General features: G+C 48.1%; 3 protein-coding genes across 3 annotated transcripts; 2 read left to right on the top strand and 1 right to left on the bottom strand.

Moving 5' to 3' along the window:
• Positions 1-3,670: 3,670 nt before the first annotated feature.
• On the bottom strand, positions 3,671-11,232 carry CLDN16 (claudin 16). Its single transcript, XM_066326453.1, has 5 exons — positions 11,116-11,232; positions 6,505-6,607; positions 6,099-6,263; positions 4,863-5,054; positions 3,671-4,572 (listed from the first exon to the last, which is right to left on the bottom strand). The coding sequence occupies exons 1-5, from the start codon at positions 11,227-11,229 to the stop codon at positions 4,433-4,435; spliced, it is 714 nt and encodes a 237-aa protein (XP_066182550.1). The 5' UTR covers positions 11,230-11,232; the 3' UTR covers positions 3,671-4,432.
• A 13,579-nt stretch (positions 11,233-24,811) lies between these two features.
• Positions 24,812-36,165, top strand: CLDN1 (claudin 1). The gene is made up of 4 exons (XM_066325969.1): positions 24,812-25,111; positions 33,054-33,218; positions 33,635-33,719; positions 34,198-36,165. Exons 1-4 carry the CDS (start codon positions 24,889-24,891, stop codon positions 34,358-34,360), a joined length of 636 nt encoding a protein of 211 aa, XP_066182066.1. The 5' UTR covers positions 24,812-24,888; the 3' UTR covers positions 34,361-36,165.
• A 39,433-nt stretch (positions 36,166-75,598) lies between these two features.
• On the top strand, positions 75,599-138,220 carry P3H2 (prolyl 3-hydroxylase 2). The gene is made up of 15 exons (XM_066325968.1): positions 75,599-76,116; positions 121,864-122,010; positions 122,961-123,150; positions 125,839-125,970; positions 127,067-127,209; positions 128,143-128,232; positions 128,719-128,759; positions 129,237-129,331; positions 132,027-132,154; positions 132,676-132,771; positions 132,861-133,011; positions 133,526-133,643; positions 133,804-133,879; positions 134,807-134,947; positions 136,017-138,220. Exons 1-15 carry the CDS (start codon positions 75,664-75,666, stop codon positions 136,107-136,109), a joined length of 2,094 nt encoding a protein of 697 aa, XP_066182065.1. The 5' UTR covers positions 75,599-75,663; the 3' UTR covers positions 136,110-138,220.
• Positions 138,221-141,246: the final 3,026 nt, after the last annotated feature.

Raw genomic sequence — 141,246 nt, 5'->3', positions numbered from 1 at the left:
AGTCCAGCCCCAGCTGAGAGATAAAAAGCTTGTATTCTTGGTGGAATTTTACTTTTCTCTCTTGGAAAGTTTATGAAATTACTCTAAGTAGGTGTGTCTAAGCTGGGATAAAGTTTTCAGCTGCTGAAGATACATTGCTGCGGGTGTACACTGGGCTCTGAGCTTTGTAGCTATCAGCAAAGGTGTAGAGAGCCTCCAGAATCACTCCCCCGTGACCAAGAGCTGGTCCTATTTATGCTGCTGCCTTTTGTGTGTCCTTGCAGGAGAGCAGTCCCCCCACACGAGTCAAAGCAGGTCACTCGGCAAAACAAAACCTGGATGCGGGTGGGAGAGATGAGACACTCAAAGGCAACTGTGTTTATTATATCCCACTGATGCTACAATGTAAGAGAAATGCAGTTCTGTGTTCCTGCTCCTGCCTACTGGAAATAATAATTGTTCAGATCTACTGAATTCTCACCAAAATCACGTGGCAATGTCTGTGAAAAGGCAGGAAATACATACCTTGGAAAACCTTAATGCAGCTGAAGCAGGAGGTAGCCTAGTTCACAAGGTCACAGTAAGGGTGAGCACTAATTACAGCTGGAGGTGTTAACAAGGCTGATCGAGGCTGATCGAGGCAAAAAAGGACAGCCATTGCTGATGTCATTTTATTATCCCCCTCACTTGCCTGTATCAAAATGGGAAATCAATAGCTATCTGTAAGGCATGGAATCAACTTAGCAAAGATCTTACCTAAACACTTTGCTGTTTTCCACAACCTGCAACCAAACAGATCCCTGGCAGAGAGCACGGAGCTCTCAGGGGAGAGGACAACGGGGAGTCCCAGTTCAAGGAAGCACCCTGGGGCAAGCACACAGGGAGAAAAGTGCTCTCATCTCTCAGCTAAATCCCTGACTCTCCCTATGCCCTGGGAAATGAAGACTGAGGTGCCCTGACATAGAAAAATACCCCTTGTATGCTAGTGAAAATATGGAGAAACCTAAAAAGCCATTGGAGCTGATGGATTAAATGTCGGGCCTCAGCTCAGCTGGAAATTGCAATTGAGCAAAAAGCCTTGGTAAGCCATCAATGGCCATCAGGAGGAGAAAATCAGTCTACTGTCATTTCTAGTGAGCTGGTGCTGAATGGAATGCAGGTAGGTATTAAGGAAATACCTTGATAACTGAGCTCACCTGATACATCTTTAGCCTTAGGACTGGTTGTGATTTTGAAATAAAAAATAAGTCCTGTTTATTTTCTGGGAGGCTTCTTGCTAATGAATATACAATTAAAGTAGAATAGATCTGCATTGTGACCTGATAATGAGCTAATGAGGAGTGAATCCTGCAGTCATGAAACCAGTGGCAGTATTAAATCAAACAGGGATTAACAATTAAATATTAACAGCTGATCAAAACATCAGATAGATGTCAGCAGAATTTGGATAATGAAGCAATGCAGTACTGGACAGGTTACAAAAATTAACCTAGCAAAACTAAGAGTTGCTGTGACCTTTTCCTGGTCCTCTTGTACAGGAGATAGATCCTCAAAATCTACCAAAGACTTTGGCTAGAACAGAAGTATGATAAACGAATTAACTCTTATTCTATACAGATACTGAAGAAGAGAGGCTCACAAGTGTTGAGGCAATATTCTTCTCCATATGCGAAGAACATTTGTACATAAATCCTTTGCATGTGAAGTCTATTTGAGGAGGATGAGTTAAGGTAGTATTTGGGGTATGTGTGTGCTCTATTTGTGTAACTCAAGGAGGAACACAGGGCTGGAGGGACTAAAGAAACTAATCCTAATAGTCGCCCCTGATCAGGGCATAGACATTCAGTGCCCACTGAGCCACTGCTTGGTGTGACCCACGTGTTGCAAGTCACAAAACAGCTCCCACCACCTTAAAACAAGCTGAAGGCCATGAGGACAATGGTACAGAATTTTCCTCAAGTGCTGAACAAGAGAAATCAGTGGTCTGAGATTTGTAATTACACCTGCATTTCTTCTGTGCTAAACAGAAAATAAATCTTCAAGGCAAGAAATAAACTTTGTGCTCAGAAAAAGCTGTAGAAAACAGCAGCAAGAGGCTGGCAGGCATCCCTGAGTGTTTGTGGGGAGAGATAATGTGCTGGCTGCATAGGCTGGGGAGTTTTATTTGGAGTTGATGATGTCTTTGCTGGGTACCTCCTCCCCAGGAGCATCTCTGAGCTGGGTGAGCCGGGCTGAGGCTGCCTGCAGCGTCTCTCCTCCCTCGGGGAGGCTGAGGGAGCATTTGCCTCCCTGGGCAGGAGCAGGGATGTGGGCAGTGGAGCAGTCACTGAACACAGCTCTGCCTCTGGGGCGTATTCACCCTCCATCTCCTTCCCAGTGTGTCTCTGAATGAGCAGGGGAGCAGGGACACAGCCCAGGAAGCAGACCCAAAAGTGTTCCAAGAGTTACCCTGGCAGAGAGTATCAGCAGTGTCAGCTCTCCTGCCCCAAAGACCCACAGAAAACACATTTATGATGTGGCTGTTAAAAAGTTCAAAAAGAAAAAAAAGCAACCGCCAAGCTCCACATGCAGTTTCCTGCAACAACAGACAAAAATTCCTGTCACCTCCAGATCTCTTTGTGCTTTCTTGGTATAATCTGTGAATTCATCACATCGCTCATAACTCTTGCACTCGTTGTCTCTCAGGACCTTGTAAAAAAGCCTCCATCACCTCTCCTACTGTGTTTACATCTGTTTGGTATAGCTCATCTGTTGGCAGTAAGCTTCTCTCAGTTTGGCTGACATAAACGTCTGCCAGCCCAAGCAGCACGAACTCTGCAGGCACAAACTCTGCAGCACGAGCCTCCCTTGCCCGGGCAGCAGAGCTGCCACAGGGCTCTTGCTGAGATGGTTGAGCCCTGTGGAGGTGCCTGGGCCTCCAGCAGAGCCATGCAGACCGGCTGTTGTCTTGTCTGTTCCAGCTCTGGGTGCTTCTCCACTTACAGCCGTGTCAGGGCTGGGTTTTGTTTTGGCCTTGTTGGTCAGTCCTGTGCTGCAGCACAAGGTGCTGCTTCCAGAATAATCCATCAGAGGATTCAGCCCTTCATTTTCCATCATAGGAGCTATCAGAAGTGCTGCTTGGGATACAGCTCACTCTATCCTCAGCTGGCCCATCTGCCTCTGGCCCACATAACATAAGGTTTCACTTCATCCTGTCTAGGAGAAGGAAACCCAACCTCCCCATCCAGCAGTCCATGGAGGAAGCCTGCCTCTGGTAGTGCTTCAGCACCCACAGCTGTGCACACCCAGCTGAGACTCCACCTTTGTTCTTCCACTGCCCCATAGCAGATAACTCTCTGTGCTGGAAGACTTTTCTCAGCCCTCAGTGCCCATGATACGGTGTGGTGGGGTGTCATGGTCAGAAAGGACTGCATTTGGACAGTTCCTACCAACCCTAAGAAAACTCTGTCTCAGCTTCTCTCTCTCTTAAAGGCATGAAAAAATGTTCACATCCATTCTTAGGAAACATGTTAAGCCATACAGGGTTTTTCTTTCCCCACCTTAGTGAAGACCTGGGTGATGTTCCAGCCTCATGCAGCCTATGGCAGCCTGGATTGCAGCAGGGGACAACCGTCCCGAACTAGGTTTAAATACCTTTTGATGGAAAGAGACAATAGATTTTACTATCATTTATCCTAGTTTATAGCTAATGTAGATGTATTGTAATGCACAAGTTATTTGGGATCTTCACTCACTTTGTCCAAGAAATGTTTTTATTAAGCAGAATGAACCTGGCAATTTCCAGATTTCAGTGAGTTTAGAGCATCTGTAGTGTACCTTTTAATGCTGACTGAGAAAGACTGTATTTTTCAGGGAAGATTGCACCTGCATTTACAATCTTTTCTCAGTGCAGAGGTTCATGGACCAAAGAGAGGGTCAGACATTTAACACAGCTCTTATCTCCTGGAAAGCTCCCCAGCTGCCTGTAAGAGGGGCAGACACCCATGCTGAGTGCAGCAGGTCCAGATGTTGGTCAGACAGTCAGTCCCTTCCTTTGCCAGGATTATCTCCTTTGTACACTCTGTTGACACATTGCCAGACATGGAACAGATCCATCTTGCAGTTTGAGGATCTTCATGCAGAACACTGCTGTCTGATTCAGGAATGGCTGATTTCTCTCACTTCTACAAATAATCTTGAGACAAATGCTGGAAAGATTATGTGTTGGTTATTTCAGTCTGTGCTCACACGAGTGGCCTCAGCATCCAAGACAAGAGGATTCCAGAAAGCAAGATCTTCTCAGAATTTACTTTCTTAGAGGAAAGGCATTTTGAAGCTGTCATAATGCAAACACTGAAGCATACAGTAGATCCTTGAAATTCAACTGCATCTGTATCACAACCAAAGAGCTTGAGTCTCTGTGCAATCCCCTACAAACAAAAGCAGAGCTCTTTCTGGAGCACTTACCTCCTCCTCACACCCTTGTGTCCACTGCATACATTTTGGAGGTGGCTGTTTGCGAGGACGGGAAATGCGCGTTTGTTACGACAGTCGTAGCTGAGGAATAGCCTTTCCTCAAGGGGTAGGCAGAATGGAGTCTTCCAGAACTGCTCTCTGTGAGGCACAGGAAGAGAAATAGGAACTGCTTGGTGACTCTTGGGCTGCAAAGGGAAAGCAGCACTCCGAGGTGTGACATAATAACATCACAATTTTTGTCATCCTTACACCTCAGCTCCCACATGAAGACCTTGATGTGCTTTCTAGAGCTGCCTAAGACTATTCCCATTTTACAGCTGAAAATGTCACCACTGGAGATGAGCAGCCATGGCAAAGGACTTTCCCCACCCTGTGCTCTTGTAGCACACCCTGAGCAATGGCTCTATCCCTGAGCTGTGGTTCCTCACCTCTGAAGAGATACATGCAGCAGGTGAGCAGGGACCCAGACAAGAAGCAGCCAAATGAGCCTGCCATGCCGAGCCAGCAGGACCAACCAAACTTGTACTGGATGCCCAGGAACACGTTGTGGAAGAGCAGAGAGGAGCGCTCCACGTAGACATCCACGGCGTACCACACGGAGCCCGTGATGCCAGGGAGACCTGCAGGGGACACAGGGGCCACACACACAGCCACCAGGGATCAAATCTACAGCTACAGCTGCTGTCTGCTGGGTCAGACCTCAGGGTGGGAAGACCTTCCTGGGATAGCAGGTTTTGGGCCCTGTCCACGCTCAGCCTTTAGCAGATTCACCCTGGCTCCTGTTGATACCCTGTGCTGCCAGGCAGAGGCTGCACCTCATGGCTTGGCATTCACACACACCTCCAGCACACTGGCAGCACTCAGGTTTCTGCAGCAAAAGGCAGAAAGCTCCTCCCCTTTCAGCTGCTTGTAAAGTTGTCCCCAGAATTTAATTTTCTGATGTGTTTTGATTTTTAAAACTTTGATAATGCTTTTCAGACAAGCTGAGAAATGAATGGAAGATGCTTTAAAAGAGCCTCTTGCCATGTTTTACATGTGCTCCCAGTGGCTGGGATGAGTTATTAAATCTGCTTAGACTGAAGAAGAGGTAGCTGCTTGATATTGGCATAAAGTCAAATGATATTATTTGGTATGTAGTTGGCTATTTATTTTTGTATTTAAAATTCTCCCACTGGCTGTAACAACCAAGCACCTCAGCTAGTTGGGTATTTATCACCTAGAAGGGACAGACATGTTATTATCCTTTTATTAGAGATCAGCTGCAGAGATTTTTTTGTTAAGTGACTTGCCCAAGGTCACACAATTTGTGGCAGAGCCAGAAACCAAACCAGGATGCCAAGACTTTCTAGTCCTTCAGCAACTGGTCTGGAGACCTGCAGCAAGGTCTCTTTGCCATATCAGCAACCTCGACTGCTCCACAGTGAAACAGCAGAAAATGGAAGTCAGTCAACTCAAAGCCAATACTCCTGGTCAGAAACATGAACTGAAAGCAGGTCAACTACGTGCTGTTTGAGGCAGGTGGTGAACAGAAGAAGCTGCATTATACAAATAAATAAAGATCCTTCGTCCTACAGAAAATCACCAACCAAAATAAAAGAAGGCTTTTCATGCTTCCCACTTTGCTAGAGGGTGTGCTACAGAACAGGGACACAGTGGGGAAATACCTGCAAGGAGCAGCATCACCCCAGATGCCAGGCAGATGCGCAGCTTGATGTGAGGCTCATCGGGAAGGAATTTCACACAGTCCAGGCCCAGGACCAGGAAGAGAAATCCAAGTCCTGACAGGATGTCTGCTGTTATCATCATGGCTCGGGTCAGCACCAGCTTCACTGCAGGACAAAAGCAGATCGTTCTAGTGCACAAGGAATGGAAATGTGGGCAGGTAATGAGGTCAGATCTCATAGGAACATTTTTTTCTGGTGGTTCAGCATCTTTCACCTTCCCCTGGAAGTAATGCCTGACTGAGAAAAGAAACATGCTTCTAATTATCTGTCGCTGGGTAGAACAGATACTCGTAGTCTACACTCAAGGTTCCCACCACTTGTAGAAACATCTCTAACTCTTACATACCAGAATGCTCAGCGTAGATGGAGTCATACTCATCACAAGTTTGGATGCCATCAAAAACGTTTGTGACACATTCCCACCACAGGCCACGACATTTTATACTCACCTGTGGATTGAGAAGACAAAAAAGACCATAGGTTAAAATATCCACCAATACAGCAGTTGGGCATCTGAGCCCTTCAACAGAAATCCTGGTCCAGTTACAATGATGGTAAACCAGAGGATTTAGCTTGAAGAGAAAAAGCAGGAGGATGAAGGACAATGTTTTCTGTGTCTCTACTAATGTTTTTATATTAGAGCAAAAAAATTCAAAGTAGACATCAGGAAAAAACCAAAACCTTGCCTACTGGTAAGGATAAAAATTCTGAAGGAAATTTCTGGGAGGAGCTGGGGGGTGGCTGACCAAAAAGATCTAAGCATAGGTTTGCTCACTCATTGCCAAACACTTGTCTGGGCTGAGTTGGGCAGGGCCATGGACCAGACAACCTGAGACTTTGCTGCCTGTGCTCCCCTTCCTTGCACCATCCTCCTGACAGAGGAGGAGCAGCTCAGAGAGTGGGAGAGGAGTGCAGAGGAGTCTGGATGTGAGCCCCTCTGCAGACACCTGGGGAGGGCTGCCCCAGATGACTCAGCTGTAAACACTGGCTGGAAAATGAGAGGCAGCCGGTGCTGGTCCTGGCCCTGGGGCTCCCAGTGCGCTGCCAGCCGTGGGACCACGCGTGCCCAAGCCACAGTCATCCCTGAGACATCCAGACTGGGGCAGACAATGCAGCAGCATCATGGTTAATCGTCTCCGCTGTCCTCCAGCTGTGGATACCATTCCCAGCCCAGCCTTCCATAAATCACTTTAATACGGGAGGCGTTTTCATTACCAATGCAAATACGGCAACAAGCACCTCTAAAATATTCCTGGAATTGCTCATACGAGGAGCAGAGTTAATGTTGGTGCAGCTTTGGACTCCAGCCCGCCCACTGCTGCCAGCGACACCCGCTGCAGTTAATGGAAAGAGAAACTCTTCCAGCAAATGAGTTTCACACAGGGGAAGGGGACCTGGCTTGCTTGGATGATGCAATAAATTCATTTTTCTTGCACTGTGTAAATCACAAAGCAGATAATAACACATCCCAGACACGTAATAAAGTCTTACACAGGATGTATTGAAGCCAACTGCAATATTTTCTCCACAATACAATGCCTGAGCCAAACTGTGCACCTCCTCTGTGATACTGCTCTCTGGATCTAAGGTGAGGAAAAATGACTCGCTACTTCAGACTGGCAGAAGAGATACTATTTATATTTGAACTAAAATAATCTACATGTTTTGTTTCATGAAGATGAAAAGTGCTTAACATTTCTGAGAATTTCAGGGCATATTTAATGATGAAAAATGAGAAGCACTGAGGGCAAAAACTAATTTCATTTATTCTGTGTTTTTCATGAGAACAGAGTCTTTAAAACAATTTGCCATGTTTACATTCCATGTATTTTTACCATGGCCCTCTTAATGCAGTTGCAGGTCCTCTTCTGTCATAACTCGCCACTGTTCAAGCTGTGCTTGAAATTAGCATATTTGTATTAAATTACATTTTGTTCCACTTGTATTTATATAATTTCTCTTTCCTGCCAAACCACCATAGGCTTATTTATACTACTCTGCATTCAGCTAATAATGTTACTTACTTCCTCACTTGCTGATATTATTGTGTTTTAAATCTTACAAGCAGCATCTACATCTAAATTATTTACAGAGAGACTAACAGGATTCCAGGCTTTGTCACCCTCCAAGCAAAACAGAGGACTTAAACACAACAGTTATGGTCTAGCTTGTGAAATAACCCCCTTCCCAGACTAACAAAAACTTGATTCATGTTTTTAGTTTTTTGGGATGTTTCAGTTGTCAGAAACCAGCCCATCTCCACACAGCCTGTGTGCAGCCAGGGACAAATGTCCTATTGCCTGGTGCAGGAGGGGCAGGACCAAGTGTCACTGTGGGGACCTGTGGGCACTGAGCCACTGCTGAGCTATTCTGATTTCTGCTGCCAAGGGCCAACACTTGCTCCCCTCTGCTTTGTGCCCTGTTGATCCTTCTGGTTGTTAACCTGCTCCCAAGCCACCCCTGGGCATCTTCCCTTGTGCTGACAACCCAGACCTTCAGGCACACAGGAACTCGCTGCTGTAGAGGGGACAGGGGTCAGGAATGGGGCATCATGTGGGAACACGGATCTCCCCACCCCATGGCTGGACCTCTGCACTATGTTGGCAGCACCAATTCCCCATCAGCTCTCTCCCCCTATAGCAGATCTCCTCCAGCTTTCCTGGGCCCAACAGAGGATTCCCTGAGCAGCCAAACATCACAGCCAGGCTCCTCATCCCCCACTCCGATTACGAAACACGTTGCCACGACCTGCTTTCCCTAACACAAGTATGCATGTAAAACATGAACTGCATAATGACTGTAATACACATAATTATATCCTATTCATAATGTATAATTAATATTAAAATCATTCTCATACAGAAAAAGAAGGAGATTACAGAACAAGCACACACTTCTCCTTGTGGGGAAAGCGGAGAAGACAAACACGTAAGCGATGTTAGTCAGTGTTTTACCGCACTCTGAGAAGGTGCCAGCAGACAATGATTACAAGCCCAGCTTGAGAGTAAAACAGGCAGCGTTTAACAGTAGTGGTGGTATTTATAATCCACCTGCGACAGGGAGCGCCTGTCTACACAATACAGCGCTTGTTGAGAAGCAGATTATGGGCTTTTTCCACTTCAAACTACGGCAAAATTTGACCCAGCCCTGTCTTGATGCTTCACAGGGAGTCACCAACTTAAACAACTTTCTGTATGGCTGTAACCTGTTTTTTCTGAAGTGAGGTGAGGGGCTGTGAAAGCTGAGTCTGGGATCCTGCAGCCTCTCTGGAGGTGGCTGCTCCTGGCACTCCCTGGCCTCTTCTTCCTGGGATGCTTCTCTCCAGTGGGACCACAGTGAGGGCTTCATCCTCCCTCTGGAGGCCAGGGTCAAAGCCAAGCAACCAGCCCAGACTCAGCAGCTGCTGAAGGATGGAGCTACCTTCTCCTGGAGTCAAAGTTGCCTAACTTACCCTTTTTCCAGCTGAAAACAGGAGTCATTGCGGTCTCTACGCCTTTCTGGCTGTGGACATTCCCCTGTTTAGAGAGGCAGTGAGTCATTAGGGTCATTAAGGAGATCAGGTATTAAGGCTGGGGGCGTTTTTCTCCTTTGTTTAGTATTCACACTCAGAGCCGGAATGTGAGAATAGTGGTTGCTAATAACCAAACTGGGTGTTAATGGAGCACTTCGGACAGCCCATCGCAGGTGCCTTTGCGCCCGGAAGACAAGGTTACACTGCCTCAGGGTAACGGACCAGTTCTTTACTGGATTCACTTTGCTCAGGAGCTGGGCTTCTCCCATCCGGTTTTCCCCACAAGTGGATTCTCTTGGCTCTCCTGAGTGTACTGATACCTTCATCTGAGTACTTCCTGAAAGGAATCTGGAATATCTCCCAAATGAAGAGTCGTATCCCATCCAGCATCACTGGGTGCGCTCTATTTGCCCTGTAAAGAGGCTCACTGAGTAGACACGCTGCCCAGCAGGAACTGCACTGCATCGGATCATCACCTCAGCACTTACATCCGCCTTTCAGGGTTTCTGAGAGTCAGATGGTTAGGATTTCTTGCGGCACAGAGGAAAAAAATAAGTTTTTCTTGTAATTAATTTTCTTTGTAATTATCCTTCTTTCCTTGGATAATTCACCACCTCATGTGCTGTAGCTAAAGGCTGCATTGCAATCACCGAGTGCAGAGGAGCTTGTGGTTTCACATGCTGGATAGCAGATAGAAAGTTTCCTCCTGATACATTCAGCCAAACTTTCTGTCTTGGAAGGTGTTTCACCTTCACTGCCTAAACAATCCAATTTGCCAAAGAGCAATTCCTATACTGTGGACCTGCAGCTTAAGTGTACAGAAATGAATGGCTGTGCTGGGAAGAAAATTAGAAATTTGCAGTATTCAATGCAGGAGAAACAGGGATGATTTGGGGCCTAGAGTCTTTGGGGCACACCTTGCCTGTAAGCAGCAGTCTGGTCCCTTGTTTGCAATTAACTTTTGCCAATACATTTCTCTAATATGAGAGCATTGCTGTGCACATGAGGTCCAGGAGATATTGAGCCCCCGTGCCCCCCTTAAATTTCCAGTAGCCCTGTAGCTCAATGGCTGTTCAGAAAAAGACTTGAAGAGCACAGTTGTACATGCTGGATGTCTCCACCAAGAAGTCTGAACTACAGAACTAGAAATGTCTCCAAAATTTCCATGCAGGCTAGAGGTACAGAATAACTCCTCTTGAGTTCATGTACATTCAAAACTAGAGCCTGTGGATCTTTCCTGAACTTATCAAGTAAGAGCACAATATGGATAAAAAAAGTCTGCCAAAGAGAATTACACAAAATACCACTTTTCTCCTGCTCATCCACTTTCATCCAGCACAACAGGGAAAAAGAACATGAGCGTGGAGTGGAGCAATGGTACCAGGCGCAAACTCTCTCTAGGACACATTGGGTTTGGTGATCAGGCTCTCCTCACCCCAGTCTTACCTCCAGGGAGTCATCAGCATTCACCATCCAGCAATCTGTCCAGGTAGATATTATCAAAAACCCAGCAGAGAAAAAAGCAAAAATGCAGCCCACATATTGGAGGAAAAACTTCATGTCAGCAGGTGCTCAGCACATCCAGGGCAGTGCGAACAGGAGCTCCCAGCCTTGTTCCTAAAGCCGGGGTAGAGAAAAGCCTCAGTGTCGCAGATAACCAGCCAGCCCCCTCTCACAGTGACCATGAAGGACAGGACCTCCTCACTTGTGCAGGTGCCATCTGGTAGTGATGGCTGCAGGAGCAGAGCTCACCTGCCGAGGTCAGGAGGAGGGTGAGAGTGCCCACGGGAGCTGCTGCAGCCAATCCGCCCTGCACCACTACAGCTCCTGTCATGCCTGACTGAAGAGAAATGGGGCTGTGCAGAAGAGACATGCAGGAGACTGGAGCCCTGCACTGGCAGAGGCAGGTATCATGGCAGGTTTTGTCAAAATAGGGATTAGAACAAAGACTCAAAACTTGTTCTCCAGGGCAGAAGTTTTCAGCATCGCTGAGGGACAAAGAGAGGAGCTCTCATGTGCACACACAGATTTATTCCTGTTCAGTGGTTTATGCCTTAACAGGGAGCTGTTATAAAGTGTCTTGATGTAAAAACCCAGGCCCCTTGGTTGTTACCCTGTTGGTCTCTGGTGCAATGATGATCTAGTTCAGTGCAGAAATGTCTTCAGGGAGGAAAAGGAAAAGGTAGCAGTCATGGGCCTTCAGAGCCAACATCCACCCCCATCCCAGATACAGAACTCTACATTCTGAATTTAAGTCAAACCTCTCATGCCCTGGGCCTCAATTTGTTCATGGTATGAATACAACTCCCATGTGGAAATCTTGAAGTTTTCAGACTGGTGCCAGTCTGGAGGATTTCAGTTGGTGGGAATTTCCCTGCTTGCTCACTCTGACTGCAAACTTCGGCTTTCCTGCAGGACTCTCCAGGTGAGCAGGGGTCACATAGGCTGCCAGGGGCAGAAGGCTGGAGCCTCTGTAAGAGGCTTCTCAATGTCTTCTCTTGTGCAGCGCTGAGAAAGCTATCAGGGCTCCAGGGCACCTTTTAGGAAAACCAAAGGGGAGTGGGACTAGAAATTCCTCCTACTCCAAAGGTACAAAAGCAACAGAAACCATATCACCCTCAATGACCCTTATTTTTGAATATAAAGAGAAGCAGTAACAGGCTGAAGACCTGCCTTGAATGGACAAATATTCGACACAGGGCAGAGGAGCAGACTTGCTCTGCGTTCAGCTTTGCTTCCAGCCCTGGCCGTGTCTGTCATCTCAGCTGTCACCTCCAGATGGAGCCAAGCGGCGCCTTTACAGAGCTGCGCAAAGCTTCCGCTCCTCCGGGATTCCTCTTCAAATACCACAGCAGAGAGAAGTTTGTTCTTACAATACACGACCCAGCCATAACCTCATGATACGGTTTTGCTGGCAGGGATCACAGCTTTTACCTTCGATGTCAGGCTCACTCCATTCCTCAGAGGTGAGTGTGGAATAGATCCTCAGCACATCCTTTGGGAGGATTAAGTGGAGAACAGAAAATCCAGGTCATAAAGCCAGGGTATGCAGGAGGCTCTGCTGCTTCAGCTTTCTGCTTTCTCTTTCCTAATTCCATTTGTAGAAGCTGAAAAGTGAGGAACTTTTCTTTCATCTTTCCCAGATGCAGGTCTTTGATGTAGTTATGTGGGTATGATACTTTCTGCTGAGTTTTCTGGTATCCAAATATCTGGATAAGTCAAAGAAACCTTCATGATTTTCACTTCATGGGTTTCTGTGACATGGGTAGCTTTGTGTTTTCAACAGTTCTGACCCACGGGGACATGGCAGTGGCCACTCAGGTCCCATAAAGGACAATGACTTTCATTAGCATATATATGCATATAGATTGCATTTGTGTGAGGCAGGTACTGAAAACACATATCATCTTCTTATATTTGTCTTGTACCCTGTTCATTAACCTTTGTCTGCACCCATTTTTAAAAAGCATCATGGTCAGTTGTTACTAGTGGCAACTCAGAAAAAGTGATGGTGAACTAGAAAAGGCCTGAAAAATCTGAGACAGCCTTCCCACAATCAGCATTAAATCCTCAGCGGTGTCAAGAGCAGAATTTAACAGGAACAGAGCTTGGATTAACCAGGAAATGTATTTTAGCCACATGAATGTTCTTGCCTTCTCCTTCTGTCCTGTACCCAAATGCAAGCTGCTTTCACAGAGGATAAACACAGTGGAAATAAAGTTTTTCTCTTAGTTGGTACATGGTGAAAGTGTCTCAATACAAGTATGACAGAGATGGAAAGTGAAAATCTCCCATGGTAATAGCCAGAGAGGTGTTTCTAAGCTTTTGTGATGGGCACGTCATACTCTGTTCTTCCAGCTCACCCCATCAAATGTCCATGGATGTCAGACCAAGAGGCAGACTCCACTAAGGGGTGGAGGCAGCATGTGAGGCACCAGTGCTGTCTGTGCTTCACTCCACCTCTCCACAGTTGTTATTGTAGTCCTGGAGATGTCTTGTTTGTTTTCCACATGCCCAGCAATGTGCTGCTGTCCCAGCTCCTTCCACCTCCCTGTGCTCCCCTTCCCTGCAGGGCATGGCAGGTGAGTGACCCTTCCTAGAGCAGGATGCCAGTGCTTCCCTGGCCATGAGTCACTGGGGACAGGAAGTGGCTCCCTGGACATTTGCATCTAGCTTGGGGCTCTGGAGCATCCTGGCCAGGACAGCAGAGCACGTCAGGATCCTACAGGTTTTCCTGGTGTAAGGCTGTTCCAAAGTGTGCAACACAATGAAGATGGTTTGTGACTTTTCACCTGTTGGAGAGACCAATCCAGTGTCTGGTCCTTCTTTAGGTCCACATCTCCAAACAGTCCCACAGAATCTGCTGTAGTTACTAGAAAGAATACAAAATTCTTTATTTAGTAGAAAATGGCAATGCACATGTTTAATACTCTTTATTTAAAACAAGTCAGCATCTTATTGAAGCAAAGTCTGTAGCAGTTTTTCATCATGGTCTTTTTCCCTAACTTGCATGACAGATGTCCCCTCATCTTCAGAAAACAGCTCTCCCAAAATAACCTCCCAAGATATCTCTGTATAGCCCCAAACCCGGCTGACATGACTCAGAGTAGCTTTCCAGTGAATTTGTAGGCTGTACTACATATGCTAACTGTGCTTTGACACTAACAAAAGCATTAGGGTGTCCTAATATTTGATTGTCAGAGCTTGGCCTTGTCGGGCTCTTACTCTGTGTGATATTGATGCAGCAAAACTTTGCTAATGCAGGAGTTTTATCACCTTGACTACACTCAGCCCCAGCTCAGGGACAAACACACCATGGGTCGATTGCTTTTATTACTCATTAACACAAGGTGGTCTGTGCTCTCCGTGAAAGCCAAGCTATTTATGTTAGAGAGAGACAAACTACTGCCAGTCATGGGAGGTGGTTGTCACCAGTCTACTGACATTTTTGCAGCAACACCCCACTGAGGTTGCAGTCCCATGAGCAGAGAAGGGTGGTGTTCTGCCTTTACTTCCTCAGTCTAATATATGGTGTAGCAGAGGGCCTGGAGCAAGAAGGAAGTGGTGATGCTGTGCATTCATGCATGAAACACAGACCTCCCTGCAAACAGGCGAGCAGCCCGTGAGGTGACTCGTGTTCAGAGCCAGGGGCTTGTCCAGCAGGAAGGGCTCAGGAGTCAGAGGTGATGGAAAGCTTTGGAGCTTTTTTTCCCTAAGAGCTCTTCTGCTCCATGGACGTGTCTGCCCAACCATTCCCACTCCTCCATCCTGGTTGTACCCTCTCCATTTTCCTCCTTCACACACCACCATCCACAGCCTCTAAGCGTGTTCACCTCCAGAGCAGTGCTCATATCCTTGCATAAGAGATGTGTACACAAATAAATTACAGAGCAGTGTGTAATGTACCCCTTCAGCCATGCTCATATGGTCACAAAACCTTGGGATTTAGCTTGGCTTTAGCTCAGTAACCCCAAGGAAAATAGTAAGACTTCTGAGCAGCCTATGATTTCTCAAGCAGGCAATACATAAGATTAAAGGAAAAAAGGAAGGCAAAGGCATGTTCTGGTAGATGAGAGCTTAAAGGATTGGTAAGTAAAAACTGTGTTTGTACGTGTATGTCTATGGATATTATACCAGAATTATGATGCTTGCACACACTCCTTTAAAACAGCTTTTTCAGTCACTCCAGAGCAATAAATGCTAAAACAAGTATTTCATTACAGTCTTTTCAGGTTCTCAAAGCCCCACGTTCTCCTCAGTACAATAAATTTAGTTTTATGGCTGCCTATGAAATCCCAGACCTGAGAAACACATAATCTCAGTGATGTATTACTAACCCCATTTCAGAGCTGGGGAAAACGAGGCCCTGACTAAGTGCCTTTAGATCGAGAGCGAGGAGTCACCGTCCCCTCCTCTTTAGCACCGGGGCAGGACTCTCTGCCTGGGCGTGGTGAGATCCGTATCAGTGAAAACGCGTGTGACCACTCGGCTGTCCTGAAAGCCGCCGGAGAGTGCCCGTCACTGCATTCCAGCCCCCCGCAGGTGTGTGCTGGCAGAGGAGCTGGGCAGTGCATCAGACACACCTTTTCTCGGCATCTCACAAGTTCCACTCCACAGCCCTCGTCCCCAGGCAGCCCGGGGGCGGTTGATGCCCTGCCACGTCCCTGCAGCGTCATCCTCATCCAAGCGTGCCTTTCCCAGCATGAGCCGCAACTTTCCTGTGCGCCCATTGATACCGGGGGATTAAACGCGAGTGAAGCACAAGCGCTGTGTCACTGCTGGCAGGAAGGGAAGGGAGAGCAGCGGGGACATTTAGTACTCTCCGGAGTCTCGGAGAAAAGCACAGGGGAAAGGTGTCGCGGTGGGAAAGGGTTCGTGCCCGTGTTCGGGCGGCTGCTCCTCAGGGACACCTCAGCGGCCCAAGGAGCTCTCTGCCCTGAGGGGCTCTCCCGGCTGGAATCCAGCCCCCCTGTGACTCACTGCGCAGGAAACACCCGCTTCAGACCGCTCTGCCTCTCGCTGATACTCACCAACCTGCTGATCAGAGTGACGAAAGACCCTCTCCGACACTCACCGAGAAAGGGATGAAAGTAACTACGGGGTTAGAAATGCACAGTTTGGGAAAAGGATGTTTGATGTTTGGCCTGCTGTAAAAAGGCCAGGAGGACGAGAGCTGAGGCTCAGAGACAGCAGTTGGTGCTGTGATTCGCAGACCATGAACACAGGAGGGTTTTGAGATCTGGTTAGATGAGTGCGGGCCAGGTTTGAGTACAGGATTTTCAACGAGTTTCCCTGCCGAGCTCTGGGGCTGTGACTCTCTTAAAATGAGTGTCTGCCCACCTTGCCTGCCATCTGTCCCTACCGCAAACACTCGCTGTCCTGTCCTCTCCTCCACATCGGAGTCCCTCTGTGCGCTAAGAAAGCACAGCATGTCCTTTCCCTCTTTCTTTTACCCTACCCCTATTCTGCCCTGGTGGTCCTGGTTCATGCAGCGCCCAGTTTCTGTTCTTTACGAAAATGTGTTGTTCCTCACCCACGCTCTCCCAGAGGAGGTCATCCCTCCCCTTTTTCAGGCTTAGAGCCTCATTTGCACCTTCTTTGTCAACAGCGCGGGGCGTGGGCTCACGGAGCGCTCCCGAAACACCCGTCGGCAAAGCCTCTGTGTACATCGGGCTTAAGGGAGGGTTTCGCCAGCAGGGACACAGCTGTGAGAGAGAAACACCCCCAGCCTCTGACCTCCAGCCAGATAACTGGGGTTTTAAACTCCCTCCAGGCATTGAAATGTGACCTTGGGTTTCCAATGTGCTCTCGCAGTCCCAGCGATAAAGGGTGTGTTGGAAAGTCCAGGGAAGAAACTCCTTCCCTCCTCCTCTGCCAACACACAGCTCTGCTTTCAGCGCAGATGGGTCTTGTGTTTAGCCAAGGCTTTTCAAGAGTTTCTTTTCCTTACAGGCATTAGAATAACTGGCCACACTGAAATACCCTTTTAAGTGTTTAACCCTGCTCCTCACCGAAAAATCCAGCCACGTGTGGCAGGGGCTACTGACTGCTTCAGAAATAGCTGGCTCTGATGTGGGCGTCTGAAAGAGGACTGAGCACACAATGTCAATACTTACACATCCCATCCTCCTGCTTCTCTCAGTTTCCAGAGACAACTACTTGTTGGAAGATGGTTGTACAGGCCACTGTACCTCTGAGGAAGCTGAGCAGTTGTTAACTATTTCTGGCATGTCATGAGATTTCCTACAGCACAGTAATCTGAGTATCTTGAATTTTTTCCAATGTCCAAAGACAGCACAAACAGGTTGGGTCTTACTGATTCCCAGAGGAATCCCCAGCAACATGTGAAAGGGACTAAGTTCAGCAACCGGAAAAAGTTGTGAGATTTCATCTCCTAATCTTTGCATTGCCCCTAACAGTTTGATCTAGAAATCTGGCAAGAATTTATGGCAGAGCCTTTCTAGGAAGGACACTGGATCACTTAATCTTCCCAGCATCTGACATGTCATAATGGCTTAGGAAAAGGGCAGAGGTTGTGGTCCAGGCACAAAAAGGTGAGACATAGCCATACTCTGAGATGAGAATCTCTGAGTAATTTCTAAAGTGCTGAGTACAGCCTGGGCTTTTCCTTGGTGTGAAGGTTGCCCCCAAAACCAGATTCACAGGTACTTGATCTTGATGGCTCACTTGGTCAGTGGTTGGGCAATGTAAATGGTGGTAACTCTGACTTCACAGGGGTAACTCTGTCTTCAAGGCTGTCTGAACAGCAGCTTCTGCAGAGGACCTCAGAGGTAGTCATTAGGCATCTTCTCTCCTCCCTATCTCTTTGTAATATCATTCCAATGCCCCCTTCCTCCCTTCATCTGATTTCAGCAATAGCAACCTGAGGTTATTCCAAAGAGGAAAATTTTTCAGTGGTTATTCTGAAGGTGATCAGATTCTTGCCAGTCTCAGAAGTTTATTTCATAACTAGGGCATTAAGTTCATAAATGAGCATGGGCACCATCCATCATTGAGTTCCTGGTGGACACTTCATGAGATTTGGGTAGAAAAGTGGTTCTTGCTATAACTGGCCTTGGAGGATCATGACCAAGACCTTGGAAGCATCAGGAACATGATGAGGAAATAGGATGGGTACATGGCAAGGACTGGGTCTTCACAGAGCCCATCTCCTGGAAATGCACTTAGAAAACTCTTCTTATGGATGGTACCAGGAATGATTTTCATCTTGTCAGGACCTTAGTGCACATCTCTCATGGCTCATGACACTCACACACACATGGATCTGACTCCCTCTCAGTCCAGCCTGGGTGTCACTTAATCTCACTTCTTCCCCTTTCCTGCCCTGGGACTGTGACACCAGGAACTGCTGTGCTCCACCTGTTCCTAGTGGCACATGGTGGGGAAAGTGGCCACGCTTCATGGTTGACCCTTCTGACAGGGGACACTTTCCATCTGCCACATCACTGCTGAACCTCTTCCCCAGATGCCTCACCACACCTGTGCCATGATGACACCACGATTAGTTTCATACATTTTGAAAATGACATTTGTTGTTGATATGATGTAAAGCCACCCTCTATCTACAACACTGAACTCCCTGCTTTTCCCACCATTACCTCTTTAGTACCATGAAACTCATTGTTTCCAGGAATTTGATTGTGTCTGACTCTTGTTTTCTATCTGGCCTCTGGTACAGAATGTCCAGTGAAAGAACAATACTAAAATAGAAAAATGGAAAACAAAATAAATCCTACCATAGGGTCAAATCTCTTGGCCTCCAAGGGTTGGGTTTTGTGCTTTGGAATCTCTATCAGGGCTTCCAGTGCTGCTTTGGGAAACAACACATAAGCAGCCAAGTGCAGGACCACCTTTACTCCTCAGCAGCTCTCTGCCTTGCTCGGGCAAGCCCTGAGCTCTGAGAGCTGTGGGTAATGACACACAAAGTACAGCTTTACACATGCCAAAAACACTTACTTACGGATGAGAAAGATTCCAGTGTTTTTGGGGCATTCTGAGGCACAGTCTCGAGCCCTGTAGTCATTTGTTGCTTGCTGATTTAGAAGAGAAGAAAAAACAAAGGTAACAGGTGAAAACTGAGAGGCCGGGGAGGAGACACGATTCCTTTCAGAGCCCTCACTAGCGAGAGGTTTAGAGGAGAAGTCAGGAGTTCAGCCAGCCTCACCCAGCTTCAGTGTGTTACATATAAACACATTTTAGCTACAGCCAGATGAAATCCATCATCTGAAGAGTGGAATTAAACTACTCCCAAAACTGCAACCTTATTACAACCGGTGGGAAAATATGAAAGTTTGAATGACTGCAAGAAGAGGGTTGATTATTAGCTTGGCTTATCTCCAGCTGATTAGGAATTCCAGGTCATGTCTGCTGACCAAACATAGCTAGGTTTATGCTGTTTCTGTCCTCAATATTTGAGAATGAGTAATTACTACAGCCTATTTTAAATCGTATTTTCAGAATATATTCCCTGTGTGTAACCAATATCAAATAAGTCCTGTCAGCCCCTCCAATGGATGCTGCCTCCATCAGCCACAAATTTCAATATCAAAAAGGAAATCTGAGCTTTGCTCCTGGAAATGATGGTTTCAGTTCTTTTGTGTAGGTAAAAGCTCTGGGTTTGGTGCTGTTCACTGCCCTGTGGTTTATGGGCAATGGGAGTAATTTGAGGGAAGTCTTCTCCAACAACGTTTCTGTAAAACTTTGCACTGAATGGCAACCCTACAGGAGTGATTCCTGCAGATTAAGGGTTAAGCTTTCCTTGTGCTGCTGCCCTCTCCAGCCCTGCAAGCTGTGATCTTTGGCTGCTTCAGCTGCTACCATGGTCAAACGCAGTCTGCCCCTCACTGCAGACCGGGCTGGACACAATCCTGACTAATCCCGGGGAAGATCTGCAGAGGTCTTAGATCCTCCTGACATCTGGGCAAAGGCATCTGGGTGCTGCCTGCAAAACAGAGCTTGGAGCTAAGGGTCAGCAGGGGTGTTTCTCCTGAATGGATGGAGAACTGAGAGAGAGAGAGGAAAAGACAGCCTGCAGATAAACAACAACATCTTTTTAATGTTTTTTCTAGACAATGTAAATCTGAACTAAACACATGTGGTTCTGCTGTTATGCCCTTTTCCTCCAGAACCTTGGGGTCTTCAAATGAAACAGCGAGTCACAGGGTTCAAAAGAAACAAGGTGCTGCACGTTCCTGTGAAGCACTGAGTAAATCTGCAAAACTCCTTCCTGCAGAATGCTGCAAGTGCCAGGAGTTTAAAAAAACAAACAGCTGAATTCATGGAGGGAAAATCGAGTGAACAAAATTAAAGTTAAAAGTACTGGCACTAGCTCAAGATATACTCAGACATGGATAAAGGCAGGCTGTGACATGTTTTGGGGAAGGGTCACTGTTCTTGAATTATTTCCTGGCTCTTCAACCAGCTGCCACCAGAAACATGAGCTGGAGTGCTGTTGTCTGGCCATTCCCATTTTCTGGTCCAGTTGTGAAGCTTGTGCCTTCACTCTGAAACCAGAATAATGCAGCTGTGCCCACTCTGCACACCTGCTGCTCTGTGCACCTGCCCATACCTGTAATAATTCATAACCAGATGTTTACCCTTATACATGAGTTTTAGCTCAAGGATGAATTCAGGGAGTCTGTGGGCAAGCTTTAGTGTACACAAGGATAGAGAACCCCATGTGAGCCTGTGCTTCCCAAACACAGACACACACAGTGAGACCTTCCCCAAGAAACGTCTGAGAGGAAACCAGGCTGCTCACCTGCAAGTCCTGGCAAGTGTTAAAGCTTGTTTTTGCCAGAAAAGGAAACAGGTATCGTTTACTACCCACAGAGCTGAGACCTCTGCTGAGTACAGCGCTGAGGCTGCTCTGTGACTCACAGCCCCCGGGGGAGTGACATGAGCAAGGTGTTGAGCACTTGGCTGGTGCAGCCGGGGCTGTGGCACACGGGGCAGTCTCTCTGAACAATTAGAGGAGTCTCTCTACCTGCAGACAGAAACATCCCAGTTTGATTTCAGGGATTGTCTGTACACACACCTCTTCTCACTCGGTCATGCTATTGTACAGGGCAAAAAATTCAACTCGCATGTTTACTTAAGGGCAGGCCAATCACTAGGGACTGTCACTAGGGGAGTACCTTTAGCCTAAAGAGTACAGAGGAGATTGCAACATCTTGGATAAACCCAGGGCTTTCAGCTGAGATTAATGATCTGAAAGAATGGTATTTCCCAAAACCAGGTATAAAAACTAGGTGAAAATAGAGTGAAAACTCTTCGGGACTTCCAATTAAAAAAAAAAAAAAAAAAAAAAAAAAAAAAAAAAAAAAAAACTAACAATAAAATAACCTCAGACAGAGGAGGAAAGATAGTGATTATGGAGTAAAAAGAGGGTTTATTTTTCCCATTGAAGATGAGCAGAAAATCATCCAAGAAAAGAAATCAGGTATCTCTCATGTCTCAACAACAACAAAAAAAGGAAGTTCAGAAGAGGAGACAAGGTGCTCTTAGGGATACTGTAAAATCCACTGCAAATTCCAGAGTACTGAGAACATTGATGAGTGATGAAGGGGAAAAGTGGAGTTTCAGTGTTTATCTTGCTATGTAAATTCCTTCTGATGATTCCACAGAAATAGTTTCTGGGTTTTGAAATCTTTAATGAAACATGAATAAAAAGTATCAACTTCAAATTGTCCCTAGAAAGCAAAATACAAGTTGGGTGTTCATGAGGCTGGCACTGTGCATGAGAGGACTGTGTAAACTCTGTGTTCAGATTGTCAGGGATATTCACTGGTCAAAGAGACACTGGCAACTTGTGCTGCAGCCTGTGAAGACTGCAGGAGGTCTGAGAGCACATGGATGTGTGTCCTTATTGCCTTTCATTGGCTGTGTGACCCAAGGCCACTCTGTCACCCAGTAGCACTGCCCAGCACAGCACCATCAGGGACAGGGGAGCAATGGGATGGCTGCACAGTCCCTCAGGAGCACAGCATCCATCTCCAGGCACGTGTAGGCTGCAACCCCACAGTAAGCCTCACAGAATATTGCTGCCTCCAGTCTGTGTCCTCCTGGAAGGGGAAGAAACTGAGCACAAATGCTGTCTTACCGTATGAGCAAGCAGTCAGCCTCACACTACAGACAGTTTTGGCACCAACTGTCCCTAAAGTGCCACCATGATAAATTCTAAGACAAATTCTAAGCCAAATTTTCCCAAGGACAGAGAGGCCATGAATTTCAGCCCATCCAAGAGCTAGCAGCATGGTCAGGGTGCTACAACATGCATTTCATGCTAGTGCATGCATTTCCCCAAGATCACTCTTGATGTCCCTCCCAGCACCAGTGCAATTGGATCATTGGTACCCAAGACTCCTCCCCGTACTTTCCTAAAAGGTTCAGTGTAAAGTCCAAGAACTTCCCATACAGAATGGTTCTCTTCCCCGTCCTGGCTGCTCAGAGCCCGTAGACAAAGGATCTAAACCTGCTAAAAGTCTCTTGGTAACTTTTAACCCTGCCCAGAGCTGACCTTGCACTGCAGGAGTCAGTGAGGAGCTGCCCAGCCTGTCGGGGTGGGGGCTGGCAGAGGGGTCAGGAAAGGGGTGAGTCAAGTCAGTGCTCTGAAGCACCAGGAACACTGAACCTGCCTTTGCAGATGGACACTGTTGGACTGAAAGGACTACACAGATGTCAGTGGTCAAATCCCAACACTCCTAACTCTGCTCACCTCAGGTTCACATGAGTTTCTGCCCTGCCTCTTTACTAGGCAAGGAATTGTTCCTCACAGGAACCAGCTCCAACAGCCAGCACCATGCTGGTTTCCCCGCTCCCTGTATCAGAGCCCTCCATGAATACACAGATAAATGCATCTACTTGTTATTTCTGCATTGCCAAAGGAAACTATGCTGCTTTCTTCTTCTTCACTGCCAGAAGTATAAAACTGTGTTCCACAGAGACAGAGGAAAACACCATTTCTTCACATGCAGAATTACATCTCTCTAATCCTTCAAAAGTGAAAAAAGACATAACTGGAAAAGTTTGCTACTAGGCAACTGCGGTGGATTTCATCACATCAGCACTGCTGCCTGGACACTGGAGACCTGCAGCCACAAGTGTTTTCAGAGCAAACCAGCCTTGCTTTGTCTCTGGCTGGTGGAGCAAGATTGCAGTGGCTTTTCTCCCCTTTGACCCCCCCTGCATTGCACAGGACAGGTCAGGTAATCACGAGTCTGTTTGTTTGTCTGTTTGCAAATCTCAGGAAGCAGCTCCAGCAAAATCTCCTAAGTCATCAGAATGCAGCAAAACACGGTGTCAAAACAATGCAACCCCATCCCTACCTCCAGCAGAACCTTTATCAGGAATTATCACCTGCTTATCTCAAAGTCTGGGATTACAGCAGGTCCAGGCTGAAGGACCCCTCTATCCAGCCCGTGGTGAGGGCAGGCAGCACCACCCAGCCCATGCCGTGCCCTCTGAAGGAGACAGCGTTTCCTCACTCTGCCTGTTCTGAGTCCGGATGTGTCAATATTCAAATATTCGGGCAAGAGAAAGGGAAACTACAGTAACTGGACAAACACACACCCGAGAGAAAGGACACTCCTTCCTGGTCTGTAATCCCCTGGTTCAATAAACCTTAGCAAATCACTGAAGTGAAATTTCTCCCAGTAATGCAGAGGTGTACAGAACACTGTCCCTATTAAAACAATTGGTTCAAAAGTTTGGGTTTGTACGTGGACGATGAGTGTTTGCACAGCTGCCTCTCTGAAAGCCCTTCAAAATCAGACTACTCATAATTCCCATGACTGCTCTACTGCCTCCTCTGTAGCTGGTTATCCCGCGTGTGCTGCACGCCCAGGAGCCCGGCAGCAAATCCGCCAGGGGAAAATGCCCCGCTGCTCCGGCTGGCGGCACTGAGGTGTGCTGGGGAAGGTGGTCACACACACAGCAGCGGGACAGGCGGAACTGGCACAGCTCCATCCCCACTGCCCTGCGCTCTGCGCTGGCTCCGGGAGGGAAGGAGGGTCGGAGAGCCGAGTTTACAGCCCCAGCAGGTGAAGGAGCAGCAGCGGGCTGCCAGTCCCGGGGAAGGCGAGTGCGGGTTCACGCTCCAGCACCCCCAGCTCGAGGAGGGACAGACCCACGAGCACAACCAGGGCACCTTTTCGAGGTGCCAAAACATCCAGGGGGGTGCCAGCGCTGCCTCCCCATCCCATGCGGGACAGAAGGGATCATTCCACCAGGGCTTTGTCCAAGGACCGTGCGGGAGTCACCAGGACAAAACCCAGAGGGAGGGGTCACTGTGAACAAACCCCGAAGTGGGGGTCAACCGTGAACAAACCCCGAGGGAGGATCACCAGGGCCAAACCCCGACGGAGGGGTCACTATGAACAAACCGCGAGGGGGGGGTCTCTATGACCAAACCCTGAGAGGGGGTCACCATGAACAAACCCCAAGGGAGGAAGGGGGTCACTGTGAACAAACCCCGAGGGGGGGGTCACCATGACCAAACCCCGAGGGGGGGTCACCCCCGGGTGTCGGCGGGGGCCCCGCGGGGGGCGGGGCGGGGGCCGGCCGGCAGGGGGCGCGCTCGGCGCGGCTTTAAGAGGCGCGCGGGGCGGCGCGCGGGCGGCAGAGCGGCGCGCGGGCCAGTGCGGAGCGCGCGCTCTCGGTCCCCTCGCTGCCACCGTCCCCCCACCCCGGCCCGCAGACATGGCCAGCGGAGGGCTGCAGCTCCTGGGCTTCGTCATGGCCTTCCTCGGCTGGATCGGCATCATCATCAGCACCGCCATGCCCCAGTGGAAGATGGCATCCTACGCGGGGGACAACATCGTCACGGCCCAGGCGCTCTACGAGGGGCTGTGGATGTCGTGCGCCATGCAGAGCACGGGGCAGATCCAGTGCAAGGTGTACGACTCGCTGCTCAAGCTGGAGAGTAAGTTCGGGCTGGGAGGTGGGCAGGGTGTTGGGGTGTCCGTCCCGTCGGGGCCGTCCCCTCCGCCCCAGCGCCTCTTGTTTCGCTCGGAGCGGAGGGTACCAGCGCCGTGGTCTTTACCCGCGTCGGTGCCGGTCGAAGCTCAGGCTGAAATATTTGGTCTGCATTTGCCAGGTCTATTGCACGTCCAATGTCGTGTCCGTCGTCGTCCCCTCGCCCTCCCCCGAGTGCCTGGCGCATTGGGGTCTCATGGTCTCTGTCCCGTTGGATTTACTCAGCCTGTCCCTTCAGGGTCCCCCATTTCTTTCATGACTCCTCATCGTGTCAGGGGTTGGATGCATGTCCTTTGGGGTTCCTCGCTGGCTCTCCCCGCCGGAGCTGAGGGTCCCCGGTGACTCCTTTGGGCCACTCTCGGCAGTGCCGCCTCCCCGGGAGGGCAGCGGGGGCGCTCCAGGGGCAGTGCCCGGGCAGGGGCCGGAGCTGCCCCGCATCCCCCTGCCCGTCCGTGCCCGCCCTCCCAAAATGTCCCGTGGAGAGGAAGGATCCGAGTCTCTACGTGTGTTCCGGAAAGCGCCGTGTTTGCGAACAAGAGCTTTGGGCTGTGGAGGTCCAGCCGGGGACTGGGCTGCCCTCGCTGGGCACGGCTGAGCGGGAGCAGAGCTCAATAGCGTGGGCGGGGTGGACTTTTGGAGCACGGATCCTCTTTGCCTTTGAATGTTTTGGTCATTTTGTGCTCTGGGAAAGTTGCTGCTGTTCCCGTAGAGCTTTTAAGAAGAGGGCTGGCAGGTGAGCTGGCCTTCTGCCCAGGTAGCGCTGCCTGGAGTTTTAAGGCAGGCCACGATAATCTTTGAGTTGCTTATCTTGTCCTGGGACGAAGCATCTCATGCAGGCAGGAGCTGCAGCCTGGGGTGTCACTGGGCTATCAGCCTGGCTGGAGCCTCAGAGAGGGCTGTTTCTCGAGCGCTGGGGCAGGTAACTTATGCTGGCACCCAAAGGGGTTAAAAAAAATGTACGACTTTCTCAATACTCCTCGTCTCATCTCGAATCCTGGAACACCCTCATCCCTCCCTAATTAATAAAATAATAATTGCCGCCTTGGTCACCTTCTCTTTCCCAAAGGAAAGAGCAGGCAGTTTCACGTAAACCGAGGTCCGCGGGGAGTGTCCCCGAGTGCGATTGCCACCAGCCCATCCTGTGTGTCACGCGGTGAAGCCGGACCCACCTTGGCGGCCAGCCCACAAGTGTCCCTCCTGTTCCCCTGCCCCAAACCCCGGTGGCCCTGCAGCTGGGGAAGGGGCGGATCGCGCCCATCGGGGGTGCCGCGCACCCACTCGGCGCTCGCAGGGTGCGGGGCAGGGCTCAGCGCACAATCCCGAGTGCTTGGAGTGGTAATTATGTGTCAGCTCAGCTTCAAGCCTCTTATCTCTCTGGGGGTGAGGGGCGAAGATGCCAGCAGTAGCTGAGGAATCTCCGTCCACCCCCCGGACGGCTTGCGAAAGGTAACCTTGCCTGGGGGCTGTGCGCAGCCCATTGTGCTGTAAATGAGACCCGCCTGCGGAGCCCGCCTTGAACAGGCTCCCCTAAACCTGCCCCAGGCCCTCCAGAGCTGGCCCATTCATGGCTGAGCGCCGAAACCTGCTCCCCTCACCTTTGTCCAGCGAACAATACGGGCTCTTCTCCTCCAGGGCTACAGGGGACGGAGGTGACAGGGACCGAGACTGAGCTTGTGGTGATCTCGCCGAGCTCTGCAGGACGTTGTACCTGGGAATTCTCAAATAACAGGGAGATCACAGGCTATGTTATCCTCACGGGGAAAATCAGCGAGGGCTCCTCGTTCTTGTGGTCCCTCGGCTTGCTTAGGCTGTACCTTTCCCTGGTTTTAAGCAGATCATGCCTGGGGATGTACACTTTATCTCCCTTTTCCCTCCTGGTGTCTCTTTAAAGTCTTGCAGGGACCAGCAGTGCTGGTTTGGGTTGAGGTGCAAAAAACAAACTAAACAAAACCCCCGAACGGTTTATACCCAATTCAAGAGCCATACCTTGGGACAGGTGCAGTGTCCCAAGGAGAGCTCCCTTACTGCGTTTATCTGTGTCCTGGTGAAGGTGGCTCAGCTGTGTGGGCAGAACTTGTGCCTGGCCACACTTTCCTGCCAGGGTTCCACATGCCCCAGGTGCTCTGAGCCACATGTCAGAGCCTCATGCCCTGATGGGAGAGGCTCAGATCTGTAATTACTTTGTCCCCGTAGAAAGGACTGAACCTTCTTGCACCTGCAGTAACTCGTGTCTGTGGGAACGCTGGAAGGCTTTGCCAGCAAGTTTTGGAATATCTGGTAGCTGTTGCCATTCCTCTGGATGTGTCAGTGTTTGGCCGCAAGGCAGAGATGGGGTTGGCACAAGCTGATGAGCACCATTAGCCAACCGAGGGGCCTCCAGCTTCCCGTGTGGGCACACTGCTGGAGTGCACCCGTGCTGGCACTTGTCCCACAGCTGTGTTCAGCTGAGGGCTTATGTCACTGCTCCTATTCAGGCAACAGAAAGGCTGCGTTTTGCTGGCTTACGTGAAAAGCGGTGCGTGGCCACACGCAGACACAGAGGCAACAAATGCCACCCCTGCAACAAGGCTTTGTTGCACAGCCTCAGCATTGTTCTTGTGGCCCTCCAGCATGGTCCATGGAGCTTAGCTAGCTTTGTGCTCCTCGGGGTCTCAGGGGGATGGTCTTAGACAGGAAGGGAGTAGGGCTCCTGGTACCTGTCTCTCAGAGTTTCCAGCCCCACCTAACCACATTCTCCTGTTCAGAGCAGATGTTGTTCTGGATCCTGTCTAGGCTGTTTTAGCTGAAGATACTCATCGACCTGTTTGGTTTTTCTGGGAGAGGTTCTGCGTTTGAGACAAGCCGAGACTCATCTATCACTTCATCACCAAACCTAGTACATCCACAATGAGCTTTTGTGCCCTAGCCCAGAAAATAAACAAGGTTTTGAATGCCTTCTGGGTCAAGCAACATGGCTGAAATGTGAAATCTTCCCTCCTACACCTTTTCCACCCTGGCTGAGCCTGTTCCAAGAACTGGAGAAGAGAATGGGTGGGGAGAAGGAACAGTTCATGCTCAGGTTACTGCTGCTCAGTTCTGGTGGTAGGGGAGTTGGGACGGTGGCCCAGGGAGGGACAAAGTATGAGGGACATGTGTCCAATTCTCCATCTTTAGATCTTGATTAAGCAGGTAGAACCTGCTGGTGGTATCTGTGCTTTCATGTGGGTGAAGGGTTAATTTGCTACCATGTTTCTCAATCTCTGTTCCTTCCTGATGAAAAATCATGATTGAGTGATAAAACAGTCTCACTTGTGCTGGCTTTGAGAAGGTAGAGGGTTACTTGGAATGCCACCGAGGCTGTTCCTGCGCAGTGCCCTGGAGTGTCTGCAAGAGGGGATGGATGGGAGTCTGTTGCAATACACTGGCTTTATTGCTCTGCAAGCAGCTTCTAAGAAGCTTTTAGTAGCTGGTGTTACTATGTTACTAAATCTCTTGGTAAGGGAGTTTCCAGGCTCTGTGGGAAAACAGTCTGCCCAGGCTTCCTCTGACCAAGAATCTGGAAATGGTGGTATCATGTTTGTCTCACTACCGATCTTTATTTGTCATTGAGGGTAGGAGGGCATTAAACCTTACTTGCTTTCAGATATGCAGAGTACAAGGCCACTGTTACCTCCCGAACCTGCCTCTTGAACTGGACATGCAGTATGGAGTTTTCAACCTTCCCATTTTGTAAAAAAACAGGACCCAAACTCCCTGTCCTGCTTTGATACCTCACTACAGACTTTTAGGCTTGTAGGGAGGTGCTTTGAAACTGTCCAGACTGGAATCTGATGCTGATGGGTATGCAGGGTGAGCCTGTGAACGGTCTGGGAAGGGGGTTGAAAGCCCCCAAGCCATTAGCAGTTTTGGGTGCAGTGAGAACTGCCAAGTGTGAGAGATGTTGGCTGGCCACCTCTGAAGCTGTTACTGCTTGTTCAGATCTTCAGTCCCCTGTCTACTGCACAAAAGTAACTTTCACATGCTGGCAGGGCAGGGCAGCAGGATCTCAGCTCTTGCTCCTTCCAGGGAATCCAGCTTTCATGAAACCCCGGTGGGAAGACTTTGAAGGCTGCTGACTTCTCTCGGAGGTGGACAGTGAAACATGCTTCCTGTACTGCCGGGGTGCTTGTAACTTCCCTCCTAAGGATTAGAGGGAACTGCACAGCATCTGTTTCACCTGTGTTCTGTCATCAGTTAGTTGGATGAAGGCCCATGGGAAGGGAAGGAAAAGTCCTTATTTTAAATTAAGGCAGCTGATGAGCATCCTTATCAGAGAATAATCTGCACACTGAGCTGTTACAGCAATTTTGCCTTACAAACAGGCATTACAAAAATCCCATGGCACTTTCCCAACAGCTTTTCTGTAATATAAATGACGTAAACAGATTGAATAAGGAAATGGGATGACAGAGAAAACCCTCAAACATCTGCAGGTGAAGTACTGAAATATTTTTTCTATAACAAAGCAGCTACCAGCAATTCCTTCTGTTTCAGTTAATGATAGTTGTGTGAAGGAGAACTTATTATTTAGGCTTCAGATAAACTGAATAAGGTTGTTCATGTCCAAAACTACTAACAATAACTGAATGTTTGTTAGTATTTTTTAAAAACGTGTGGTTTATTATGTTGAACAGGTGCGAGCTGCAGCTGCATGTTTGTGGGCTTGGGTGGTATTTTCTGCCTTGCAGAATGCATATTTGTTATTAATTGTCATCGGGAGCTTCAAGCCCCTGTTCTTGATTCTTGCTGCTTTGTTGCTGTAGAGTTTTCAGGCCGTGTCTCTCATTGCTAACCAGCAATGAAAAGGCTTGGCTTCAGAGTCAATACTGGTTTGTATTGACAAAATACTGTTGCCATCTGACAGCTGTTTGGTGCCAGACCAGTTTGTCTCACCTCCTGTTGGACTGTTTTTTCCCCAAGGGCTCCCAAGACTGTCTGGGCTTTCCTGTTCCTGTTGGTGAGGCAGTTGGAGCAGCAAGGAGTGTGGGGGAAATCCTGTTTTCTCTCTAATATGGTAGAAATTGTAAAGTTAAATTGCTGTGGATTACTTCTACTCATTGTCGGCAGCCTGTCCCGTTGAGCAGGTTGAGGCAATATTGTACTTGTATAATTTTGGATTTTTAAAGCATCTGGAAAGGCCCGTGTGAACAACAGAACTATTATTAAAGTAGCTTTCCCAGCCTCTGGATGTGCAGCTTCCATTGACAGCGTGTCTGTTAATGTGTAGTTAATAACTGGTAGCTTGTATGATGATTAACTGTGGCCAGTGCAGTGCACACATTGCAGAAGTGGTCGGAGGACAAAAGCACTGCCTCCCAGGCTGTGCTGGGAGCACAGGGCGGGTGGAGGATGGCTGCCTGACACAGTCATGTCACATTACAGCTTCTTGGGACAAAGGAACAGAATGTTCTGCAAAGCCTCCAACCTGTTCTGCTGTCCCACTGCAAGTTTCCTGCATGTTTCTGTCCCCTTATGCCGTGGAGCCATGCATGGGGAGGGGGTGAGGGAGTTGTCCCACCACTGTCTGCTGAGAGTGGGCAGCCCTGGGGAATGCTCACAATGCTGTATTTTGTTCAGCTGCTTCTGCAAAACTGTCATGGCATGCATCCAGTTAATACTTACACATCTTGAGATTTTTGTGTGTTTCGTAGTTGGGTTTTTAGAGGTCACAGAAGCATTTTCCTGTGTTTGTCCCCTGGCACTCTGTGTGAAGGTGAAATGGTTCTTCCCACCCTTATAACTGTTTTTGTAGTTTTCAGAGATAGCACTGCCTATTTTGAGCTTCATGAAAGAACTCTTTCAAAGCCCACTCCTATAAAGTAATTTCTTCTGTAGCAAGACTGAGCCAAACTTACTATAGTCTTGATAAAACAGATTTGGTATCTCTGCAGAAAAGATGGTTTCCCATACCTAGTACAGCCATGGGTCTCTCCAGAGCTGCTGTAGGGCACAGTTTAGCCTTAAATGTGTGGCAGCTGGATTGGTTGCCTGGGTGGCAACCTGTCAGCTGAAGTCTTTCTGAACACTGGCATGGCTTTTGTAAGGTAGAAATTACTTTAGGAGTGTAATCTCTGACACTGGAGATAAATCAATTGAAAACAAGTTTGGATACCACAGTAGTGATTTATGCTTAAGTGACAAATGGCTTTGTTAATGGGTTTCTGTACATCTGTGCAGCCAGATGGGTTTTGATTAACACATGGGTGGTGCAGTGGTGTGTCACCTTCCCCTTTGAAGGAAGTGAGAGAAATTAGCCCAGCTGATGGAGAAATTTTTCCCAAGAAAGCCAACACTCATCTTATAAAAGTGTGTTCCTTCCTGTTGGTCTGATTATTGTTTTCTTACTGTGTTGTTTCTAACTGGTTTCATAATCTATTTACAGAACAATAAGGTTGTGTGTGAAGGGGCAGATCGAGATATGTTTTAGAGCAGAATTATTGCCTGGTGTGGGTCACAGGAGCTGGCCTGTACGAGCAGTTCTGTGGGACAAAGTGTGGTAACGAAGCTGCAGAGGATGTCTGTGTGGCTTTGCTCCCCTCGTGGCCAGTGCCAGTCTGAGCTGTGGGTTTCAGATCGGGCCACAGAGCCCATTGCTGTGGCAGGGGCTCACATGGGTTCACCATGCCCGCCCTGAGTGAGTGTGCAGGTGCTCTGTGCAAGGCTTCAGTCTTGCAGTTCCAGCCTGAAATGTTTTGCGGAGATCTACCAGGATGCAGTCAGGGGTGAACTCCAGACCTGAGATTCAGTGTCGGGGGGAACATTTGTGCCTTGGTTACAGCATCCATCTTGCTTGAAGCTTATTCATTTTATTAACAGCCCTGTTTGTTCTCAGGGTTTTTACAGGGCTATCTATGAAAATTCATTCTGTTCAAACAAACCTGATTTGCCAGACAATAAAGCTCAGGCTCTTATTTCACTGCTAGTCAGATGTTTTGTCACCTGAGGGTTTTTTTAGTAATGACTTAAATTACATTACTACTTTTTTTTTTTTTTTTTTTTTTTTTTTTTTTTTTTTTTTTTTTTGCAATTTCAGTAGCTCACATTCATAGGGGTAGTGTGTCTTCATGCCTTCACACGAGTCCATATAAAAAACCAAATCCCAAGGTACATCAAGTCTGTCTGCTGAGAACTCAGCCAAAGTCAATGCTTGCCTATGGGAGGCATCACCCACTGCTCCAATTCTTCAAAAGCACAAGAGACTCTTAAAACATTTGAGTATCTTTGAGTCAATTAAGCTAAATATTTTAAGTAGAAAAAAAGACAAGGTATTTTTCAATTGGCTAAGAAAGTCCTGTTTCTTTTGCAGTTATATTTTTTTGTACTCTATGGGACTCAAACTGAGAATTTAGCACCAAAAAAAAATCTAAATCAGCACTGAGGTATTTGTATAAAGGACAGGTTTTGGAAGTGTTGAGCAGTAAATGGGCCTTGCTGTCTGCTGTGGCACTATTCATATGTATGTCACTATTCATATTAAAACATGTGCTTAAGTACTTTGTCAAGGTAGAGCCTAAATCTGAATACTTCTTTTGATAAACAGATATGTCCTTCCAATTGGGATTCAAATCATCAAAGAACAAAAGAAGTCTGAGGGCAATTCCCAGGTCATTTCCTTCAAAAAGCCCGTTGCATGCCCTTGTTTGCCATGCATTTTATAAGAGGCTGAGAGTCCTCTGATGCATGGCAGTCTTGAGACTAAAGATTGAGACTAAAGACATTCCTACTGAGAAGGAATGTATCCTTGCTTGGATGTATCCTGCGTAACAGGGAGCAGGAATATTTAGATACGAGATTGCTGAGCCCAGTCATTTGAATTTCGAGTTGTGTCTTGAGTTTGCTTTGTGGGTGACTCAAATCCTATTGTCTTCCAGGCAGTCTGCAGGCCACAAGGGCTTTGATGGTGGCTTCAATACTCCTGGGGCTCGTTGGAATTTTCGTTGCTGTGACAGGCATGAAATGCATGAAGTGCATGGAAGATGACCAGGTGAAGAAGATGAGGATGGCTGTCTTCGGTGGGGTGATCTTCATCATTTCAGGTTGGTCACGTGCAGATGTGTTGAGTGTTAAATGTGCTGTTTCCTAGGTGGCATATACCCTGTGCAGGACGTGGGAGAGCTGCTCCAAGTGCATTTTGGTCTGGGAACTCCTTAGAGGACTTTGGTTCAGGCTACCCGAGGCACCTTGGCACTGGCATTACAATCTCCATGTCTGTTGGCAGAGCTGAGTTTGACCCTGCTTCAGTGGAGAAAAGGCTGTTAGCAGAGCAGTCCTGCCTTTGCTGCAGTGTAACTGGGAAGTCTCAAATCTGTCCCTCCCAGTCAGCACTAAGTAGAGCAGCTTAGAACTTTTCAGGGTAGCAGCTCAGCTTTACTCCGGATGCTGATTCTGCTGCATCCTTATTTTGCTGATTGTTTTTCCTTAAGCCATGACATTATGTTCTGTTTGTGTGCAGGTCTGGCAGCGCTGGTAGCCACGTCGTGGTATGGCAACAGAGTGGCTCGGGCCTTTTATGACCCTTTCACCCCTGTCAACACCAGGTACTGACCCATTTGGTATCACACACTATAGCTGAGCATGACAAATACTCCCAGGGCTTAGTTTTGAGTAGCAGTCACTCAAAACAAAGGAGTTTTCTGAACTAGCTGGGTTGGCTTCAGGCTGCGCAGAAAGAGCTTGAGACCAGACCTCATTATCCATGTGGCTCTTAGGTCTTGGCTTTTCAGGTAACGTCACTGCCACAGACCTCACTGGTGGGACTTCTCTGAGTTTGACCCCACTACATGCTCTTGGTTTACACAGAGCTTTGCTTGCAGCTGTTGGGGGTGACCCAAAATACTGGAGAAACCCAGCTCTGAGCTTTGGGGGTCAAAAAAGCCTGACTGCTCCAAGCTGCTGCCTTGTAGGAAGCCACACCCATCCCAGTTTCTCCTTCCTTCTGCTTTGTGTGAATGTATTACTAGAAGTAATACTTCTGGATTACAGTGATTCTCACTTTCTCCCTTCCTTCTTCTCCAGATTTGAGTTTGGTTCAGCTCTTTTCATTGGCTGGGCAGCTTCATCTCTGGCCATACTGGGGGGATCCTTTCTCTGCTGCTCCTGTCCACGGAGAGAAACTTCATATCCACCCACCCGAGGCTACCCAAAAAATGCCTCCTCCACAGGGAAGGATTATGTATAATGCAACAAAGAAGAGGAGCCACCAGCACTGGTAGTGCATTTTGGAGAGGACACTACAATGCCACTGTCCTGAGCAGAGTCCAAGCTCTAGGTTCTGCCTTCCTCTTTTCCTGAAAATGTGTATATTTTTGTAATCCTCTTGGCTACTGGACGTAACTTCTCCTTTCTCTCCCAGCCCATGGAGGAAGGCTAGCCTAGACTCATAGGTATTGCCACTGGAAAAATGAGACCTCCAAGCTTGGGTTAATTTTAGTATTTGGGAGCAAAAGGGAAAATGATACTGTTTTTATAGACGGATGTTGGTGCTTTTTTTTAGCTGTTTTTTTTGTTGTTGGTTTTTTTGTTTTTTTTTTTTTTTTTTTTGTAATAGATTGTAACAATTCAGTCCCATATCCCATTAAGTTAGAGCCCAGTGTGGTGTGTGTAGAAATTAAAGGAACATATATTATATACAAAATGATGAAACCAATAGCTTAAGGGAAAACATAATTTTGAAAAAAAGACTTTACCTGTAGGAATGTTTGAAGAGATGTAAAATGCTCTTGTACTGTTTTATTGGCATCATCTTTAATACCCTCCTTTCCATGCAAAGGGTCAGAAACAAATTGCTGTGACTTAAGTGGAAATCCGCTGTCTGTGCACATGCTGTTGGCTAATGGAAGATGCAGTGTAAGGTAGAGACCACAGAAGTTACCAGACTCCCAAAGCATCTGCAGGTTTCCCTGGTGTCAGGGAAGAGCTCAGAGAAAAGGATTGCCTTCTGTTTTCACTGTGTGTCTCTGATGAGGCTGTGGCTGTTCCTTAGAGTGCTGCCAGTGATTGTTTCTCTGTGCTCCCACCCTGGCAGCTGAGCTTGAAGCTTTATCCCCCTGTGTGTGTTACAGGTCACCTTTTAACACTCTTTTTTCCTCGAGGTTTTCTCATTTGGGCTTAGTTTCCCAATCTCTGTTTGCCCGATGCAGCTAGCTGTGTTAAACCAAACTGAATGCACTGCCACTCCCTGATGTTTCCCCAAAGATACCTCACACGCTGCCATTCCATCCTGTCTATTTCTTGTAAACACTTTCAGTGATGATATGAAGGCAAATTCCAAGAAAACGGACCCAAAGGTTATGGCATTTGCTTGTAATTCAAGCTCACCAAAGAGGAAGAAACAACCATTTTAAAGATGTAGTCATCCTTGCATATTGAGTCATATCTAAAAATATAATAATGCTGTTCATCAAAGGTTCCCCCTTCTCCTGAAACACCCAGTCAGTCACTTGGCGTGGGCTGACACCGGGTGTTAATTCCTGTGATCCCTAGAGGGATGGTGCCACTTCTCCAAAGCTCAGCCTTTTTGCATAGAAGGAAACTGATGCTTCTGACCAGGCTTTATAATTGTGTGTATGTTCAGAGGCATCAGATCTCTTGATTTCCTTCTGTAGACAGGGAGAGCCTCTGGCTGAGCTGTGTGCCACGTTGGTGGTCTGTACAAGCCTTGTACCTCTGTTTTACCTGACTCCTACAGCATAAAGTTACTAAAAGAAACCAACCAGAGCATTTGCTTCAGGCTCTAGTTGATGTTGGCCTGTACTTGGAGCTGGGCCATGTGGCTTCCCCTTCTCCATGGGGAATTGCCTGTGCACAGCAGCTGCCTCAGGAGACCTCTTGTCTCGGGAGGTGGCAGCTCAGGTCACATTGAAGAGCTGCTGAAGTCTCTGCTTTTGTTTTTGCATTAACCCTGAGCCAGGGAGCAGATGCTTGTATCGGGAACTTGTACAAAGTGTTTAAACAATTTCAATAAATGAACTTTTTTAAGGAAAATCAGACTATTACTTCATTTCTTGTTTTTGAGCAGAACTTGGAACGGTGCACATAGAAGTGAAGAGTGGGACTTGGGCTTTTGGGAGCCTGCCTGCCAGGATGGAGGTTGTTTGGCTGTGTGTATCTACAGCAGACATAGGTGGGGACAGATCTTTTGCAGTGAGTCAGGCAGTTGTGGCCTCTGGCAGAAACTCACCCAGTAATCTGCTCCGATTGCAGCCCAGGAACCAGAAGGTCTGCTCTGCTCCTCGGCAGGGCAGGCTGCACCCTGGGTGGAGCAGGAAGGGGCAGGGGGAAGGCAGATGGCTCCCTTGCAGGGGAGTGGGAGCTGCAGGAATGGGGAGGGGATGGGGCACAGAGCCAAGGTGTTCCCAGGAGAGGTGCTCTGCCTTCAGAGCAGCGAGAGTGCTGCTGTTCCATATGGGACTCCTTCCATCTCACCCTAAACCCCTTTAGGAGGGAGTGTACTGTGCTTCTATTGTGACAGCAAGACCATTTTTGCAGGCCAGATAGAGAATGGTTCCTGTTGGGCATGGGAGTCTTCTAACCTACCATGATACCTCCCCAGGATAACAAGGCTCTATCCCCCTGCTTCTACTTGCCCTGGAAACCTTTTTCTGTTCATCCCTTTCATATTTTAAGTACTTGTGATGAGAAACAAACTGTATTTAAAATATTTTCTTAAGCTCAGTCAAGGAGCTGCCTCCTCTAGTCCTTCACTCTCCATGGGCTGTTTGCTTTTGTAATTACAAACAATAGGAACAAAGCTAATTAGGCCATGTAAAGCTGGCAGAGCAAAACAGGCAGGCATGTGGCTGGCTGAGTGAGCTTGCAGTGCCTGGAGCAGGCTGGTTGCCTGGCATAGTTTGGGGTCTACGGTCATTCTTATTCCAACCTGTCAATTAGTCAAGGATTTCCATTGAGATTAATTTTTTCCCATGTTTTCATGCTCACTCCTTCTCCAAGAACTTTTGCAGCCTCCACTCCAAGGTTTCCTGGGCAGAAGAAAAGAGGAAAGCAATCCCACCTATAAAATAGTCAGCAAGACTTCTCAGCAGCTGGCAAAAGCAGACCACAGCAGGTGATGCAGATCTGTGTGGGAGACTGACACGGAGGCAGAGGCTACCTTGTTTGTTTGTTTGCTACGCTTTTAACTGGACAAAATTCAAAGCCAAAACTTTCATTTCCTGTCCCTTTCTGCCATGATCATGCAATTATACTTGGCCACATTTTCTTCAACCCTTTGGCCAGCTCTGCTGTAGGTTGCATAGAAACAAGTTGCCTGGGTTGAAAGTTGGGGGAGTTTCTGACTGGATTTCAGTCTTTGCACGTGACTGACATTCCTGCTGCTAAAGCCATCTTGCAATGAAATGATGGCATTTGTCTCTGCAGACAATGGGAACTTTGACTGCTTCTTGGCATCTTCTTCCATATGTTATTTATTATTCACCCGAGCTCTGTATACTACATAGGGAATTTCACTGTCAGTGGGAATTACTTGCTCATTTATATTGCTTAGATATTTTGAAGGAGTAAGAGACCTCAAGATGTTTTGGGAATAGCATCAGCCTGTTGGATTTCTTGGCTTCTCCAACTCTTTAATTTAAGAAATTGTCCATGCCCAAAGCCTTTTTCAGATTCAGCTTCTGATTTGCACATGAGCTTCTTGTAATAAATTTGGCTTTGTTTTCTGTATTGTTCTGAACACATAGCTAAAGAGTATTAAAACATTGAAAACTGACAATTAGGATCACAAAACCAGCCAAGAGACCTAGTGACAGCTGTTTGTGAAACACAAGCTCAGAATCTTTTTAATATAAGGCAGAAGCAGAAATAATGGCATTACTGAGGGAAAGAAGTTAATGAAGGACTTCTTAAGAGGAAACCCCTGAAATGTCAGTAACCTCATGTTGCTCAAAAGCAGCAGATTTACAAATCTAGATGAGTAAGCAGACTGAAAGAACTCAAGCCTTTGTCCTGAGCATGGAGAAATTGGGAGTAACTTTCGGGCAGCCAGTGAAGTGACAGTGATGTAAATTTTTGCCTTGTTTTCACAAAGAACAGCTAAAAGCTGCCAGTGGTACCAGCATCTTCCAGGGTCTTACAGGTAAGTCTACCTGAAAAGTTTTTTTGTGGCCAGCTTTTGCAGAGTGTCAGTGCTTCAGTCAGATCTGGGTTGGAAGGGACCTTTAAATGTCCCTGCAATGGGTGGGGGACATTTATCTTCAGTAAATCTTGCGATGTCAGAGCTCATAAGTGGCCAAAGCCCTGGCAGCCAGTGCGTATCCCATCAGGATTACTCACCCACAGTGCTGTTTGCCCACCACCTTAGCAGCTGGCAGAGGAGGTGGCTGGTGTCACAGGGAGCAGAGCAGCCACAGGCTCACAACAACCACGTGTTTAACCTGGGCTTTGCATCCAGCTGATCTGAGCTTTCCAAACTGGCCTTTGGGTTGCAACACCAACAGTATTGCAAGGGTGTCCTCCCTGTCCCCCTTCATTAGACTCCTCATTCCTCCACTCCCACTGGTTCTTCAATTTGCCTTGTTGCTGTTTCCCTGCTTCTGGAAGTCCAGCCTGCGACAAGGAGCTTGTTCTTCTATAGCATATTACTTTTGACCCTTTCTGCAGCTCCTGAAGTCCTTTGCTCAGGCATCTGCATCACTGAGCAGAAAGGGAAAAACCCTCCTTTGTTGAGCCTCATATGCTTGATTGGAAAACATCCCAACTCCTACAGCTTTTCCAGAAAAGCCCTGCCTGGATTCCTAGCATTCTGTGTCAGGGACTTGGTGTTCCTGGGGTCTACATTTCCTACAGGGACCTGCTGTGGACACCAGGAGCCCCTGGAGCTATGGAGGCTGTGGGTGCTCCTGCTTTGCTGCCACAGGGGTCACAAGGAGCCTTCAGCTGGCGGGTCCTACCTGGGCTGGGGACCAAGTCCTGGGCAACCCACCTGGATAACATCTGGGTTTGCCTTGAGGCACAGAAGCCACCCTGCACTTCTATCTGGTTCATCAGCCAGGCCCAGAAGCAGGTTTCGTGTCAGAAACATGAATTTTGATGTTAAGTTTCCCATATTTTTGTCTTGTTCTAGAATGGCTCTGCTTCAGTTGTGTCCTGATTCACTCCTCCTGCTAGAAGGACTGATTGGAAAAGTGTTTTCATCTCCAGGCAGGTCCATCTGACCATCCCAGACTGCTGCTGGCTGGTACAGCCAGCCTGGGTGGCACATTCTGGGACATTGCACAAGCCTGCATTCTTACCATGGTGTTTTTGTACTTCACCTACCACATCAGAAAATTCCATACCTGCAAAACTACATCACTGCCTCTTGTCCAGGAAGGTGAAGGAGGTGACTGACACAAAACCCTGCATTTTTAAATCAGGGTAGAGGATCCCCAAGACTGATGGGTACAAAGACAGCCTTTGCCAATGTCCTACAGCTGGCAGGTGGGTTTTAATGGAAAGGAAAAAAACAAACAAACAAACAAAAAAAAACCAGAAAAAAAAAGAGAAAGTGAGAGAACAACAACATGAACTAGTTAGTGCCAAGCTTTCTTACTTCCCAAGCTCCTAGAAAATTCCCAGCTATGTGAAAGCTGCTCAGTGCTAGTATCAGTGCTCTCCCCTGCCACGGATTCACCTCCCAATTGCAGCCAAGGGCTTTGACTTTTAGTTCGGGAACCACACAGCAAGGTTCAGCAGGTGGGAGGCGTGGGATGCTGCTGTTCCCAGCCCAGCACTCCCTGGCTGCCCTCGGAGCCAGCCGCCCCAGCAGGACAGCAGCCGGGGAGACTGGAAACAAGCTCAGCCAAGGGAAAAAAAGGCAAGAAATAGCATTCTTATTACAAGGTAAACAGAATTAACTCCGTCTTGGGGGAGTAGAAACCTCACGGCGGTGATCGGCTTTTCTGCCCACAAGCCATGGGAGGGCGGGGGAACGCGCTCCACCCTCCGCTTGTGCAACCCTCCCCACGCAGAGCTGTAAATAATCATTTACCTGGGTCCTCTTTCGCTGCTTTTTTTGTAAAATGCAGCTCCCGGAGGGGTGGCTGCCCTGAGGTGTGCCTGGCAGAGATTTGTCCCACTGTGTCCCCCGGGTTCCTCCTGCCAGCAAGGCCGTGCCGGCTGTGCTAAGGGGGATGGGACGGTGTGGGCTGCATTTGTTGTTTTTCCAGGGAAAAGAGCTCAACGGTTCCTTTTAGTTATTGTTTTCCCAGACCCGCAATTACATTTCTCCACACCGCGTTCTCTAGAAAAGGTCTGGTTAAAACACATTGGCCAAAATACCTCTGTCAGAGAGACAGGTCTGCTTGTTTGCCTCACTCCAGGATTTCAACACAGGTGGTCTGAGGTCTTCTCTGAACCTTTCCTGACTTCAGGTCTTCAGAAACTGGGGACAGAAAAGGGAAACCAGTCCCTTCCTGTGTGGTTTTTTTCCCCCCAATGAGTAAAAATGGCTCAGAATTGACCCAGACCTACAGGCAGTCACTTTTGTTGAGATTTACTGGCCACTGTCATCTTGTACCATGACAAAAGCATCCTTTGGGAAGTATGTGTGGACTGGATGCTCTGGCAGCATGAGCAGAAATGTGACCGCCACCAGGCAGCCCTGTGCACAGAGCAGGGGAGATGAGGAGCAATGAAATCCCCAGCCACTACTTCCTCCAGGGAGGGATGTGGCCCTGGCCCAGCACGCAGAGTCTGCAAAGAGGGAGTCTAATTTACAGTGCCCTGTAATTTGCTGATGCTGTAATATGTTTAGCTTGGGGAGAAGGCTGTGTTGATGTTAACGTGTTCACTCGCATTGGAGCTGTGGTGTGTTCCATCCACATGGAAAACAACACACAGGGCTGGGCCCTCCTGGTGAAAATAACGGGCAGGAGCTCAGCTGGGGCTGAGCTCTTGGGGCTTTCGTGGGTGGGAGCAGCTCCCTGAACCCTCCAGGCCCAGGTAGGATGTGACAGCCCAGCACCTGCTACAGTGACACTCACTTTTCGTTAAGAATTACTGCCAAGGTTAATTAGACTTCACATGTCAGCACAGGACCAAGCAGGATTTCCCTAATGTTTTTGAACTGGCCCCAAATCACTGATTGCAGTGTCAGAAAACATAGCTCCATCCTCCCATCTATGACTTTTCCTCTAGCTGGTGCTATTTTGAGTCCAGGCAATGAAGGTGAGAACATTGTTGTCAGTACCAACAGTGATAGCAGAAATACCAGAAATGATCTCAAGACACGGACTGGGGTACCAGGGTGATACTAGACAGACAGACAGCAACCAATTACTGCTCTTGTGATCAGGTCCTGCTTTGATACAACACTGTCCTGGCTCAAACACGCCTCTCTGCTTGCCTGGTAGATTTGTTAGCAGTAATTGCTTACACCTCTGCAGCACTTGAGCTCAAGGGACTGCTCCAGGCTGTCTGCTGCATCTTTCAGGGTAAGACTGCAGGACTAAGCCCTGCAGACACAGAAGATAACCTGTTTGAAATTCAAGCTAACTCCAGAGCAAGCATTTCTCTCCACAAGGCTTACATGGCTCTTTACACCTAAATTCTTCGTCATCCTCGGAGCAGCCAAGTGAGTCAGGACAGTGTGTTCACTCTGCTTACAAATGGGCAGCAGGCGAACTATAGCCCTGAAGCTTTAATGCCTGAAACCAAGTGAAGTGCCTACAGATCCAGGAGGCTTTGGACTTGGGTCTTCTGTCATCTGTGCTGGTGCTTCTCCTCCACAAATGCCCAGGGAGCTCTGTGTGTGTTGGTGGGGGGCTACCCACACGTGTGGCGTTATTAACTCTGTCTGCAGACACAGGATACAGGTGGACCACTTAGCCCTCAAGCTGCCCTTGAAAGAGAGAAGTCTCCCTTGTTCCATCCTTGCCAGCCCTTCTTTTTGCCTTCTCTGAACACACTGGGCTGAGTGAGGAGTTCTCTGCTGGGTTTGCCAGTGGGTGGTCAGGCCAACAGAAGGCAGGGAGCTGGGTTGAGACCCTGCAGCTCAGAGGCAAGGGAGAAAAGCAGAGTGGTGGGGTAGGACCACACTTCTGGCACCAGTGACTCCATGGGCAAGGCAGGTCAGCAAAGCTCCCAGGCTTCCCACAGAATTCCTCAGAAACTGGAACATTTAGTAAGAGTCTGCCTGGAGTTGTATGTTTCAGAGGAATGATGAAATTTTCCTTGCACACACCTAATTCTACTGAAGGCAAGAGTTAGTCCTGATGCAGAGCAGATCTTATCACCGCAAGACAATGTTTTAATAAGAATTTCCTTATAATTTATTCCCAGAGCCACAGTCAGGCCAGCTTTAAAAGACGATGACATCAAGACCAAAGGAGCAGATGAAAATTGCTCTTATAGAATTGCACTTGGCATGAACCCTTTTCCAAAGAGGACAAATCAGGTGTTTTGAAATAAATTAAAAACACTAATTACAGCCGTTGCAGTAGTTCAAAATGTGACAGGCCTTTTAGAATTTGTTGCCATAGATCACAATGTCAATATTGCAAAAGAGTAGTTTGTTTCCATCATAATCTAGTTGTCTAGCACTGAATAATGGTCTACTGGAGACTGCCCCTTTATCTTGGTATACACAGAGCTCAGCTGTGTGTGTCAACACCAAGAACTCCCAAAGGATTGCATTGCTTTGTCTGCTTGGACCAAAAAATACAAGGGCTTTGGAGGGGATTCAACAGTTTTGTAAAGTACCTACTCTAAGCCAGCTTACCCCCTTCTAATATGGGCAAACTTGCTTATCTGTGTCCTGGTGTTCAGAACTTAGCCCTCCCTTTCCTCCTATTATTCACCTGGATAATGAAATCTGTGCTGTGCAAAGGGGGCAGTGACAGACACACAGTGCACACGAACCTGCCGAGGTTTCCATTGGTGCACTTCTACCCAAATTATTTCAGTGTTATATAAATGCTGTCGGCCCTCTGAGCAGTGGCTGCAGCCAAGCTGTGCCAGGTGCCTTACAAACAGCTCAGAGCTTGGAAAAATACATAATATATTAAGGGTGGGACAGAACCAAATACATACACTTAAATCAACTTGTTCATGCATGACCGGAGTGCAGTAACAGCCCCAGTGAAACAGTCAGTATTCAGCTCAGTGTCCCTGAGCCTGCAGCACCTGAACACCCTTTTGGGGCATAACTTGGCTGTTCCTACTAATTTTAAAGAAGGCATATCAATGGAAATGATTGGGCAAAGACAGCACAGAGGGTGCCAGAACTGACCGTAGTCTGTCCCTGTTCAGTTCATTTAAGTTTAAGCATTTCTTAGAGCTGCAGAGAGCACATTAAGTGCAGGGCAAGCTCTGCTCCTTTCCTGCTAGAGCAGAGATGTGCAAGTAAAGTAGTGGATCAGCTAATCTCTTCCATGATGAGATTTAGATAAAGTTTTGTTTGAGACTCCCCTGTGACACGGGTAATTTTGATTCACATCTCTTGGACAAATGGAATTTAAAAGCAGTGATTACAACAGCCACAACTTCCCACAGGAGACTCAGAAATATGAGTTTTTACCTTTCTGCAGAACTAAAAGAAGTTCAGGGAAAAAAAATGCTGATAAAACCTAAACACACACTCTTCCTTCTTTCACTGGAATTCAACTGCAAAACAACTTACAATGCAGCTAATAAAAAATGGAAAGTTTCCTCTCAGAGTCATAGCTTTTCCTCTCAAGAGCAATTAAGGCAATTTCCTATGAAAGCCTGTTTCTGCCCAGTGCCAGAAGCAGTGTTTTTCTTCTCAGGAGAGGTGGCTGCACATATTTGCGGAGAACACCAGTGCACTTGCTGCTGGATGTGCCATGGTACTCAGCCTGGATGGCAGAAGCTGTCCCTCCCCACAGGCATGGGTCTGCTCCTAACACCAGCAACTCTTCATCCTCATGATCCTTGGGGCTCCTGTTGGCAGTGAAATATCTTCCATGTCAGAGATTTATTTTTTCCTGCTGGATGTTTCTCATGTGGCTTTAATTCTGTTTGTGGAGGCAGCTGCATGCACAGATCAGAGGAACAGGCTGGGCGCAGAGTCAGCTTCCCACAACTTATCTCTGGTTGACTAGGGCAGGTGGGGAAGGGAGGATGTGGGCTCCATCCGTCCCAAAACCTGTGGGATGGCTCAGGATTGATACTGTAGTGATGATATCTTCTTGCAGAGAAGACCAGAAGAATGTGGTGGGTGCAACCTGGGACACATTCCCACACCCGCCTCGGTATATTTACACTCATTCAGCTCCAGCATGCCATTAAGCTTGATGGAAGCAATTAAAAAAGGCAGCAGTGGCTGTTCTTGCTCATTTGTGAAAACCAGCTAGTGAGATTCTGTTACAGATGAGCAGCCAAATTTTAAGCTGACTGGTGAAGTTAGGCTCTCAGGGTAATTCTGTCTTTTGGAAACGTTGTGTGTGTGTGTGTCAGTGTAACATAACCCAGCCCAGCACAGGGAGCCTTCCAGCAGGGCAAAGTTTAACTGCTCAGTAGAGTGGAGAATGGGGATCTGTTCTGACTGGGACCAACAGGAGAAAAAGTTTTTATTCAAGCATGTACATCTGTAGGTGGCATACACACACACTGGACTGTTTGCAAAGGCCAATGCCAGAACATTAGAGGTGATTCCAGCATCTGCTTGAAAAAGACTTCCAGTAGTATCATAAGAGTAAGGAAAGCTTGGAACTGCTGCCATTTGTGGGGTGATTTCTGTTATTTTTGCGTAGGGATCCCACCGGGAAAAAGGTTAAGTTCATTTGTTTGTTGTAACAACACAGGAAGGGAAGAGGTTTTCCTTTTATCCTGCTAGAACCTTTGGCATCATATCCCTTTTCTCATCTGGTTGAGATCCCTTTCAAACCAACAGGGCTTGTCCATAGCTACTATTCAGTAAACAGTAACAAGCTACAGCCAGCTTTTATCTAGATTGAATTAAGCAGGCAGCAGATCGAGGATGTAACATGTTCACCTTTCCTTTTGCTAGAGCAGGAAGGAATGGATTTGACCCCACTAGGAAAGGGCCTCCTTTGGTTCTGATCACAGAAGCTTGTGACTGCAGCTGATGGTATAGGAAGCCTTTGAGTTACAATAAAATGTCCTAAATGTGGTTAACAAGCTTCTGACAAAACCAGTGGTGAACCCTTGCTTCAATTGGGTGCTCACATCAGTTCTAATCCAGAAATGATCACAATCTCTGCAGACTGGTACTGTTTGAAAATGAATCAGATTTTCCGACCTGGAAGTGCCCTGAGGCAATCCCTGGCTATTGACTCTGGAGTTCCAGCAGCCACTGAAACTTAAACTAAGTCCTTTCTCCTTTTGGATAAACAAACCACTCTTTGCCTCCTTGTTTCCCATCCAACAGAACACTCACTCTTGTAAATGAAAGCAAGCTAATTTACTGATCTCAACATGGTGTTCAATGCTGTGAGTCACCAAAAGAGGTTCTCCCCTTTTCCATTAAGGTCAGCAGCACCTTTAGGAGGGAGCAGGTGCCTGGTCATAGCTCCAGGCTGGGCTGGCAGCACCAGCAGCAGAGTCCAGGTGAAGGAAGATTTTCTGCATCTGCCTCTGCCACATATACAACACCTTGGGTAATGTCAGAGGAGATCAGGTAAGCAAGATAAGTCGAATTGCCTGAACCTTCTTTTTTAACAACTCTTTTCGCATGCAAATAATTCAGTTTAATACAGGTAGGTGCTGCCCCAGGTCTAAACATAATTTGGGTGACAAATGAGGAATGGCTCAGGGGCAGGGAGCAGTCACCTAACTTTAGAAACAGTTTAATCTCTCTCTTAGAGCTCCAACAATGAGGACTTTTCTTTGTGTTTCTGTCCCCAAACAAACTTCCTTTGTTCTGGTGCAGTTTCTCCTCCCCTGGAATTTGCTGTCCCAACTGCCTCACTCGAGTCGTGTTCAGGCTTGCTCCAATACCAGTAGTGTCTCAGAAGTCTGATGAAACCTGAATGATCCCTTCTCCCCCTCTATGCCTGTGTCCAGCCACCCAAACAGAAGCCAGGAACCATTTCCTGCAATATTGCTGGTCCAACAGCAGCCCATGAGGAGCAGGAATGGAGGGATGGCACCTGCTGGAGCCCAGCCTTTGGGTACAGGGTCTGAGTCACTCAGATGTCCAGAGTGGTGGTTGACTCACTAGGACCATGTGAGGCCTGTCCTGGGTCCCTGACGAGTGTTTTCACACCAAGACATGCCTCAGCAGGAGTGGAGGACAGGAACCACCCAGACAGAGAAGGCCCCAGCTCAAGGTTAGGGCACTGCCTTGGGAGAACATCTGCAGCCTCCAAACTGACCAGAGCAGGAACATGAATTAAATCTTCCCTCTTTCACATGGATGTCCTAAAGGCCAGCACCAGCACATGTTATTACAAGATAACTCTGTTTTTGAGCGTGTCTAGGGAGGGGGAAATGCACGTCAGCTCTTCAGGGAGCCCAGCCCGAGCTGCTCCATTTAAGGAACTCAGCTCTTGGAGACCTTGGCACAGCTTGGTGAAAGCTTGGCATCCTGATGGGTACAAGGACACTCTTGAGTGAGGAACCATAGGCTAGGAGCCTGTCCCTTTCCCACCAGCCAAGACCAGTGGATCAGCAGTCTTGGTGGCTGACTCAGCCCAGCTCTCCCATTCGACCTTACTGAGGAGCAGCTTCTAAATCATGGTGTGACTTCAGAGTCAGGTGAATCAGACACTTGATCAAGTCACTCTAGGATTTATGGATTTGAGTGCAAGCTTCACCGTGGCCATAGGCCGAGGTCATTGTGTAAAGGGCAACATTGAAATGCAAAGTCAGTGAGATGCCTGCTGCAAGAACCCCTCATAGAGCTGTGCAGCCATTTCTTCATGCAGGATCAGAGCAGTCTGAAATCTCTTGTGTCATCCTTAACCCTTACCAGGTTCCTCTACACATAATTGCAACTGGTAGGATCAAGCCTAGAGTGAAAAATGAGCCCTGTATTCAGTGAGAGATTCTCACTGGTAATGTCCAAGACCTGTTGCTCAAAGGGCCAGTGTGAAGCTGGGAGCTGCAATCATTGCAGAGAGCAAAGTTTCACCTGGAGAGGCTGTTTCAATCAGCACTGCCTGCATCTGCGGGTGTGATCCCCACTCTGAAGTTGTAAGTGGGGGAGCAGGAAGGAGCACACTCTGTCTCTAATTGAGTCTGTATCTACACCCTCACCTGAGCTTCTTGCTGTATCCTGGTTTGCATTTTCTCCTGTGCCTTGTGGGAGCCAAACTCAGGTTTCAGGAAGCATCTCAGTAAGTTTTCCGTATTTTGAAATTGAGTCACTCACCAAATCAGCTGCTCTTTTGTCCTTGTTCTGTGCACTGAGACAAGCACAGGACTCACCCCTGCCCCACGACTGGCCCCAGAATTCTGAGGAACTGAGAGTCCAGGCAGCAGCAAATACTCATCAACTTCCCCCTCAAAAAATGTCCCTCTGTGGCTTTTAGACACAAACATGAATGTACATGAAAGGGCAGTGGGTGGGGGCTTGTGCTGAATAATAAGCAGCAGCCAAACAAGCCCAGCAGGTCTGTGGAAGCAATTCAGGCAAGCCAAAAAGATCGGTAAGGTGAGATGTAATTATAATCCCTCTGAGCTGGGACACTAGGAGGAGCCGAAGGGCCCACGACACAAACATCAGCCGTGCAGCCCTGCAACACCAGGGGGAAATAGGCCTGAGTAACAACTTGTTTACAACTTCACATTCATCCTGGCTGAGCCAGCCCCACAATGATGTAACTCTGAGCACCTTACACCTTGCCCAGGCCAAAATTTTTTGGGGTGTAAGAGGAGATAGGGAAGAGGCACACAGGTACATAGGTCAAATTTTCTTTTTTCCTTTCCTGTGTCCTATCCTAGAAATATTTAATTGAAGAACAATTCATTCAGGATTTTTCCCATTTTATATTGTGTGTCATGTGCTTTGCTGGTGTGTTGATGATGGAGGAACTTCAGAGTAATAGCTCACATCCAACAATAGTAAATGAAAGTTCAGAGCCCAAGAAAATGGTCTCCAAACCTCTACTACCCTGTTAGATAATAGAGAAGCCAAAAGGTACCTTGGTTATCACCAGAAAATTACCTATGGGAACATCCTGCTCATTCAGCTATCCCTAACTCGTTTTCTTTCTCCAGCTCTATGAGGTTTCCACTCCCAGTTGTCCAGTGGCACAACATGAAAGGATAAAGGGTGGCCCTTGGGAGCCAAGTGCCCAACCAGAAGCTAAAAGAAACCAGTTATAGGCAAAGACAAAGCTTAACCTAATGAGCATCATCAACAGAGAAAAATATGAAAGCAGGAGAGTTTCAGATTGTCCTGTCGCTTCAGATAAGATCTGACTTTCTACACGTAAAATTGAAGTAAAAGTAATGGGAGAGGGGGATAAGAAAGAAGCTGGGGAACTGTTGAAAGCTTTCAGGCTTTGTTCTTTCATCACAAAAAAAGAAAAAAGAAAAGAGGGGCATGTTTTCCCCTTTTAAAGTTGTATTTAAGAGCTAGACCCTTCTTCATTTCGAGCCAAGGGAATTTTTGCTTTTGAGTTTGAAAAAAGCAGAATCAGGGTCATGATTTTTAAAAAGCTTAAATCCCAGGCGTGTTTTAGAAACAGATTCAAAAGCACATGCTCACTGCAATTATCTACGCCCGCAGTGTTTTCAGACATGTGGACTTCAGGAAAACAATAGCCAGCCCTGTTATCAGCACAAAGGAGGATCAGTTTGGAATTATCGTACCTGTAACGTAGGCAGCCCTCAGCTCTGAGGGCTTCCATTCCCACTGTTGTTCAGCTATGAATTTACTTACAACATTCCTGAAATAGGGAAAAAAAAAAAAAAAAAAAAAAAAAAGGACAGAAAGAAAGAAGGGCATTCCTGACTGAGGTGAGGAGCAACTGAGAGCTGGCACCCTCTAAGCAATAACCCTCAGCACAGATCTTGACTAAAATCAGGGGGATATTCTGCCCCTGGAAATTGATGGTTTTGAAGCAGGAAAAAAGAAAATCAGAGAGAGAGGATGTCTGAACACAGGGATGCTCCAGTTGCAATGCAGGCACTGCACAAGGGTAAAGAGGTGAAGGATGTGCCCCTTTCCCTGTACAGCAGCCATGACTCTTTCCACCCCTTTAAAACAAAGGACCATGATGAACCATTGCAGCTCCAGAAAATGGTTTAATAGAAAGGTTTGGTGCTGATAGCAAATATCTAGATAGTACCCGGTGTGATCACTCAGAGGCACACACACCTTGGGTAGCTGGGCTTGGCTGGTGAAAGACTGTCTCTTGGAAACCCTAAGCCTGGTATTTAGGTTAACTGCTTGTGACTCTTTTATGTATTTGAGTTTAAAACTCCCAGGGATAACATTGTTGAATCTCAGAAAGCTTGGGAAAGGGTGGGAATCAGAAAGTCATGGGAGGTCAAGCCTTAAGAATTTGATCTGGGGGAAAAAAAAAAAAAAAGTGATGGTGAGTTTTAGCAGGTGCTGGCTCCCCTGAGCAGCTTCAGAGGAAGTGGTCCCTCTGTGGTGTTTGCATTGCAAACTATGCTGAGCTGGTAGTGACAGTTTCCTCACCAAAGTACCAGAAACATCCTTAAAACATCTTAGAAATCCTGGGTCTCTGTTCCAGGGGCTACAATCCTCAGTGGCCAGGGTCTCTGTGCAGACGAGGGACAGGGGGACAGCACACACACGCCTCCGCTATCTGCAGCAGCCATCTCGGCTCCTTCCATAATCGATGGGGACAAACTGGGAGGAAAGCGTGATTCAGCCCACCTGCCCCTCGCTCCGCCCGGCTGGCAGCCCTCCTGTCCTGGGAGCGCTGTGCCAGCCTGTGCCCGCACTGCCCTGCCTCTGCCTGCGCCCGTCACCCGCACCCCGCACCGCCTCGGGTCCCTGCTGGTGGCCCCCGACCCCGGGCAGGACACTGCCATCTCTGCTGGTATCCCTGCTGCCATCTCTGCTGACACCTCTGCTGCCATCTCTGTTGGTATCCCTGCTGCCATCTCTGCTGGTATCCCTGCTGCCATCTCTGCCGGTACCCCTGCTGCCATCTCTGCTGATACCCCTGCTGCCATCTCTGCCGCCATCTCTGCTGGCACCTCTGCTGCCAGCTCAGCTGTGAGTGAGCGCGGGGAGCGGGCACAAGCCGGGATGCCCCCAGACCAGCACCCCGCCTCCTGCACGGGTCATCCCTTGTTGGCACTTGGGAACAGGAACGCGTTTGTGTCACCCTTATCTGCTGTGCATTTAATTTCTCTTCGTGCCAGAGGAGGAGCTGAAACCTGCCCCGGCTGTGATTTATGTGCCATTGCCGTGGGTAAGCCCCGTGGTGGCGATTATCAATCACTTATATAAACCGGGTTTCCAGAGCACTAAGCACCTGTGAGCTATGTCAAATCGTAGGCAGAGTGCTCGGGAAGCTTCTGGACCTTTCTGGTCTTTGGCAGGGGCACCCATGGGCTCCCCCCTGCCCCAGGCTAGCCAAAATTGTGATGCTGCGTGGCAGGGAGCCAAGGCAACAGCCCTGCCAGAGGGCTTTCCCCCGCCTGGGAGCAGATACCCAAACCTCCCTGGCTTAAATGGAGGGAGAAAAAGCCAAGCAAGAAAGAGGCTGGGGTGGGGAGAAGGTAGAGCGGGGTGATCCTGGAAGTGAGGGCTGGTTTGGAGAGGGGGAAGTGCTTGGAGGCTTGGCTGGGGAGGATAGGCTGGTGGAGGTGTGGGGTGAGAAGGTGACAGTGGAATGTGGGGACTCTGAGAGCAGAGTGCTGGAGTGGTGGGATGGAGCTGGGCGTAAACCAGTGGAGGAAGGGCAATGAGGCAGATCGTTTTGCAGCTTTCTCTTGCAAATGAACAGAGGTGGGAGAGGCTCTGAGGGTAGATAGGGAGATTCAGCTAATCTCTGTCAAATTAACCATTCTTTAAAGACTTGCTGAGCAGGCAGTCCACCCATGGGGGATACCGGTGCCGTCCTGATCCTTATCCTCCTGTGCCCAAAGAAATGCGCTGCTCGCCGCTAACGCAGCACGGGCAGAGCCCGAGTGAGTCCCGGTTGATGGCTGGGGGCTGAGAGTGCCCCATGCCACCCTCCCACACCCGGGTCTCCGGCAGGGTCCACACTGAGCCTTTGATGCAGCTGGATAAAGGGATCTGGGGGAACTGGTCCCGCAGGTAGCCGGGCAAAGCCCACCTGACAGCTTGTGCCCAGCTCTGCTATGCACTGGTTAAAGTCAGCTGCATTCTCAGCCAGAAAAACCCTCTGATAAGTAGAAAGTCAGCCAGCTGCATATTTACCTTCCAAGGCTGGCCAGCACTGACGTGCTTTGCGGAGCCAGGCCCAGCTCCAGTGAGAGGGGGAGTGCCCGGGAATGCTGCGGCGGGGAAGTGGGAGGATTTATAGCTATTTGCCATGGGGGTCGGGTGGGTCACCTGAGCCGAGGGGGCCTCCCAGGTCCTTCTCCCTTGCCAAGAAAGACTTTCCTTGTTTGGCCTTCCAGACAGTTGGATCGAGGAGCCCCTTTCCAGGGTCACTTCAGAGCAGCTGAGCCTGGGAAATGAACCCACGGGTAGGGCTCCCATGTCGCCGAGAGCAGCATCCTGCTGCTGGGACGAGGAGGTGGGCTCGGAGGACTGTGGGGAGCTTGGCAGAGAAATGAACCGGGCTGCAGACATTGTTCTGTATTGCTGTGCGTTTCTATTTTGCCAGCTGACCATCTCTTTGTACATCCCCACACTTCCGGATAGCCCTCACTCCAAATAACACCAAAAAATAGATATTTCCCGGGTAAAATGGGGTCAATGCTTGACCCAGGAGGGGTGCATAGGGATGGACTTTGTTTTCAAAGTGCAATGGCTTAGAGAGACTGCTTTGCCAGCCAGCAGAGTGCTCTGCAGGGGCTGTAGCACCCCAAGGCTACCCCTGCCCCATGGACTGACACAAACATAGCTAGAGCTGAACTCCCCCAGCTCTGCTCACTTGCTGCTTTGTTGGTTTGGTGGGGTTTTTTTCGCCTTTTACGAAGAATGCAGGAACCTGCTGCTCCTGGATGGCTCCGAGATGAGTCTCCGCTTCCAGCGCTGCCGCTCCCAAAGCGGAGCTGAATGCAGCCCTCCGGAGAACCGCCCGGCGCCGGGGATGCGCCCGGAGGGCTGAGCACCGTGCGGGGCCCGCAGCAGCTGCCCTTGCACAGGGAAGGGGCGTGGGGCACGAAAGGGAGACGTGCAGGGAACCCCCTGCCCCTCCCGGCAAGACACAGCTGTGGGGACCCGGGGGACATTGTTCTGGCCGCTGCTCCGGGGGAGACTGTGTGCGAGGAGGGCTCATAAGGAAGAGTTTTCCACGAAACTGGATGAGGTCATGGAGTGTTTTGAGTGACAACAGGTGACACGTAGGATTTTCCTCTCAGAGGAGTTCTTGCAGGAAAAGACAGAAATCTGAGGTCTAGCAGGATTTCCTACAGCCAGGCCCTGGGGACAGGGTCAGCCTTTCTGGGTCAGTGAATATTGAATATTTATGCTAATTGAAAAGCCTGGCAAGGTGAAGGCTGCCTCAACAGGTTCATGGTATGGTAGCCCCACTCCCTGTCTTAAACTGTGCTGAGCACCATTTTCAGCTTATTTTCCCAGCAAATGCCCTGACAAGGTTCGGGTGCTTCTACTGTTGGCAAGGCACTTTTGTCCAATCTCCATCTCTGAGATTTCTTCAGGGAAATAGTTAGGAAATCCATTCTCTAGTTAGGAAATCCATTGCAGAGCACCACAGACTCCTCTAAACAGGACTATTTCCCAGCCTTGTGAGCCTCCAGCTTCCTGAAACAAAGTCTGTGACCCGGAACAGTCTCTGTGTCCCTCTCCAGCCCTACCTGGCTGCCTGCCTCACCCCCCACGCACCGGGCTTTGTGCAGGCACGGGCTGCTGCTGCTGCTCCTCAGGACCTGCTCCTGCAGCTCCATCTGCAGGTGCTCACCGAGGCTGTGCCTGCACTGAGCCGCTCCCTGGAGTGTGGATTTCCAACCAGACTACATTGCTCATGCTGGGCTTGCACAGTCTGTTGCTGTCTGTCCCTTCTCACCGGGTTCCTGCCCTTGGTTGTGACACTGGGGTGCCACTCCTCCCGGCTGCCCCACTGTCTGTTTCTCCACGTGGTGTGTTCTCATGCTTTGCCTCCAAACTCTTTGAACCAGTCTGGGAGATCCTTCTTATCCTCCAGATCTTCCTCTGAGAGTATTTCCCTAGGACAATGATGAGAAATTCATTGTCTAGCTATGAGGAGAGGAAGGGTGTGGGGTGGACTCTTTATCTCCCATCTCTGCTGGGACATTCTTGCTGCTCCTGATGTGATGTGACCCATTTGCTGACAACCACATTTTCAAGCTGTCCAGCAGTTGTTCTGCCCACTGCTGGGTGAGAACAGCCTCTGAAGAACAGGATCACAAAGCCATGGGCAGCAAGTCCTGGGAAGATGCTCCAAGCAGTGTGCAAGGCTCCTGTACCCATCTGCCCACGTTACCGTGTCACAGGCAACTGTCCCTGGACAAGGCAGGAAGGTGTGTTTGGCCTCAGCACAAAGTCCAGCAGCAGTTAAAGCAGAGCCTGTAACAACATTTCATCATCTCAGTGTCCCTCTTCACCCAGTGCTCCTCAGGGCACACAGGGGACTGCAGCAGCCTGTCCCAGCTTTGCGCAGGACTGTGCCCAGTAGCTCTTGCTGCTCCTTTGGTCACTGCAGCAGTTGTGAGAGAGGCTCTTGCACATCTTTGAAACTGCAGTCTCAGGGCTCCTGCATCAATCCAGGTGTTGGACAGCCAGATTAACATCTACAAAGAGAGGGTGTGAGGGCTGAGAAGGCCTTAAAAACAAAAACCACCTCCAGATCAAACTGATACCTCAGGGGCAGTCATGACTGAGGAGGGGCCTTCTGGTCTTTCTTAACTAGTAATGGTAATTCATAATTAGTAATTACTAATTACTAACATAAACCCTACAAAACCTAGTGTGGGGTTTACACAGGCAATTTGTGTCCTCTTGGCTGTGCTTTGTGAAAGACCTGCCCTGAGATGTCTGTGGGCAGAGCTTGGCAAAATCTACACAAGTGGGAATGTTGTGATATTGGAGCAGACTCTGGGTTTACTTTCCAGGAAGAAAAAGGATCCTCTGCCCAGGGCTGACTCACTGTCAAGCAGGATTTCAGGAGGCTGTTGTACAAGATTATAAAATAAACAGGAACGCTGGCCTACAAGGCTTTTAACTTGACAATTTTCCTTGATACATGAAAACAAAATGAGCTGGAGGTGGTCAGTCCATCAGGTTTCCAGCTCTATTTGAGGGAAAGTGTTCAGCCTGGGCTGTTCATGGGATGTGTGTCGTTCCTTTAACATGCATACAATCGCTCCTGTCAGCCAGGAGAGTGCTTTGCATCCTGTCTCTTGTGCCTACATGCATGAGCCTTGCTCATCCATCTATCTGGAGAAGATGGCAGCAAGGGCAGTTAGTCTGACCACTGGCCTAGAGTCTGGCAACTGCTGGCTCTGAATTTTAGGCTTGGAGAAATTCTTCTACTTGTGATATATAAAATGGGGGTAATGATGCCCCAGCAAAAGTAGCTTAGAGTGGTTATGGGGGTTAACTAGTTAATCCCTTCAAAATGCTGTAGGTATCCGAAGTGTGATGGTTATATTACTGCCTTTCACACAGGCAAACAGTGTTCACCTCATTTGAGAACTTAAAGCAGACTGCTCTCATTAATACTCCCAGAAGAGTTTTTGCAACCTCTTGTGTATGTGACCTTGTCAGGACTGACATGACCAGTCTGTGTGAAATAAGATGTTGTGATCCCATTCATTTTTCAAGCAGGCAAGCACGGTTCTTTCATCAGCCCATTTGTCTGATGCAGAGACCAAAACCTGGGATTTCAGCTCCCTGGGCCAAGCCCGGTGTGTGGCTGGCTTCACCTGCAGGTTTGCAAGCTCTCCATCCTGGGTAAACTGGCAAGAAGCGCATAAATGGCATCAATCCACTTAATGCATTCCCGTATGGTAAATCTGTCTGGACCAGAGCGTGTCTCGAGCGTTTCTCAGCCAGGAGGGGACAACGAGGCAGGAGCGTGCGGCGGGACACTGCTGCAGAGAGCTGGGAAAGGTGGCACAGCGAGGAGCACCGCTGCTTATGGGCCACTGCAAGGACGCGGAGCTGCTCGTCCCCCCGGGTTCAGCCCCGCTCCCGAGGCTCCGGATCATCCCCGCGGGCCCGGCCCCGCTCCCGAGGCTCCATCCCGAGGCTCCGGCCCCGCTCCCGAGGCTCAATCCCGAGGGCCCGGCCCCGCTCCCGAGGCTCAATCCCGAGGGCCCGGCCCCGCTCCCGAGGCTCAATCCCGAGGGCCCGGCCCCGTTCCCGAGGCTCAATCCCGAGGGCCCGGCCCCGTTCCCGAGGCTCAATCCCGAGGCTCCGGCCCCGCTCCCGAGGCTCAATCCCGAGGCTCCGGCCCCGCTCCCGAGGCTCCATCCCGAGGCTCCGGCCCCGCTCCCGAGGCTCCATCCCGAGGCTCCGGCCCCGCTCCCGAGGCTCAATCCCGAGGCTCCGGCCCCGTTCCCGAGGCTCCATCCCGAGGCTCCGGCCCCGCTCCCGAGGCTCCATCCCGAGGCTCCGGCCCATCCCGCGGGGATCCCGGGAGGACAGCGGCCGGCAGGGGGCGCTGCGGCCCCGGCCTGGCTGCGGGCACAGGGAGCGGAGCCGATCCCGGGATCCCGGGATTCCGCCCCAAATCATTCCCCACAGGGCACCTACAATGAGCCCAGCGCCCCGAAACTGCACTGTCACCCGCAGCCCCGGGTGTGCTGCTCCTCTGTGCGGCTGGATGCCGGTGTGTGTTACCCGCCGAGGCACGGCGCGGAGGATGGAGGAAGGAGCTCGCCCAGGATGGAGGCCGGAATTGGCCCCGGAGCCGCCCGGTTCTGACCTTCCTACCATTGCTCCTTTCTCCCCCGCTTGAAAGCAGGGTGGCTGCTCGCCCGCCAAGCAGGGAATGAAGCGCCGAGGGTGGATCAGAAGCAAGGCGCTGTGCCCTGCTAATCCCCTCGAGCCCACACTTGTCACTAAAACTTGTGACTTTGTTCCCGAAGCATGTTTTCTACCTTCCCAGTACAGCCAGGTGACTTTGTCCCTGAAATGCTGAGTGTCCCTTTCAAAAGGCTGCCAGCTGTAAGTTCAAGCATCAAAACGGCATGGCAGAGCCACTGTGTTCCTCACCTGTGCTATCGCTTCTCTATTCCTTAAACATCTTAACCCTCCGAGCAAGAACTATGTGAACTTAATCCTTATACTTCTGCCCAATTTAATTTCCTTTTTATCTTTCCCGATTAAAGGGAGATGCTCTTCAGGTGGCAAGGACTCACCTCACTCCTCCAAGAGGGAATAAATTGAGAGCTGAGGCTGTGCTGTGTGTAGGTGGGAGTGGATGTGACACCAGAGAGCAGGGGGATGTGAGGGTAACATGCCACCTGGACAGATTATCAGCCTTCTGGGGGGACAGGGCAGTGCATGGAAGGGAAACAGAGGGACTTTCCACCATGGGTTGATATTTTCCAATCTTGTATTTTAGAGCATAAACTCTCCCAGGATGAGAGCCTGGACAAGAATCCCCATGCCTAGGAGCAGGGAGGAATTCCCTCGTGGTCATCTCCTGCCAGTTTTCTGTCTCCTTGGGCTTGCCTGCATCCAGCATGACCCTCAGACCTTCCTCTTGGCCATCTTTGTCCCTCCTCTGCTCTTGCTTCAGTGTTCAGCTACCCTCCTGCATTCCAGCCCCAAAGAAAGAGCTGTGGGAGAGCAGCAGAATGAGACAGGGAGCTGGGGTAGGAGTTAGAGAAAGACCAGGGTGACCTGGTTCTTTCCAGTGGTCCATTTTCCTCACATGCCCCCCACAATCTCACTGCATCCCAAATTTCTTCTGCAATACAGACTCCTTGCTTGCTACCCTCCAACTCCCAAAATACAGCCTATACAGTCCTGTACTTTCTCTCTAACCCTCTTATTCTCTCCTTATTGCCCTGCCTCCCAGTCCAAGGAGAGAAGGGACACTCTCACTGTTCCAATTTACAGGGCACTGTATCCTGTATCTCCCCTCCCACCCCACATCCATCCTAGCCAAGCAGATGAAGCCAAGGGGCTCTGGACAAACATCCAGACTCCTGGGGCAGCCATGGAAATGATAACATTGAATTATACCCTCCCATGAAGCCCAGGCCAAGGACTGCTCCTTGCACATGCAGCAAGCTGAAGCTGGCCTTGATTTTCAGCACATTCATGAGGCCAAATCTTGATTTATTTATGGCAGTTTTCCAATCAACTGGAGTAGACCAGGGCTTAGACTGAGACACACATCCTCACTTATGTTTCATGTAGCTGTACTTTATCTTCCAACACGATGGTCTTGTTAGTAGCTGCAAGGCTTCAGAAATGTGCAGAACAGATGTAGGTAATTCGGGATTTCCAGTCTTGGGAAGATTTTGTGCCCACTGAAGTCAGTGGGAAAGCTACCACCACTTCCAGTGGGTGCTGGAATGAATGCCTCTGAGCTATTTGGCAGAATAAATTTGATTGCCTTAATGAGTAAAGAGGGCTTAGGTTTTCCACGGGATAAAACAATCAGCAGCAGTGAGCTCTGGAAATGGCTGTGTTGTCACTTTAGGCCTCTCATAAAAACAGACCAAACCCAACAACAGCAACAAAGTCCTGAACGAGGGAAAAAAGAAACATTTTTTCCTTAAAAGCCCTGGGCATTGGAGCACTGGGAATAATCTTAGTAGTGTGATCAGTTTGAAAATGAGGGTGTTTCTTAACTCCAGCTCGTTGTGGGAATATGCAGCCTGGCATTTCTGTTCTGAGCAAAGATCTTATCTGGAAAATGAGCCAAATTACCCAAAAGGCCTGTTTGTCTCATTTTTATGACACAACAAGGTCCAAGTCCCACTCCACAGGCTCACACAGCTCTGTGTGCAGCAGAGCTCATTTCGGGAGGACCTTTGAGATGTAGGTTTCCAGGAGTTCCACACTGTCCATGGGCTGCCTTTTTCCCCCATCATGGATGTTCCAAGCACTCAGCTCACTAAGGCTGTGTCTCCTCTGTCTCAACTACCCAGGGAAGGCTGCAAGGTCGGAGTCAAAGGCTGAGATTCAAAACCTTTGCTGCACTTCTTCTGTTCTATTACTCCATGTTTTCCCTTCCTCCAGTAAGGAGGTCACTTTTTTCTCTCTGATAAGGGGCTCAGCAGAGGCGAAAAGAGCCCTCCATGCAAGAGCCAAATCTCTTGCAGGGTGTAATGACAATTCACAGCCTCCTGTTACACCGATAGCTAACAAGTGTCACTCCTGTAGTGGGGAGGATATTCCCGGGAGAGCTGAGGAATCTTGGACTAGATGCAAAAGTATCTCACTATGGAAATTTTAAATCATGAGGCATCAGAGGCTGTTTAAAGAAATCATGAAAGCCACAACCCTCTGAGGTTGTTGCTCAGGGAACTGCACGTTTTCCTAATGTGGGAACAGGTGATGGAAAAGCCCCTTTCCATTATCAAATGCTCAAAACTGACTACCAGCCAGAAGAGTGTTTTCCCTGTAGTGTATTTTCCCTTCACATTGTGCAATTTCACCAGTTTAATATCCCCTGCTTGTATTTCCTCAGCTGACAGCTACAGAACGTAGCTTCAGCTGTAGCTGTCCTGCAGCCAAACTGATGTGCTGCACGTAGGAGGCAGGTGACCCTGAGGTGACCCTGCAATGACTTCACTCGGTGCCTCACAGTAACCTATAGATACTGGTGCTGTAAAAATGGTTTTGTGAGAGGTATAAATACAAACACTGTGAGATCACATATTCCGGGCCGTAACTGAATGCAGACTCTTGGAAGAAAAACAACTCAAAGCCCTCCTGGAAAAAGCTGTCGAGTACAAGCACACTTCATAAATTTTTCCACAACCCCAAATGTACCATGCAACAAACAGGCTTCTTTTAGAAAGTGGGGCCGTGATCCCCACAATGGCTGGGCATTACTTGTATTATTTGTAATCTGCCCAGGATGGGGAGGAGGAAGGGTTATCTCAAGCTCTTGTTATGTCGATGTTCTTAAGATCTCCATGGGAACCAGGACCATCAGGAAAGAATGATGCTTGCTCTGCAAAGTGAGCATGATGCCTTTGGTCTGATGTCACACAGGAGCTCCCCTTGCCCAGGAAATGCCCAGCGTGGCTGTTCCAGGCAGTCCCAGCAGTAAAACCAACTCAGGACATCAGGAGATCAGCCCACCCAGCCCAGCACCGACACTGGGCAAGGAGGACACAGACTGTGCAGGAAACTGCTGAACCTCTTGTCTTGCTGGACTCAAGTGCCACCAAAGGACCTGAGAGTCAAACACGTACCTGCCCACTACTTGGATTTTTACTGTCTTTTCTCTCTTCTTCTAGGCAAGCCAGAGCAAGGACAGCCCCAGCAGGATTCCTAAGAGCTTGCTCTGGAGCCATCATCCTTCACATTTCATTGGGGAAGGTCAGCCATCCTAGGAGATGCACCTGCTTGCAGTCAGAACGGTGCACATCTGCTGTGAAGTGATTTAGTGACAGTTTACTTGGCTGTGAAAGGAGCCATAACAATGACAATTACAGTATGGCCATAGGGAGCTCAGAGCTCCCTACATTCCATCTCACACTTGTCTATTAGTGTCTGGTGATCTTGCACAAATGCCTAGAGCAGGCAATCAGAAAGAATTATGAGCTTAATTAAAACCCACCATGACCATTTAACTAGGCATAATGAAGCTGTCCAACCTGGAATTTGCCCAGCACTCAAACACTTGCTATTTCAAATGAGCGAGAGTGGCCAGAAGTGGTTTTACAGTTCAGGGGAAAATGGCATGGCCAGCCCTGCAGTCCCTCCACATCCATGCCAAGGCCTCGGTGCAGCACAGTTGTTTGTGCATCTCCTGTCGAGCACTATCTGGGCACAGGGCCACCCTCACACATCCCTGCCAGGAGCTTGGCCCCACTCAGTGGGCTGCACACCACCTTCTGCTACTCTGCATGCTTTGCTCCCTCTTTCCAGCAGTTACTCTTTAATTATTCACTGGGGCAGGGACTGGATGCTGTGACAACAAAGCTCTTGCCACAAACCTGCAGAGACCCTCCAAGACCAGTAAATAATTGTTGATATTGAAAATAATCCATCTGGGCTTCTGTTCAGCCTCAGAGGAGGAGAATGCAGAGGCTGCACACGGCCTCCACTGCCATCTCCTACTCATGCTGCTTTTAATGAGGCTTAGCCATGCTCCTCAAGGCTCTGTCCCAGCAGGGCCAGCAGCACAGGGACATCTGGCTTGGGAGAGATGCCAGAGCTTGGCCGTGATGCAGGACCCTCTCTGTCAGCAGGGTCAGCCCTGGTGGCTGCTGCAGAGTTGTCCCTGTAGGCACCAAGCATGGGCTGGGGGCCCACCTGCACCTCTGGGCAGCACCTCCCAGACCTTCTTCTGTGCCTCTGTTAAGCTCTCTGAGCTAAAGGTTTCCATGTGGTCTGTCCACCTCAGGCATTTCCGTGGTTTTGGAATGTCTCAGCTGTAATTGTCCTATTCTCTGTGGGCAAGAATCAGGACAGATATGTACTTCTGTGCATTCTTGCCTCTGGTTTGTTGTGAAAACAAAGTGCTGCCCAAGCCTGGAGGTTTGGCAGGGAGTGCCCACTTTGAGTGGGAGGTTTTCTGTTTTGCCCAAACTGGAAATGTTACAGGTGTCTGAAAATTATTTTTGTAGCACTTGCTCAGTGTGATGGGGTTTGTAGATGCTCGATGATATGGCTGATGTTAATATTACATTTTGTTCTAGATGGAACAAATATGCCATACTCTGAAAAATCAGCACACTGATGCCCCAATAGGCACTCCAAAATTTGTTGCTATATTTCTTTTTTCATTTTGTGTGAGTTAATTTTATACAGTTAACATGGAGCTAATAGTATTTTTTTCTTGCACAAAGAAATTAATGAATGTCAGAGCAGCATTTGGAGACAGCATAAAACAGTCAGAGAAAAGCTGAAAGGGAAGTTGTGTCCTCAGAGCAGCATTTAAACACTGAAGCTACAAGATGAAGAGGAGAAAACAAAGGATGAAATTGTTTCATATGACATGAACATCTCTTCTGTGGTGTGAATAAACCACAATGCTGAGGGTGTAGGAGGAAGGAAGAGTAAGTAATGGACAATATGCCCTGGAGATCTCCTAAAGCACTCAGCTCAGAGGAAGAGCAGGAAGCAAAAAAAAGCACCCTCAGCTCTGATACTCTCTGATTTCAGAGGATTTCACATTATCCTTCATTTCCTTAGCCAGTTCAGGAAAAGAGAACTTCCTTGACCTGATAAAGCCATTTATTTGTGGTTTGCCTTCAGTGTCCCTCGCTCTTCATCTTTGCCTGGGCTTGCATCAGTCCTGTGGATGTCTGGGGTGCTGTGCCTCTTTAAGAAACCTGGCCAGGCTCAACATTGATGTCTTTTCATCTTCCTGGATTACTGGATGAATGTCAAACCCACCTAATCCTGTAACTCCCCACAGGGGTTCAATTCTTCTCCCATCTGCAAGGTGCCAGGTTGGGGCTGAGGGCAGGGGAGGCAGAAGGAGCTGGAACCCTTCTCCATAACTGGGGACTGGATGGGATGAGGGAAGGAGGAGCTTCCCTAGGTTGGTGTTTGTGGTTTTGGTTTGCTTTTAATTTTTTGTTTTGTTTGTTTGTTTGCTTGCTTGCTTTTGTTGAGTTTTTTGGTCATGAACTTAGGCATCATGAGTTTCTATTTTATTCATTTTTCTCTGTGTCTACCTGCTTTCTGCTTTTATATTGTGAGATCCTGAGAGATGGGGACTGAGGTTTTTTTATTCTGGATTTTTACAGCACTTTGCACCAACCCTGAGTGCTGTCATAACAGATAAATATTGTAAAAATTCCTATGTATATAATAGGTTATGTTGTTTCCTGGTCTCATGATGAGGTGCCTAATTAACCTTGCATTTAATTCTTGGACCAGATCCATAACTGGTGTAAACTCACAGAGTTGCCTGTTTCTTGCCCTCTAGTAGCAGAGTTTAACCTGACAGCCACTGAAATTTTCCATGTGTGGAGAGACTTCTGTCTGATTTTCCCATGTGCACTTGTCACTGTGAGGGATCATTTTGGTGCAGGGCAGTGTTAGTTATCTCAGCCCTACAGAGGGAAGTAATTGCCCCAGGGGGCTGATCTTGGCTCTGTGTTTTGCTGACCTTACAGTCTGTGCTGGGAATCAGCAGAACCTTTTTGAAATAAATGGGTAGCACTGATACATGACAAAAACACAGCTCAAAACACGTTTAAGGGAGGGATAACTTGGTCTTTTCTCTCCTAGCTGTTTGGATAAGGAAGAGAAAATATAGCTAAGACAAAAAGAAGACAACCAGGATGGTTGGAGGCCTGGATGGGGAAAAAGAGGTTGGGCTGTGTTCATCAGTGTCTGCCTGGCACTTTCTCTCTGACATCCTGAGAGGCAGTTCACAAATGCAAGAATTTGTTGTCTGGGTGTCACATTGCTGAATGTCCCTGAAATGTCTCAGACTTCAGGTTTTCTGTGCTAGGTGCAGAAGAAATCTCCATTGACAACCCACTGCAGAGATGAAGTGCTCCTGGCATCAGCTGGCAGCTGGTTCCTCTTGTATTTGGGGCTAACTCTGGCCACTTCTGTGTTGACCCTGCTCATTGCTCAGGGCAGAAGAAATCCAGCCTTTACATAGCGTTTGGGCTGGACACACGAAAACCTCAAGTATTGCTTTTTTGAGCACAGAAGCTCATTCTATTCACACAGGAATGTTTGTGTGCTGGGGGTGCAGCATGGGAAAGAATGAGTTCCTGTGATGTTTTGTGACGAAAATGTGGACACAGAGTTAAAGAAAAAAGGTCCCATTTTATCCCAGCCAAGCCTCATTGGGGAAGCTCCAACAAAATCAGTGATGTTTGGCCCAGAGAGTGAGCATGTTGGCATAAGCATAAAATGAAGCATCCAAATGGTCACAGATGATTAATGAGAATTCCTCATGCCTTTACTGTCATTTCCTCCAGCTGTCCGAACTCCTTCCACACTATCCTCTCATTGGAGAGCAGGAATTAGCCTCCTTTTTCCTAAGTGCTGCATTTGGGGAAGACATCTGACTGAGCAGCCCCTCTCTGCAGATGGGAATGGCTTCAGATGTTGAAGGGTTTCTCTTAACATAAACATGCCAGCTCCAGCTCCCCTGGAAAACCAAACACCTCCCCTGGGCTCCTTTAGCAGGCACTGTTTCCCCTCGTGGAAAGTCTGTGTGGAATGGATACAGCACCAGTTAGGGAAAATCTAGCACCAGCTGATGGGAAGTTGGGTACCTCCCCAGTGTAAAAAGGACACAGTTGTTTTACTTTAGGATCTCTACTTGCTTGTTATTTCTTTCTGTTGAGTTTCTCCCAGAGCTGAAGAATGCTTTTAATGTGTCCTTCTCCAGGGCAAGGCCCTCTGGGATCTCTGCAGAGCCACGTTTAATGTCCTGCAGAGACCTGCCATGACTGCTAAGGGAGGAGGAAGGTCACAGCCTTTTGGTGCTCTTGTCAACCTGACCATCATGAGCTTGAAAAACCCCTGCAGCCTCTCACTTCCACTGGAGCACAGTGCTCCTTATAGGTCTTGCTGATCACTCATGTCCACGGAGCAATGCTCAAAGCTGCCTTCTTTGCTCCCAGGTGACCTCTGGCTGGAGATGTGCCATGCTGAGGATAGGAGCCAAAAGGAATGACAGTTTTAAAGCAGCTGGGAGTTGAGGGTGGGTCACCAAAACCACAGCCCTGGGAGGTGCCTTTGGTTGCTGCTACCTGGTACTGACCCTGATGTCATATTAACCCTCAGCACTGTCATCACAGCTGGATTTTGCTGTATTCTCTCCTCAGGTTCTGTCTCTGGCTGCTGTGTTGTCCGTGAGCCATCCCCCTGGCCTAAGGACTGTCCCTGCATCTCCACCAGGATGCTCCTCTTTGGGGAGGGAGGAGTTGAAGAAAAAAGCTGTGGGCACAGCCACTCCAGGTGCCACTGATATGGAGGATCCTGATTGCAAGGTGCTTTAATGAAGTTGAGGAAGATCTCCTGAAGCCCTACCAGGTGGGGAAGCTCTGGCCAGTGCAGTGTGAGCTATTCTGCTCAGATGTTAGTGCAGAGGGAGAAAAGTTTCCCAGGGATGACTCACAAATTCCTGAATATGCTGAATGTGCTGAGGTTTTTCTGAGATGAGATCAGCTCTCACAGAAGCAGGACTGCTGCAGAAGGGGCTGAGCTGATGGCTTGGTCTCCATCCTGTGTGTGTTCAGAGACACCACAACAGCTCTGGTGCAGAGTCCAGTATTGGTACACATCCCTCTCCAAAGGCAGAGCAAATACAAGGGTCTCTGCCAGCCTCTCCTTTGCCACCTCTCCCTACTGGATCAGTATCTGCAAACTGATCTGGAAGCAGCATATCAGCAGCTCCTTGGGATGTGGTCAGTGCTTATAACCAACAGTGCAGCGGGCTTAGAGCGAGACACAGAAGCAGAAAGAAACACAAGGAAACACTGCAAGAAGGGCTAACATCAGACATGCTTTTATTTCAGCTTTCAAGGTGCTTTTCCACATCTAATTGTGTTCAGTAGTTAAAAAGCGCATTCATTTCTTCGTTACCCGCAGCATATTGGATGTCCCTGTTCTTATGTTGTTTTGATTTCTAGGCATTTGAGGGTTTAATAAGGTTTTGTGTTTGTTTAAGGAATTATTGCCCACCCAATTGAAAGATAATGGGATGTTGTAGCCTTGCCAAGTGTTTTTATGCTTCAATAAAACAACAAGCAATTTACACAAGGCAATAAAACGGTGCCCTGCCTCCTCAATGAAGAAACACAAAGCCATGTTTGAAACCATGTCTAGCTCAGAAAATAAATACGCCCTTACTAAATGCACTCCATAAACTTAACTGGGTACAAAATCCCCCATGCACTCTCCTTTTCCCAGAAGTTTGGAAAATTAGCATAAGATGTGTTTGAAAATCCTATAACATATTGGTGTAATTTGTCCCAAGACATGCTGCTGTCCATGAAACAACAGATTGACTACTCATTAATACTTCCAAAGGGGCGTAGGTTTGATTACATATCCCATCAACCCCTTATTTCTTTTCTCTTTGGGCTCTGTCTCCCTTTGAGCCCTGTCTGGTTGCGTGGAACACAGAAAAAAAGCCCTCTGAGGTAAGGAATTGCCTCTTAACCCGCTCTGCTGCAGAGCTCAGGCATTTGAGGGCATTTTCCACACGGGCATTCAGAAAATTTTGAAGGCTATGCTGACCTTTTGCCCTCTGAACAGCTCTGTCATCTCTATTCAAGGGCTGAGAACATCCTCAAGCCCTCAGGGTGGGCTCTTGTTGCCTTGCCTGCTTATTCTGTAGTGGCAAAGGAGAATTTTGGAGTTCCATGTAGACAAATCATAGCAGGAAAGTAAGAGCCCTGTTCCCACAGGAAGTGTCTTGTCATGTGTCTTACCTCAGTTTGAGTCTTGAGCTTCAAAAGCCTGCCTGGAGCTCCACCTGAAAGACCTCCTGGCCACAGGGATGCTCTGCCTGCCCCTTTAGGAACTGCCATAGAGGAGAGATTTCAAGCTCTGTCGTGACTAAAGTGGCAAGAAGTCTGAGCCCAGAGTGGAGTAAAACACCCTTCCTGTTCTCACACATCACTTTACTCCACAGCAGAAAAGGATTTCTGTTCCTGTGGAAATGCCCCAACAAAACTGAGCTTTGCCTTTTTCTCTTTGCAGCAATTTGTACTGTAAGTGTTGCTGTTGGTAGTGCAGCAGGATCAATTTTGGCTTTGCAGATGCCAACCAAACTGAGGCCCTGAAGCACAGGGTGGCAAAAAGGATGGTGGGGACTCACAGTAATACTGCCCTAAACTCCAGCTGGGAGCCAGCAAGGAACACACTCCCCACATTCCCAAGTGAAGCCCCCCTCAAAACCCATCCAGCCCAGCACATCCAAGCTTGTGCTGGTTAAAAGCTTGGAGTCATTCACAACAGCATTATCCCTACTGGCACGAGGCACCCCCAGAGCAGCGTCCAGCTGTGGCCAGGGACCTTCTGAGATGCTTTTTGGGCCTGCATCTCCACCCAACCGGCTGCTAATCCTCTGGAAGTGCTCTGGTGACCTTTGCTTTGGGGCACTCACCAGCCTCTTCAGCAGCTGCTGCTCTCAGTGACCTTCCTGCCTTACAACAATGGAGGATGGTTAAAGAAATAAATACACAATCTGGCCCATTGCAAAGCCAGGTTTACAGCAATCTTTCCTGACAAAAAAAGAGGTCAGAAACTCCTGAAATGGAAGCACACTGTGGTACTAAGATTAAAGCTTTCACATATCTCTTTTGCCATTAAAACCCCACTTTTCATGAAACTTTTCTCCTTCCAGAAAGGATCGAGCTCATCTGAGCCATCAGCTTGTCAAAGTATGACAGATTACCACAGCAAAATGTTGCTGAAGCTTTTAGCTATCCACCTCTGGATATATACTTCAAAAACCACCCTTGACCTGGCACACAGAGCAAATTTCACTCCTAGTCCTGAAGGCTTGGCCAGGGGATGCTTGTGAGACCAGATCACTGCTCTCCGCAGAAATGAGAGGGGTCAAAGAAGTAACCACAGTCTAATTTATAACAGCTGAGACCTGCGAAGTAAGGAGCTGATACAAAAGCAGCACTGTCTGTGCCTTACTTATTTTCCACTAAAAGCTGAAACAGAAACCAGAAAATTATGGAAACTGAGTCCTTGCTACTGTGTTTAGACATCATCTCCTCTTGGCTACCCTCCAGAATCTTTTTTTGGACAAGTCCCAGAGGTAATGCAATGTAGGAGAGAGGGAGCAAATGCACACTAGGGTCTATTTTTAGGGATTACAGTGAGGCTGGAATCTATTCCCTCCCCCTAGTCCATCCTCAGCAAAAAAAAAAAAAAAAGCCCCAGAGAAACTGCTGAAGCTGTACTGGACAGGCTGTACCAGTTACATCCTCTCTGCTGGGGTGCTCATCTTCCATGCCTGAGCCAACAACAGGGGACACCAATGAGAGTCAGGAGAGCTGGCTCCTGTGGCCTAGGTGGTTTCAGGCTGCTTCCTTCCCTGCCTGGGTGCACAGCATGTGGTGTGCTGGGAATCTGCTCCCTCCACAGCCTTCTCCTGCTCCCTTCAGAGATACAGCCACTAATCAGAGGAACATCAGTTTTCACAGAGTGCTACACCACAGGGAACACGGAGGCCATTTCTTATTCTTCTATTCTGCAGTCTCTATAATTGTAGGGAACACTTCAGTGAGACACGGTATTTGCTCCTCTCCACTTCATTATCACCATCTGGATTTGCTGCTCTTGCCATATGTCCCACAGATGATGTTACAGTCACCCTCTGTCTCCACTCCTGGCTGGTGTGGAGTTGTTTGCCCCAGAGCTTGGCACCCCTTAGGAGGAGAGGAGAGGAGAGGGTGGCACAGGGGAGCTTGAGGCAGATACTCATCTCACAGTGTCAAACTGGAGTCACTCCTTATCCTCACACCACTGCTCCACCACAGCCCATGGTTCCCACATCCAGTCTCTGTAATTTACACCACTGTGAAACCAGAGTAAGATTGCTGCTGCAGGGGAGTTTGTCCAGCTTTACTTCAGCTTTAAGGATGCCTAAATATTATCCATGGGAGAAGAGTAGGAAAGAGAGGGAATGAGGGAAAATGTCATTACTTGGATTGGCAGAATCTTTCCAAATTGAATGTTTTCTATTTGCCTGCAGTAGTTCAACAAATAATGACATTAATCTACTCCTCCCAAGTCTCCTTCCTCCATTCACCCCTTCCAGCTCTTTCTCCAGAAGGAATGGCCCCACAGAGTATCTGTGCAGCATCCAGCTCTCCCCAGTTATTGACACAGGTACAAGGGATGGGATGAGAGGAGGAATGATGATGCAATCTCCTGCACACCTTAGCTGGCCACAGAACCTCAGTTGCCTTATTCCTTTCAGCTGGACTGAGTGTTAGGAGGCTTCTCATGGACTGGGGGGGGCAGGAGGTGCCCCTGCTGCTGTGTGTCCTCAAGCAGGTGCCAAGCATGGCACTGCAGGTGTTATGGACCCAGCACCAGGGGAATCTGGGCATGGCCCATGGCAGGCTCCCAGCACAACTCTGAAATCTTTGTGTGTTCTCTCATTTGCCCCAGGACCACACAGCTGGCTCCAGAACTCTGACTCCAGCATTATATTTGTAAAGAGTGACCAGGATGCCCCAGAGGACTCTGTATTACACAAAATGTTAAGAATTCCAGTTCTGCTTCCTTTCCCAGGAGTAATTTCCCTTAAGACAGGATTTTGCTGAGATGTCCTGGGTTGGTTATTCCCTTCCCACATCTGGGTGGGAAGCAGTGTGCCAGCAATCTGTCTGCCTAGCAGCTGTAGTGAAGTGAGTTTTATGTGTATAGCATTAGCAGAACGTTTTAGGATTCTCTAGGATGAAAACTATGGCCATATAAACCTAACACCTTGCAGTAAAAACGATTCAGCCAAATGTGCTCTGGAGTGTAGTCTTAATCACCTCTGGGCCTCTCTCTCTGCATGCAGTGTGTCTGTGATCTGCCCCACCAGCACTTCACCCTCATGAAGGTTTGTGACTTTTAACCATGGTCTTGAAGGTGATCAAAGCTATCCAAATTTATACTCAAGTGCATGTAATATCTTCTGCTTTTCCCCTGTGCTGCAGCTGATGGAGCTGTAGATTTTATTTGCACCTCCTGGGCAGCTCAGTCAGAACTGCATTAATGTACAGGAAAGACGGACTGTGAAAGGGGACCCACAGGGAACCCAGTGCTTGTGAAAGAAGTCAGCTTAATGTCTTTCATAGTCTCTCAGCCCCCCACTTTTTCACTGAATCATAAAATTAAAACTGGGAAAGGCTGACAACACAGGAGTCCTCTCTACACCCCTGCCATGGCACTGTTGATGAGAGCCTCTGGGATTTGCTGTGGTCCTGGTGGGGGATGGCACCAGTGGTGGATGGACCACAGTTATCACTGCTGGTGCTTAACCAGGGAGCTTCTCTCTGCTGAGTGTGTCCTACCATTGCCAGATCGTTTTTTCATTTCCTCAGCAGACTTTTCCTCTTGAGCTTCCACTGCTGCTCTCTTCAGCCCTCTGATTTCACAGGCAGGATGTTGGGTTTCCCACTGCAACAACTCCCCATTCTGTCCTCTTGGGTTGCCCTCCTTGTGGGCCTCTTCCCCCTGCCTGACATTTCCTTCTTTCTTCAATAAGTTGGGGTCTGGCTCATGCAGAGAGCTCTGTGGGGAAGATAAATATTTATTTTTGGAGTCACAGTCTCTCACTGCTGGGCAATGCAGGGAGAAAGGTCTGTGGATAAAACCTTGCTGTTTGCAAATTATATTTTGGATGGGATGCAGCATCTACCTGAGCTGGCTCAGCTGCCCCAGGGCTTATGCATGATCTTATTTTAGAATATTTTCTGAGTCCTGAATGATATTTTGAAACCAGACAAGAGCTGATAAGAGGAATGACAAAAAGAAAAAAGAAAAGCATCAAGGTGCTCAGATTATGAGTTAATGCATACAAAAAACAAGCATGAGGTCATACAGAGGAAATGTAAGGTCACATTGGATTTAGGGGTAGTTATATTGATTTTAATGAGGGTTTATTTAAAATTTCCACTAAATGACAGAGACTGCTTCAGATAGCTTTTGAGAGGCTCCTGAATATTTTCCTGTTGTCCCACTTCAATGCTGACATCTCACTTTCACAAACTCTGATTCTTCCATGTCTCTCAACAGCAGCTCAGTCCTCACACTTTTGGCACGAACAGCCCCACTGCAGGCAGCAGAGCTGCCAGCACAAGGAAACCTGGGAATCAAATCCACCAGATGTTTACCCCAAAGGTTTCCATGGGCAGGATTTCCATGGGAAGCTCTTCCCTGGAGAGGTGGTGAGTCTGCAAACATCCACACCAGCTGCGTGGGGAGCCTGGGCCACCCCATCTGCACACACACATCTCCATCAACCTCATTTTGGGCAGAAGAGGAGGTTTGCTCTGTGTGGCCTCTCTCTGCCATCCCATCCTTCTTCTCCCTTCACACACCACCATCGAGGGCTGCAGTTCATCAGACAGAAGTGTCACCTGTGGCTCTGCCCCTTCCACATGAATTCTGTGTCCCTCAAACCCTACTCAAACCCATCCATGGCTGCCTGTGAGCTCCCCGGGCTCAGCCAGGCTCTGGCTGTGCGAGCACACGCTCTACACTTGACCCATCATTTTGGCAATGTCACCGACTTCAGTCCCATTACAGCAGTCATGAATTGGACCCTGTTCACGCTCCCAAACTGCCGCAGCTCACAGCTAAAGTTCAGACAGTTACACAATGAAACCATTCACACGTCTCATTAACTCCGGACTATGCGTTGAAAATAACTGTGTCATATGAGTCTCCGATTAAATTTTCCCAGTTTATATCATTTATAGGCACCTTCCTGTTTGTAACAGCAACTCTGGTTATGTAAAACTTCTTGTCTGTCAGTGTAGGAAAAGTGCTATGTAGAGCACAATATAATAATTCTTGAGTGTTATTAATTGTTGTCATCCCAAATATAGGCCATGGAAGTATTTTAAATCCAAGTTCAAATGTGACAGGCATGGAGCCAACTTCTTCAAGACACCAGTGTGCCTTTGGTTTTGTGTTTTAGACTTCTTGAACTTTATTTTTATTGTTTTTTAATTTATAACAGCAATCAAGTCCATGTTTCCAAGTAAGCAAAGTGTGAAGGCACTTGGAATTCAATAAGGTTTATACTGTTGTCTATGCATGGGAAGACACAAGGATCTTCTGTTTATGTGATTTATAGGATTGTATTTCTCTGCCAAGTGCCAACAGCAAACCTTATGTTGTATTTGTCTGTTCTCTCATATTAAGGTTTTCATAACAGAAGAAGCACAGAGGTTTCTGTGTATCACAAAGCACTTGCAAACTAAAGCACACATGTCCAAAGCTCCAATAGGCACAATGGAGGGATGGTTGCAGAGATGGCTTTGGGGAGTTAGTTTGTGCTGCAGTAGAGAAGCAATGGCAAATTCTAAAACACAAAACGCTGTCCAAAACAGGCAGAGGTACAGTAAGTCCCATGTAATGAAGCAGAAAGACAGGACAGACAAGGACAAAGAGAAGGCTGGTATTAATAATGGTATGCAGCAGAGAAAGAACTGGACATGCCTGTGCCAAGGCAACTTTGCTGGATGCTGCAGAGGAGGGTATGAGATGACCTTGACAGTCTGTGTGAGGATACAAGAGCAGGTCACACACTTAAAACAAGGCTGTAAGCAAAGCTTTGCTGGCAATCATTTGGTGCTTCTGCAGAGGTTATGTCAAGAGGAAGTCATTAAGAAAAACGTGGCTGTCATCAGCAAGATATGAGATGGACATGTGTTGGAGAAATGTCAGGATAGAGGACTGCTAGGACAGAGGACATTGCAGGCTCTTGAGATAGTTTATGGAATAACAACAGCTGGCGTTTGATCACAGGTCAGATGTCTGGGAGAAAGTGATAGCTGCTCCCAGGTCCTGAGCCAACAGAAATATTGCTATAAGGAAGTAGAAGTTCAAATGCTTATGAAGAAAAATTAAAGACTTGCTCACCTGTTCCAATCTCAAGTTGTCAGTGACCCATGCAGAGCAATGTGTAGAGACAGGCCAAATGTCCAGTGGGACAGCTGTGGGGAAGCAGATTTCTAAGTCACCAGCAAAGAAACAACAGGTAAAACCTGGGGCAAATGCAGTGGCATCCCCAGCAGGCACCTTGTGTTCTCTCCATCCATATTCTACACTGTTGCAATGTGCTACATCTTGCTGTACCAAGATTAATAATTTACAGAGAAAATTCCTCCTTAGTGAGTCATCCTTTCACTCTGCCCAAACCTAGACTACTTTTATACAACTCTGATGATGGATTTTTCCTAAAAGGAGAATCTCAAAATATGGTGCAGGATTAATATTGAAACACACCTCTTTATTTGGTATTAATTTCCTGACATTTACTGACATTCATAACCACTGTCACACCTTCTTGAATAAAAATGTGTTGGGTAGACGGAGGCATTCTATGGAATTCAGGTACAGATTCAGGTCTAAATCATGAAGTATTTATCTAACAGATGTGATATATTCAATTAACTTGCACTTTTGTACATGAGGCAAAACCCAAAGCCCTTTAATTTAATAAGGGTATGTTGTATTTTCCATCTGATTCAAAGCTCTCTCTCTCACTAAAGTACATGGCTGAAGAGGTCACCTGTGTTTGATTTGGAATTATAAAGTTTGTCCATGATTTAATATGAAAGCAAGTCTACAAATGAAACAGAGAGGGCTTGAAACCTAGGTCTGCTTGTGAAGTGCACTTTGGAAAGCCATTTTGAAAGGCATTTTAAATTTTGCTCTTATCTTGTTGCCAAATCATCAGTGGTTTGACTCACATATCAGGGTTTTCAAGAAAAAAACCTTCAGATGAACCTGTTTATGTAGGAAAAGGTTTTTCAAAACAACTGCACAGGGGCCAGGATCAACATCAGAACATAGGCTGAGTTGTTGCTTGTTTAGAATTATTCCTTTCATATAAGGCATGAGGGATATCTCAGGCATCTTGGGGCCTGATTCAGAGTTGTAGCATCCTAAACCAGTGATTTCTGTGCTGGGTGAAACCCTCTATTTATATAAGCAAAGCTTCCAAACCCAGTTCCTTTCCAGCTCTCTGGAGGCAAGCCCACCTTGTCTATGATGCTGAGGCTGTAGCAGCAGCACTGCTGGACATTATGGTCCAGATATTCTGCAAGAACAAGAATCACAATACAGGAACCAGCAAACTTTCCATCTGGTTGCTGCTCTGGCACTGAGCAGGCTCATAAAACTAAAGCTGGTTGTTCAAGCAACTGCACCAGAGAGATACACTGGATTAAGAGCCTTGTATGTGCTTGAGGAGCTCTTTGGTGCAATTAGCTACCAACAGACCATCAAGATGAGGGAAAGCCAAATGTTCATGAACAAAGAAAATTCAGAGGCAGAGAGACTGCAAAGTTGGTTGGTGGCAGTCTGGTCCAAAAGTGAGTGGGTGCCTACAGAGAAAACCCTGCAAGAATGGCACCAGAACAGGGCTGCAGGGTGTCAGAACAAAGAACTTTTTCTTCACTGTTTTAAAAAGGACATTTAATTAAAAAAAAAAATTAAAAAATATGGACCAGAACATGAAGCTATGTGAAATAAACATTTTGTTTGACTTCCTCCTCTCTCCAGTCACTCGTGTACTTTCTGCATTCCTTCCTACACAGGGCCTCAGCTACCACTACAAGTGCAGAGATGTTGCTGACTTGGAAGCAATGTGGAATTAGGTACAGCACCTCTGCAAACAGATCATCTGAGATGCATTGTTCAGAAAATGCACCCAGGGAGCTGAGCATTTTATCCCTGTGATTTGGGGCAGGGCTCTCCTCAGCTCTAAGTCCTGCAATCACCAGTGGCACCTCTGGGACCCTTGAGAAGGTTTAAGTAGACCTCTCATAGTGTTGCCTCTGCTCCAAGAGGAGTGCTGATAAACTTTTCTTTGCAAAAGGCTTTATCTGGACTCGAGACCTTTGTTTTGCACAGGCAAATGGTTACAGCAGTACCCTTCCCACTGCAGACACCCCTTCAGGGTGTTGGGTTCTCCTGTTGTGAATACCCTCCCCAGCATGCCAGCCTGCAAGGCAAAGGGGTGGAGATACACCCAAACCTTTAAAACATTTTGTGCCAATTTGCAAGAAAGCAACAAGGACAATTGTTATGAAATCTTTGCCAGATGGGAAAGATCTTCACCAAGAACTCTAGTAATCTCTAGTCATGTGGAAAAAAACTTCCTTTATGTGAAGGAAACCTCCTTTATGTTTTAAACTGACTCCATAATCTGTTTACTTGCCCAATGAGAGACTGTGGAGCCGTGTTTCTGATCCTGGACACAGCAGTATAAACAAGGCATGATTTGATCAAAGTCACTGGATCAGCAGAGGGGGATGCACAGCATGACCACAAGGAACATCTGGCTTGATGCAGTAAAAAAATCTGAAAAAAGTGGATTTCAAGCATCTCTCATTTCCAGCTGTTTTAGTCTATGAGAAGATGGGCAATATCTGTAGAGATATTCCTGAAATGTCTGAAAGAAATAAGGGCACAATGCCTTGTGAGAGACCCTACTGAGAACAGTGCTGTATGCACAGACTTTGGAGCAGCATAACCCAGGACAACTTACAGTAAAGCAAATTCCATGGTTTGGGCACTCTCCTTCACTCAGGAACAGATGATTTCAGCCAAATTAACTGTGTTAATATGAAAAACTTCTTGGTGACAGGTGTTCAACACTGAGATTATTTAAAATGCCAACTAAGATATTTTTTTTTCATGTGTCACCAGTCTGCACTGCCAAGTATCTCGTCACAAGAAAGCATTAAAATTCAGGAAAAAAAAAAAAAAAAAAGTAACATTTTTGGCAGGGCAGGGCACTGCAACATTGGAAGAGAGAAATCTTGGAGGAATGGAGACAAACACACAGCTGGGAGCTGAAAAAGCTTCGCCAGCCACTCACTGTGCCCATCCCACATTATTTATTTTGCGGAATTCCCGAAGGCTGGAGGGTGCCGGGGTAAGAAAGGCGAAGGGGGTGGAGAACCCAGCGAAAAACGCCTCCAAGCAGCAGCCTCGCAGGGAGACAAACCCAAGCATCCTTTGAATAAAGCCGCCAGCGCGGGATGCGGGGCGGCGGGAGGAGGTGCGAGACGGGGTACGGAGAAGCGATAGGAAAGGCTGCTGCCGCTGCTGCCACTGACATCACCGCGGGACGATTTACATTTCCCGACGTCACTCACGAGCCGGGGATGCTCCGAGCAGCGCCGGCCGCTGTCGCGCCCCCTCCGCGCCCCCGGCGGGATTGGGGCCGGGCCGGGCCGGGGCGGGCGGGGCGGCGGCGCGGGGCCCTTTAAGAGGTGCCGGCGGCGCGGGAGGCGGCACAGGCCGGCCGTGCGTGGAGCCTCGGCCCCGCCGCCACCGCAGCCGAACCCTGGGAGCCCGCGGCGCCCCGGCCCGCCGCACCGAGCCCCGCTGCCGGAGCCCCGCGTCCCATTATACCGAAATCCCCGGAGCTCGCCGGGCGGACTGCGCGGCGCGGACCCCGCACGGCGCCGCGCCGGGATCCACCGCACGGAGCCGCTCGCACGGACGGCACCGCACCGAGTTCCACCGCGCGGAGCCCCGGACCCTCCGCATCCCGCCGCCGATCCCCAGCGCCCCGAGCGCGCCCGGACCGCGCTGCCCGCGGCCGTCCCGTCCCGTCCGGTCCCGGCGGTGCGGCGGGCATGGCACCCGGGAGCCGGCCCGGGGGGGGCCCGCTGCTGCTGCTGCTGCCGCTGCTGCTGCTGCCGGCGGCGGGCGGAGGGTGCGCGGCGGAGGGCGGCCCGCTGGAGCCCTTCGATGCGCTCTACGCCAGCGGGGTGGAGGCGTACTACGGCGGGGACTTCGCGGGCGCGGCGCGGTGCCTGGAGCGGGCGCTGCGCAGCCGGCGGGAGCTGCGGGCGGCGCGGCTGCGGTGCCGGCGGCTGTGCCGAGCGCAGGTGCGGCTGGCGGCGCCGGGCCCGGGCCCCGGCGGGGACCTGCCGTTCTTGGGCTCGGTGCTGCGGCGCGCAGAATGCGTGCGGAGCTGCGAGGAGCCGCGCCTGGGGGCCGTGTCCCGGCACCGCGCCGCCGAGGAGGTGCGCGCAGACTTCCAGCGCAGGGTGCCCTACAGCTACCTGCAGCGCGCCTACATCCAGGTAGGCACCGCCCGGCCCGGCCCTCCTAGCATCCCTCTCCAAAGGGTTAGCCGCGCTTCCATACCCCCGAGCATCCCAGGTGTGTCCCCTCTGCCATCTCCCGAGCCGAACAGGTATGGTCCCCACAGCGTTCTCACTGCTGTGATCGCTCAGTGGTCATGGCCAGTTCCAGACAGAGAATCCCGGATGGCAACGTAGATTCTCTCCAGCTTTGGTTCACCTGTGCTTTTCCTGTCTTGTTTTGGGTGGTGTTTTTCTGTTTGCTTTGGGGAAAGGATGTTTTTGTTTCAGTGTAACATAGTATAATTCTGGAAATTATCTGCTTTCAGTTTGCAGAGAAAAGCCCCCAGAAACCCCTCAGTAACCCCATAATGCCCTCTGCCAGAGGTGTTTCCCTTTCAGACAAGCTGAACTGATTCCGTGTTTCAGGAGCTGGGACTGTATGTGAGGCTGGAAGGTACATAACCTGTGTCCCAGGGACCTGATGGTCACTATCCTGATGTGATGTAAAATACTTTGCATTATTTCTGCAAAGTAGCAGTGTGCAGTTGATATTTAGCAGCTGCTGACCTCCTAAATATCATCCTCTTATCCCAGTAACTTCTGCCTTATGACTGGTGCCTTCCCTGAGAAAAATGGTGTTACTCTTTGAACTCCTTGTCAAAAACAAAAACAGAAACAAACCAAACCAACAAAAAACAAACCACCAAAACCCCCCCACAAAAAACCCCAAACAAACAAACAAAAAACAAAACAAACTAAAGAAACCAGAAAAACAAAACAAAAAACCCCCAAAAAACCAGAGGGAAAAAACCCCAAACAGCCCCTCCACCAACCCACACTATGATAGTTAATGGTATTTTTCTTATTCGTTGAAGACTTGTGCTCTGTGAAGCCAGCTACCTGTAGTAAGTCTTCCTGTTCATGACTAGTAAGGACAGAAACTCCGGGAATTTTGTTTCATGCCAAGTGGAATGTTTAAAGCATTTCTGGAACATCTCCCTGTGGATTTCTGCTTTATTTGAGCACATTCATAACCTTTTAGTTGCTATAGGCAACTTAATAGGTGAAGACCTGCATAGTGGAGCACAGGGAGGGTGATTCTGCCGAAATCCATTTCCAAGTAGAGAAGCAAACATCTTTCCTAGGCAGTGCTGGTGCCTGTGGTGCAGTGCTTACACAGCAATGCATCAAGGAGGCAAACCACCAGCACTCTGAAACCTAGTGGAAAATCATAGCTACATTGCTTTTTCTATGCTTCCTTTTCTGTCATTGCCATAATGTCAGTTTTACAAGACAGGGACTAGAACTGCATTGGCTTAAACACTAGTGGCTATGTGATGCATAGAGTTCCTGAAGGAATTCTTAGGAGTGAATTGGAACTGTTATTTGGCTTGTGTGCAATGCCAGTGCAGCTCCACGTGGTAAAGGATACTCTATGTAGTGTCAGCATCTGTGGGAGGTGACACAAAATTTGTCTTGTTAAAAAATGATGTGATTTCTTAATCTGATTTCAAAGCCCTTTTCAGCCTTACTGATGTAAAGCTCACTGAAGATCTTCCTTCTAAATTAAGTAATTGGGTTTTTGTCTCCCACTTCAGTAAAACTGATACATAAACCCCCAGAAAAATTTCGTGTATGGGCTGTTCTTGCACGTATGCTTCTACTGAGACTGTGGTTATTTTCCTCATATAAAATGGCATTCTAAGCTTTTCAAAGCAATGTGTTGAAAACAGCCCTTTTAAAATTTATTTTTTATGTGACTCATCTTAATTTGCTTTTGCAACACCTGGAGATTTTATGCTAACACTTATATTTCAGTGCTCTCAGATAGAGTAGTGGATGTTGTTATCTGCATGGCTGTCCGGGTGTCGGGTACTGCAGCCAAGGGAAGGTACTGTTTAACTAGACTTGTTTGTTCTTAATACCTTTTTCTTTAACCCTTTCTGATGCTCTTGGGTTTTGTAAGAAGCATTCTGACCAACCTCACAGCACCCTTCAGTGATTTGTCCACATCCTCATCTGGCTGCTGCCTCTGCCTGAGCTCTGCCCTTTTGCTCTGGCTCAACAAGTCTGTGCACAGGAGAAAATACCCCACATGGGATTTGCCTGCACTTGCAGCAAACACGAGGTCTAATGTCATACACTTGGATGTGAACCATCCCCTTGTGCCAAGGCTGGGTGCCAAGGCTTTGGCATGTTCCCTGAGGGTTGGGATGCATCAGCTCTCCACCCTCTGGGTTGACTTTGGCTGCAGCATCTGCTCAGCATTTTGTCTGAAAAGGGGAGCTGCAAAGCAGGGCTTGTGCTGAGCCCCCCTGCCTTGCACAGATAAGACTGCACAGCTCTGGGGGTGGCCACTTCACCCTCGTGTTTTGCTTCTTGAAACCAAAGAGGAAATGAGATGAGGTTCAACACCCTGCTGTGTACCTTGTCCAGCTTCTTCCTGGGCTGCATGACGAGGCCAGGATGCTGGGCACTAGTACACAGCACTGGGAGGATGGCAGGGTTTGGTGACATTTGTGGTTTGAGAGAAGAGGACCAGCCTGGAATGTGCTTCCCACCTCCCACTCTTGCTGACCTTGTGCTTGTTTGTTTCTCAGGAGGGGAGAAACACATCCCCTCAGGAGGGAGTGACACAGCAAGGAACAGATGAAAAAAAATCGAAGGGTTTGGCTCTTGTGCAGTGCTTTGAAAAATGGTGCTGAATATACATGAACTAATCCTTGCAACACTCCTGTGGGGTAGGAGAAGTGAAGGCTTTCAGTCCTGCTGGACAGATGCACAGCCAAACGTTGGCCAGCACTGTGTGTTGTCTGCTGTTTTGGGAGCAGCAGAGCCACCCAGATGCCCTGGGAGCAGGCAGGGCTCCCTGCTGCCTTTTGGTACCCTGGGAACAGGATGGGGTTTCCCAGTGCCTCTGGTCTCTCAGTGCAGAACAAACACCAGCACAGCCTGGCTCAGTCATGATAATGTGGATGGGACTCTACAGTGAATTGCTGCAAAACTGGTGCTAGATTTGGAAGTTTTGGACTTTTTTTTGCTCCTTTGTTTTGCTTTTTTGGGACTTTTTAAACTGGATGATAGCAGTAGCTGTACTGGCTGCATTGCTTCTGCTTCTGAGCAGGTGCTCAAGATATTCCTACATTGAGCATTGTAAAGGGGAAGGGAGGTGATGATGTGTGTAGGTGAAACATTAGTGCTATCCCTCCATAAAACCACGTTCTATCAGCCTCCAGTGTCATCATCCCTGTCATCCTATTTCCTAATTTATCCATATTTTTCCAAAACAGAAACAGGGGTCTTCTGAAGACCACTTTCCTATTTCACAGGTGTGATCTCTGTGTTTCTGGTGACTGGCAGGATGTGAGGGGAGGCTGTGGTGCACTGCAGGAATGGCACAGCTTGTGGGTTCAGCTGAAGGTGTCAGTCAGCTTCAGGCTCAGGATCAGGCTCCTGAGGTTCACTGCAGACTCCACTGAATGTAGACAGATTGCACTGAACAAACAGCCCAAGTCCAACTGTGTTTGCAAGACCTTGCAGCTTCTCAGTAGGTATTTAAGTAGGAAGACTCCTTTTGCTAGGATAGCTGGTGTTTTCGGGCAATTTGGAAATGTAGTGGCTACATCTGGTTGAGGCAGTTGGGGTGGGTTTGAGAAGATGTAGAAACAGAAGGAGCAATGCATGTAGTGGGCTTTCTAGTGACAGTGAAAAGGTTCTTCAGTGGGTTTCTGCTGTCATGCCCCATGGGCTGGACAGTTTGCCAAATGCTGGTGAGTCTCAGCTCTGTGCTGGCTGCTTGGCCTTTGTCAAAGAAATAACCTCTAGGCTTGGCAGGTGGGTGTGGTGGGATGTCTTTGCCCTCTTAAATATTTTATTAGTCCTCTCCTCCTTGCTTTGCTGCTTTAGTCATCTTGTTTCTGTAAAAGCCTAGCCTGCAGGCCATGATGTTCCTAACCCTGCTTTTTGGACGTTTTCTAGCCCTGAGAGTGAGTGGAGGAGGAAATGTACACAATGTACTCTGTGACAGCGTTTGCTGCTGCAAGCTGCTGACTCAGGAGCCCTGTTGGAGCTTGCCCTGGATGGTCTGCCATGAGCCCTGTGACAGAGCATTACTTCCAGTTCCCAGTCTAACTCCTGAAAGTCAGCTTGGTCCAAAACCAACAAGTAACCTGGAAAAGTTGATCACTCTGTCCATTGCAATACCAAATCTTGTTTCTCTTCTACCTTACTGACCCTCCCCTTGAGGTCTCTTTCCTTTGTCTCATCCTGTTCCCAGCCACAGCAATCCCCTGCCTGCTTGCTGGCTTGATGGCTATAGCCTGTTTTAATTTTCCCTGGGTACTGATGTGCTGTTGCTGAGCACTTCCTCCCACTCTGTAAATACTGAGTTGCAGTGGTCTTGTCTCCCTGCTTGCCTGAATGCCCCGTTGCACATCAGTGAAGCATGGCAGGAATTGTATGTATGTAGTGTATAACCACCAGCCTTCCATCTAGATGAAAAAAAGCCTTTTAGTCTGTGCTTGGGTTTAAAACAATAAATAAAACAAGTCCCCAGCATGCTGGACATTGCTTCTCTCTTAGTAATGCCAGATTGTAGGTGGAGCAAAAGGAGCAAGAGTTTGACTATGTCTGATTTATTCTGTCTTTGTCCTGAGTTGTCCCTTGCCGTGTCTGAGATGTCTTCAGTGCTGTTACCATCATGACTTCATGAGCTGCAAGCATAAAACAATAATGTTTAGGTTTTCCATGTTGTAGGAGAGGCTGTTTATTTGTTCTTTAAAGCTGTTTCTTTTTTTTAAAGAAAAGGTCTTGTTTGGGAAGAACTTCCACTTTTATCTTCAGTGCCGGGTTTTCCAACTGCAGCAGATGGGGCAGGAGCAGGGGCACCGCTGGGAACGTGTCCTTGGGTCACACTGTGCTCTCCTGCCCACCCACCACCGAGGTGTCTGAAATGCAACAGACACAATAATCACTTGATTAAAAGACCACAGGAGAGAAACAAGACAAGTGGGAGCCCAAACTTCAGAAACACTTGTGATACAGATTATTGCCTGACTCCACTTCTGCCTTTGAAAACTCCGTATTTATGAGAATCCAGACCCAAGGGAGGAGAGTTGTGTATGTAAACCTCGGCCTTTAACCTCTCCAGTCTGATTTTTCTGTCGTCTGCCAGTACTTCTGTGATCTCTCCACAGCCACATTTGGGTGTCTGAGTGCCTGTACCAACCCTTGGGATCGTTGTTGAGACACCTCCACCAAATTCTTTCCACCACTCACTGCTGCCCACCTCTGTGTGTTCCACAGGGCCAGAGACTTTTGTCACTTACCTAGGGATTGTGGAGTGATTCTGGATTCAAGCAATGTAGTTCCTTAGGGAATTTGGTTTGTTTCACTCGAGGACTGATGTTTTCCATGAACAGTTTGCTCAGTTTTCCTTCGAGTGCTGCATGGACCTTATCAGACAATGGGGTCCTGCCCTGGGGTGAGCCACAGCCTTGGGGGAAATGTGGCTTCACTTGCAGCATCCTGTGGGCAGTGACACAGGATAATGTGTAAAACTTCTTACTTTGAAGTCTTTGGGGGAACAGCTATTTCTCATCACAGGCACCATCTGTCCTGCAAGGTCTGCCTGTGCAGTTGTCTTGTTTTTGCAGGATTTATGTGACATCTCAGACAAAGACCTGTAGTAAAACTGTCAGATAATCATTATTATTTGGATTTTTACTATTAGTGGTGTTTATTTATCTTCAATCTTGAGAATTGGTATTACTCAGATACTGGATAAATAAACAGATCCCAGAATTAATCTCTTGGAACGTCTCTTTATTTAGATTTTCTGAGAAAGCATTCCTACTCCTCAGCAGAGGGTAAATGTTAGTGCTCAGAAAGTTAAAATTATTTTGGACAAAAATAAACTCAGTTTATGGGGATGGAAAACTCTGAGTCTTGATGCTTGGGTCAGTGTTCTGGGTTTTAGAGCAAGATATTTAGTCTTGCCCTAAGCCCAGGACACTGACCCAACTGCCCCTGCTTCTGTTCTTGCTGACAATTTCAAATGAAATGCTTCTAAAATATTTAGACTTGAAAATATTGTCAGAGAGGAAAAGAGGTGACCCAGTGATTCAATTCTGCTGCCAGCAAATGCAAACTAGGTATATCTTTGTCATGATGGTGTCTCAGTGTCTTCACAGGAGTCTCAGTCTTGACTTTTTGGACTTGGCTATGGGCTTGTCATGTACTAAAATTAGACTAGCTGGTTGTAGGGATTTTCTGCTGGTTTCTTCTGGAGTTTTTTTTTGAGTGGGTTTTTTTTTTGTATTTTTGTTTGTTTGTTTGAGATAATGGGGTTTTTTTGTTGTTGTTTTGTTTTGGGGTTTTTTTGTTGGTTTTGTTGTTTTGTTTTGTTTTGTTTTGTTTTGTTTTTAGTAGAGCAAGTCCAAAAACAAAACTAAGGTATTTGCAGTTTGCCACATCATTTCAGCACTGCCCAGCAAATTAGGACACAACCAGTAAGCACATATTTGTCTTAGATCCACTAAAATAATTTCATACAGCCTAGTTTCATCCATTTGATAGCCAGGGCTGCTCTTTTTGTCTTCTCAAATTCTTCTTTCTCACTTCATGACTATGCAGTCGTGCCAGGGCCTCAAAATATACTTGCAGTGGGTCCCAGCCTGCAATATTTCTCAGTCTTTTGGAGAAATCAAGGTAATCCTGAGTTCTTCCTTATTTCTTGGCAATCTCTGGTGACGTGGTTTGGATGATGGATGAGACAGGTGTGACTCACATGGTTTGAGTGGATTTTTTGAGACCTTGATCTAAAGGCCTTCCAGGTTAATATCCCAAGTGGAACAAAACTGGGCACCAGTATTGCAGGAGAGCCCAGACTCGTGCTGCCGGGATGGGAGCCAGGAACCTGCCCCTTCCCTGTTCTTGCTCTTAGTTTCTCATGGTTATTGCACCTTCTCCTCTTGGCTGCTCCTTGGCAGAGCCTTGCTGCTGAACTGCCCTGTCCATGTGCCTCGATGTGCTGGGATTTGTTAAGTGGCTTTTTGTGCTGCCTGTTAAATCTCATCCATACGTCGGAGAGTTCTGCTCTGGCTTCTGCAGAGCCCTTTTGTTGTCCTTGGCCACAGGAATAACAAACGGCGGCTGATGATGAACTGCATGTGAATGAGCAATGCAACTCAGCCCTGCTAAGCAAACTTCTGCCCAGTACTCTCTAGTTGTGGCTGAGGTTTCAGCAAGGATTATTCCCATTTCCTTGTAAGACTGGTGACTTCATCGTGGATGGCAATGGCAGTGGTGAGAAACCATCCAGTCAGTAGCTGATCCATTTACTGCCAACCTCCTGAGCACTGTTGGAGCCTTGCTGGCAGGATTCTGGGCTCAAAGCACTGCTGGACGTCTACAGCAAGGAATTGAGGGGTTATTTATCTTAGTTTTTTTCCTTTGGAGGTGGTATGAATTAGTCATTGTGATTGGGTTTGTTCCCAAGGAGTAGGAACCCCTGTACTCTGCACAGGGCATATTTCCATGTGTGTAGCCTGGACTGAGGCCAGGCTGAGTTTGGATAAATCAGTGTGAACCCAGGGTAACCCAGCTGAGGGCCATGGAGTATCTGTGCCTTAGCACTGGGGAAGCTGAGATCAGGACTTGGCCAGTGTGTTCCAGCAGTAATGGATGGCAGCGAGGAGGGCATGAACTTCCCTGGACGCTTTTGTTTCCAGGCAATGAATGTATCAGCAATAAGGTATTGACATTTTTATTTCTTGGCCATGAGCTGGTGATGACTAATGAAGGCAGGGGGTCTGCCTGTGGGTGGGTTCAGGCAGCAAAGAGCTGTTCCTCATCAGCCTGTACCTCCCACCCAGTCCCTCTCCTTTCCATGACAACTGGTCAGTTAAACAGACCCTCCAGGGCTGACGTCAAGGGTCAGGGATTTGGCCACCAAATAATTATAACAACAAAAATAGCATCACTTCCCCACCCCTTCCTTCCCACATGATCCTGCTGAATCCCAACTCATAAATGTCCTTTTTTTTCTTTCTTGGATGAGAAGCAAAGCCCACATGTATTAGCTGGAACATATGGCAGGGTTTGGCTGCGGCCCATAAGTTGTAAAGGCCAAATACTCACTTGTAGCTTCTTGTTCACTGAAAAAAAAAAAAAATAGGAGGAGAAAAACACGTTCTTTCAGGATTGGATGAAAGGCTGAGTCTGTGCTCGTGCTGGGATGGGAAGCAGATAGGATGTGGGACAGCACACCGACTGTGCTGTCGTCACAGGGAATGTGTCCCCTTGCAGCGTGGAGGTGACAGGCTGGCCATTGAGAGGTGGCCTCTGCCCCCTGCTCCCTGCCCTGATGCTGTTTCTCAGGTCAGGCAGAGTTTCCAGACAGGCTGATCAGGAGAATGTCACCAGCTCCAGGGGCACAGAGCAGTCAGCAGGACTCCTGTGGGTTGGCCACGGGCAGGAGAAAATTCTGTCTTTGCAGCACTAAAGTTTTTGTTAAGGGTCATGAGAACATCTGGGAGGTTGCAGAAAATTTGTGAAGGAGAGGAAAATGAAAGGACATTGTCAGGAATCGACTGTCTGCACCATCAGAATGTACCTGGTTTATACCTGAATTAAAAAAAATCAGAACAATCACAAAAATACTTGTTAGACACCAACATGCTATTTTCACCATGGGTTTTCCAAAGCAGCTGCAGTGTTGGCCTTGATCTCACATCATATCCCCACAGAAAGATGAACCTGGGACTGTACTGTGTCCTGTCAGAGTTAGAAGTGGGAGCACTTCCAGAGAGCCTTCTGCCTGAAAAAAAATGGGTGGGCAAATCCTGCCTCCAAGTATTGCAGGCAGGGCACTGCCTACACCCACAGCTCTCTGAGGTCAGGGCTGGACTCCCGAGGGTGCAGTGGGGAGATGTGCATCTCCAGAGCTGTGGGGACAAGTTCTTTTGAAGATGGAGCCAGCTATGTTCCTTCCCAGGAAAGATCAGTGGGGTACAGAGAGAAAGAGTTTGGAAAATATTCTTCAAAATATTTGCCAAAGGTGTTGCTGTGACTGCCCAGGGACTGAAGCACAGTTTGTTGGTTCCCTTGCTTAGAAAGCTGCTTTTAAAGTGGTTTTTGCCAAGGCACTGCCTGTTCTAAAGTTTATATATATATATTCTGGGGCATCTGTGACCTGAGTTACTCTCTGTCTTTGGAAGCAGATGAGAAACTGCAAAGTTGCGTTGAGATAGTCTGAAAGGAAGAGCACTGACTTGTGGTATGTTGCACTGTTCTGCTGCTGGAAAACACTTTCCCATCCAGGGCTGCCAGCCTCATCCAAAGGATCTGTGGAGGAAGCAAAATATTTTAATGAAAGGGAGGAATATGTTGTGTCTTGTCACCGTTTTTCCTATTTATGGAGCTGCTGGTCTCTCTGTTGCAGGGGCTGAGAATGGACAGGAGTTTTCTTACCTGTGGGCAGCACTGATCATGTGGATGTGTTTGCAGGCTGTTAACCAAAAGTTGTGAGATGCACTGGAGATGCATCCAGAGGTGGGTGAGGAAAGGCTGTTTTTGTAGAGGGAACTCATGTTGGTGTGGGAGAGGCTTTCATGGCATGGTGATGCAGAGTCCTGGTCTGTGCTGCTGAGAGCAGGTGGTTGGGATTGGGACAGGGTTTGTTGAGTGAGTGGTGCTGGTGCCTCTTGTGCTCTTAATGACCCTAGTGCACTCAGCACACTGTGTGTAGCCACTGCAGGGTGCTGCTGTAACTGCAGATCCCGTTGTGGGCTGCTGGGGAAGCTGGTCACCACTGTTCCCTTTGCTGTAAATATTAATGTCTTTGGGCAGATGGCCGTTCCTTGGTTGGCAGCTCTACTCCATTTTCTTTAACATAACCGTTGCACCCTGGTACCCAGGTACTCTGCTGCTTCTCTGGAGGTGTCTGGAGTGAGCTACCTTGGCTCACTGGGGTGCTGCTGCTGCTCAGTAACACTTGGTTTCAGCTTGGATCCCATCAAAAGGCAGGCAGATAGCAAATAAAACAGCAATGTGCCACTTTAGGAAGCAGCTTGTCCACTCAGCTGTCAACTGCATGTCCCTTCTGTGCAGCCTAGGCTGGGCTGCAAGACTGGGGGAACTCAGTTGCAGACACGTCCTGTGTGCTGTGAGGATGCAAAGGACATCCTCAGGCTCCCCCAGAGCTGTTTCCCCAGGCGATGTCCGTGTCTGGGCTGTGCTCTGCAGCTGAGTTCCAGCTGGGGCCTGGCTCAGACTGGCTTCAGGCAGCACTTTTGCCTGCATGGGGGAGCCGAAGCTGTTGCACCCCTGTACTGCCATCAGCATGACCTTTGTGTGCTCTCCCAGCCACTCTTCCTGCTGCTGGAGTTTGCTCTCCACCACCCAAACTGGCTGAATCTTTCTCGCTGTAACCTGAGCATTCCTTGACCAGACTCACTGCCCTCTAAAGGGACAGACTCAGTGCTTTAATGCTGGATTTTGGGGCCATTCCTGTACCCTCAGTGAGCTGGGTGTAACAAAAGCACAACATGGGATGTTAGTGCCTGGTTGTTCCCAGTGCCTGGGCATAGTTGATGCCAGGGAGGCTGCAGTGAGCACTGAGAGGAGGCAGCTCTGCAAGGCACTGCTTTGTGCAGGACAAGGCTTGTAGCTCCCCAGTGGCCTGGGATGTGCAGGACAGTTTCAGTTTTGGCAGCTGAACTCTTCCATGTGATAGCCAAAGCTCTGGGACTTGGAGTAGGCTACGATTCTTTGAATGTTGCCAAACTCAGATCTGTGCTTAACAAAAGAGATTTTTCCCATCTTGGGAGACTCATTCCAACCTGATTACTGTTTGGGTTGTTCAACAAAACAGTCCCTAGAAAATGACTTTTGCACTGTAGCACAAAGCTTCCCACAGTGGCATTTTTAACTCCAAATCACTGTTTCTTTAATCACTGTGCTTCTGTTTTCCAAATATATTTTTGGATCCTTCTTGTGAAATCTGGCTAGATGCTAGACTTCTAAATAAAACGTTTTATGCTACTAATCCTTTTTGAGTCAAACCAAACCAGGCAGAGAGACCTGACTAACCATTCATCTAGACCTTCTCTTTGAAAGTTACAGCACTTAAAGCTGTCACTGAGTTGCCAGCAGTCAGTCCACTCAGCTATGTTGAAAAGCACAGTGTAGAAAACATAATGTCCTTCATGATGCTTTTGAGAAGTATTAGATAGTGCAGATTTGCATGTTTCAGGCTTGTTGTTTACAATATTGTTCAACAGTGTTTGAAAAATATTGTTTACAATATTGTTCAGGCTCACTGTAAGCAATATTGTGTACAAACATGCTTATTGCATGTTTTCAGGCTTATTTTGGGGACAAAGCTGTCCCTTTGCTGCTGTTTTATGTAGTGGGTGTAAAACAGCTCAGCTCCCAAGTGGTGGAGCCCTGCTCAGAAAGGTCCTTTGGGATCTTCTGTGCCGCTCTTTGGGGTTGCTTTGGTATTGCAGCCAGCCTGTGCTGAATAACAAAATCCTGCTAAGTAGGATTGCCAGTTGAGCTCTTGCATGCTCTGGTGTGTGTCACTGGCTCTTCTCACGTGCCCAGAGGTGCATGGAGCTGGGGAGATGAACTGGAAAACCCTCCTGGTGTTTGCCTGTGCTGCACACCTGAGATGGGAGGGAGTAGTACTCAGGTATAAGAGCCAGCAGTGCTTAGCCCCTGAGTGAGGGATTGTTTTATTGGGGTAAGAATGTACTCAAGCCTGGCAAGGATCGTGTTTGAAGTGTTCAGGATTACTGTGCCAAGTGAAACAGAATGCCAATGTTGCTATCAGTGCTTTTAAGTGCCAGTTGGTCAATGGTACAGCTGGGTCAGTTATGCATTATATGAAACACTTTACTGTCCATCTTATTTAAGCTACTTAATGAAACCTTTGGAAGTTATTCTCTGCTATTGAGGGAGGAGAGCTAAGTCCAGACAGCCAACAGTTCAACTGTATTTAATTTTGCTGTTTGCTCTTGAGTCCTAGGGTTGGAAAGGTAAAGATTGTAGGAAGACGAGGAAGGGAGAATCTGCTTTTTTTTTCACAGAAAAGTTTCCTCTGTGTCAGGAGGATCACCAGGCATTTTGGAGTTTATCCTTGTAGATTCTCCTGTTGCAAAACTGCAGTAGAATTTTGGCTGTGCTGTATTCTCCCTTTTATGTGCCAGCAAGCTTGGCCCTCTGCTCTTATCTAGACTTAGTGCTTTAGCAGTCCTGAGCACGGAAAACTAGATCTGCTTTTGCTTAGCAGTGTAAGCCAAAAGCAGCACTTGACTATCTCTTGTTTCAGAGCCAGGGTGCTGCTGAGTGCAGTCAGGGACTTTGTCCAACCAGTAACGGGTGACAACAGAAGGATGTCAGTGCTAGGGAATTTCAGACAGAGACATGTACCAAAGGCTGCTGAAAATAGCAGGGTTTGAAGCCTTCTGAGCTGCACACTTTGATCTTGGTCCATGCTGAGGACAACTGCTCTGACTGATGGACTGCACTGTAAGTTGGTGATGGATTTAGCAGAGTCCTCACAGGTGTCTGGATTTGAGATCTGCTGATATTTGCAGTAAAACTGTGTAAAATGTCTAATGGTATAGGTGTATCTGTCCTTTAATCTGAAAGCACTGAGATGGAGGTTGTTAGGATAAACAGGAGGGAGTGTGACACGGCTTATTCAGAAAGAAAAAGAGCTGAAGTGGTGCCTATACTTGCTGTGGACTTACATCTGTTCTAATGACTCAGGTTGACGCCTGATGACTTACTAAAGCACAGCTGCATTGTGCATTGAAGTGTGTGTGTTGAATCCAGCCTGGTGGTTTTCATTCTGCACAGTGCTCAGATGAGATCTGGCAGACCTCAGGCTTAGAGTAGCAACTGCCTGATAGTCCCAACTGTGTTTTATTTTGGAGTGTGTGACCCAGACTCCAGGCCAGTCCCTGAGGCAGGACAGGAATGGCCGGGTCTGCTCCAGCCCAGCACTCTGTGCCCTGATGTGCCCATCTGTGGAATGAGTTTGATGTGCAGTAATTACACAGCAGGCACTCGGTGCTGTAAGACATGACTGACATCACATATTTGGGGAATGTCAGATGTTGTGCTGCGTGGTGTCCGTGCTCTGCGAGGGAGCTCCAGTGGGAATAGCACACATAAACAGTAGCAGATTAATTAAAGATGTCCTGTTCTGCAGAAGGCACATTATGGAGCAGTTTGCTCAGAGTCAGTAGTGCTGCCTGGCCTATTAGCACGGCATGAGCCTGTCCTCTCTGAGAGAGCAGTCATACAGCTGTGACAATTCACTGTCACAACTGTCCTGCATGTCAAAGAGGAGACATGGATGTCAGCCATGCAGCTCCAGGGCAGCTCAGCTTCCAACCCTTTGATAAAGCTCCTCCACAGACAGCAGAGCAGTGTCTGTGTTCCATACAGCTGACATTTGCAGTCAGGTGTTCTTACTACCTCTACAGAGATTTCATCGACCTCAGTATCTTCAGTATGTTTATTCCAGATGTTTCTCCTTGAGCTGCTCCTGCTGCTCCTGCTGCTGTTTCAAGGGCCCACAAAACCTGATAATATCCCTGGGATCTGGAGAAATTGAGCATTTCAGATGAATAGGAGTCTGAAATCCTTGCCAGCCTGCAGAATAATGGTTCTCCTTGTTTTGGGCCTTCAAAGCCTGATAGGATCATTGTAAAAAATGTGACTCAAAGGTTTTCTTTGGAGTGGTTCCTGAGTTACAAACATTTTCTAGTTGGGACCTGGACTAAATGTGGGAAGTCAGCTGCTTTGTCCAAGGGCAGCAGCTTTCATTTCACAGGACACATCTGGCTGAGGATGAAGGGTGAAGTGTCCTAAATGCCCTAATGTCCTAAACCAAATCCCATCCCTCTGCCACACCACTGCCCAGTGCCATAAATCCCATTCTGCAGCTCTCCATAAATTACCCTGTGAATCTTTTCTATACACATCCCTATTTCTTTCTTTCTTGCTGGTCAACCTCACCAGCAAGACCCCTACAATCAGTACTGAGCTAGTGCAAGGAGAGTCAGACCCATCAGCCATGGGGCTGAGCAGGGCTGACAGCTCGTCCTGTCTCATCTGCAGTGCCTAAGGAGAGTTGCTGGGAGGGATTCTCCCTTTTCAGCAAGACTTTATCTATTTTTCATATTTCTTTACTTTAAAGAAACAAACAAACAAACCATTGCTGGAAAAAGAATTATTTCAACATCCACAAAGAATTATTTCAACATCCACTGAAATTTGTTTTGGAAAGTTGATACTCTGCTTGATTTCAAATTCATGTGATGAACTAAAATTTCAGCTCTGGAGCATATTTCAGTTTGTCTTCCACCCATGGGAGAGTCAAAAGAGAAGTGTAAGCAAGAAAAGTGGGGCAGGGAAGAGAAATGGAGAAGGGATCAAGGGAAAGGGGTCACAGCATCAAATGTGTTTGGCAGACTCATGTTCCAAACTAGAGGAGGAGATCATGGGGATGCTGTTGTATTGAGGGGCACTTGCCCGTACTAGGGTTTGAGGAGAATGAGTAGTGATGCGTTTGGTTTGGTTTGAAAGGAGGAAATTGCCAAAGAGTTGGATTTGAACTTCTTGCAGAAAACTTGAGCAAGAGTTCATGCTGGGGCTGAAGCAGCCAGGCAGGCTCACTGTGGCTGGGAAAAAAGGGGAGCTGATGGTAATACCTCACAGGGTCTCAACCCTGCACGAAGCAAACAGCTGCTGTTCATGTCTCTCAGCTTGTCACTTTCAAAGGTTTTGAAGGCCATGTAGCTTTGCTTTCCCTCCCTAAAGCCGGTGTGCCAGGTGTATGGAGGAGCCAGCTGTCTCACACGGGATTTGGTCCTTTCTCAGGAGGGACTCATCCTCCAGGCCAGGTAGGCAGAGAGGTTTAACCAGGGTTGTTCTCAGGTGGTGTGCACTGGGTTTTCACATCACCGCAACATGTCTGAAATTTGTTATTACCTTTTTTTCTAGTTCATAGTAGAAGATTTCATATTTACAGTAGGACATTGGTCATCAGCAGCAAGCATAGACACATTTTTTTTCTGAACTGCAGAGATATGGATTGCTGCAGAAGAAAATTCCCAATGATTGGTGTTTTGATGGGTTCCATGTTAGCAATTGAGAGTGTCATAGCCTGTCCACCAACACCTTTTCTACTGCAAAGTGAGGCTTTCCAAGAGCTTTTGGCCTTTGCCTTAGCAAAGAGGATACACTTCCCTGGCATGGGATGCAGTTCCCCAAACTCTGCTTTACTCTGGACATACATCTTTGTATCCAATTGCACAAGTGTTAGTGTGTTAAACTGCTGTGTGGTATCTTCTCCAGAGCTGGGCAGAGGGGCTCATAAATTTCAGAGATGTTGGAGCTTGTTTGTGCCTACACACTCCTGTGCACTCCTGAGTGCAGGGCTTTAGGAACGAGTCTAACAGTTGTATTCCTTGCATCTTTCCTAGTTCCCCAATAGGAGAAAACTTGCCAAAAATATGGCACCCTGAATTTGTAACTGTTTGCTTCTTTGTTCTCATTTGCTCATATCCCCAGAGGAATGAAGTCATTTATTTGATTTGCTCTGCTGCTTCACACTCCTGCCTGTGAATGGCTGGGACAAGACTGGGAGTATGAATAGCCTGGCTGCATGTGGTTTGGAAAGATGTGTTCACTTGCACATTGGTGTCCAAACAGAGTAGCTGGCTCTGAAATCCTATCAGTAAGGCTTCTGAGTAACTTAAAACCCTCCTCGTAGATGCTTTGAATTTCTTCCACTCTGACATTGTGTAAGCCCCTGTTGAAGTTTCATTACCTCAGTAACCACAGAAAAGCAGCCAGAAAAGTTCACTGAAACCTTCCCCACAAAGGTCTGGATTCATTCTCTCACCCCCCCCTTTTTCCTTGAATGCAGAGCACAGTTTATTGTAGTTTAAATAACAGGGGAGAAGGCCAAGACTGCATATGGATCTGGGTGGCATCATGCTAAAGAAGTCAGAATGTGTCCTGTCCCCTGGCTATCTCTGTGCCACTCTGTACTAAATATGGAAGGGGACCTGTATAATTTTCAACATAATTAGGATATTCAGTGCTTTCTTTAGAGTAGCTTATAGCAGACCACTCCCGAACAGCTGCCATTTCATGGGCCATTCTTGGTATTTTCTGTGCTTTAAATAACTCCAGAGTTTCATGACATGCACTGGTGAGACTTCCTTACTTTCTCTCTAAAATCTGTTCCAGAGCCTTGGTGCATTGAGTCATTGGTTCACCATTGGTTTAGCAGGGCACTGTGGTGTGAGCAGTCAGATGATTTCTCTATTGCTCCTTCTCTTAGGGGCACTATTGCTGGCAGAGGAACTTCAACCCTCCCCAGAATGGTTCAAGTCCTCCTCAGCACAAATATCCCCTTCCCACATTCATTACTGAGCCCCATGCAGGTTGCTTCTAGCCCAACTCCTGCTGCTACTTGTAACACAGATCAGTTACCCAGGAATAAAAAAATGTATTTTTTTTGCCAATTTCTCAGCTCATCTGGTTTCACCCAAGGAGACAATGACAGTGTATGCCACTGCTATGTAGAGAGGCTAAAATATCCTGTTAAAAAATTGAGGCAAACCTCTGCCAGTAGCCACTACATGGAGCTGCTGAGGATTTTTCCTTGCTGTGGAATACTGCTAGAATTTGGGACAGATTTTACTTTTTTTTTTTTTTTTTTTTTTTTTTTTTTTTTTTTTTTTTTTGAGTGGCCTGAGCTCAAACAACTGAAATCGATGACAAACTGAACCTCAAGTGAAAAGGTTTTTCATTTGAACCTACAAGTTAAGTTTAAATCAAGTCATGTTCCACTTGCTGATGCTTAGAGAGGAAAAGGAAAGACCTTTTTAGACACCAGGCAGTGCATTATATGTACCTCCCCAGACACTCTCATTTTCAGCCTTTTTTATATTCAGACACCTATAAAATTAAGGGATTATTTTCTTTGGCACAAGATCCTGTCTATTTTCAGAAGCACCCAGAGCTGTTCCAAATGCTGCAGTTACTGCTGCTGGGGGAATCGGTGCCAGGCAGCTGCTCTTCATTTCTAGGGAATTTAAGAAAAGTTCACAGTGCTTAGCTGATGTTTTGTGTTTAGCAAAGCCTTTGTTTTCTCCCTCAAATTTTCATTAATCACATTATTTGTTGCTTAAGCAGCAAGGTAGCAATCAGGCAGAAATGACTGATGTTACTTGCTCATACCCAGTCCAAAGTTGTTGAAGCAAGAAAAAAAAGATGAGAAGACTTCTGGGTCCTGAGAAAGAAAAGCTGTTACTTCTGGCTGTGCTGTGGGAGGTCTAAGGCAAGAAGTTTACCTGAGTGAATAAGCACAAAACCCCCATCTAACAGCTTTCCTCTTTCATGGTGGTTATAGGTTATTTTTTTTCCCGCTCTAACTAATGATTTTTTCATGTGTAATCTGCACAGAGCCAGTGTGTGATTCTGCTCTGTGCTAGAGGATGGGATGCTCAGAGCCAGTAACAGGTGTGCAAACTTTTGGACTTCTTTCATCTCATAGGGCCTGCAGTGCTTGCACTGATGTGGTAAGTAAATTACTGAGAGTTCCACGTTCAGCAAGGTGAAAGCAGGAACAATAGTTCCTGCTCTTGGTTTGTGCCTGTGGTCAGAACCTGCTGGGCATCAGGCACTCACCACTTTGATAAGCTGAAAAGATAGGAAGGTGCTAGAAGTGTGAGCATGTGCCACAGATCACACCATGTCCTGTTAGAATTATTCAGTTTAGAAGACTAAAAGAGCCCAGTAAGTTCCCTTCCATAGAAAAGGTTAAAAAAAGGAACCAAAAAAGCAATGTATGCCAGAAGGGTGGCAATGGGAAATGGACCAACAGGGCTTCTCTGCCCTGCTCTGGAGGGCATGAGCCTCTCCAGTGATGTGAAATCCATCCTTTTCTTAATTTTTAAATTAATTTCAGTGGTGTAGCTAGTCAAACTTCTTTGCAGGGGGGAGGGTTTGCTCTGCAGTTCACATTGCGGGTAACTGCAGAAGGAAAGAGGCTTCACCACATCTCAAGGGGAGCTGAGCTGTGTGTGTTGGCAGGAGAACAAGAATTATTTCTTCATTAGCAAGCTGTGAATGTTTGCTCTAAACGTGTTGTTGTGAATTGACACCTGCAGTTCATGTCCTTCCCATGCCAGATGCTGTCAGGGTCATCAGTAAAGCCACTCTTGGCCACCCTCTAATTTTGGTGAGACCTAACCAAACCCACAAGTGGGCTGTGAGGGGAAAACAACTCTTGGTGCATACACACTTGTGAATGGGTGAGATAAGAGACAGACACACTCTTGGTCTTTTCTTAGTGTTTCCAAGACAGAGGTTTGCCATGTCTTTGGGTGGATGCTGATACTGCCCCTGGATCCCTCTCTGGCTGGTATGCAGGAAACCATTTCACCATAAAAGCTGTAGTGCTAGACCTGCTTCCCTGAGAAACTGATATTTCACACTCCTTGCAGAGAAAAGCCTTGCTGTAATCTGCTAGATAAGGAAAGTATTTTTCTTTCACCTCCAATTACACTGCTTGCTCAGAGTCTGGCTGTGCCACAACTGCACATTTTTTCAAGGAGAGGGGGAGGCTCTTGGTTACCACAGATGCTGATCTTACCCCCTCACAGCTTGCTGAGTCACACAGATGCTGCCCAGACATGATGTAGGTTGCATCTCTGACTTCCCAGGTTTTTCCACCCTTGCGACCTCCCATTGTGGTTTCAGCTAAAAATAGAATTGAGGGACTTCATTCATCCTTCAGGGTAAGAGCAGAGGAATGACCTGGATTTTCCTGTCTTTTCCATTCAGGAATTGAAGTTCCAAGGGCAAACATTGGTGTTGGCTTCTTGGAGAGATGATTGGCTTCCTGCTTTATCCCTGAGGGCTCAGGACACTTTCTGACTGTCACGTTTTGGGCTGTGTGTTAGCTCCTGAGGCACTTAGAGACGGGAAACTCTGGCTGGGCTGGGAAGTTGCTGTGGTGCTGATTCAGGAAGGCAGATGGGGGAGATGCTGGAAGGTGCCTATATTGTGACATGTGACCAAAACTGTTTCCAAGAAGGGAGTTGCTGTACTTCTTTCACAACTTCAGTTATGAGCAGCCAGCCTGGAGCAGAGCCTGGAAAATGAGAGAGTCGTGGGCTTTTTCATTCTTGGTTGTGCACAGCTTCTTCTTCTTGGCCCTTGAGAAAGAACAGAGCTCTAGTTTATTATTTTCCAGCTCACAGCCAAGGCAGACTAATCTCATGGAAACTGGATCCTTGTGGAAGGAAAGTTTGGAGGGTGTTGGTTTGTTTTCTTTGCCATTTACCTTGCTTGAGGAGATGAAGGAGTGGGAATGAGGCAGGTGTATCACCCTCTGAATAACGTGGATTGTCTCGTGTGTTTTGAGAGGGATGAATCTGTTTCCTTTGGCTGTTTTTATCCTAGAAGGTGTAAAGTGTTGATGTAAATTTCATCAAGTGATTGATGCTTCTCAAGCAATAGATGCTTCAGTTGAAAGGAGGCATGGTTCCCAGCATGAGGAAACGATCAGAGGCTCAGGAGTGCCCTGGATGGGAGCAGTAAATTAGGCAGAAGCTGGAGGTACCATCTAAGGAGAAGGCTCATGGAGGCAGTGGTGCACCAGTGGCTGCCTGCCTGCCCCTGACACACTGATCTTGCTCTACAGATTGATTTTCTTTCCTCTGTTTTCAGAGATGTCCGTGATATCAGTCCAGCAGCTCTTTTCAATCTCTTTCCCCATGTCTATACCATTGGGTTCAACTGGGTGCCAAGGGGGCAGCACAAAATCAGATGTGCCTGGCAAACTCAGGGCTCCTTTGACTTCTGGTTTTAGGAGGAGTCAGAATTGGATGAGAAGCAGTTTCCTACCTGGAATTTCCTGTTTGGGTGCTGGGAAGGTTGTTAGGGATTCCATTCTTAATTACGAATGTTCTGTTTCAATTAAGATCCCTCCCAGATAAACTTGAGCCCAGTACCAGATGTGTCACAAACTGCTGCCTGCCATTCTGCTCCTTCCAAGCTCCTTGCAATAACAGATTGTGGACATACATTGCAGAAACTACATTTGGATTTTCTAGTGAGAAATCCCATTTGTCCCAGGCCTTTTGTTATCGCTGTTGTTGCTCTTAGCAGCATTTGTGTGCAGTAGAAAACATTAATGGTTAATGGTACTGGGGAGGAGGAGGTTTGCTTTTGGTTTTTGTTTTTACACAACTGACACAGACAGCAGCTGTATCCAGTTACGATAAAGGTCCCCGAGAGTGGCCAGCACTGGGCACTCAAGGAAGGACAGAAAAACATGTTCAGAGCACAAACAGGATGCTTGTTTTCAGCATAAAAGGCAGTTAGTAATTGCAGTGGTTCATTAGGAACTGGGGCAAATGATCTGGCCTGGCAAATTTTCTGAGTTAAAAGTGCTCAAGATCTTTCAGGAATTGTAATTAGCTCTCAAAGATCAAAGATTTGTGTGAATGCTGCATTGAGAGACACTTACAAAACTTACGTAGTCCAGCCATCTGCTTGATATAGGTACATGCCAGATTATTATATGTGGTTTTGAAATCCTCCTGAAGAGAATCCTGAATTCCTAAAGGAAAATGACCTTGAAGTTGGATATTCTGTTTCCTGATACCTAGATAAACATTTTTACATGGTACAGACTAAGCCAGTGGCTATTCTCTAGTTCCTCATCACCTTTCTTTTTATATGTCAGCCTGCATCTGAAGTGTACTTTCAGCTCCCCTCTGTGTTTTTGGTTCTAGCTTGGAAAAGCCAACTGCTTTCAGTCCTCCCTCCTGGACCAGACCTTCCAGAGTAATTTTCTCTTGCCTCCTGTCCCTGCCCCAGCTCTGCTGGATGTGTGTTTAACTTGGTTCCACTTTCCCCAAAGCACAGACTTGGCATTTCTTGCTGCTGGTGCCCTGCAGTGGAATGCCAGGGCTGATGTTATTGTGAGACAGGCTGTTTGCAAGAGCAGCCCACCTTCTTCAAGTTATTCTAGCCCTTGCATTTCTGCAGAAATCAGACCATTGGAGGGGCAGGTGTGCCCTTTGTGTCTTTAGGTCCAAGGCTGAGTTAAGGCTGTGCACGGAAAGAGGAGAGTGCTTGTGAAAGGGCTTTTCCTGCTGTGGGAGGCTCTTCCTTCTGGCACAGGCACAGGCCAGGGGGGATGCTGCCTACTCGAGAACACTGACAGCATGTGCAGATGTTTTGGAGTCCATGGGATGGACAAAGGCAGCGTTTCCTGTCAGAGAAGGTTCCTTTGCTGAGGAAGTTGGTTTCAGGGCCAAAGGAGCAAGAGCAGAGTTGTCCCGTGGGTGATTTCTCGCTGTGTTTTTCCAGAAGAGATGCTGATTTAATACTTCCTGTTGTTCAGTGGGATTCTCCAGTTCCCAGGGCAGGAGAGTTCATGGTGCTGAGCTCTTGCATAATGGTGTGCAGTGCAGTGGCCACATGTGCTCTCTACGCCAGCAGACATGGGAGATGCTGGGTGCTGCTGCCTGTCAGGCTGGAAAACACTGCCAGATCCATGAGGAGGGGTTTAGGGGCAGGGGCAGAACTGCAGGGCATTGCTCTGGAAGCAGCTGGCATTCAGAGAGACTCCTGCCTTGCAGTGAACAGGACAAGGTCAGAGCAGGGGGTCTGAGGCAGCTCCACAGCAGCTCCATAGCTCCATGAAGCTCATGAAGCCACAGCTACTGGTGAAGACAATAGTTCCTTAGTGTTTGACTTAGAAGCAAATTCCCCTGCACTGGATAATGAATTATCAGATCCAGACAGAGGAAGTCTCTCTAATTCTCTTCCTCTGAGGTAACTCAGATTCTTTGTGAATTAACTTGTTTTACAAACTAGAAGCACAGGATACAAAAACAGTGGTTAAGAATCTCCTCCAAGTAGTACTCCAGTGGATGGAAAGTTAATATAGGTCAGACAGCTGTGCCAAATCCCAGCTATCCAAACTGGGTAGCAGACTTTCTGCTTTCCTATATCCCTTCATATCCTATATGATGTAAGCATCAGTAAGCAGCTCGACACGTGTCTGTGCCAATCATGTCAGAGGATAAAGCCGCACAGAATGTGTGCTCCTTGGGCTAAAGTTGTCTTTGGAGAACTGGAGATGTGTTTTCCACCCTTCCCCCTCACTGTTATCTCCAAAGAGAGCTGATAACCTGTCCTCCCTTCCTCCTGGCTTTTTACTTACCATAAACTGCTGATAGACAATAGCAGACCAGTCTGTGAGTGAGCTGTCACTGAGCAGGGTTATCATCCCACACCACTGCAAAAGTGACACATGTTTGATGCCATTTTCCATTTCCCTTTTCCTTTTTCCCTTTTCCATCCTGTAGTGAATGTAAAGTTCACTTGTTTATGGCTGATCACATTTTGTCAGCCTTCCCAGCAGCAAGTAGTGCTTGGCAGGGTAATGCTGAGAGTGCATGGACCAAAAATTATAAATACCTTGAAATTTAGGTTGCATGCTCCAAATTTCAGTTTTTATAGGGGAAAAAGTATTGCTTCATGTTACAGAAGGGAAGTGGAAGAAGTGGAGAAAATCAAATGCTCCAAGCAAGGTCTTGTCCAGGAATGGAATCCAAACAAATGCTGTCAGCTTGTGGCCTGTACAGGCAGAGGCAATTTGGGAAGGGGACGTGAGCTCAGCACTATGCTCCTGTGTCTGGGGACTTGGCTCTGCTGCTGCTGGAGGATGGGGAGAAGGGCCAGTGAGAGCTTGAAGATGCTGTTTCCAAAATGAGGAAGCCTCCTCAAAAGGAAGAATTAAATGACAAGGGCCTTTCACACTGATCAGGTGAAGGAGGAGATGGACAGGTGTGGGTGTCCCCCATGGGTGACCTCTGCCTGGTGATGAGCTCTGGAAGGGAGGGTGAGTGCAGGGGGTCCCCTCTGGAAAGCCTGTAAAATCTGGATTCTGATGAAACCTATGTGGGAAGGGAGGTGTGTGTGAGTGACATTTATCCTGCAGAGTTTTGGGATGCTCCAGGGTTATTCTGGAGTGTTGACTACCTGGATTTGTCGCTTCAGAGTAACCAGCAAAGGTCTCACCAAGTGCACACCTGTGAAATGAGGCTTGTAGCCATGGATAAATTCATTATATTTGGAATTTTTTTGTCATCCATACATAATAAAAAAGGCCAGATACAAACCTGCATAAAATTTTGGGTGAGAACTGTTAGAAAGAAATTCTAGTAGGAGATAAGCAGTGATTTAGGGGAGAGACGATAGTAGGGATTGTAGAAGAGTTGCACTGATATGTTTCTGCTTTGTTAATTCAAAAAATATCCCGGGGAGGAAAAAAAAAGACAACACAGTAAATTTCTTTCAGGAGCTAGACACCAATGTTTAAATACCTGCTTTGGTTTTGCCCTGTGGTGTGAGAGAGTAACCCCATTCAGCAATATATTCTGATTAATGTGTCAGTTCCCTTCTCTGGAACACAGAGATCAAAGGTTTTTAGAAAATTCTTCCTTCCCCACACAGAGGGCTATTCCTAGTATTATTTTTGGAACTGGGGTTACCAGAAGTTTTCCAGGAAGAAAATTGCAAATCTCAGTGCTCTGTGGGCCATTTGCTTAATTTAATTTTTTTTCTTTTTTCTTTTTTTTTTTCTTATACATGAGACATTTTGGAGCCTGTACGTAACCAGACAGTCGTGTTGACTGATTCTGGCATGTCACAGAACACCTTGTAGCCTGAACCAAATGTGGGGAGGCTAATGAGGTGTCTGTAACCTGAGTGTGAAAACCTGAAGCTGCAGCAAAAATTTGGAATTTGATACCTCTTGAGGTAATGGAAATTAGTGCTTTAGGCAGAAGAGAAAGCGCAGATTTGGGGTAAAGTGCTGTTAAAGGCAGTGAAGCAGTACATGAATTAGAAATGAGGGATGTTACTTTGAGAATTGAATACTGGCTAGAAAGTGGGATCCCAGGAAAAGCTCTTATATTTGGTCATTTTTAACTGCTGAGAAAAGACAGTTTGCAAGAATGGAGTTGAAATCCATAGTCCACTTTTACCTGGAGTATGATTTCCCCTCTTGCACTGAGAGCCAGAGCAGTGCTGGTGGGATTTGTGGAATTGTGGTCTGAGTCCCTGCACAGGGTCTGGAGCTCAGGAGTGGGCCATGAGTGGTGACACACTTCTCCCCACTAGTCACATGTAAATGGAAATGGAGGTGTTCGGGAGATTATTTTGGATGCTACCTCGGAATTCTGGATTTTCTTCTGCCTTGGCAGGAGCAAGAAAGCTCAAGCTTCAAGCTGTGTGCAGTCCCCTTAGACCATTGTCAATCATTTTGACATGCTTGGACCTCTAGCCCCATAGCTCAGAACTGTTAGTGACAGTATTTTTCTCTTCACTTGACCTTTTGACAGCTCCTTTGGAATGTGAAAGCCTGTTGGGCAGCACAAGTAGCAGGGGCAGAACCAGCCACTCTCATTAGCTGGAAATGTGGCTTAGCCTTCATCTCTCTGGTTCTGGATCCTTGAAATGCAGATTGTGGGGCACATCCCACCATCCCTGGATAGCTGGGAGTCTGTGTACCATCTTCTTGGAGCTAAGGCAGGTCCCCCATGCTCCCAGTACCCACTGACCCCTTGGGAACTGAACCCAAGGAGTGGCAGCAGGTGGAGCAACCCCTGGAGCCCAGGACAGCAGTGCACACTGCTGCTCATGTTTGTGAAATCTGGGCTATCCTGTGCACTGGCTTTTAATCTGGAACTTGCAATTTGGTGTTCCCGGTGATTTCAGGCTGTAAAGATCTCCCTGTTCTCTGGGGTGGGATTCCTGCAGCATAAACACGGGTGTTGTGAGCTGGAGTGGAGACAAACTGCCTGTGCCTGACTGGGGCTGCTAAACTCCCCTCAGATATGCAAAACTACACTTAAATTTGAATGGAGAATTTTTGTGGTGTCATTCTCATATATTAGCAAGGAATGTTTTTATCATCTCCTGGAAACAGAAGGAAAACCCACATAGCTTGGAGTGTCTTGCACCCAGGCATTTCATGTGTTACAACTATCTAGACAGATAGTTTAAATCATACTTCTTACGTTAGGGCTTTTGCTTTCCTTTGGGAGAGGGCTCTCCACTCTTATTCCTTTGAGAAACTTCGTATGTTTGTTTTTGTCTTGTCTGTTTGACATGTTGAAGCAAAACGCTGTGATTGACCTTTAGGGTTATAGATGAAGTCTCGTTTCCGATCCTTGTTAATTTAGGATAGCTGCAGGAAAATCTCAGAAGCACTGAGATAGATATTACAGATGAAAGCAGAAGCTGAATGGCTTGAAGAGGTTCAGCACTTCAGAAATTTGTAAATATTCAGCTGAGAGGAGCGTAACACGTGTGTGATTTACTGCGTGTCCTTGGCAGCCTTCGCCTGCTTATTGGAGCAGAGCAGGAATAGCCATTATAACAAACAAAAACCAAAACCAAACCAACAACCAAAAGAGCCCCGAGGAAACCTTTTCAAATGTTGCTTGAGGCTTCCCTGAGCACATAGATTAGGCCTTGCTGTGGTGTCCCAGTGGAAGCCAAAGGCCTGGAGAGGAGGCTCGGAGCAGAGCCGTGCTGGCGGAGCTTCCCGGAGGATCCCAGCCTCGGACTCCATCCTCCCAGCACTGCGCACCCTGCAGCTGCTCAGCCCTGGCTGTGGGAGAGCTGCTCTGCCTTTTTCTCAGGGATCTTGGAACGTGTTTGAAGCACCACGTGGAACACACAGAGCTCCTGGTTCCTGCTGGAGTGAAGAGGGAAGCCGGGTCCAATTTGCTGTCCGAGCGATGGAAACCTGCCCATGCCTGTTATCTGCTAGGCCTCTCCCAAGGAGTTTCCAAGAAGGGAGCAGCATTCTCTGAATTCAGCTCCAAGGGGCTGGAAATCCAGCCTCTCTCCTGTGCAGTCTGCTGTAATAAACATCAGCCCGGAGCCCGTGGCACAGACGGATAAATCCTCCAAGACCGTGCTGAGAGGGACCACTCCACGTCACCGTGGCTCTGTTAGTACAGCACGGAATATTCAGCGAGCTTATTCCTGTTAAGTGTCCTGGCTTTGGTTTAAGCATCAGACTAAGCCCTGCTTTGTGCAGCATCCCTGTCTGCTCGCTCAGCCCCCGAGGAAGGCGCAGCAATTCACTGGAACGCGTTGGGGTAATTACTGACAAGGCTGTTTACATATCAAGTTCCCTCGTTGTGATGCACTGATTTGGCACTTTGTACACAGCTGCCGGTTTAATGCTGAAGCCAGCCTTTTCCCAAGCTCGGCTGTGAGGGAACCGCTTAAAAATGTGTTGCCTAATTGCTGTTGCTTAATTAACGGTAGGAGCATGCCAGCTCTGCATGCTGGCTGTGCCAGGGGAGGGAAGCAAAGTAAAACTGGGAGGGGGAAGCTCAGAGAAAGCCTGGAGCGCAGTGGGTTTGTGCAGGGTGTAATGATCTGCCAAATGCTGCTGAACTTTTTCACTGGGCTGCAAAAAACTGCTACAAATTTTTCTTTCTTCCGTCCCTTCTTCCTCACATGGAGTCAACTCTGAGCAGCTTTTTGTGGTATTTAATCAGAAGGGACAGTGTTAGGCTTAACAAGTCACAGAATCACAGAATATTCTGAGTTTAAAGGGACCCACGAGGATCATTGAGTCCAACTCTGATGTGAATGGCCTGTCCTGCAGGTTTGTTTCTGGCTATCCCCATGTTTGCTTTGAGTGTATGGAGAGTGGGTGTCCTGTGGTTGGCAGCATCTGGGGTGGCCAGTCAGCCTGGAGCTGTGCAGCAGCAGCAGAGTTACCACAGGGGCTGGAAGCAGAGTGGTTGTTTTACAGCTGTGCACTCAGGTGTCTCTCACCTGTGGGCGGGACAAGCCTGGTGCTTTACCCATCTGACTCTTCAGCTCTAATGTCACATTATTATTATTGTTATTATTATTATTATTTTACTGCCTTATACTGCTGGACTTGGACTTACTGAGGTAGGGAAGGCTCGCATGATCTCTTCCTCTTCACTGCCTATGCAAGGGTCCTCTCCTGGGGAGCTGGAGGCTGAGCAGCATTGGCCTGGCTGCTCATCCTGGTGGGAAGTGCAAACAGGAAGGTGTTGATGTTCATACTCAGTCACCAGCTCCCAGCCAGGCTGTTTTTAGCATTAACTGTCTGCTGCAATGGAAAGGCCACGTTCAAGCAGAATATCCCTCTGTGGGTCTTGGATGACAGTGGCATGGGTGAAGATGGGAATGATTCTTTTGCTGCCTGCAGATGAGTATGAGCAGCTCCTGTCCCTGGAGTTCAGAGAGGTGTTTAGGTCCAACTGCAGAAGTGCACTGAACCTCTGCCATGGTTAAATGACTGTTCAGACTTGGAAGGGAGGAGTGGAACATAAGATCAAAGGTAGATGGATGAGGCTGTGGGTCTCCTCAGACATCTGCTAAGTGCATTGCAACTGGCTGTGCTGCAACATTAAATTCCCAATGCTTCTTGCAGAGGAGAATTCTCATTGCTTGCATTACATGGCAGGCCAGATACAGCCTGTGCTGTGCTGCAGTAGGGTTTAATTTCTTTTCCAGACCAGTATTTAATCCACTTACTTTTCAATAGGCCTTTCTGAATGTAAATGAATGCAATTAAATGTGTGTTTCCCGGTTGGATGAAGGCAAGGTAGAGGAAGGCAGATGGCCTGGAAGGGAGCACAACTGGACTTTGGAACAAGCTGCTGTGAGGTGCTCTTACGTGGTTTTTGGAGATCACGAGCATCCAGTGAGGGAGATGCCAGGGAAAACGTGGCTTATACTCATGTGAATTGCCTTGATCAGAATCCTGCTGTTTGTTGCAGAAGTGCGTGGGACTCATCAGGGGAAGTGGTGAGGAAATTAATGTCTTTGGGATCTCGGTTATTGCTCTGTAGGAGTGTGAACATGCTGTGCTGTTGCTGTAGATCTGTTGCAGCTGTGTCATCTGATGAGGTGCCAAGCAAAGTGCTCTTCAGGCCAAGGGGTATTGGTGTCTTTAGGTGTTTTGCAGGATTTGGTGCACCAGTGTAACTTGTGAGACACCTCAGAGTGTGTGTGTGTATGTCAAAGGGAGCATCTGGGTGTGGACACAAGTCAGATTTAATTCTCACACTGCTATGAAGGCAGTTCTTCATTGCTTGTTGAAGTGTGGAGTAGATTGACCTGGACCAGGGGAAATTCCCTCAAGTCCTTTGGCTGGTGGGACAGCAGAGTTCAATGCCTGCCTGTGATCAGATAAAACCTGAAGCTTGCTACATGGACTGAGGAAAAGGAGTCCCACAAATTTGTCCATAAGTTGGAGTTTCTTAAAAGGACCTCCTGGAAATGAATCTTTGGTTTGTTTGCCCATTATTCTGGGAGGTGAAATGGGATGTAGTTTCGGTGCCTGAGTTCAGTACTTTCAGAACTACATTGTGAAGATTTTTTTGATGAAAATCCTCTGCAAGTTTTAAAGGGAAAAATCCACAGTTTACCATCAAATCTCCCCAGCACAAGGTTGCTCCCAGCAGTGCTCTCAGAATGCTGCCACTCCTGCTGGCACCAGCTCAGTGTCACCCTGTGGGAGGCTTGGGGTGCTGCTGGGAGCAGATCTGTGCCTGGGGAAGATGGCATTGGCCCGGGGTCAGCTGCTGGAAGAGAAGGCAGCCTGAAAGTTAAGGGATGGTTAAGCTGCTGATCCTTAGAGTTGTTGGCCACTGCTGGCTGCTGGAAGGTGCTGCATGTGTCTGAAGCTCTGGATTTCTTTCTCTTTTCGTGTGGGCAATGCTAAGACATTCATGCACACTGAGGAAACAGTGCAAAGATCATGTCCCAGGCTGCAGAGGACCAGCTTTTATTTCAGCTGCAAGGTCCTAAGTGTGTAGCATCTCCCATCAGTGGAACTGGGAGAAGGGGCAAGAGGAATGTTTTTGTGTATTTGATGGTGTGGGGTACAGCTGCCTGCTCCTCCCCATGGCAGCTCAGGGGGGACAGGGGCTGTGCTGAAGCAGTTTGCTCACCCCGTGGTGACAGCAGCAGCAGCAGAGCTGTGTGTGGAGATGGAGCACAGCTGCTTGGAGAGGGTGACAGATGACAGAGCTCCTGCCACGGCCTCCTCAGGCCTCTGGGCACCCATCCCAGACCTGCTGCCTCAAAGCTGGAAGGGGGGACAAGATCAGGGAGGGGTGCAGGGAAGCCAAGGACCCATGAGCTGGGGCAGGGCGACCTCAGAGCTGTCCTTTCCCTCAGAGAGGGCAGCAGGACTGGGAGGGGAGTCAGTGTTTCCAGTCCTGGCTTTTACCCTTCATTGCTGCTGCTTTCAGCAAACTGGTTTGGCCGGAGGAGCTGTGGGGGGGGTTGCAGACAATGACTGCTCACATTTTCCAGCTGTCAGATATTTAATGACATTAACTCACAGCCTCCTGTTTTTTTTACTGATCTAATTTATTTTTTCTCACTGGCACAGCCAGCTGAAGTGCTTCCAGCAGCCTGATAGACCCAAATCCTGGCCCCCATCAGTGCCCGTCCTCTCTCAGGGTCCCTGCTCTGCCAGGCTGCTCTCAGCAGCAAAGGGGGTTCTTGTTTTTTGGAAGCAAAGTACTGAACATCTGAGGTGCAGTGGGCATCCCTGGTCTTTCCCTCCCCTGGAGGAGCTGTAAATGTGCATTAACCTGATGGATGTGTGGGAGGGAATTTTCCTCCCCCCGGAGAGCAGGGAAGTAATTCATTTGGTGTATGGAAAAGGCATCTGTTCTCTGCACAGACTACTGAAAGCAGCAAAACCCATGGGGTCTGAGCATCCCAGAGAAGGGGAGGGCACAGGGGTTTGCCAGATCCATGGCCCTGCTCACACGCAGCCACCAGTGTCCCTGCCTGTGACCCTTTGGGCCCTTCCTGCAGGGGCTGGCAGGTCCCCACGGCTCTGTGTGGGCTGCAGGGTCAGTGGAGCCCTGGGCAGGGAGAGGATTGATCTCATATTCATTCTTCTTCCCTCCTATCATGTGCTCTGGATTTTGTGCAGGTTCTGCACAAAAAATAATAAAAAAGAGCTCATTAGGTCATTTAGGAACACTCCAGAGAGTTTAAGTAAGTTACTTCAATTATTCTTTGGTATTCCTGCTTTTTATTTTCTTTCTTTTTTTATAATGCTGTAGCAATAGGTAGCCACAAAAAGTCAGTGTTTTAGTTTATTAATCAGTGTACAGGCACGTTAGCAAAGCCTTCCTGCCCCAAGAGCCCAGACTCTGTCTGCGCTGTGGGGTGATGGAGTGTGAGGGATCCAGCCACAGCACCAAAGTCTGGCAAGGTCTACGCTGTCTTTCTGTGCAGCAGCAAGGAGATGTCCTCTGCAGGTTTTCATTTAACAGCTGAGAGCCTGTGGGTCAGATTCATGAACCAAAATACATTATTGCAGTTAAATGCCAGCAAAAGCAAAAACATTGCTCCCCTTTGCGCTGAAGAAAGTGAACTGAAATTGCTCTCAGAGGTGGCAAGTGAGGATATTCTTCTCCCAGCCATCAGAGTGGGCAGTGGGACCATCTGGCTCGTGTTTCCCAGGGGCTTGCTTTAGCCTGCAGACGCTTGCCAATTTACCAGCAGTGCAGAGGCAGGAGTGTGGGAGGATTCCCATGAGGTGGTGAGTAACCTCACAGACCTCCTGATGTGCAAAAGAAAAACTCAAGCATTAAGGGCACTTGAGGGCTGTCCTTCCTGCAGACCTGACATTATTCCAGTCCACTTCACCTGAGGCTTCTCCTTTTTGCACCATTTCATTTTCTGCTTCACTGCCAATGAAAGCAATATGCTATTTTGATATTATTAGTGGTAGAAAGCCTAATCAGCCCTTTTCTTTCCTTGACAATATCTGCCCTGCCTGCCTGAGAGCTGATCCACCCTGCCCAGCCAGTCCCGCAGCAGGATTTCCGAAGGGCTGTGGCACAGGATCCTCCTCCCTTCCTTGGTGTTTTTCCTATTTACCAGGCACAAAAGGCTGTGGGAAAGAGTCAGGCTGACTTTGTCACCCTGCTGAACTGACACATACTGAAGTCATTAACTTGGCTATCAAATCTCAGCCGTGGGCTGAAACTTGGCAAAGAAGGTTTTGGGGCAAAGTGTGTGTGAGAGACAGGATATAGTGGATTTTCCTGTAGGAAGCCATCTGGGTCAGGGACATAAGCAAGAGGGGTCATCATCACCATGCCTTCAGATTTCTTCAGAGAAATGTGATTTATGGGCAGGGCACTCATCCTAGTTCAGATTCGTTTCACTGGTGTTTGTGGGCTGTGGTTAATGCTGATCTGCTGTGCCTTCTTGTCAGCTAAACACATGGTTGGGTCTTGTTAGGGTCATTCATTGCAGTGGTCAAAGTAGAGTCATAGAAATATGGATTTCTCCCTGCAAAACTTCAAGAGTGTCCTTCTCCCCATCTGCTGATTTGATGTTACCATCCAAGAGAGCTGTGAATTAAGTTGTTGAGAAACAGGCAAACCTGGAGCATCTGTTTTTCGGGCCAGTTTACCTGGGGTTGTATTTTGGAGTCCCCATAACATTAGGAGATTTGCCATTGACTGTCATGACTCTAAGTTTTGATGTTTTCCTGCACCTGTATGTGAGCTCAGAACTGCCCAGCCTGATATGCAATAGTTGGGGAAATACGTGGGGCATGTGTTACCTCTTCTGATGTTCTACAGCAGAGGGTGGGCAGGGAAACCCACCCAGCCCCAGTGTGGCTGGCAGCACCCTGTGAAGGGTGGTGACTCACCCATGGAGGACACTGGCTTGCCTGCTGTGTGCCTGCACAGGGACATGGCCATCACTCCACTAGAGCAGGTGGTGAAGGCTGGAAAGGGCGTTTCCCTCTGGAATGCTAAGGAGGATTTTCTTTAATTTTGTTTCACCAGCTTTGTAATTTGAGTCTGCCTGTCACCTCCTTGCTCCAAAACTACTTACTTGGCAGGGTTGGGAGCATGAGTCACGGCCGTGGCCCAGGATCCTGCCTCCTGCTTTGGCCAGGAGCGCTGCAGCTGGGGCAGAGCAGAGCTGCTGCTGATGCTCCAGTGTGCCTGCTTGCTGCAGGGCATGTAGGCACTAACCTGGAGCAGGGGAGAGGGTAAATTAATAGGTTAATGAGCAAAAGCACTTACTCTGATGTCTGAGGCCAGACCGTTTTCTGATGTGTTGCTTTCCAAGGAGAAGGTTGTGTGCACTCACTTGGTAACTTCAGCAAACTTCTCCCAAAGGCAGGATCACTCTCAAAAGAAAAAGTCAGTGGGACATCCATCTAGCATCCTGGGCTGGGAAATGAAACTGGATTCTAAAAGGAGGTATTCCTTAGGAATTGAAAGGGCATTGCAGAATTGGTGCTGAATAGGGGTAGCCTTTCCATCAGGATTGTAGGGAACATGGGTTTGGTTCTCTCTGCTGGTATCTGACTGTGTGACTTTTGCTGGACCCACTGTTGGGAGAAGGGATGCAGTTCCAGTTGGCAGCACAATGGAGGACAGGGTTTCCTGGAGATATCCCTCCTGGTTTCCATGGCAGGACCATGTGGACCAGTCCTCAAGGATTCATCTCTTGCACCCCACTGCTAAAGAAAGCAGAGAAAGTGAATATGCAGACCCTTAAAAAACTGCCCGGCAGTTTTGTTGGTGAAAATGTCAGTGCCTGCTTCTAATAAGAAAGACAGAGAAGGAGGGAGGGAACAATATTTTGTTTCTCGTGTATAATGTTCAAAGCAAACAAAAAGCCCTCTTAGGGTAAAGGAGATTCTCGGAAGTGCTGTAGTTTGTTTGAGATGTGCAGAACTCTGTCCACAACCTTGAGGACTTCCAGGCCAGCTTCAAGCATCATGTGTTGGCCAGACAACAATGAACCCTTTGAGCACACTTTGGGTCAGAGTACTGTTTTCTTGGAGGGGTAAAGGGAAGGGAGGCTGGTACTTTGGTCTTGTATCAGCAGCTGTCTGTGGTGAGCCGCAGATGATTTCAGTGGATGGCAGGGCTGGCTGTGGTTTCTCTGTGCAGGGCTGGTTCCTGAGGCACTGAATCTGCAGCAGTGGGTCTGCTGCAGAACCACTGATGTACAAGACTTGAAGTGCCTCTGCCCCAGCTCTGTGGTTTCAAAGAGAGCTTTTAAACTAACGTGGGAGTCTGTGAAATTACCCTGCTGAGATGTGTCAGCTGTTGACACAGCAACATGACAGTATGTCATCACTTATTTCCTGCTTGAGGGATCATAAAGCCTTTTTGCATGGTTTGGTTCCATCTGTTTTCCAAAAGAGAAACTTTATTGTATCTCTCTTGCCCTCATTGTTGGCCTGTTCCAGCTTGGCCTCTGGTGCCTTTCCTGAACCTTGCTCATGAACTCTCTGGGGTGAGGTGAGAGAAGGAGTTACACACCTTCTGGTACCTGTTTGGGGCTGCAGTGGCCCTGCTCTGAGCAGGACCGCTGTCATCTGCTGACAAAGAGGACTGTTCTGTGTAGTTACTGGGTACCTAAATCTGACCTCTTTGCCTGAGCAGCCTGGGACCAGGAATGCCAGCAGGCCAGCTGAGCTCCTGAGCATGAGACAAAAAACTCTGAAAATGGTACTTCAGAAACAGCAGTTGCTTTGCAGCCCTGGCTTGAGCATCCAGGCATGGTGGGAAGCCCTGTCTTTTAAAAATCACTGCACTGACATATCTGTTCCTTTAAACTTTCTCTTTTCTGTGCCATGGAAAACTAGACTTGGTACCAGTGGAAGAGAGACCAGTTTGGTTCTGCTGCTCCAGGCCAGGAAAAAGTTAGTGGCATGAAGTCAGCTAGATGGCAGAGTTCCTCTGCCTTCATCTATGTCTTGTGCTGCCATTGGAACTGCTTGCAGGTTTTATTTTCTAAATTAATTTATAATAAATAATTTTTAGGGGTTCCTGAGTTTGCTAATTGGGCTTTCAACAAAGCAGAAACATTTGCAGAAAGCAAAAGGGTGAATCAACATCTGGCAACTTCCTCAGCCACTCTATTTTTTGTTCTTTCTTGTGGATAAATGCAAAAAAGAATTTAAGTGAAGTCTTTGTGCACATAAAACCCTCACTGTCCAAGCATGATTGATTAGGGACGCTTGATGTTTCCCTAATTGTCTTTCTTAATCTTGGCATCATCCACGTTTTCCGTCTTAGCTGTTTCCATTGGAGATGAAATGTTTCTTTGCGGAGGGGCAGCAGACACCCACCCACCCACGTTGGAGGCTCCTCAGACAAATGGGTCAGTGTTCCCTGCAATCAAGGGGGGAGCAGGAAGCCAGCCCCTGGCCACAGCTCAGGGCAGCAAAGCCATAGAGAGCCTGACCCTATTTGACTTCTCTTTTCTAGATCTCCGTCTCTATAAACAGCTTTTTATGGTATTTGCCTTTCAAAGAGGAGCCAGGGTGTGGATGGGAACAGTGACAAAGAGCCACTTATAAGGACTGAGTGAGCTCTTACAGGAGTCCACTGCATAATTTTGGGATCGACAGAAAAATCTTGCAATGTCTTAAGCTCTGATGTCATCTGAGGTATTCAGCCTCTGCTGAGGCTGTCATTCAGCCTCCCAGCAGTCAGGGCCAAAAGGTTTGTGCTCCTGTTACAGGGAAACTGTAACTGAGTCATGGAGGTGCTTAGTGCCTGGCAGAAGAATTACCAATAAATCAGAACCAGAGCTGGCAATTAAAATCAGAACCCCAGTGCTTGGAAAACTCTGGCTTCTCCCAGGAGCATGACTTCAGCTGTGTCCTCAGCAAGGGCAGACATTTTTTGCATAGTGGAGCACAGCTCTGGACAGCAGGTTCTGTCTCTCAGGGTGCCAGGGCGACGTCACTGCTGGGGCTGCAGCAGGGACACAGCGTGCCAGTGCTGTGAGTGATAACAGCCTGTGCTCGGGGTCCCCACAGCATCCCCATGGGACACACCACTCCCCAGGTATCCTGCTGCATTCCTGTCCAGCTCCCCACAGGCTCTGGATCATCCTTCCCTGGAGCTGCACCAAGCAGCTGCTTTCTCCATCTCAGGCAGGCAAAGCAGTACAAGCAGTGATGGAATAAACACCTGTGTCGTGCCTCAAGTGACACGTGCATCTTTTAGGATGCTGCTCCCTGGTGCGGGTTGAGAATTGAGACACTGAGGAGCTGGTGTGACCAGTGGAGGTCATCCATCACCATGGATGCTTTTCAGCCCTTGATGTGGAAGGTTGTGAGGAGTGTGTCTGTACAAGGTTTCCAGCAAGCAGGGCCACAGGGGTCTCAGAAGATGGAGCTTAACACTGTGTGTGGTTAACTTCATCCAGGCTGGGGCTGGCATCCTGCCTGGCTCTATCCACATCTGCCCCCAGTACAGGAATGTGTGCAGACCAAGTGCCCAGTCCATGGACTGCTCTTGCCCAGGGTCTGCTCTGTGTCTTATTTCCAACTTGTGGCTGTGAGGAAGAAGGGTGAAGGTACACACCTGTAGGAGTGCACCCGGAGTCAGAAATGTGGGATGTGCCACTGATCAGCCCTTTGCAGCGGGCATGGACAGACCTGTGCCCACTTTCCCTTGGGTCACTCACTCCTTTGGCCACATGTGAACTGGTCAGACTGGGAGTTGACACATGCCACCCGTGTCATTCTGCTAATTCTTGTGAAGGGAAAACTGCACCACTGGGAGGACCCACTCTGCATTTCTGTAGGTTCTTTACCAAGCCAGGATAATAGGATTAGTGAGAATGCCTGGAAGCCTCAGTCAGTGGAAGCATGACCCCTTAGCTCGTCTCCCTGCCTTTGTTCTCCCATTGGATGTGGATGTTTGGCAGCCCTCTGGGATGGGCAGCAGCTCCTGGGCAGCTCACAGGGTAAAAGTGATGCTGCAGCAGCAGCAGATCTTGTGATCTGGTGCTAATGGCTCTATAAGTCCATTACTGTGCATTTGTAGGGGGGTTTTTTATACACTAATTAACCAGCAGTTTGATTTGATGGCGATACTCTGGGCTCTATTACAAGTGGGCAATTGTATCTCAACATCCCAGTGGGCCCTATGGCACAAAGGAGGGGTTTGAAAGCTCTGCTCTGTGCAGCACATTTGGCAAAGTCTCCTTCATCCCACCCCGGATCGAGTGTCCTGATAAGGGGATGGAGCTGCAGGGCTTGTTTTACTCCTTCGAGGAATGGCATGAGGAGCCAGCAGCCCCGGGGTCTGGTTCTGATTTGCTGTGAGACATCAGACTCCTTACCTGCAGTTCAGGGAAAATGATACCTCTTTGCAGGGGCCTCGCAGGGTTCAGCTGAGATTAATAAGAGAGGGAGGGGAGATGAAATATCTGTGGCATTTAGTTGTTACTCTTAATGCTGTAGAGTGAAGCCAGGGCATCTCTGCGAATGATCACTGCATTTGCCTCTTGGGATCTGGCTGGGCTTTTTCCCTACCCTCTACTAATCAGAGCAAAGTTAAACTTTGTAGTAGAAGAGCTCAGAATCCAGCATTTCTCAGTGCCTGAAGAAAAAGCAGCACGTTTCCTGGTGTAATTAGGTCCAGGCTCTCAGGAAATGAAGGCTGTCTAGCTGATAAGTGTTTAGTAATGGTTACCAAGCCAAGGCCGGGGAAAGCAAGCAAAGTGTTTTCATTTCAGAAGCAGCAAATCCAGCTGAGGCTTGTGGTGTGTGTCACGTATGGAGGCAATTGTCCAAGTGGTATGTGGCCTTGTTCACTGGAGCACGAGCCAAATCTGCCCCGGTGTAACTCTACAGGAGCCTCTGGAGCTGCACCAAGAGGCTGAGCAGCAGAGCACACATCTCCATCCCATCCCCTGGGCTGTCAGAGGTGTCATTCTGGGGACTGGTGTTACTCTGCTCTCAAGCCAGCAATTCCTCCCTCAAATTAGTAACAGTGCTCATCAAAGCTGGGGGAGCTGGAGGAGGGTAAGAGGCACATTTGCAAGGGTAGAATTACATCCTCTCCAAATGAAATACACGTTTCCTCAGTGGTGCTGGTAAACTGAATGTGGCAATGCATGAAGGTGGGTTGCTTTTGTTCTGTGTGTCAACCTTTATGAAAGGGAACCTCTCCCCCCAGAAATTTCAGGGTCAGATTTTGCAGAGAACATGTCTGAAGGTTGCTCTGCTGTGAAGTCAGCACAGTCCATCCCATGCCAGCATACTCATCTCGTCAACAACCCTCTAGACCTGATGTGCTCTCAGTGTTCTGGATGAGGAGGTGGCTAGAGGACCCCTTCCCCTGCCCTGTTTCATGTCACTTCATTCCAGAAGATATATTTTGGTGGGAAACCCTATCCCTGTTTTATTCAGATGGGTTTGAATTTTACAAACATTGAGCACTGGAGGACACCGAGGAATTTTGCAGTGCTGGTGCAATGCCTCTTGCCTTCCAGATGAGTCAACATGTACTTTGCAGTTCCACGTTTTCTGAAAACTCTGACATAGCCTAGTGGTAGGTCTTTCTCAACCACATGTGTACTCTGGTGAAAATAATATACTGATGTCTTAAAATCTCCCAAATCCCTTATTTATTGCAGCCTGTGTAAATGAGTTCCAGAAAGGATTACACAAACCCCAGGAGGACAGGTCCATCGGTAGCTTTTGAGCACAGTGGTCCAGAGGCAGATCCTGGTTCTGGAAGCCTGAAGCTGCTGGACACTGCTGACAATGCCCTGTGTGTGAGGGTCACGGTGTACCCACCATGTCCTTATGCCTTGCCCACAAGTGTCCACCCCTGGCCACCGCTGGATGAGGATTACTGGGATAATTGAACCTTTGCACTGAACTTGGCAGCCCATACAGGCAGCGTTCCTGGCAAGACCTCTCCTTTGCTTTTCAGACCAACCAAGATTAAATTGCAGAAGTATGGATATATTTTCACTTCTTCCTTGTACTCTCTCCCTTTCTCTGCAAACTTTGTTTCCAGTGCAATGCCTTCATGCTGGCCCAGTAGTGGTGAATCAGCATAGAAATTCCTTTTCAAATATGGCAATATCCTTTTCTTAAACCCACCTAAGGCATAAGCTGAGTTTGCTTCCCCTTGGTGTCAGTCAGTTCCCCTTGTGGAGGGCAAAGCCTACCCCCAGTCTGTAGATCTACAGACTGCAAAATTCTTGAATTGGAATCTGATGGTTTATTTAATCAGATCTGCAGTGCCCTGATGTCCATCACCACATGATGGTTTCCATGAATTCAGCAGCTATCAGTCATTATTTGTCATTGTCATTCAAGTTATGGTTTATGACTTGAACCCTGGAAAAGGTGTTCAAGAAATAGTGTGCCTGGAGAAAGTGTGAATTGAAACCATTTCCTTGAAGACTGACAAGGGTTTTGGGTGAGGGGACGATGCACAGATACGGTGTGAGTCTGTTTTCTTGTTGAAATTTATGGTTTGTTTACTTCTCCCTTTGCTGCCCCATGACAGATTATCAGGGAGAGATAACCTCTTCCTCAGATAGCACAGTCCTGTTTGCAGCCCCCTCTCAGGGCTCTGCACTCTGCTTTTCAAACTAAAGCTCTGGTGCTGATACCACAAACTGCCCATGGTCACTGTCCAAGTCAGTCAGCACCTTCAGGAGACCTCTCTGTTGCCCAAGGGAAGGGTAGGGAGGCAGTCCAAAGGCTGGCACAGGCCTTAAGCCTGTTGACAAAATGCCATTTACAGCATAAAAGGGCTGCAAAAAACAAGTATCATTTATCACCAGGTCACTGTGGCTTCCTGGCTCTGGGATGGTGGTGGAAAACCATGTGTCTTCTGAGAAGGGTGTATTCTAGGGACACACGTAGCTGTTTGGATGTTGTTAAGTAGCAGCAGACAAGCATCTGCATCTGCACAGGAAACTTTGGCTCCCAAAGGGCATTCAACAGCTCATCATGTCTGACTCTTCTGAGAGGTGCAGAGCCATTGCTAAACCTTAGAAAGGGAGGAAAGTTTCTGCTGTAAGAATTTTTCTGCTTGTCTCAGATTTTTCTGTTGTGTTTTTCTTAAGTGTTTTAGTAGTTACTTCCATAGAGATACCAGTGTGGAGACAGCTGGGTTAGGAGTCTGACCCAGTTATCAATCAGTGCAGCTTGATTAGTTGCAATGTCCAGGGAGGCAGGATGCTGGTGAAAATTCACATCTAAACTGCAAAGCTGCCTTTAACTGCCTGCCAAATTTGTTTTGTTGTGGTTTTCCCCTAAAAAGATTTTCCTCTCCTCCCCTGATGGCAAAGGCCTCCCTCACTCCTTGCCAGGGTGTTCAGTGAGATTCACCTTTCTTCTCCCAGGTATTTCCATTACTCTGGGGACCACCTGCCTCTCAGTTATCAGTCATTATATCAGATGAAAGCTCATTATTTGTCTAACAGGCAGTGGCCTACAGGAGTGCTGGTGGTTCCTGGGGAGAGGATAGTCACATCCTGCTTGTTCCCAGCTGCTCCATTTCATTAGCTTGAAATTCCTGGGCTAATCTTTGATACTCTTCCAGGTGAGCAACAACTCAGGGTGCCACAGGGATGTTATAAAAACAGGAGGAAGGACATGCAAAACAAGTACTCTGCTGTGGAAAGCCTGGCTGATTTCGTACTGTCCACCTTTCAGTATCCAGCACTGCTAGTTGCCATTAGTGTGTGAGTGTATTGCTTCTCCCATGCTACTCATCTCCAAGGGCACTGGTTAATTGTCTGGCCAATTAAGGAAACTCTGGGGTGTAGAGCTTCATGAGTAACCATCTGCACAGATTCCTGAGGGCTGAATGCATCTCATCTTTTTCCTTTTGGAAATACTGTTTCACACACAACTTAGCTGTTCTCAGAGTTTGTTAGGCAGAGCTGAGTGTCTACACAGGACAAAATGTGGCTGAGAGTGTATTTCACAATCAGTCAGACCGAAGGTTCAGTAAACACAAACACATTTCCCACTGCTTGCTCTGCAGATGAATCCTGCAATGCTTCAGTGTGTTGGAGATTTATATGGGAAGGGTCCTTCCTGCTGGGAAGTGGTTTTGCTGTGAGTTAATGCCCTGCTCCTTGTGCAGGATTTGTTACACAAGTGTGCACTGAAGCATGTAATGCACAGCCAGAAACGTGTGGAAATCTTCATTCTTACATGCCTGGGAACAGTTCAAGAAGAGCATGTTAGAGAGGGAAGGAGGGGAGAATGTAAGGGTCAATCTAATTTGCTTTCTCAGTGCCAAATGGCCCTTTCAGGCAGGGTTATGCAGTCAGTCTGCTCAGCAAGGACCCATGCACACATAAAATAATGCCAGCGTGGCTGGAGTGAGAGACTTGCTAAGAAATATTATTTCTGTCTTCATGAATTGAAAGAATTTTTCCCATGAAGAATATTGAAGTGATGTTTAGTTTTAGATTTCCAGGTATCTCCCACTTTCTGGGGACTTAATTCATCATCTAGTTGGCTCATTTGACCATGTACCTACCAATCCACACATGTTTGTGTCCTGAAAATTGATTGTTGGAATACCAGAAAACCCCAAGCTATTTCTAAATTTCCTTTCTCATGAGAGATTTTCCCTGTGCCAATTCTGAAACTTTGTTCTATTTTGGATTTGGGTCTATCAGAGTGATTGGTAGGCAGCAGAACACAAGTTGGGGTAGTCTAAGAGGAACTGTCCAAAGCAGGCTGGAGGTTGTCTTCATTTTGAAAATGAAAAAACCTCTGAAAAGATAAATGTGGAGCCTCTAGGAATGCATCATTATTGCTCCCCATCACAGCAGGAGCAGAGATAGAAGGCAGCTCTGTTTGTCTTGAATTGGAAGACAAGAAAGGTTTGGAGAGCAGGGGATGGTGTGGTGGTGCTGGACTTAGAGATGGCCTCACACCTTTGGCTCTTGGTACCTATTCCCTGCACTTGATTAAAGTCCATTCCTGCTGTGTGCTTGCCTTTCTCCCTGATTCTGGTGGTTCTGTGAGGCCATTTGGTGCCACAGTGGGCTGCAAACAGCTCAAGCATCGTTCTGCAAATGTGTGACCCATCAGCAGAGGGAAAATTTCCTGATTAACTTCTCTGGAGAATTTCTTCTTTCTTACTTATAATAATAGAATAGTTGAGACAAGGTCACATTCTATTTATAGCCATCTCACAGCTCCTTGCTCCTACTCGCCTGGGCAGTAAGCTCTGCACAGACACAACGAGATTAATCCTTCATGACACTGAACCTTTTATTTCCCTTGTTGTGCTTGCAGGCTCCAGAGCCTCCTTCCTCTGTAGACCCCAGTGCACTAAGCTTTCAATACAACACAGCAGCAGTGGAGCTATGGAAAAGTTTAGAAAAACATTATCTGTTCAGCAAAGCAGGGATTGTCTGTGAGATTGGTGATTTTGGGTTCTATGTTAGCTGAATGGTTTGAAATTTTTCATCACAAGCTCCATGCCAAGTTCATATACTCTGCAATTAACTGAGGTTATGTGCAGGTAGGTCCAGTCCTGGCACAGCAAGAAATGCTGAGGGATCTGACATATTTTCCAGTACATAAGCCTTACTTCTGTTCCCCTCAAATTAGAAATTTTAATTGAAACTATATTTTATGTGATGAAGAAACCTTAATATAAAAGCAGGTTGGATTGGGACAGTCTGACACAGAACACATCACAGCTGCCAATATCTGATGTTAAGTTCAATGCAGTGGGAACTCATGAATAATAGTCAGAGGTCTTGGCTGTATCCTACCTGTGAACTCTCATCTCAGGCACTCAGAATCTGTATTGCTTTGGCTACGTTCTCTCTAGAATCCTCTGACTTTTTTCCTCTTTCATCCTTGTTTTTGCCGTGGAAAGCTCAGGGTGAGCTGGGGAGCAGCTGAATACCTGTACTTGCTCTGGCTACAGCTGCTTCCCCACGTAAGGTGCAGTGTGTCGGTGTTCAGCACGAGCAGAGTGGTGGTGGGAGGGCAGCCCTGGCTGCATGAGCCGACTGTAAAGCTGTGCAGTGCTTGTCTCACTGACCTGGCACCCTGCCTGCTCCTTATCCCCACTGCCAAGCTCCAGAGAGCAAACTTAAAGGACTGCAAGTTTTGGGCCATTGTAGCTGAAGCCATAGTGCTGCTGTGAGGCCTTTTCCCTGGGGAAGGGGACAGCAGTTTGTGCCAGCTTGCTGAGCATCTGGCACGAGAGGGGCTTTGGCCAGAATTCATTTGTCTGCAGTAGTGAAGGCCAATGTGAATTCAGAATATGTGCCTACACATGGGGCTGAGCCAGTCCGAGCTGTTAGGGGAGAGTGTTAGTGATGAGGTGTATCTCTTGTGTTTCTCTTTAGGGGACCCAGCAGCCAAAGAGGGGGTAACATCCAGCAGCAAGTTAGATACATTTCTGTGAGACAGCTTGTTTCTTAAGCCCAGCAGGCTTGCGACTGTGGCATTGCAGGTACAGATCAGGCTGCTCAGCATGGAGTTTGCTGGCTTAAACACCTTGACAGGTACCAGAATGACAATGAATAGTCAAGGTCTGTTAGTGTTGTGTCACCATGCGGCCCATGAAGGCTCCATAAGGGATTTTCTCAATGGTTATCAGTGAGAATTGGGTTCAGTTGTCTAGTGATGATCAAGATGCTCACTCAAGGTCCTTTCTCCAGCTTGTGTTTGTTCCTGCACAATGCTCCAGTTTACAGCAGCCTTCCTAGTCCAAGCCACCTCTGCAGGCTGGAAGCCACAATCCCACTGAAGCCCAGGCCAGCACTGTCCCAGGGGGAGTGAAACTGAGCATTTGCAGTTTGCTGAAATTCTTTCATCTGCTGCTTAAAATATTTTTTTCCTATTTTTTCTATGGAATGAAACACTCTTGAATCTCACTGAAGAAAATAAACATCTTCCAGCATCAGAACCCAGCAGCAGTTATGTGTCGTGTTTTCCCTTTCTTGGCTCTATAGATGATGGCGTGCTAAGATCAAAATGGACAGGGCAGGGTGTTCCCAGTGCTCTCTCAGTGCTGATGCTCTGATTTCTTGTGTCTTCTCTGGCTGGAATACACAGGGTTTGGTGCAAAGCTGTAGCAATGGTCCAGCAATCTCATTCCAGTGGGGTGAGCAAGCAGACCTTAGAGCACATACTGAGGTTGTGACTCTACATTTGTCATTTTTTCCTTGCTGATTTTCATTCAGTAATTGTTGTGCAAAGATCAAAATCTCCTTGTTACGTGCTTGCACATGCTTATTGCCCCCAAGTTGCTCGCCATCCAAATAAACAAAATTACTACTCTGTGGGAGAAATGCTATTATTTTATTGTTGTTAGTTAAAAACAATGGAAAATCAGCCACAAAGAAAGCAATTTTCTTTCCCAATGGCTGCACAGTGAGATTGTGACAGGGCCAGGAACGGAGTCCAGGTGTCCTGAGTCCCAGCCCAGACCTTTAAGCACCAAAATATCCTGCTCCTCGTGAATTCAGAGTGTTTTGGCAAAAGTTTCCCCAGAGTGTTTCATAACTAATGTCAGAGCTAGACTCTGAATGTGTCTTACCAGTTAGGAATTTTGCTTTTATATACACTTACCCACTTAAAAGCTCCCCCAAACTTAGCAGCTGTTGGCTTCTTTGTACTTGAATGTTTCTAAGGCAAATATGGAACATGATAAATTGAAAAGTGTTGAGTTAAAATGTTCTGCTTTTAGTCCACTTAGCGAACTCCAAAGGTCATCTCTGCTGTGTAGAGCCAGCAGGACTAGACTCAGTGTGAGCCTTGTTTAAAAGGGATTTTCTGTTGTCTAGAAATCAGGCTCGACCTGTGTCACAGGGGTGGATGTTATCCAGAAGAACTAAGCCCATTCTGGGATCTCTGACAGTTTTTGACAGCTTCCTGAGAAGGATCTAGAACTAAAGGGAAAAAGGACATCCCACAACAGACTGCTGCAGGTTGTGTCTTGGCAGACCCTTCTGAGAGATCTTTAGTCCCATTTAAATCTGCACAGGCAGGGTGCTGTTTGTGAATAGAAATCTGTGATGTGGAAGAATGCAATTCCCCCAGGCAGCTCAAATAGTGGCTTCTTAGCAGTCCTCTGGATCAGGTCAGCAGCTCATGTCTCTAACAAACCTCTTGTTCCATCTTGACTGTCTCTAGTTACCAGCTGCAGTGGCATTCCCACAGACACTCAGCAGGACCTGAAAATTCCCTTTTGTGAGATGCTCTGGTCAGTTCTTTATCCCACATCCAATGGTGTCCAGCTGCAATGAACTTTTCCAGAGTGGGACTATGTTGAAATTATCTATTTCAAAATGGAACTTATGTTTCTGAATAAGAATGTCTTTTTAGAAAATAAAAGAACAACAAAACAACTGCTCTGAAGGCGTTTTGTTTTTTACGTGCTGTCCTGGTTAAAAATTTCTTATAGTCATTTTTCATGCCTTCTGGAAAGCCAAGGGATTATTATGGAGAGTGGTGTCCTTTGGAAAACTCCAAATGAAAGACTGGAATAGATGTTGTTTTTGCAGTGAAATCTGGCTTCCCTGCACATGTTGTCAGTACAGACATAATCCCTAAAAACTTCTGAAGTTTACACAAGGCAGATTTTTTGCATTTTTGTGGGCACTGCAGCACAGCTGTGCTTTGGTGTGCAGACCTGGGGAGCGGGCTGGGATGCCGTGGCTTTCACCTTCCTTTTGGGGATATTCCTGTGTGCTTCTTGGGCTGGCTCTGCCCTGGAGCCTGTCTGCCCTGCTGCAGGATGACAGGGTGTGCAGCTCCTGCTTCCTGCAGGTCTCTGTTCTCATTCTGCTGGCGGGGTTTGTCTGCTGGCTGCCTGTGCAGGTGAGCTGCTGTTCTGTGTCACATGGATGTGCCTGAGCTTGCTGGCTCTGGTGCCTCAGGAGCAGCCTTGCAGCAGTGGCACAGGGCTTGGGGTGGGTTTTGCTGTCAAGGAGAGCACTTGGACACAGCCTAGCCTGGGCTAGCATTAGCCTGGCCCTGGCTGACAGGTTTGGGTCAGGCTACTGATGTATCACAGGGACCTGACTGCAGCTTGCTGGTACTCAGTGGTGTTGGCTTTCTTTCAGAAGCAAGTATTTTGGTGACTTCTCTTTTGGTAGCTGGTGCAGAGGTTTCACCTGAACATCTGTTCTGCTCCTGGTGCTCCCAGCAGTTGCCATGGATATGTTGTACTAACATTTCTGTTTGTTTATGAGGCTTTCTCCAGGGTGATGTCTGGTCTCAGTTCTGAATCTCTAAACCCAAAAGAACTTGGTATATCAAAATAAACTTCTCTCGATACCTCTGCCACCACCATCAGAGTCTGGCCTTTTGCAGCTATACACAGCTGAGCTTAATAAATGGTCCTCAGTCCCTATCTCCAAGCAGAAGCCCTCAGCCTGGACATAGCTCAGCCTTTAAGGCTTGTAGAGAGAGCAGTCTTTGCAACTGCTTTCCCCTCCTCTCTCCATCTCATGTCTCATGAGAGCATCTTTCCACCTGGGACTGTGCCGGGGCTTGGAGTAGCTGAGTTAAGAGGATGTGCTGCTGGAACACAGGCTGGATCCCATCACCACAGACATGTTGCAGTGACTTGTCTGGTTCTCAGGAACTCCAGCTCTTTCCATTTCACTTATATGGGCTTTCCTCTCAATTCAGCTTTATTCTTTAGCCTCTACATTCAGGTTCTCATTGATTATCCCATCATTTCCCAATCCAGTGATATCAAAAGAATGTCAGAGGATGCAGCATAAACTGCTGTGTTCACCTTCCTGCATCTCCAATCTCACTTGGTCTTTCTTACCTTGTTACAGCTGAACAAGCTGGAGGAGGCAGCAAATGCAGCTCACACCTTCTTCATGGCAAACCCTGAGCACATGGAGATACAGCAGGACCTGGAGAACTACAAGACCACGTCAGGGAAGGTCAGCCTGATTGACCGGGAGGCCAGGCAGCACATGGTGAGTCTGAGCTGAAGAGGTGCCCAGCTTAAGTATCAGGAAGTCTGGAGAGGAAAGACTAGGAGGCCAAGAGAGATGAACCTATGAATGGGGAAATTCTTACCAATACAGCAAAACAAACTCTCCCTTTCAGCATTTTCACTTAAGGCAAGCCTGCTCCTGCCTTCTCTGGGCACTCTGCTCTTTGTTTGATTGCTACATCTCCAGCCTGATCCCTCTATTCAGAGAACTCTGGGGTCATCCATGGCTGTGAACACACACCAGCAGACAGCTTTGAGAGAAGCCTCCATGACAGATGTCAGCTCCTGTGTGTTTTTGACAGATCCATGACAGATCTTGGCTTCTGTGTGTTATTTTTTACCTGAGTTCTCCCACCTGGCAGGGTACATGCACAGGAGTGGCTGTGGTGGTGAGGGTGCAGAGTGGCAGGCAGAGTGTCAGCTCTTTCCACCTCCATAAAGCAAAAGCCCAAGTCAAATGCCAGGACCACCCCCAATTTCACAAGACTCGAGGGAGCAGGAGTGACTGTTGGGTGCAATTAATGGAGGTGTTCATTAGGGGCCATTCTAAGAAAGATCTTCCTAGATCAGGACCAATCTGTTCCTTGGCATTCAGTGTTGTTGTTTGGTGTGAGGGTAAAAACAAAAAAAGGAGGATTTTTTAAAATATAATGCATAATCTAGGAGTGGCACTGAGGATTCCCTAAGTATAGAGAAGTTCAGAAGAGCATTTAGGCAGGTTTATTAGGTTCCACTGGTCCAAAAGTCCATCGATGGCTTAAACATGGTTTGGTACAAGTGGTTATATCTGATAGATCTCTGGGGAGATTGTCCTGTCCCTGCCCCTTTGTGCCTTCTTTTGAGAGGCATCTGCAGGTGGCAAGGGCAAGATGCTGTGCTCCAGGCAGCGTAGCCTGCTCATGGTTTGTGCTCTGCCTACCTGCTTTGCAGGAGGACTACAGTGCTGGAGTGAGGCACTATGACAAGGAGGAGTACGAGCTGGCCATTGAATTCCTGGAGCGTGCCTTGAAAGGATACTACTCCGAGGATGAGGATTGCCAGATCATGTGTGAGGGACCACAGAGGTTTGAGGAGCACGAGTACCTGGATTACAAGGCTAGTCTCTATGAAGCTATTGCAGGTGAGATCTTTATGGATTTTTAGAGTTCTCACCCTTAGCCCTGAAATGTTTTTAATTATTGAGTTTGGGCCTTTAGATGGTTTTGTTGAAATGTCTTCCCTTCAATCTCTGCTGCTGGTGAGTAATGCTGCCGGAGGCACCTGGAAGTGCAAACTCAGAGGACAGTGAATTAGAACATCTTGTTTTAGTCCTGAATAGGAGCTGGGCTAGAAAAATTACATTTCCAGATGTATGGAGCTGCATTTCCGTTAGAGCTGGAAGTTTAGGTGCTTTATCATAAACTGCTTCCGTTTCCCCTGTACACAGCCTCACACACCTCCCTGGAATCTCGACATTGCTGGCCTTTGTTTATGTTTTCTGTTTCTGAGAGTGTATGAAGAGAGCAGCAGAGTTCTCTTGGCCATGCTCCAGGTGGCCAGGAAAGCTGCCAAAAAGTCTCGTAACATGGATTTTCTCCCCATCCAAAAGGATGGATTTGTCATTAGTGGAGGCCCACCTAATTATGATCTTGACTGAAATCTCTGGAGAGAATTGAACGTTGCTGTGTGATCTTCAGATTTGCATGTGTGGCTCTGAGCCAGAGAGGATTAAAACAGTTCATTCTCAGTAGAAATGAGATTACATTTAATTAGTCGTAAGGGAAGGAAGAGCAACAAATTAAGGTTTGTTTGGTGACAGAAATCTTATTTGTCTGCTTATGGTCTTGGAATTGCATCAAGCCCTGAAATCTTGCTTCTTGTGTGGAAAATACTTCCCTCAGATGCAGACTGCGTTTTGGGTTTGCATAATTCTGCTTGTGTCGAGACAGGAAATCTAATTGAAACAGCCATGAGGAGAAACCACCAGCATACCGGATGAGAAGCTGCCCTGGTGGGGTTTGTTTACCCATACTGGAAATAGAAGTGTTGGAAGCCTTGGTTCCAGTGTGGCTGTCAGCTGATCAGGCCTCCTTTTAGAGCCTTGACCAGGACACACATCAGGAGAGCAGCCCTCAGTGGCAAGGCAAACGCAGCATCCTTCTCACTGAAAGCTGCTGCTCTTCAAACAGGACAAACTGTTCTGTGCTGTGCAAGTCGAGTGCAGCCCCAGTGAGCTGAGGTGTTCCTGTGCTGGCCCTTCCCGAGCACAGGCAGGGTCATGGTGTGGTGGTGCTCAGAGCAGGACCTCACTTGGGAGGGTCAGCAGCCCTGCAAGTGCTGTGGCTTGGCCAGATGTGCCTGGCCATAACAACTCCAAACCCCAGGGCCATTCAGGCACCCAGCAGGGAGCTGGGGGAGGGAAATAAGATCTGTGATGCAATTGCTTTTCTGAAGGAAACTAGGTGGTTCCTTCCAGGACAGCATAATCCAGAGTTCATCCCTGGTTCAAGGCACCCAGGCCCAGATGTTTCAGTAAGGAGTTGGAGCACGTAATACACCAAGAAAAGAGGGTTTGGGTTTCTTCAAAACTCATTTCTCCTTTCAATCCCAAACTGATTTGTTGGGCTGCTGCTTGGGGTTGAAACACTCTCACCTTTTCCCCTGAGGGACAGATACATTTCAGTGAATTGATTCCAGTCTATAGGGCTTATTTCTAGGACACTCTGACAGTACCAAAAAAACCAGTGCTTCTCAGTGATGGATTGATTATTTCAGATCTAGGATGCTTAAACAGGTTTAAATTACAACAATATGATTTATGTCCTTTCCCTTCTTGCTTTTCTTAATGTAATACCCTGGATGTGTATGGTAAGTCAGATAACTACTCAGACTACCTGTCAAGAGCAAATAGGCACTGTTCTGAGTTTCCACTTGATTTCATTGCAAATTCCTCAGGCAGTTTTTATGGCAGCTCTAAGAAATGCTTTGGTAGCTGAGCACATGGTTATTTTCAAGCTTGTGTTTGTTTCTTAAGGTTTTTTTTATAGTGTGCAGAGACAGAGCAAGCAAAGTGGATTCATAAGTACATTGCAGCAAAGGATCCAAAATGGAGTCAGATGTCAGTGTTGGCTTTGAAATTGTACAGCTGGTACAACGCCTATACCGTGAACTCCCACCAATTAAGAAACTTTGTTAATGGCAGATGTTTACCATGTGCTTGTGATTCCCTGGGAGATAGCTCATCTCTGAGAAGCAGCAAACACAGGGATTTCTGCTGCCCAGATTTGCATCTTGGACCTTTCAGACTGGCCTTGCTTGGCCAAGCTGAGCACCTGTCCCTCTTAGCTAAACCTCTCTGTGCCCTCAGGAGCTTCTTGCTGCAGGAAAGGAGAGGATTAAAGATGAAGGAAGGGAGTCTGGAGCTGGATTTCATGTGGCAGCACATGTGACCACCTTGTCTTCACATCTCTGCTTGCTTCGTGTCTCTTGGGTTTGGAGTGCCACCTGCCACCTGCAGTCCCTGTTCACTGCCAGCTTCCCTGGCAGAGCCAGCAGCTCCTGCCACGCAAAAGAGATGCTCAAGCTCCCTCTACAGTTGACAGAAGGAGGAAGGCATTTCTTAGAGGGGCAAAAGTGTAACTGCAACTCTGTCAAATTTGCTTTGGGGAGATGCCTGAGCCCTTTCCCCCGGTGCACACTCACCTGCCAGGCCAAGGCAGTGTGAGTCGCACATCCTTCAGCTCAGGAGTTTTAACCTCTGTGTGTCCTTGTCTCGGCACTGTCACCATCCTGCTGAGCTCAGACCACCTCCTCCCTCTTTTCGTGGCAGATCACTACATGCAGGTGCTGGCCTGCAAGCACGACTGTGTCCGGGAGCTGGCCACGCGCTCGGGCCGGATCTCGCCCATCGAGAACTTCCTCCCCCTGCACTACGACTACCTGCAGTTTGCCTACTACAGAGGTAAAGCTCTTGTACTGCTCTCACAGCACCTGCTGAGTCCTGCTCATTTTTGTACCAGTTCACATTGTTCCACGTGGGAGTAAGGCTGTTTCCCCAGTGTCCACACCACACTGATGCAGAGGCATGGTCTGAAAGAGAAGCAAAGGACATTGGAAATTGTCTCTTCGAAAGTCAGGCTGACTGAAATACAATTAAGTAGTTTTATGAAGGTGTTTTAGATCATCACTCAGGTTTTAAAAGCCCAACCTTTAGCTTAAACATTACTATTCTCTAAGTAAATCATGCTTTTTTAGGGTCTTTTTATTTGCCTTTTGATATTAAAATCCTTGGGATTTATATGTTTCACATTTTCTGAAACGATCTGATACATTTTCTAAAATTAATATATAACAGATATATATAAAGCTTATTCCAGGATGCCAATTTTTGCCAATTACCAAATATTTTAAGATTGACAGTAAAGTTGCAGGATTTGGCAGCATGGCAAAATGTCAGGGGTTGGCAGTGCTAAAAAATAATGCCAGTAGTGTGGTTCAGTGTGCTATTTTATTATATTCTGTTACATAAAAGAAAATAGAAATCTGCTCTCTCAGGCTTTTGCTAATAACTCTTTACTGAAAAGGACAGACTATGCAAAGGTCAAAATTTCTATTCAAACATAAAGATTCTTCATTCATCAACACAACAGGAAGAAAGTAGGAGTCAGTTCATGTATGGTGTACAGGCTTCTTTATTCCTCTGCCCAGTTGGAGGTTTATTATGACAGGTAAAACCCCCTGGGCCCTGAGGGAGGTTGCACAAGTGAGAAGCAGTTTGATGCCAAACAGTATCCACATCCTGCCCATCCAGCTGGATCCAATTTGGATACCATCTGGTCTGTGCATGATAGCAGAAAATCTTGTCCCTGTGCCTCAGTTTCCTTGCTGGTGACATGGAGTGGTTAAGACAAAGTGGCATCAAAAGAGCCCTGTGAAGTGCTGGGCTGCCACTTTAGCTGATGGGGAGCTCAGGCTGGGCTTCCCCCCCTGCAGAGTCCCCTCCTGGGCTCTGTGTGAGCCCCCTGTGCCCCCCTGACCACTGTTGTGTTGCCCCCCAGTTGGTGACTATGTAAAAGCCCTGGAGTGTGCCAAGTCCTACCTGCTCTTCCACCCGGACGATGAAGATGTGCTGGAGAATGCAGGTTATTACGAGGGTCTCTTGGAAGGTGCTGTGGATCCAGCCACCATCAAACCCAGAAAGGTGAGAGTCAGTGACACCTGAGAGCTCTTGGTGGGAGGCTTTAACCAAAAAATCTGCTGGAAATAAAAGCAGCTTGTTATCTGTGTCCCTGGGGCTTCCTCACCACACAGAATTCCTCCCATCCCATCCCAGCCCTGATCATTCCCCTTGCACCATAAGTAGAGTGTTGGCAGGAACTGGTTTTTCCATTCCTTTGGGAATTCCTTGACTTCCAGTCAAATCAAGGTGAATTTGGTAAAGTACTAAAAAATAAAAGCAAAATGATAAAAAAGGAAAACAAGAAAAATTGTTGTTTTCCCTCACAAAATGAATCTAGGAAAAAAACCACTGAAGTTGACAAAAACATTTAATTATTTACAGTGTTTTGAAGTTTTCTATAAAAAAAAAATTAATTGATTTCTGCTTTGCATAATAGTTTTCTAGGAGAAATACCAGTGTATTGTTTGCAGATTTTTCATTCAAAATAAAGCCCTCTGATGGACAATTCCCAGCTGGCTATGCCTTGTGACCCCCATCCAAGCGCTGTGAGTGCATCCCAGGGCCAGGCCATGGGCTCCATGTGGGGAACTGAGGCACAGCCCAGTCAGGGGTCCTGCCCCACCAGCCTGAACTTGCCCCATTCTGCAGCTGGGGTTTTTCTGGCCAGCCTTTTGCCCAGATATTCTGAGGCTCTCCAAGATGCTCAGGAGTTTCTGCCAGCTATGGACACGTGTTTTGGGGATTCAGGCTTCCTAAATGAGTTGCTGACATGAGTTCTGTCATGTGCTGAGTGGCTCAGCCCTGTGCCTGGACTTGCTCCAAGCCTCCCTCACCCCACAGCAGTCTGCAGCACTGCATGAAAACCAAAGCCCTCTGAAGCAGAGGTGCATTGCCACTGCCCTGCAGAGGCTGGGCTGGCCATGTGCAGCTGTTCTGTTTCCCTTCTCTTTGCAGGAAGCCAAAGCACTGCTGCGGCGCCACAGGCTGGAGTCTCACCTGCTGCAGGTGGCAGCGGCCGGCCTGGGGTACACCTACACGGAGCAGGTAACGCCTGGCCCTGCCCTGCCCAGGCCCTGCAGGGGTTCACAGCTGTAGGACCAGCTGCCCCTTGCCCCTCTCCTGTAAATCCTGTCCTCTGCAGGTGACTCAGGAGCTGGGGCTTGGCCCAATTTGTTCCTTATAAGAAAATAATGATGGCAAAGCAAAGAAGGCATTCCTGGGGTGAAGGAGAGGCATGTGCAGCCTCACCCAGCTCTCCTGCCGTGGTGTCAGAGCTTCAGCCACTGCCATGGTGATGGGGTGGGACAGAGATGCCTGGCCAAGCTGGGCTTCCTAGGTACTCATCACACTCTGCCAATTTGGGTTGACATTTTCAATCCGGTGACCTCAGGTCATTGCCCAAAGTTAAGTGGGATGGTGGGATGGAGCCAGAGAGGCTGGCTGATGTCCCTGGGAGTCAGGCAGAGTAGATAATGCCCTGGCTTTGGCTGGAGTATTAAATTAAGAGGCTTGTCCTCTCTTTTCCCACAGAACTACTGGAACAGGTACGGCCCCCGCCAGGACGAGCACAGGTGAGCCATGGTCACCTGTGAGCTGCAGCTTCACCATTCCCCACGGTGGGATCAAGGGGATGTGCTCATGGGGGGGTACCAGCCTGCCATTCAGGGGTACTGCCCACCCACCCAGCACACCATCATGGTTGAATTAGGGCCCTTTGCCCCTTACCACTGCAAATATTCCCACAAGGACCTTACTTCAGCTGAGTGCCTCAAAGCCAGCTGTAGTCTAGAGGGAGCTTGATGAGGCAAGTGGTGCTGGTCAGATTTGTTGGCGTGTGTGCTTTGTTGGTGGAAACTATTGCTTCCATTACCAGAAAAGCAGTGTTTGCCACAGGACAGGGTGAGGGCTTCAACTTGTGTGGTTGTGACATTTGTACAAAGTACTGATTTTCTTGGGGGTTTTATGTATTAGTTCCTAAAGCATGCAGAAGTCCACAAGTCCAAGAACTTGTGGTCAAAGTCGTGATGTTCCTCTTTTCTGCTCCTCAGTGTCCCATCAAGTATCAGCAGTGAACCAGAGGATGGGCCTCGGCTGTCCCTGACAAAGAAACCCATGCCAAAGCCAGATCGAGAGCTGAAGGAGGGTAAGGCTGATGAAGATGTTTCAACAAAATCGGGATTTTTTTCCCTATTGCTAGAAACTACAGACTGCAAAGACTGGCCACAGAGCAATGAGAGCCACTCCTGTTTAAGGGAGTTCAAGTTTTGTTTAAGAGACAGAGAAGTCTTCAGTGCTGCTGCAGCATTTGTGGGTCTGTGGCTCCCAGGACACTGCTCTGCCCTTAGACTTGCTTTTCCCACCTGCTGAGCGACTCAGTACAGAGCCCTGAGATGTGGAGCTGGGAGGCTGGGTCTTCCTCACCATGGGGAAAAGCAAACCAGCAAACAGTGGTCTTTCCTCCACGTGCTTTTAAGATCAATGTGTTCCCTGTTGCCCAGGCTGCAGAAGGATGGATGCTGGAAGCATCCTGTCCTGATGCTTTCCTAAATGTGCTGGATCACACTGTACTAACAACCACTTCTCTTTGCAGACTGGCTTATGATTTTGTGTCTTAGCTCACATGAAATCACTTGTTTATAAGCCTGTCAGCAGACATTTCAACTGATTTCAGCACATTTTCAGCAACCACAGAAAATACCATAACATCTTCTGCAAAAGACAGGATTTTTCCCCTTAACGATTTTGAAAAGCAGTATTGTAGCCAAGCACCAAAGCAGAGTCCTTGCTGCAAAACAACAGGGTCTCAAGCCAGGAGGTGTCTTGTGTCTCTGGTGAGCCAGCTCCACAGCAGCAGGCAATTAAACCTCCCTGTAATGCACTGGGTGGTAGTGCTTTCTGGGGAATTTCACAGCTTTCCCTAGCCCAAGTTGTGTCCAGCTGCTCAGTGTTGTGTTCAGAGTGTTGTTACCACTTCTCTAGCTGTACATAAAATAGGCAAATACCACAGGAAGATACCAAAGATCTTGTTTAAGAGCTGGTTGAATTATATTTGTTGGCCTGTTTGCTGTTTATAACCAAGTAATTTCAGAGTCCTTCTTTCTGGTTTTATTTCTTTATATGCTCTTATTCTGGTTTATTTGCAGAGTGTTTTTGTTTACAAAGAAAACTGAAACCATTTAAAAAGAAACTGGGATTTTTGTCCATCCAGCTGCTGCCTTTCTCTGTTTTCTTTTCTTTCTCTCTTTTTATTTGGAAAAAAAATGCTGAAAGAGAAAAGTCTTATTTTAATTTTGTACTCTTCTGTACTTCTGCCCTTCCCTCTTCCTCTCTTCTGCCAATTTCTTCACTCCCAGAAGTTCATAGAATTCCTCAGTTTCTTTGGGGTGTTTTTCACAGAGCACAGACACAGGAAACAGGTCTGTCTCTCTGCTGGTGCTTAGAGCAGGCAGGGGTAAGGAAAGCAGGAGGGAGCACATTGTCAGTGTGGGACAAGGGTTCACTGTCCATGGCACAGAGCTGCCCCACTAGCTCCCTGGGAGGAAATAGAAGAAATGCTGGAAGTGTTGAGTGATGCCTTCCACGTTCATCCCTCATGTTCCTGTAGCTGAGGAAGAACAAGATCTGAGCTGGAAGACTCAGCCCTGTGTTGGAGCATGCCAGGAGTTTGGATTTGAGAATTCTGATTCAGATCCAGCTGCATTTGCAATAAGTGTGGTTATCAGGTAACAAAATCAGCACAGTGAACACCAGAAACATCCCATCTTTTCCATTTCCAAGAAACCTAACTCTTCAGAAATAAAGCTGTGGGCTAATGACAGGGCTTTGTGAGGCTTATGTTTTCTCCATAGGCCAAGGAGACCTGCCAAAAACACAGATTTGACTCAATAGACAGGAAAAGTAAAAGTTACAAAAGCATTGTCACAGAGAAGTTTCCTTGTGCCACATGGTGAGAGGAACTCTGCATCTCTGTTTCCTCTATTTCGTTGCCTGTGACAACAAATAATTTTCTTCACAGTTTAATTTTTCTCCTGAAGAAACATCTGGTTTAGGCTTTTATTGTTATAATTTCTTTCTTTTTCTTTCTTTGAGGAGATGCCATGTAAGAGGCTTCCAAAGATGGTGGTTTAGGGGCCTTGCTCTGGTTTTTTATCAGTCAAATTTAATGGGAATGGATTGAAAAAATAATAAAAAAAAAAACTTGCAGAAAAACTCTCATAAAAAGCTTGCAGGCAGAGGGAGGCAGCTCAGAGGATGGATGTGAGGGATGGCAGGGACAGCCATGGCAGCTCCTTTGCCTCACTGGAGGAAGATTATCCTGAGAGTCCTCTGGCTCACCCATTCCCTGTTCACCTTCTTGGAGGAGAGCAATGCTTGCTGCAAGCTCAGCACCATGTGAGGTTTCCTCTGTGTATGGAAGACAAAAAACACTGATGAGAGTTGCAGAGAGTGGCTTTGCATGCAGAGCCAGCAGCACCCACACAGCACAAATGCAATGGGAACCTACATTGGTGTTGACAAGAGCCAAGTTAACCACTGCTCCTGTCTCTCCCTGTGTCCCACTGGGGTTTGGTGTTTCCAGGCTGTGCTCCCTGCATTTGCCAGGCAGCTGTTGAGAAGGTAGAAAAGTAGAAGGTAGAAAATGCTGATGCTCCTGCAGCAAATTGATTTCATCTCCTTGTGTCCCCATTGCTTCTGTTTCTTTTGTTACTGATGGGAGGCCAAACTCTGCTCTCTGTCTGTCAGCACACCTGAGTGACTTCAGCTGGCCTCCAGCCACTGTACAAGATGTCAGCAAGGCCAGGGCACGTTCAGCAGGATGGTTTTGTGTCTCTCCTCAGGGGGGCCTCTTCTCTACAGCGATGTGAAGTTTGTCTACAACTCCCAGCAGCTGAATGGCACCCAGCGAGTGCTGCTGGATAACGTCATCTCAGAGGAGCAGTGCCGGGAGCTGCACAGGGTGGCCAGTGTGAGTGGGCAGTGGCCCTGGGCTGAGTGTGACAGCTGAATGTGTGATCAGCCTCTGGAGAGCTTCTGGGTTCGTGCCTTGCTGAGTGGTGCAGCTGCTGGCAGGATGTCTGCAGAGCAGGTGGATGCCTGTCCCCAGTGCACACCCATAACTGCAGCACGGGAGCTGCTGCTCCAACCTGGGCTGTTCCTAGAGCTGCAAGACAGAACCTGTGCAGAAAGCACTTTCCCCATGTTATAACAACCCCGAAGGATGCTGCTCATCCACAACTCTGCTTGAGCCTTCTCATTCACCATTAACTGTGCTTGGGAAAGGACTGAGGGTGCCTGAACATCCCCAGTGGGTGGTTAACATTTAGCATCTGTGTTCACAGAGAGCTGCAGCACCTTTCCACCCCAACTCACCTGGCCCAGTGAATGCAGCCCTGGGGGATTTGGGGAAAAGGGTGCCATGTACTTCCATTGTAGATCCCTCTCTCCTGAAAAACTAGTTCACCTCTCATCTGTATTCATGTCTTCCAGGGGATCATGCTGGCTGGAGATGGTTACAGGGGCAAAACCTCCCCTCACACCCCGAATGAGAGATTTGAAGGAGCCACTGTCCTCAAAGCCCTCAAGGTACAGCTCCCTCCTTCCTCCTCCTCCTCTCCCATGCCCTCCCTCTCACTGTGCACATGCCACTGACCTTTCTCCTTCTCCTTGCCCAGTATGGCTACGAGGGCCGTGTCCCTCTGAAGAGTGCCCGGCTGTTCTATGACATCAGTGAGAAGGCTCGCAGGATCGTCCAGTCCTACTTCCTGCTCAACTCCACCCTCTACTTCTCCTACACACACCTGGTGTGCCGCACCGCCCTCTCTGGTGAGGAGCCGGGGCTGCCAGTGGAGCAGGGAGGGTGGGAGCCTTCAGCCCTGCATGGGGGATTTATCAGTGGGGCTCCCAAGCTCAGAGTAGCTCTGTTTTGCTGAATGCTTAAATGGGTGGCCAAGGATTGGGCAAAGTCAGCATCCCACAGCAGCAAAAAGTGGGCACTGCTGTCCCCAAAAAAGTAATTTCCGTGATGTCTCTTGGTTTTCATATCTGCAACTCTTCCTATTTTCTCCTCCCTTTTCTCTTGCCTCCTCTTGTCTGTCCCTCCTCTTTCTATCCCAGCCCCCGCTCTCCATCTCACCTCCCTGCAGTAAGGAACAGGCCGAGCTATGCAGATCTGAGTCCTCAGATGTTGCATTTTGTCCCCAGCCATTCCTTTCCTCCTCTCACCTGGAGTGGGGTCAGAGTAGGTTCCCACCCCACAGAGTGGAAACCCCACAGAGCATGACATTTCCATCTCACCCATCCCTTCTCCTTCCCCCTTCCTCCACATGGCCCTGCCTAGGCCAGCAGGAGCGAAGGAATGATCTGAGCCATCCCATCCATGCTGACAACTGCCTCTTGGACCCTGAGGCCAACGAGTGCTGGAAGGAGCCTCCTGCCTACACCTTTCGGGATTACAGGTAGGAAGGGAGGGAAGGGATCTCCCTAGGCACTGCTCTCCCTCTGGCTGTTCCCCACCCATGTCTTAGTGGAGCAATGTGGGATCTGTCCAGAGGGTGGGGGTCAGCCTTGAGACCTCCCCAGTGTTCCCTAACTGGGGTTTCCCACTTCCTTCCCCAGTGCCCTCCTGTACATGAACGCAGATTTTGAAGGTGGCGAGTTCATTTTCACCGAGATGGATGCCAAAACTGTGACGGTGAGTTGGTGCTGTGGGCAAAAAGCTGTTCCACAGCAGTCCATGCTCAGGGCTCTGGGCTTCCCCGGGCCGCCTGTGGCTCCTGCCTTGCAAACAGCCCATACAAAATCCTGCTGCAGAGGTGCACAGACCATTGCTCCCTCCCTAGAATCTGTGGCAAGCAGGAAACCTGCAGATTAGGGGCTCTCCCCACCCCCAGTGCAAGCAGAGGGGTGGCTGTTAGTTGTCCCTGCCTGGAGGACTGCTGAGCTGCCACCCCATCTTGTGGTCAAACATGAACTGGTGTCTCCATACAGATGCCTGATCCAGGTCTCTTGTTCCAGAGTGGGTCACAGTGGTAAACATGAGACCCTGAGAGGGATGTGGCTCAGGCAGGAGCCCTCACCTCTGTTGGGGGCCATTAAGGAAGCTGGGCAACCACTCTGGTTGGACAGAGGTCTGGGCACCATGCTGGGGTCTCTGGAGAAGCTGGTGGGTAGATTGTGTCTACTTAAGTACTTGAGGGTTGATTTGGTTGGCACTGCTGCTCCCGAGGTCCTGCAGGGCTCCTGTGGACTCTGCCAAGAGAAGAAAGAGGTGTTTCACAGCCATGCCAGGCTTACCCTAGACCTCCCTGGAGTTATGCCATGGCCCCATTTTGCTCTAGGTGGTCACCTGTAGGCTTTGCAGAGACTCCATGCCATTGTTTCCTTTCTGCACAATGTCTGCACAGCAGGAGCCAGCTTCACACCTCCCTGTGTACCCCACATATTTTTCCAGCCATGCCCAGAGCTGTACCAGCTCTGTCCCAGAGCAGCTCACCAGGTCCTGGGGTGATGCAGAGGGATGCCCAGTGAGGTCCCAAGGTTGGAGCATGGTGAGCCCAGCCACAGGCAGTGTGTGAGCTGTTCTGCTCCTTGCCAGCCTGGTTGTGCTGTTTCCCTGCAGGCCTCCATCAAGCCCAAGTGTGGGAGAATGATCAGCTTCTCTTCAGGTGGTGAGAACCCCCACGGGGTGAAGGCAGTCACCAAGGGGCAGCGGTGTGCTGTGGCTCTCTGGTTCACCTTGGACCCTCTGTACAGAGAGCTGGTGAGTCCCTCCATGGTGGTGTAGGGGAGCTGGGCATACCAGCATCCCACAGGAACCAGGACCATCTTATTTTCTCCAGTCCCAGTAGATCTGTTTTCCTCCCATTGCACCCCCCACAGCAGCACTCCCATAACATGAGCTGGTGGCCCCAGGACAGACTTTTCCTGCCAGTCCTGGTCCTGGGCACCCATTGCCTTTGGCCCGGGGGTGCAGTGCCGGGCTGGGGTGCTGGTGGGGCGGGGAAGGGCTCTGCGGGGCTGGGCTGGCCATTTCTGACACCTAGTGGCAGCAGCCCGATGATGGGGAACTCCTGCAGAGCCATCCACAGCTCAGAGTGCTGTGCTGAGTCCTGCTGCTTAGTCCTCTCACAGGCATTTCAGCAACGTGAAGTCCACGGCTCTGGGCACCCAAGATGCCTTGGAAGATCTGGGCTGTGATGCCTTTCACCAGGCAGCCTCCACATTTTGTTTTAAAAAGCTGCTGTACCAGCCTCTGCCTCCCTTTGGTAGCAGTTATGGTCTGTAAAAATCAAAGATACAAGACTGATCAAAACTAAATGCAGGAAGAATGCAAAACCCTCATTCCTTTGCCTTGTGATGGAGGTGGGCTGTGAGGTTTGGGGAAAAGCTTATTTTCAGACATATACTTCAGTGTCTCTCAGGTATTTTGCACTCACAGAAATTCCTCCAGGCTTGACCTGTGTGGTAGGAGACCAGCCTTGCCCAGGGAGCTGGAAACCAGCAACAGGCAGAGGGCACAGGGGGAAAGTGTGCTGTGGCAGTGGCTGCTAGTGGAGTGTAATGGGGGAACTACAGAACATCAGCTGTGCCCCAACCACTGCAGCCCTGCAGGGAGGGGGGAATCAGGTATTGAGGTGGAAAGGGATTTGATTAATTTCACCCAGCAAATCCCCAGCTCGTGTCCCAGGCTCCCCCCATCCTCTCACCTACACTGGTGTTCTGGGGTAAAATCCTTGCTGTGTGTCCTCCAGCAGCCTGAGCCTCACTGGATTAGCTGGAGCAGGCACTGAACCTTTGCTGTTGCCATTTCTTCCCTTCCCCTCTTGCAGGAACGGATCCAGGCAGATGAAGTGATTGCAATGTTGGACCAGGAGCATCTAGGACCCAGTGAAATGAACATCAACCCAAAGGATGAGCTATGAACTAGGCCAAAGACTTTTTCTATTAAATATTTATTTAATATTGTTAATCTTATTAGAACCCTTCTATTTTTGTACAGAGATGCTGTATAAATTAATAGGTTAATATGATTGTGGAGTTTTCAGGAGTGCCTCTTCAGTGTTTAGCACAGCTTTTGCTGGAACCCTCATCCCTGTGCCAGCATCTCCTGCTGGGGCTGACTCTGCTTCCAGAATTCCCCGTTTTTCTCTAGCAGCTCTCAGGACTCTTTCAGGCCCATTCTACCCCCTTGGAGAACCTATTTTTTTTTCTTTCTCAACCAAAAATAGCTGCTTCTCTTTAGCATCTGCTGGAGAAATTCTCAGACTAATGCACCAGTCTTCCTGCTTCTTCTTCCTGCTAGGGGAAACTGGACACAAAAACTGGAGTTACGACTGTCCCTCACCATTTGAAATATGCCTTTTAGGGGAAATAACAAAGGAAAGCCCAAGTCCTAGCAAAATGGAGATACTTGTGTAGCCATGCAAAGCTGGTGTTTGGGCATTAATCCTAAGCAGAGCTTCCGGAAATCAGCTGCTGAGCAGGGGCATGAGCTGTGCACAGGCATGAGGGGATGTGATCTGCAGCTGACTGGTGAAATAGGGTCTGTCACTCATGTTCAGTCCTTTCTCTTGCTAATGGCCTGGGAACATGAAGGATGTTGCTTCTCACTGCATCCTTTGAGTTTCCAGCCCACTCTGCTGCTGGTAGAACCCAAAGTTTGTAGTCCTAATTTCTGGGTCCCTGTTGGAAAGCATCTTGGGAAGTTACAGTGCCGTGGTGTTGGATGGTCTCAAGGCAGCTCTATGCTCTGGATGTCCTGGCTGCATCCTCCTGTTCTGGCAGTGCAGAAGCAGCAGATGTTCATGGTGTGGTAGTATCTGTTTGCTCAGAGTAGTTCTGACCCAGCCTGAGGATGTTGCACTGAAAGCAAGTAGTCAAGTAACTGCTGCTAAGCCAGTAAATCAAGCCCCAACCATTAAATTTAGTCCTGTGTGTGGCATCAGAGCAGCCCCTACCTCAGTCAGAACAGGCACTGAGTCACAGAATTGCTGTCCCAGGCACAAGGACAGCTTTTACTTTGACCCAACAACTGCTTCTGCTGCTGGAACACAGTTCCTAAAAGTCAGGTTTTAGCAATCTTCACTGTTGAAATTACTGCAAGGCTGTAATCTATCCAGAAAACACTGCAGGGACCTTTGCTGGAGTTTACATCTTTGAGCTACTTTGCTCAACTCTCTGCTGCATTGGCTCTTCTGTCCTCCTCTGCTCCCCTCTGCCAGTTTTGGCATTCCCAGCACTTAAAACTGCCATAGAGAATTGTCTTTTCTCTTTGCTCCTGTAGCTTGTGTCTATTAAACCTCTCAAGCTCAGAAGCCCCCTCTTCCCATCCAGCCACTGGCTGCAAAGGCTGTAGACAAGGACTATCCTCAAAAGCTGTTCCTGGGCAAGACAGAGGGGAACTCTGCATATGGAAAAAGAAATGCCCAGACTGTGAAGAGGAAACTATTCCACCCAGAAAATGCTGGAAGAATCATTTGCTGTACCTCCTCCAATGCTGCATCTGCAAAGGAAAAGGCTCTGGGCATCTTTAAGCCGCCAGCATTGCTTATTCCTTTGTTGTTACCTCCCTTCCTCATAGACTGTTGAAAAGATTCATCAAGTTGACTCCCCAAAGAACTGCCCACAGGTCTCTGCTTTCAAAGAGCCTTCCCTGCTTAAGTGCCTCTTCTGTAAATACTTAACTCCATCCCCCTTTCCCAAACAGCCAGATGGAAGGCTGGGGAGAAGGAGAGGGCAGCTGTTCACTTTGGAGAGCTGACCCCTGTTTCATTGTCCCTCCACGTGCACCACGCTGCTGCATCCAAGGCTTGACTCTGAATGTGCACCTTCCATGTGGGTCTGTGCTGCCATCCCCCAGCCACTGCCCATCCTGCAGAGCTGCTCCTCAGTGCAGCCCCACCCTCCCACCAGCTGCTTCTCCTGCAAGGAGGTGCAGGGGCTGGCACACGTCACAGTTGGTTTGTTGCTGAGGTGGTTTGCCAGAGCTGTGTCTAAATCCAGGGAAAATAAATGAAATACATCTGGGACTGTCTTTGTCGTTCTTCAGTCAGGTATTAGAAGGAGAAACCGTGGACTTTGGGGTCTGCTTTATGATGGTACCTGTGCCTTTGGGCTTTCCTGCCTTAGACCTTAGAGCACAGCCCCCTGTCTGTGCTGGAGCAGCGTGGACTGTGTGAGTGCTTTTGGCTGTCTGTCCATCTGCCTTGCTCTGTGTCCAGCTGTGCAGTAACTCCCCTACCATGGGCATGCTCCAGGCCCTTTGGTGAGCAGGAGGGAGTCAAAGCCCTGTGCCCTGCTGGGGTCTTCAGGCCATGGTCACCTTGGGTGAAACAGCTCTGGTGCAGGGCCATGGAGCAGCCCCGGGGGGATGCATCATTTCAGGACTCATTGCAAACATCCCCCAAGAAGGGAGAAGACTCTGGGCTGCCTGGGCCATGCCTTTCACTGTGCTGCTCTGCCACGGAGACCTGCTGGCAGCATGGGGTTGGCTGAAGCCAGGAAACGGGAATGCAGTGACTCAAGGGCACTTCTCCTGTTTGTTTTTCCAGCGCTCTGCTCTGGCAAAGTCTAGCTCAGAACTGGATTTGTATTTCTGCTGCAACAGGAGAGGTGAGTGCCAAGTTTAGTGGCACTCTATAGCCTCATAGGAGCAAGTTGCAGAACTCTTTGGGGTATGCACCAAAATACAGTGTAGGTTTTTGCATCTCTTGTATCCAAGTGGGATGGGTTGCCACCAAGGTGCTTGGACTGAGGAATGAATTTTACCTCTTGGATTTGATGTAGGGGCCCTTACTCCAGGGGGCTGCTGATTGCTGCTCTCCAGCCAAAAGCTCACCCCTGAAACCTCACCTGAAAATAAGACTTGTGGCTACTTAGAAATCCCTGAATCTATAATCAAGGCTGAAATAGCTAAAGCTCTTTATGTCCAGTGGCTACAGTCTAAAGGAACTGGATATTCCATAGGCATTAGCCTGAGAGACTTTCTGAGGCATTTATTTTAAGCAACTGAATCCTGCCAATGTTCTTGTGTAGGCTTAGGGCCACGTGGACAGTCAGCCTCCAACAACTCCACTGGATGACGACTAATCCCCATTATTTCCAAGCTGGGCCACGATAAACTTATAAAATATGGACCTTTTGTATGTCCTCTTTATTTCCCAGGCTTTAGACTGACCCCCTGAAATCAGCAGCTCTGATTACCCCACGAGCCCCACTGACAAGCTCTGCCAGCAGCCAACCTGACTGAAAACCCTCTGCTGCTGCCATCCCATCCCACCCCAGCTGCATCCCTCCTGCTGTATCCCCACCCTACTGCCGGCTCTCTGGAGACTTTGGTTGGCACCATCCCCACCATGAGGCTGGCAGTCCCTGCACCAGGGTGTCCCCACCTGGGAGGAGCTGTGGCCGTGGGTGGGAGCAGAGCCTGCCCTGGTTTGTCAGCTGCTGAGTGCCTGAGAGCTGCAGCAGCTGGGCCAGAGAAGAGTGGGCAAAGCAAGGAGATGGAGTTTGCACTGAGCCCTGCTCACCCATCCTGCTTACGCCTGGGCAGAGCCAGCCTGAACACTCACAGGCAGCTGAACATCTTCCCATGAACGATTGTCATTAAAAAAAGAGGTTGTTTCCTCCTGTCCACACCCTTGCCCAGCCTGGGGGAAAAAAGAACAAAACAGCTGGCAGTGAGATAAAAATGGGCTAGTCCTGCTTTGGGGAAGTACTATATTAAAAGAGGAAAGAAGTATGTTTGTCTTTTGTTTCCACAACTGCTCCTTATGTCCACACCCCACTGTAAGAGCCACCTTTTCCTGGGGGGAGTGTTCCTGCTTGTCTGTGCATCGGGGTATGACCCTGGCCAGGTTCCAAGAGACTCTTGTGCTCTTCCCCCCGTGTGCATGGCCCCACTCGTGTGTTTCTCCCACCACTCCATTTCCACACCAGCACCCTGATGGATGAGGTGCCTTGGTGTCAGCAACAGGACCAGAACCAATGGAGTGCAGCCATGGACAGCCAGATCCTGCACTGCTCTTCACCCCAAGCACAGCCCTGCCTGCACTTTGGGCCTGAGGCTGTACATGGACAGGTCCAATCGATGTCACTGAGAGCAGCAGATCTCCCCAGATCCACTGGGAGCACAGTGCAGCCTGTGTGGGCCACCTGACCATCCCCCCAGTGGAATCTGCTGTCTTTACAGGTCTAGAGGATACCACAGGCAGCCCAGAATTGCTTTTATCTTGTTTTAAACACATGGTGAAAGCTGGCTCTGAGTTTGTTTCCTTCTCATTTAGCAAAACTTTTGTTATGCAGAAAAAAAAAATCATAAATGTCATCACATCCCAACCTCTTGGCCAGCATCCAACCCCACCAAAAATAAGTGCAGCACACTAGAGGAGAGAAAGCAAAACAGGTGACTCACAGAGCTGTCTGGCCATCCTACCTTGTTTGTGGTTGAAAGCACCTCTGAACTTGAGGGGAGAAGGTCCAGCTGTGGTCCAGCCAGGCAGCAGCCTGCAGGGCTGTGGGGGCAGAGCACAAGGGCAGGAGCCTGCAGTGTGTGCCCTGTGGGAGCAGGCACCATGGGGGCAAACAGCAGGCTGGTGAGTGGACATACTTGGCAAAAGGGCAAGTCAGCTAATGATTGTTTCCAGGGATGGTTTGGATAATGAGAATGGCAATTCTAGTAGGTATTTCCTGAAGCTGAGCAGGGCAGGGCATGGGGAATTAATATGAGCTCAGTTTAGCTTCTACTCCTCCTTTATTTGTAATGAGATTAGCAGCAGAGATGGCAGGACACCCCCGATGGGGTGAGCTGATAAGCACCTCCTGCCCAGCCCCGCCTGTGAGCCCAACAGCTGAGCCACATGGGGAAAACCATCGGGAAAAACCACCCTTCCATCACACTGGGATTTTTTGCAACAGTCCCAGGCTCAGGGGTAAAACGTTGCATTGGACTGGCTGACCTAATCGTGGCAGTGCCAGCAGTGGTGCAGATATCCCAGCACAGCCCAGTGTCACATCCCCTCCTTGCCGTGCTTCTGCACCTGATGTCAGCTGAAAGCATCA

Source organism: Sylvia atricapilla, chromosome 10 (genome assembly GCF_009819655.1).
Source record: "Sylvia atricapilla isolate bSylAtr1 chromosome 10, bSylAtr1.pri, whole genome shotgun sequence".
Classification (NCBI taxonomy): domain Eukaryota; kingdom Metazoa; phylum Chordata; class Aves; order Passeriformes; family Sylviidae; genus Sylvia; species Sylvia atricapilla.
Note: the sequence above shows the minus strand (reverse complement) of the source record. Positions and strands in the feature narration are given on the sequence as shown.

Excerpts from the sequence above, each read along its gene's own strand:
- CLDN16 (XM_066326453.1), bottom strand. The coding sequence starts at position 11,229 with ATGAAGTTTTTCCTCCAATATGTGGGCTGCATTTTTGCTTTTTTCTCT. Across the intron at positions 6,264-6,504 it reads CATCTACGCTGAGCATTCTG|TGAAGCTGGTGCTGACCCGA; the intron begins GTATGTAAGAGT and ends TTTGTCCTGCAG. Across the intron at positions 5,055-6,098 it reads GGTGATGCTGCTCCTTGCAG|GTCTCCCTGGCATCACGGGC; the intron begins GTATTTCCCCAC and ends TGTCCCCTGCAG.
- CLDN1 (XM_066325969.1), top strand. The coding sequence starts at position 24,889 with ATGGCCAGCGGAGGGCTGCAGCTCCTGGGCTTCGTCATGGCCTTCCTC. Across the intron at positions 33,219-33,634 it reads GGTGATCTTCATCATTTCAG|GTCTGGCAGCGCTGGTAGCC; the intron begins GTTGGTCACGTG and ends GTTTGTGTGCAG. Across the intron at positions 33,720-34,197 it reads TTCACCCCTGTCAACACCAG|ATTTGAGTTTGGTTCAGCTC; the intron begins GTACTGACCCAT and ends CTTCTTCTCCAG.
- P3H2 (XM_066325968.1), top strand. The coding sequence starts at position 75,664 with ATGGCACCCGGGAGCCGGCCCGGGGGGGGCCCGCTGCTGCTGCTGCTG. Across the intron at positions 123,151-125,838 it reads TCTCTATGAAGCTATTGCAG|ATCACTACATGCAGGTGCTG; the intron begins GTGAGATCTTTA and ends TTTTCGTGGCAG. Across the intron at positions 133,012-133,525 it reads GTGCCGCACCGCCCTCTCTG|GCCAGCAGGAGCGAAGGAAT; the intron begins GTGAGGAGCCGG and ends GGCCCTGCCTAG.